General features: G+C 39.3%; 5 protein-coding genes and 1 long non-coding RNA gene across 13 annotated transcripts in view; 4 read left to right on the top strand and 2 right to left on the bottom strand.

Moving 5' to 3' along the window:
- Positions 1 to 3,602: 3,602 nt before the first annotated feature.
- rnf111 (ring finger protein 111) lies at positions 3,603 to 52,415 on the bottom strand. Of its 5 annotated transcripts, none has more exons than XM_053492079.1 (14): positions 51,778 to 52,414; positions 43,322 to 44,247; positions 31,754 to 31,874; positions 14,873 to 15,030; positions 13,777 to 13,989; positions 13,165 to 13,514; positions 10,859 to 11,105; positions 9,336 to 9,705; positions 8,594 to 8,719; positions 8,216 to 8,333; positions 7,787 to 7,864; positions 6,499 to 6,594; positions 5,583 to 5,686; positions 3,603 to 5,118 (listed from the first exon to the last, which is right to left on the bottom strand). In XM_053492079.1, exons 2-14 carry the CDS (start codon positions 44,175 to 44,177, stop codon positions 5,001 to 5,003), a joined length of 2,955 nt encoding a protein of 984 aa, XP_053348054.1. In that variant the 5' UTR covers positions 44,178 to 44,247; positions 51,778 to 52,414; the 3' UTR covers positions 3,603 to 5,000. The 5 variants fall into 5 exon arrangements, with proteins under 5 accessions (XP_053348054.1, XP_053348052.1, XP_053348053.1 ...); XM_053492077.1 differs by having other exon boundaries at positions 10,859 to 11,108; XM_053492078.1 differs by having other exon boundaries at positions 13,165 to 13,517; positions 51,778 to 52,413.
- Positions 52,416 to 53,383: 968 nt separating this feature from the next.
- On the top strand, positions 53,384 to 56,499 carry ccnb2 (cyclin B2). Of its 2 annotated transcripts, none has more exons than XM_053492509.1 (8): positions 53,384 to 53,520; positions 54,281 to 54,400; positions 54,487 to 54,741; positions 54,819 to 54,977; positions 55,054 to 55,290; positions 55,723 to 55,863; positions 55,935 to 56,045; positions 56,123 to 56,499. In XM_053492509.1, the coding sequence occupies exons 1-8, from the start codon at positions 53,503 to 53,505 to the stop codon at positions 56,228 to 56,230; spliced, it is 1,149 nt and encodes a 382-aa protein (XP_053348484.1). In that variant the 5' UTR covers positions 53,384 to 53,502; the 3' UTR covers positions 56,231 to 56,499. The 2 variants fall into 2 exon arrangements, with proteins under 2 accessions (XP_053348484.1, XP_053348485.1); XM_053492510.1 differs by having other exon boundaries at positions 54,490 to 54,741.
- A 2,477-nt stretch (positions 56,500 to 58,976) lies between these two features.
- Positions 58,977 to 118,494, bottom strand: myo1ea (myosin IEa). Of its 2 annotated transcripts, XM_053492522.1 has the most exons (29): positions 118,250 to 118,494; positions 100,154 to 100,297; positions 97,895 to 97,984; positions 97,419 to 97,513; positions 92,943 to 93,030; positions 87,426 to 87,515; positions 86,435 to 86,566; positions 85,961 to 86,095; positions 83,890 to 84,022; positions 82,394 to 82,590; positions 82,223 to 82,303; positions 81,365 to 81,451; positions 81,150 to 81,233; positions 80,278 to 80,445; positions 78,756 to 78,841; positions 77,553 to 77,634; positions 77,001 to 77,107; positions 75,782 to 75,880; positions 72,229 to 72,373; positions 69,272 to 69,386; positions 68,685 to 68,854; positions 67,291 to 67,436; positions 65,400 to 65,546; positions 65,152 to 65,309; positions 64,555 to 64,644; positions 64,102 to 64,303; positions 63,942 to 63,971; positions 62,480 to 62,649; positions 58,977 to 60,517 (listed from the first exon to the last, which is right to left on the bottom strand). In XM_053492522.1, the coding sequence occupies exons 1-29, from the start codon at positions 118,250 to 118,252 to the stop codon at positions 60,441 to 60,443; spliced, it is 3,351 nt and encodes a 1,116-aa protein (XP_053348497.1). In that variant the 5' UTR covers positions 118,253 to 118,494; the 3' UTR covers positions 58,977 to 60,440. The 2 variants fall into 2 exon arrangements, with proteins under 2 accessions (XP_053348497.1, XP_053348498.1); XM_053492523.1 differs by lacking the exon at positions 63,942 to 63,971.
- A 10,103-nt stretch (positions 118,495 to 128,597) lies between these two features.
- LOC128519649 (uncharacterized) lies at positions 128,598 to 129,789 on the top strand. Its single transcript, XM_053493454.1, has 3 exons — positions 128,598 to 128,721; positions 128,973 to 129,296; positions 129,377 to 129,789. Exons 1-3 carry the CDS (start codon positions 128,664 to 128,666, stop codon positions 129,787 to 129,789), a joined length of 795 nt encoding a protein of 264 aa, XP_053349429.1. The 5' UTR covers positions 128,598 to 128,663.
- A 599-nt stretch (positions 129,790 to 130,388) lies between these two features.
- On the top strand, positions 130,389 to 131,006 carry LOC128518417 (uncharacterized). Its single transcript, XR_008357720.1, has 3 exons — positions 130,389 to 130,479; positions 130,560 to 130,584; positions 130,701 to 131,006. It is a non-coding gene; the product is annotated as an uncharacterized LOC128518417 (long non-coding RNA).
- An 11,792-nt stretch (positions 131,007 to 142,798) lies between these two features.
- LOC128519276 (uncharacterized) overlaps positions 142,799 to 144,179 on the top strand; it is a 2,994-nt gene continuing 1,613 nt past the window's right edge. Inside the window, exons 1-4 of one of the 2 annotated variants that reach the window (XM_053492950.1) lie at positions 142,799 to 142,949; positions 143,155 to 143,478; positions 143,559 to 143,899; positions 144,084 to 144,135. In XM_053492950.1, coding sequence (XP_053348925.1) covers positions 142,892 to 142,949; positions 143,155 to 143,478; positions 143,559 to 143,899; positions 144,084 to 144,135 — 775 coding nt within the window. In that variant the 5' untranslated portion in view covers positions 142,799 to 142,891. Of the gene's footprint in view, positions 142,950 to 143,154; positions 143,479 to 143,558; positions 143,967 to 144,083; positions 144,136 to 144,179 lie in introns of both variants that reach the window. The other variant, XM_053492949.1, reaches the window with a different exon arrangement.

Genomic DNA, 144,179 nt, shown 5'->3' on the forward strand with positions numbered 1-144,179 from the left:
ATTTTAGATTCATTACACACAACTGAAGTAGTTCAAGCCTTTTAATTGTTTTAATATTGATGATTTTGGCATACAGCTCATGAAAACCCAAAATTCCTATCTCAAAAAATTAGCATATTTTATCCGACCAATAAAAGAAAAGTGTTTTTAATACAAAAAAAGTCAACCTTCAAATAATTATGTTCAGTTATGCACTCAATACTTGGTCGGGAATCCTTTTGCAGAAATGACTGCTTCAATGCGGCGTGGCATGGAGGTAATCAGCCTGTGGCACTGCTGAGGTGTTATGGAGGCCCAGGATGCTTCGATAGCGACCTTAAGCTCATCCAGAGTGTTGGGTCTTGGGTCTCTCAACTTTCTCTTCACAATATCCCACAGATTCTCTATGGGGTTCAGGTCAGGAGAGTTGGCAGGCCAATTGAGCACAGTAATACCATGGTCAGTAAACCATTTACCAGTGGTTTTGGCACTGTGAGCAGGTGCCAGGTCGTGCTGAAAAATGCAATCTTCATCTCCATAAAGCTTTTCAGCAGATGAAGCATGAAGTGCTCCAAAATCTCCTGATAGCTAGCTGCATTGACCCTGCCCTTGATAAAACACAGTGGACCAACACCAGCAGCTGACATGGCACCCTAGACTATCACTGACTGTGGGTACTTGACACTGGACTTCAGGCATTTTGGCCTTTCCCTCTCCCCAGTCTTACTCCAGACTCTGGCACCTTGATTTCCGAATGACATGGAAAATTTGCTTTCATCCGAAAAAAGTACTTTGGACCACCGAGCAACAGTCCAGTGCTGCTTCTCTGTAGCCCAGGTCAGGCGCTTCTGCCGCTGTTTCTGGTTCAAAAGTGGCTTGACCTGGGAAAAAAGCGGCACCTGTAGCCCATTTCCTGCACACGCCTGTACACGGTGGATCTGGATGTTTCTACTCCAGACTCAGTCCACTGCTTCTGCAGGTCCCCCAAGGTCTGGAATCGGTCCTTCTCCACAATCTTCCTCAGGGTCCGGTCACCTCTTCTCGTTGTGCAGCGTTTTCTGCCACACTTTTTCCTTCCCACAGACTTCCCACTGAGGTGCCTTGATACAGCACCCTGGGAACAGCCTATTCGTTCAGAAATTTCTTTTTGTGTCTTACCCTCTTGCTTGAGGGTGTCAATGATGGCCTTCTGGACAGCAGTCAAGTCGGCAGTCTTACATGATTGCGGTTTTGAGTAATGAACCGGGCTGGGAGTTTTTAAAAGCCTCAGGAATCTTTTGCAGGTATTTAGAGTTAATTAGTTGATTCAGATGATTAGGTTAATAGCTCGTTTAAAGAATCTTTTCATGATTTGCTAATTTTTTGAGATAGAAATTTTGGGTTTTCATGAGCTGTATGCCAAAATCATCAATATTAAAATAATTAAAAGGCTTGAACTACTTCAGTTGTGTGTAATGAATCTAAAATATATGAAAGTCTAATGTTTATCAGTACATTACAGAAAATAATAACCTTTATCGCAATGTGCTAATTATTTGAGACCTGTATATTCTATATTCAAAAGGGTCAACCACACCTCCTCACTAAGATAAAGGGTTTGTACCTTTGTTACTCAGAGTGGACTCCCAGCTAAGACCTTTTAAGCTAAGATAGGAGCTCTCTGAGAGAATTCTAAGAAGCTATGTGAATACAGGTTGCTTTGATAGCAGCCTCCAGCTGGGCTGTATTGTTGAATCAGGAGTTTCTCATATTTCTTTTCACAATACCCTTTAGAGAATCAGGTCAGAAATGTTAGCGGTAGTTTTGGCACTGAAAGTCCTGCTGGAAAAGGAGACCGGCATCTCCACAAAGCTCTATCCAGCTCCTCCAGACGCTGGGACCTTGACCTCCCAATGAGATGCAAATTTTATTATGATAGCCAAGGTAACACCTTTCCGACGTTGTCTCTAGTTGAGGTTGGTGACTAGGAATGCAACAGTTGTAGCCCCTTTCTTGTGCCTGGTGGCTCTTGATGCACTGCCTCTAACCTCATTCCATTCCTTGTGAAGTTCTTGAATTGGCTTCACTTAATCTTTTAAAACCTGCAAGTCCTCCTTGCTGCTTGTGTACCTTTTCCTACCGTGCTTTTTCGTTCCAGTCATTCAGCACCTTCTGTAGCTGCCCTCCTTGTGGGGATGGTGTCGATAAACATCTTTTGGACAAATGTCAAGTCAGCAATCATTCCCATGCATGTATTGAACTAGACCAAGAAATACACAATATGTATACTGTATGAATAGTACTTTACTCAAACCCAAAATAACATTCTAATATTTTGAGACACTGGAGTTTTTATTTTCATGATGTTTAAGCCATAATCATAGAAATTAAAACAAAAAGGTTTAAAATATTTCACTTTACATATAATGAATCTAGAACATAAGTTTAACATTTTTTTAATTAAATTCTGAAAAGAAAAAAAAAAAAAACTTTTCCACCATATTCTGATTTTTTTCAAGATGCACTGCACATGCTTATTTGAATTCAGGTCAGGTGATCGAATAGGCCATTACAGTCAATTTATTTTTTGCCTGCTGTCATGGGTTGCTTTTAAAGTAAGCTTCAGGTAAATCTTTACTGACTCCTTAACAAATAATACTATAACCACATACACTTAAAATGTCTCTTGCTGCATTGGTTAGGAGTCACACTGTAAATAAGTTCAAGTCAACTAATTACATTGGCATTTATACTGTACATGACAATGCCATTTACACTAGCCTCAAGTGAGCTAGTCTGAAAATAAAGAGCTGGTCTGCTTTGGCCAGTGAGCAGTTCCTTCCCTTCACTGTACTCTTTTCTTTCCATAATTCTTAGGTGGATTTTTTCAAAAACGATTTTGGCAAGCCCCAGTCAGCGCATCTTGTTTTTAAGACTTACCAACAATTTATGTTTTATAATAAACACTTCTCCATTTCCTCCGGTAAAATCTTAATGATAGTTGGAATTCGCAAATACACCCACCTAACCCTAGTGGAATGTTGTAAAGGTTTTTCTTCCCCAGTGAGAGAATTCTACCACAACCTTATCATCTCCGTTCTTTCTTTTTAAGAATGTACTAAATATTTGATTTGGTCACACCTAAGGTTTCTGCTAGCTCACTCATGGGTTTATTTTCAGCCTAACGATGGCTTGATTCACTGAGTGCAACAGCTTGCTGAAATTATTGCGATTTAACAACCACCGATTCTAAAAGCAAATGCCACTCTTGAATCAACTTATCCTTTTCAACTCCTTACTTGTGAGTGAAAACACAAAAAAATGACACACACCAGGCCATAAAATGTGCATAAACATTCTGCAGTGTTCTACAGTGTTGACTTATTTAACTTCGGATGTAAATACCCCCAACATCAAGCTGACCTTAAAGATCATATTCAAAGATCATAATTTCAAAATAGAATGGTAGAGATCCAAAAAAAAAAAAAAAACTTTTGTAAAACTTTTCAAAAAAGTTGATGTACAAATGGACCTGACTGTGTACAATTAATTCATTGTTATGTTAGCATTTTTTTTAAAGGTAGAGTTCATGATGTATGAGATGCATGTACCATTTTATTATAAATGAATCACAACACATCATAAAGAGTTACCTAACTTTATTAATATTATTATTTTAAAACTAACGTAAATCCCAAGGCGCATTACCCTGGGATCATTAAGTCTATGAACGCATGGATACCTGCCATTAAGTACTGTATTCCAACACTCCATTCAAAATTAAATTTTTTCCCCTCCCAAAACTCAGCAAACAGAGCAAATCCATGTCCTTAGCACACTTCTTTTTCAATGCACTCCTGTTTTTTTGTCTCTCATGTGCAAGTATACGCAAGTTAGCTAGTTAAGAATAATATTAGTGTTAGGCTTTCACAGCAGCAAAAAGAAAACAAAAGAAAATCATGAGACGACAGTTTGCTGCACAGCTCTAGAGTGAGAGAGAAATACGAATGCATTCATGAGAGTGTGTGCGTTTGTGTTAATCTGAACAGAGTAATCAGCCTTTAAAAGTCACTTTTGGAGATGTGAAGGGATAAGAGACAAAAGGAAAAAAAAATTTAATCCAGGAAAAGCATGAAGAAATCAATACTCAGTTTCAGAATTCCTCCAGGCTGTGTGGTGACTGTGACAGAGTTGCCACACTGGACCAAGCAGTGACAGTTCAGACAGAGCATGTGACCTAACAGCTCTGATTGTAATGATACTAAAAACAGATACAGGTGACATTCAGGTGCCCCCACCCACCCTCCCCTTACCCGATGCTGAGGTTGAGGTGCAAAGCGGGATCCATCAGGACACAAAGGTTTGCTGATCCCCAGGGGAGAGAAGAGTGATTATGAACGCTGTGTGAAGGTGAACACTGATAACAAGAGCTCATCTCAAACATGATCTCGTTTCCTAATTAAGGAATGTGTTGATTCGCTTAAAAAAAAGAAAAAATAATAATAATTCGCAGACCACACTTTCTAAACCATGAACCTAATTAATACACTTGATAATGAGTCCTGCAATGATTTATAATGGAGGTTGATATTCTATTCCAGTAAAGCAAGGCATTAGGTATATAAAAATGCTTCTTTACCAGAGCAGCTCTTCTTGCCTGCAAGTCTGTAAAGCCTGACAGGCCCGTTATCATCTATATGTGCAAAGAAATGCATTGCAAGGATCCATGCAAAATAAAAAATAATAATAAAAATAAAAATAATATACTATGACACTTGTGAAACGATTAAAAGCTACATAAAAGCTTTATAAATACAATAAAATTTGAAACCCTTAATGAAAATGTAATTTCTAACATTATTGGTACTATGGTAGCTGGCAGTCAATTATTTTTTTCTCTTTTTTTTAAATTAGTTTTTTTTCGGTATTGGATCTGCACAGGTAATTCATGCCATCTTTGGTTGAATGTGTTACTGGAAAAAAAAAACAAAAAAAACATAAAACAGTACGACAACAAAAAAAAAGTCACTAAAAAAACAGCATCAACTTTCAGAGGACAACTGCGCCTCTATGTCCACTCTACAGATGGGGCACTTTTTGTTAGTGAGGAGCCACTGATCCACACACAGCTGATGGAAGAGGTGCATACAGGGGAGGCGCCTGCAAAACACACACACACACACAAGTTTAAAGTCCGACAAACAGCAACAGACGGACGTAAATGAGAGAAAGATCCAGGGAGAATGCAGGAGTGAGACAGACAAATAATGAAGCGATAAAGAGAACACAAAGAGACATGGTGATAGAGACAGCAAGCAGGAAAAAGTGCAACAGACAGGAGGAGAAGCAGAATGACAGGATGCAGGGTGAAATGGAGACCGAGTAAGACACCAACAGACAGCAGAGAAAGTGATGGGGCAACAGATGGAAAGAGAAAGCGACAGAGTTGAAAGCAGAGAGGGTGACAAATAGAGAAAAATAGTAACAGAAAAAGAAAGCAACAGACAAAGCAGAGAATAACAAAAAAAGAAAGAAACAGACAGAAACTGAAACAAAGAGGCACGGCAACAGACACCCAGAAATACAATAATAGGGACAGACAATTTAAGAGAAAGAGACTTTACCTGACGTCCTCTCCTTCCTCCAGTATAGACAAACAGATGGTGCATTTCTCCTCTGTGTCTTCCTCCGCGCCCTCCTCCTCATCCTGCTTTCCGTGCAGCTTTCTCTGAAGACAGGAGGATATATTACACACATCTCACAAAAAAAGGACAAAAATCTAACAAGTACATAAACACGCAGGCATCACAGGGGACCTTTACAAAATATTTTTTTTTTATTAGAAAGTGCTCTCTATTTCAGAGAACAAGCTGTACAGCAAAGCCCTTAGCATGCCAACACACCCTGAAACCAACTGGACCATAAAAATATAATAACAGTCTGCTAAGTTATAAAAACCATCCAGATATTCAACAAACTGAGGAAAATGAGTACAGGGTTGGCTGGTGGGAGCATATATTTATGGACCAGTTTTCCCCTTCTATAAATCACATCTGCAAGGGACTTGCTGAGACTTCAGATGCATTTTCTGTACTTGGAGAGAGAGAGAGAGAGTTTGCCTTCAAGCTGGTTTTGAGAACTAAACAGCAAAGTGTTTTAGCCAAATGTAACAGATGAATAAGTACTTTATTAATTCTAAGGGAAAATTGCAGTAAATGTTCATGTTTTTACAGTAGTGTGTATTATACTTGGAATTATGGGCCACTAACGTCGCCGCTCTCTATCTCACAGCTGTGAAATCCTAAATCAGCATGGTCACTTAATATTGTAACTAGCAATAAACATAGTTTATATGTAGTTTCTTAATGGTTTAAATACACTGGAAATAACATAACAGGACAAAACCTGCCTGTAAGCAGGTTCAAATCCCACATCAGAGAAAGAACAGACATTACACACATGAAAAATGCGTGGTACTGGAACATGAATGTGGTCAAGAGTCTGACCAACAGTCACAATAATGATGTTACAAGCGCTCACCTTCTTATACTTGTGCGGATAAGTGCACCTCTCTATAGTTCCCTGAGAGGCTCCTCGATTCACAGTCCCCAGCCGCTCCTCTAAATGCAGCAGATCCTACGGAACACAGATAAGTCAATAAAAGATTCATAGACACAGTCCTTTAATTGAAGACTTCTTTTCTACTCAAGTTTATATTGTGTGTGCATTGCTCTAATATTTGAAACATTTATGGTAGCAAAAGATGTTTCTGACAAGAATAATTTAGCAAAACATTCAACTTTTTCTTTTACACAATTTTCCCTTGCATCAAATAAAATCTACAAGATATGTTAAAGTCAAATCGGTACTTTTTATTGTGCGGAATAACACAACACGGTTATGAAGGTTAAAAACTTCCCTTATTTCTATATATAATACCTGTGTGCTTGGATACCAATAAGGTAGAAAGTTTTTTTAGTACACCAGAGCCATGGGCAGCCTGCATTTCTCATGTCTGAAACCCTGGCCTTCCAAGAACTCCATCAAGGAAGCAGAAATGTGGAAATGGAGTGACATCAGGACTGTATGGGGGATGGGTCAATAACTCCCAGGCAAGTTCCTGTAAAGTGTTGTTTGTGTGTACAGTTCCCACACACAGATATGTCTCTTCTATAAATTGGCAACGGAATATTCTTAAATTTTTAAGGATCAGGCGTTCTACTCTGTGAATGTTCACGCTAACAACTGCAGTGGGCCCTGAGACACCTCTTCCTGGATCAGCCTTCTTTAAAATGTTTGCATTATTCAAATGTTTTACTGAGTCTCATCACAGTACTGTAAATATCAATCGGTTTTACATCATTTATGAGAAATTTCATCAAAGCTTCCAGTTTGACTTTAGTGCCCCTCGTACTAACAAAAGTTTGCTTCTTTAGCACTAGGAGGTTAGCAGCAAAATCTCCTGTTTTCATGATGACGAATACTTTCTAGATGTTTATGCCTCAAACACATAATTAAAACGTTGATAAAATGGAATCATTCCCCCCCTTCGTGTAATATTTCCACAAGATGGCAGGCAGTGATGTTTAAAAATGCTGAAGGTGGGACTGGACTAAAAAGCTGGAAGTTACGTAAATGCTAATCTAGTTCTACATTAACCTTAAATCTGTAAAAAAAAAAAAAAAAAAAAAAATAGGCTACCTTGCTATTGCACAAAGGGCTTATTTAAAATGTTACACTGCTTAAAAAATGTCTTTAAAGCAAGTGTATAAAGACTGAGTGAAGTTTTATTTTAAACAAACCATTCCACCTAAATGTCTGCCCTCACCTCGTAGGTTTGGCCAAATGTCATTCTAGATGAGATGTATCGAATGTGAGGATAGGTAACCTCAGACATGGCAGGGTGCTGATGGACACATAGAAAAGAAAAGAAAAAAAAACCTAATATTAACATATATTTTTCAAAATCAGACATATAAAACCTCAGAATACTTTGGTGTTATCTATCAGGGTCTATGGGGAACATACAGTTATTTACCGAAAAAAAAACAACAACCTCAAAAAAAGGTCTGCTTACTGTCCATAACAAATGCAATTCACTAAGTTTAATAATAATAACACCAGATGTTGTAAGGGCCGAAGCAGACTACTCTAAATGTGAGATATCTGCACCTACACCAATCCTTTACGTTAATTCTCGTTAATGTTTATAATGATGCCAGGAAGTTGATGGGGGGGGGGAGGAAGAGGTACTCACCATCAGAGGGAGGGAGAAGTGGTGCAGTCTGGGTGGGGGATGGTAGTGGGGGAGATGAGGATGCAAATGCCCTGTAGGGTACGGAGCTACAGTCACGCCAGCCTCAATGCCCAGCTCCCTGAAACACACAGACATTTAGCGACATCAGATACAGAAGCATGATGAACCTGGGTAAAATACAATAGTGTATAAAATAAAAAACAAAAAAAGATGCTACTTTTCATTTTTGGTGCTAGTGCTCAAATTTTGCTTCTGAAAATGTGGATGACCACATTACAGTTCAACTGATGAGATGACAGTCATGTGAAGTCAACTGATAAAGCACTTTACATAGACAGAAAAAACAAAAACAGGACAGCAATGTCATGCTTGTCTTACCATGTGGTTCTCTGGTCAGCCTGGCGTGGGTGCGAGGACATGGTCTGGGGTACGTGGATATGGTGTCCATGACCGTAGTTGGGGTGCATTCTGTGAGGGTGAGGGGGAGGTCTTTCGTGTGCTCGGCTGTAGAAGAGGGAATTAAACAAAACAAAAAAACAATAATAATAAAACAAAAAGCTTTAAAATCACAGTTTTAAGCATTATTTAAAAAAAAGAAACACAGAACAATATACTCCCCTAAAATGCCAAATTGTTACCTACGCAACAGCTGTGCACACTGCAAATGCACTCTGCTAAAATCACACCGCTCTGAGTCTATTTTTCCTTCTACATCCTCTATACATTCTTGTTACAAACACTTTCACAAACTCCTTCTTCACATCCAAGTGGGCGTATGTAAATTAAATGGAGTTTTACGCTTGAATTACACACATATCAGTTAAATATATACATACACCCACTCAGAGTGATTTAAAAAACCTAGAACAGGAAACAGTCGCGTGCCTCAGAGATGGTAAGTATTAATAAGCTGCTTAAGATGGAAACACATCTGCTTCATGAGATGAATGATTATAAATTACTTCAACAGCGCTTTAGGAACTAATTGGCCATAACTGCAATCGAGGATTACATAACAAACGTACATAACAGAATTATACAAAAAGCTATTTCTCACTAAGTTATGCAGAGACATACATACAGAAGATCTAATAGAAAGTAAAAGCCTGGTATCACTCACGTGGGATGCTGCATCATCCTCCGTCTCTGAGCCTCCATCCTTTGCAAAATGTCATGCTGGTGGAGCCTCTGCACGGCGTTGGGGCCCAACACAGGCAGGTGATGCTGCAGCGCCTGGTGCTCGGGGGCCAGGTGCTGTGGCAGGGGAGCAGCAGAGCCTGGGAGGTGGGGGCCGAGAGAAGGCGGGGGGGCAGTAGGCACAGTGTGGCCCGGGCCGTGAGAGGGTAACGGGGTGTGGTGGTAGGGGAGCACAGGGTGGGGAATGACATAATCATTTTGGGGAGGAGGTTGAGGAGGGGGAGGGGGGTTACTATGAGAGTGGGGACATGACGACGAGGACTGATGGTGTAAAGAGCGCGATAGAGAACCATCTGTTAAAAAAAAAAAAAAAAGCATACAGATGGTATTCACAATATGAATTTAACACGTTTATTTCTGAGAAATACATATAAGGTTCTTCTTGGTAATCGCAAAAAAATATCTAAAAAGAAATAAACCTTGAGAAAAGCTCTTTTAAGCATTAAACGTTTGGTAAGTAGCAGCCTTCATGAGCTCTGAGAGTGTGTGGTGAAGGGGGATCTGAATTCCTTTTGCCGCAGCAACAGCAAACATCAGAGAGAAATGAAGAGATGAACGCTAAAATGAATCTGACAGAGAGAAAAATAAAGAGAGAGAGAGAGAGAGAGAGAGACCGCAAGAGAAGGAGAAGTAGATATACAGGTAAGGAGCGAAAGAGAAGGCAGGTGCTGCTTTAATGTGCAGCTATTAGCTATTATCCCTCTAAACACAGGCCCACCAGGAATGCAATGCACTCATTCATATTCTACACGCCTCTATTCTGAGGAAAAGTGGCAATTAAAGCTGACTGCTGGCCACACACTACCTACAGCAATTAACACATTAAACACCAGGTGCTCTGCTTAATTACCATCAGCGCTGGAGTTGGGTACGAGTGCAAATTTCATCGACCTCAGCCCACCCCCCTCAGAGAAATGCCCACACAGAAGCAGAGCACATAAAAGACTGCTTATTGAACAGTGCAACATCCACAGCAGTATATTCACTTAAACTAATTAAACAATGTTGTTTTCTTGCTTTTGTGTGTATGACTTTGAGATATGCTTATTGTTTCAGGTCAACCAAAATAAGGGCACCAGAGTCTAGCATGGTTTGCATGTTAACTAGTCTTCTTGTCCCGAAGTACAGACATGCTTACAAGTACTGCATCGATGGTTCATTTATTTTAGTTAGTGTATATCTTGAATGAACATTCAGGCTTAAAGGTGCTTGCTACCCATGTCCAACATGATGAAGCTTAAAATAATAAATTTTTATGTTATTAATTAACTTTTTATTAATTTCATGTTGTTTCTTTACCTAGACAATACGGCAATCTAGTGCAGGTTCATTTTTATCAGTGATTTGAATTAAATAACAAGAAAGTCTATTATTATATAATAAAATGCACTATGATGAGTCATTAATGCCACAACCAGGTGCTGAACTGAATGAAGGAAGACTTACAGGGCGGATGAATGTAGTGCCTGCAGGATGAAAGCTGAGACTGGGGTTGTGGTTGAGCCACCATGGCCGGGTTGAAAGTGTCGACTACACTAGGCTGGCTTGGACCTGGAGTAGCCTGGGAAACATAAGCAGGAGGCCGAGAGGTATTGCCTGGACAACACGGGTCGAAGGCGGAGGTGCTGCCGAAACTGCTACTGGTGGAGCCACCGTTACGTACAGCGCTGCTACTAAGATCCACTGGGAGGGTCTGCTGGGAAAGAGAAAGGCATGAGAAGAAAAAGAAAGGTAAAGGGAAAATTTAGAAATGTAGAAAGGAACTAAACCAGGCCAGGTATCAGAGTCTCATTAATAATTTGTTAAAGTAAACAAACAAATAATAAGCTGATAATAAAGCAGCTGTTAACATTTTAAAATTGAACATTATAAACCTCTCTACGAGATGTCCTGAGCCTAATCCGATTCAATTCTTTGATGTATAAGACATGAGTACGCTTCACCCAGCTGTCTCCTGTCTGTGCATATCTGAGCAGTAGCTGTGGACCCCATCATTCACCATGCTTCACCTAATGCATTCCACATGGAATCTACGCTGTCTTGGACATCCTGTCTGGTCCCCCCCACCCCATAATAACCTAAAACGCCCCTTGCATTATTAAATGTTGTGTTGTAACAGAGGAGCAACCACACACAAAACCTTTAAAGGGTTGGAACATAGAGTCTTAATGATGTAGGTTATAATAACTTGTGGGCCACAGTGATACTTTTATTGTGAAATATAATTCTAAACACGCACCATCAGCTTAATTTAAATATGTTTTCAAATTGTTCTGCAATTTTTTCTTAACTGGTGAATAATGATTTGAGTTAATAATATTTACAAGTAAGAGAAAGGTTTAAAAATAAATAAAACAGCAGACCTGAGGTCCGTTCTTCGTACGTCGCTAACTCAGTTCGCTGGATTTGATTGTTGTGGATTTGTCCTGATCTTGCATTGTTTCATTCTTTGATGTGCTTCTCGCATTTGTTGTCATAGCAACATATCTGTAAGCTTGAACCTGCTCGGGAGCAGGTTTATTTCATGTAAACAGGATTTAGCCTGCGCTCCTGGCAGGTTATGATTGGTTGAAATGGCGAGGTCACATCTGATTGGTTAAAGAGCACGACTAACTTAATGGCAGGGGGGCATTTCAGCGCATAACACGTGTAACAAAAAAAAGTTGAGCCGCTCTTTTTCCATTTCGTCAACCAATCGGAGGGCTTGTGATCAGTGTTTCTACTGTCGATGCATATTGCCTTTTAAACCAACGCACGAACGCGCAATAATTCTAGACAACTCAATCCAGCTATACTAATCATCAACAACAGGTGAGCTCGAAGAACCAACTTAGCCAGATCATAATTAGCACGATGATCTCATCTTAGATGTGTTGGTTCATCTCAGATGATCAAGCGACGTACGAAGAACGGACCCCAGACACCAAATTAAATCCTAACTCATGTTTATGTTAAGAATGTCAAGGGTAATAGACATTTAAAGTAAAAACATCCTTAGAAAAAAAAAAAAAAAAAAAAAAAGCCAAGTTGGAGCAAGAAAAGGCAAGTTGGAGCTTAATAAATTTAGACATCAGACTGATAGAGATATTATAGATAGATACTTTATTAATCACAAAGGAAATTCCGAAATAAAGTAAAAAAACAAGGAGTTGGTTGATTATTATTATCCAATCTTATTATTTTTTTTTTTTTAACTTTTTTTTTCCTTCCTAAAGTTAAGTTAGTGTTAAGCGGCACTGTGGCTTGTATAAGGTCTACTGGTTCTGGTGCTGGATGTGTGGGCTGTGAGATATAAAAAGGTGAGAAAGCTCTGTTCTAAAGTTTGTTTTGCTGTGATTTCCTCCTTTTGTGCAGTAATTGCCTCTGTTCTAAGTTCTGCTCCCCAAAGGTTTACAATCTAACACAAACACCCACATTTCATGCCACAATAAACAAGTTGAACTTTTCAAGGAAAAAAAGTGTCAGTTGGGATAACTCTTTCAACTTTCAAGTAAGCCATTTGACCTTGCGGTGGCTTTGTCCCTGCTTGGATCAGTTATAAAATCATGTACTCTGCTGGTTTTAATGATAATTCTACATCAGTCTTGCAATCTGCACAGGGCAAATCTTACACTGATGCCTAACAAGAATCTTGGGACAGACGGGCAACATGATGCCTTCATTTACAACAATCGACACTTTTTAAACCATGCACACACTGCGCTTTGTATGTAAAGAGTAAACAATGAGTTCAGAAAAAAGACCCGCTGTACCTGGTCGTGATACTGGGTGCTGGCGCTGACCCCTGCGCAGGGTACAGGCATGGCACCTGGCCTCTCCAGGGGGCAGCTAGGCTCAGGGAAAGGCAAAGAAGCGGGCGCAGTGCCTGCATGATGATGGTGGTGATGGTGGAAGTGATGCGAGTGACCATGCGAGTGTTGAGACCCGGGCGGTGGGGGACCATGCTGCTGTGCCTGCCCTGCCTGCATGCACCCTGAGTGAGAGTGATTCAGGGAGAGGTGCCCGGCGGAGGGGCCACTGCAGGGGGAGTGTTGAGGACAGCATGACGGCAGCCTGGGCATCGCAACACCACCACTCTCACCCGATGCACCTCTCCTATTGTCTTCTGAGGCAAAAAACAAGGAATCAATATAAGATAACTGTTATTTCGTTCTCTTATTTGGACAAATGTTAGACATTAGTGTACCCCCCCCCCCCACCCTAAAAACCTTGCCCCTATTATTATTTTTTTATGATTTAATTCTTTTATTTAAAAAAATATACATTCTTTTCATAAAGCCTAACTGAGACTAACGGAGACTGTCCTATTTTATGCACTACCCTAAACAATCATCTAAACACTTGACTGTCTAGCTTCTCCTTACCTTCTATAAGAGGGGTGGTGTTGCTGGGCCCTGGGAGCCCACTGTGGACCTCCATTGTGCTGTCGGGAGCCACAGCAGGGCAGCTGGTGGAGGGGCCTGGGGCATCCTGGGAGGGCTCTGAGGTAGAGGCAAGAAGGGAGGAAGCAGAGGGGGCGGAGGAGCTGGCAGGCTGCAAGTGAACGCTGTCAGAAGTGGTTGGCACGACTGAAAGATCTGAGGAGATACACAGGGGACACCCAAATACATACACATGCCCACACACACAAAACATACAATGAGAATAATGTGTGGATGTGTTCAAAACCAGACGCCTGTCGTTAAATTGCTAATTTGAGTATGAAACAGTGTGTGTGTGCGCACACACTTGTGTTCGACTTGCATCAGTAGCCAGAAATCCCAGGAGGATTGCTGCTGATTAACATTCCACAGTGAGTATTCCATCTGCTTTTCATATTCACAAATTAATTTTTCCTCTTCGAAAGAAATGCTAATGCAGCCGTATCTTTAAGCGCTACGTTTCGTCCCTCACATCTGCCTGCTTTCACCCCCCTCGCCTCACCCCCCCAACAAACACTTTCAACTGGCAATCAAATCTGAGTGACTGTAAATTAGTTTTCTTTTATTAACCTTAAGATCATATGGCTGAATAAGGACACACACACACAAAAGCACCTTTATACAGAGTGGCAGCGTAATTAGTTTTAATAGCACAGCTCATTCTGGCTCAGAGAGCAGAGGCAGCTTGCATAACAGACAGACTTCATTATGCTGCTTGCGAATGAAATTAGGAATATGCACAATTACAAACATCACAGAAACCTTTGGATGCAGCAAACGTTACTTCGGCTGCTGGCGCTATTTATGATTCTTACTAAAATATAGATAAATCTTTATTCATGATAATACATACTTGGAAGTAGCATACAGTGCAGAAATAGAAATGACTGAAAAATATTTTCCATAATTTCTCTTCACTCTCACCACTCCCTTAAAATCATTCAGTTATCAACTAGGAACACCTCCGGTGACGGAAACACACCAAATGATGCCGATGACATCAAGTTTTTGTTTATTTCATATAATCCAGTGTCCTTACCGTCCTCGTCCACAGTGAGGTCCACTACCTCACTGGCGCTCTGTCTGAGGGGCTGGATGACTGTGGAGAGACGATGCCGCCCACGGCCCTCCTGAGCCCGGCTCTGAGAGCAACTCGGCCCCCAGTGCATTCTGCCATGACCTCCCACTGATCGCGGCCTTGAGGAGACACGCATAAAAAAAAAACAAATAAATAAAATAAAATAAAACACACAGAGCGAATAGCACATTAGTCACTGACATCATAATGCGGTCACTGTTAATTTTTATCACAGGTAAGGCTTTCGCATAAAACCTTAAACATTAAATTCACATAGCTGTGAAAGAACCAAGTAAAGCAATTTAGTTACCTTGGGAAAATATGAATTCCAGTTGTGGTATATAAATCTTGCACTAGACAAATTATTTATTTTATATCTCATTTATATTTTATTAGTATATTTACTATGCATCTTTGTTCATAAGTCAAAGCAAAACATTTGTGCTTAATTAATGTGAAAAGGGACAAAGTTATTTTGATTTGGAGATTTACACATCCACTGTACAAGCATACATTCATTCACAATGTAAAAGCAAAACCTGATATAATTAATTATTTTGTTTATCTTCTATACCGCTTATCTTATCTATCCACGGGAGTGGACCCTGATATAATTCTTGCTCCCGATTTGACAGACAGGAACAAAAGCTAACATCACAATATAGATATTTTATTATTTTGAAATGACACATGATACAATATAGTATATATAATACAGGTCCTTCTCAAAAAATTAGCACATTGCGATACACTGTTGTACTCTCTGTACACCTCTGACTGCGTGGCCACTACCAACTCCACCACCGTCATCAAGTTTGCTGACGACACTGTCGTGGTGGGCCTGATCACCAACAACGATGAGACGGCCTACCTGGAGGAGGTTGGAAATCTGGAGAACTGGTGCCAGAGAAACAATCTCCTCCTGAACGTCAGCAAGACAAAGGAGCTGATAGTGGACTTCAGTACAAAGCAGGAGAGGAACTACCAGACCCCCATCATCAACAGGAGCCCAGTGGAGAGAGTGGACAGCTTCAGATACCTCGGTGTTCACATCACGCAGGACCTGACATGGTCCTGTCACATCAACACCGTGGTAAAAAAGGCCCGGCAGCGTCTGTACCACCTCAGACGCTTGAGAGACTTTAGACTGCCCTCCAAGGTGCTCAGGAATTTCTACTCCTGCACCATAGAGAGCATCCTGACGGGAAACATCACGACCCGGTTCGGGAACAGCACCATGCAGGACAGACGAGCTCTACAGAGGGTGGTGCGATCAGCTGAGCGCATCATCCGCATCGAGCTCCCTGACCTGCACTCAATCTACACCAAGCGGTGCTGGACCAAGGCCAGGAAGGTCGTGAAGGACCTTAGCCATCCCAACAATGGACTGTTTACTCTGTTGCGGTCTGGGAAGCGATTCCGCTCCCTGAGGGCCAACACAGAGAGACTGAGGAGGAGCTTCTTCCCGCAGGCGATAAGGTCTCTCAACCACACCACTAGGCAAAACTAACACAATATTTTCACAATTCTCAAAATCAATCAATCAATCTTTATACATCCATGGACACTATGGACAACTCCACGCACATCACATCTACACTACATGTTCACGTTTACATTCTGGACCATTACACAAAGTCACTTTAATAACCATTGCACAAAGTCACTTTTTCTATGCATACTTGCACAAAATTATAGTTCTATGTATACAATATATTTCTATTTTCAGGTTCTATTTTTTCTAGTTAAATTTTTATTTAAATTTTTTATCATATTTCTTCTATTGATATTTATTACTTAAGTTTTAATTCTCTTTTTAAGGTCACTGGCGGTCGTGTAAGCATTTCACTACATTTCGTACTGTGCATGACTGTGTATGTGACAAATAAAATTTGAATTTGAATTTGAATTTAAAGGTTATTATTTTCTGTAATGTACTGATAAACATTAGACTTTCATATATTTTAGATTCATTACACACAACTGAAGTAGTTCAAGCCTTTTAATTATTTTAATATTGATGATTTTGGCATACAGCTCATGAAAACCCAAAATTCCTATCTCAAAAAATTAGCAAATCATGAAAAGGCTTTAAACGAGGTATTAACCTAATCATCTGAATCAACTAATTAACTCTAAATACCTGCAAAAGATTCCTGAGGCTTTTAAAAACTCCCAGCCCGGTTCATTACTCAAAACCGCAATCATGTAAGACTGCCGACCTGACTGCTGTCCAGAAGGCCATCATTGACACCCTCAAGCAAGAGGGTAAGACACAGAAAGAAATTTCTGAACGAATAGGCTGTTCCCAGAGTGCTGTATCAAGGCACCTCAGTGGGAAGTCTGTGGGAAGGAAAAAGTGTGGCAGAAAACGCTGCACAACGAGAAGAGGTGACCGGACCCTGAGGAAGATTGTGGAGAAGGACCGATTCCAGACCTTGGGGGACCTGCAGAAGCAGTGGACTGAGTCTGGAGTAGAAACATCCAGATCCACCGTGTACAGGCGTGTGCAGGAAATGGGCTACAGGTGCCGCATTCCCCAGGTCAAGCCACTTTTGAACCAGAAACAGCGGCAGAAGCGCCTGACCTGGGCTACAGAGAAGCAGCACAGGACTGTTGCTCAGTGGTCCAAAGTACTTTTTTCGGATGAAAGCAAATTTTGCATGTCATTCGGAAATCAAGGTGCCAGAGTCTGGACGAAGCCTGGGGAAAGGGAAATGCCATAATGCCTGAAGTCCATACAACATAATTATTTGAAGGTTGACTTTTTTTGTATTAAAAACACTTCTTTTATTGGTCGGATGAAATATGCTAATTTTTTGAGATAGGAATTTTGGGTTTTCATGAGCTGTATGCCAAAATCATCAATATTAAAACAATTAAAAGGCTTGAACTACTTCAGTTGTGTGTAATGAATGTGAAATATATGAAAGTCTAATGTTTATCAGTACATTACAGAAAATACATTCTTTTTGACAATTCTGTGAATTCTGTGACACCGGTGGAAGGCACTACTGAACAGCATTGCTACAAATAAGAATAAGAAAACCACAAAATCTCAACATGGGAACACTATAACTACAAGACAACACTTCAGTGTTTAAAAATCCATTTGACGGTTTCACCAGCCTATTTAGATACAAAGCTCCTCATGTTTTCCATGCTTCTGTTTTTGATTTGTTATAAACAACAGTAACTCCTACCACCAACCTTGACGTACATAAGCTACTAAAACGTGCTACTCATAACCCTGTTAATGGATAGTTTGGGAATAGATGTATCAATTATTTTCATTGCCCAACCACCACATTGAACAGCCCTAGGCAAGGACAAACGAGTACTGTACATCAGATGAACCCTGATAATTTCTACCTCCTTGGAGAAAACATTCGTGCACACACTGCGTCACTGTGGCATGTATATTTTGTACAATATTTATTAAGCTGCACATTCAGTGGCAGCACACCCTCCGGTTGTATCATCCTGAGTGTATCTTGATATACCTTTCACACACACCACTCAGCTGCTTACTGTGGACTAAAATTCCACGGGAAAGTAAAAAAAAATATATATATATATATATATTAATTTAGAAACAACATGAGGCATCATGGCAAACGTCCAAAAATTTCCACTTAATTCGCATCAATTCTGTAGAGAATTCTGTGGAAATTGAGTAGACATGCATTTGGGGGGGGGACAGAATCCATAGGAATGGCCCAGCAGCACAGCCTGCCGTAAAGCAGTGCACTGTGGGAAGCAGAGAACAGAGGTGTAACTCAGGAAGCGCGTTGGGGGTTTCATGCTCCCTGTCTGGAGACTCACAAAACTCCCTGCTTTCCAACCCTCCCACCAAGTCCCCTTAACCTCAGGTTGCATCATTAATACATCAAAACAAAATGATTACCAACAAGTGCGCAGGGCGTCGAGGAGGCGCCACGAGACCACCACTGTGTGCACGCATGTCATATGTAGAACAGCATATGGGCGACCAGGACCGCTGCAAGTTCTTACTTACGCAGTGCGCACGCACACACACACACACACACACACACACACACACACACACACACACACACACACACACACACAAATATCCAAGCTAAATTCCAGGTCTCAATAATACTACAATTAAACTTGTGCACTGAAGCATTCTCAGTGTGGTCAAAACATTCATTTGGAAAATCTGCTCAACAAACACAAAGCACCAAGAGAAACCACTCCTAAAACTCTGCAATAAGGAAGAGAACCTTCCTCAAAATTCTGAATAATTCATAAAATGGAAATCAACAGAGAAGGAAGGGAGTGGCACACAGGGTCTTTCGTGGCTATTTAAAGACTGCTTATTGTAAGGAGAGGTAGAGCATCAAAACTAAATAGATATACGAGTAAAACTAGTCCAACACGCCGCTGCAGCGTTGCTAAGCTCCCGTGGAGAGGGCACCACCTCCTGGGAGGCGTTTCTAATTACCCACAAGTAGGCCAGGGATTATTTTGTAAATACCTGTTTACCACTTTGGTCTTCTGAGACATTGGTCTGAGTGGAAAACTGTAAACACAGGCACTGGGGGAGTTTCCTTGGTGCCTGTGCGGTCGGAAAACTACCCCGATGCCCGTCTATTTGTTATCAGAGAATTCTTGAAGGTTAAAGTTCACAGAAATGAATGACTGCTTAACCACTGCTTCCAGCTTCTACATGTGACTTGGTCAGGCAGATTTCTAAGATTATACAGTCATGCATTCCAGAGTGAAACACAACAGCGGTATTCATTCTCAAAAACCCAAAGTTTATAATTAGACTTAATAAGTTGGTTAAAACAGTGCATTATTATACAATGTATGTCTACAGCCCTGTTCCAGCTGGATTCAAGCTACCTGCAGGAACGTGATCTGCCATTTTAATCCTGCAAGCATTGGCTGGTAGGTTTATAATATGAAAAAATAATAATTCTGAAACAAATTATGTTTTTGCCGTTGACCACGAAGCGCGCTCTGTAACAGTGGCCGTGCACAAAGTGACCTGATTATGAGACACAAGACAAGGCTCTGTACGATGCCACTGATTGAGTCAGTCAAGTAATACCGATTAGACTTTGGATCAAAATCCAGCCTTTGATGTGTTTGAAATTCTGTTGGAAACAATGTGTAACCAAGACAAATACTAAATTCTGTCCGAATCAGCTATAATGAATATCAATGAGGGAAGAAAAAAATAAAAAAGAAGAAGAAGAAAAAAAATACTGATTTAAGTTTCACACTCCATGGTAAAGAGATGTTTTATTTTTTCCAACACAGTACTAGAGCTGTGAATTACAGGTAGATTCTCAATTTGACTCATACAAATTTTGTGGCATTGAAATTAGTTGTCTATATTTGAACTGGGTCATGTATCGGAATGTATGCATGACCTGACCTGTCTGATACACAAAGAGTGTGGGGTGCGCGTCTGTTTGGTTGTGTTCTTGGGGTTTTTTCCTTTTTTACTCTGTTGTTGTATGAAAACAATATACTTGGTTTAGTGGTAACGACAAATCAGAAATAAATAAAAGAAGTATTAAAGGTAAAGATTGAAAAGGTATTTAGTAAATACTGAAATGCTGTGCAACTTGTGTTAGTGTTGATTGGAGCAATAATCCAGTTTTGCATGAAACATGAAAGTGGTTTGTACTTTCTGCAAAAGCTGTGGTAAGAAACTCAAATGATTGTATGTTTACAAAGATAAGTGCTTATCGATAAAAAAAACAAAAAACTGACCGACAGAGTCAACGAATCAACTTGACCAACACGAACATGATTAATTTAACTGCACAGCTTGCCAATTTTAGAGGCTGTTATTATGGATATTTGCTCATTTATCACAAGCAACACATAAAAGAGTTCAACAACAGTGTAACGATTTCCTGCATCAATTTCTCAAAACTAATTTATAAACACACCATGTAACTAACTGAACCCCTCTATTATGAGTTACCCTGTTAGGCATTATCATAAATTAAAGCATTTCCACTATATATACTGTAAAAGTGAGAAGAAATGTGGCTACACGGTAATACTAAATAGCGCCACAAGGTGGCACTTCCTTTGTGATGTGTTCGACCAGAACAGAAGAAAAGGTTTTTCCTACAATGCCGCCCATAATAAGCAGTGCAGTGTACGATTGCTGATTGCTATATTCCACAGTTCATGTAAAACTACAGAATGTGGTGTCGTAGACCACTGCCTTGTACAGTCAATGTTTAATACTGTCGAAATAAAGCTACAGTGTGGAATTCCCCATCCAGAAATGTGTGTGTGTTTTTTTGCCTTTCTAAGCTAATTTGCTCTCTTGGAACTAATGCTAACTACAAGATCTAGTTCACTGCAATAAAGTTGGATCGACGTTTGATATTCACTTGATATTCAAACCTCAGTAGAAACCAGTTGAAGAGAAAAACGACCCTGACTGATCCTCATTCACATTTTATACACATGTAATTTGAAAACATAACACGGTACAGAAATCTACGGTTTTATTATAATACATGCAGAGGTAGTCAGGTGTCTTAAAAATAAAATCACTAAATTAATAGGCAACAAATATATTTTGTTCTAGGTAACTTTATAGCTTCATTTACACTATACACAAGTAATTTAAAACCGTTATTTTACTACTGTCAGTACTTATAATATAACAAGTGCTGCTGAAAATATGATAAGTGAATACAGAGCTGGGCCCTCCAAATCAGCACTGCTCTGTAGTACGGTCAATGAACGCCACATATTAGTGCTAATGATGATACATGTAGTTGTGAAAACCAATAGAACACACAAAACGCTGCTAAAATTACAAAAGGACTCGGCCTCTCCAAATCAGCACTACTCTGTGGTTCACTCATGGAAATTACCAACCAGAAGTCTGCTTTTGCGAGAAATAAAAACCTAAAATTTTAGCACACGTACGCAAAGCGTCTATCACCCTTTTGCCACCGCTAAGGGAAGCACTTAAGTACTTGAGAAACACTTCTCTCTTTTTTTTTTGTCGAGAACACGCATGTTAATCAGTTTTGGAAGTTACCCCGGGAAGTAGATAGAACATAAAATCAAATAAAAATGGATGATGAGACAGAATAAACTATAAAGAACATTTTATAGTTCTGGATACAATAGTAATGTTGATGTGATACACTGCTGTTTGTTGGTCTTTCGGCTGCTGCCAGCAAGGGGTTACACCTGACGCCCTTCCTTACGCAACCCTCCCATTTTATGCGGACTTGGGCTAGTGGCTGAGACTGAGCCACCAATTAATGTGATGCACTGAATCTTTCTTGGAGTACGGCCATGCCCGGTGATAAAAAAAATTATTAAAAAAAGGTCAAGATAGTTTATACGATTCCGTATTGAACTGAATTTGTATTGAGATCAGGGTGGACACACTCCTCTCCCCACATCATACTCACGAGTTACCAGTCATCCCAATCCCAGACCTGGACTTGCCTGACGTGAGCAGTTTTGTGACTGTAGTTCAATAGCTCAATAGAAATTTAGGACTGAAACTGACATGAACAATTAATTATTATTATTATTATTTTTACCTGAGCCTAGATCAGTGAAAGTGGACTTTACATTAACTGAAACAATAAACAGCACACAGATATAAAAGGGATTGATTAATTTATTTCTGTATTGTCTGCTTCGCAACAACGTCCAATGTTATTGAAATTGCTATACAAATAAAACTGAGTAGCTTGCCAGCAACAGGGCAGTCGACAAATCTTCGACCTTTAGTGACCGGCTCTTCTTATTTGTTGTGCAAAATAGGTAACCAAACCATCAGTACCTTTGAAGAAAATTATTCAAATCACAATGAAGCGCAATGTCCAACACATGATGTCCAACACCAATGACAACATTTACATGGTTTAGACAGCACCTTTCTTGCTTCAGCTCAATTATTATAATTTTTTAGATTTTAAAAAATTATAATAGCACTTTTAACAATGATCACAAAGCACATTTACATACTCAGCAAATTATGGAAATGTGTTTAAAAACCGTGAGGAAATATGTATAAATCATAAATGATCAGTTTGTCCCTGATGAGGAAGCCAAGATGACAATAGGGAGAAACCCTGAGAGGAACCCATCCTAATTTGAGTGAGGTATCAGTTAGCAGGGACTGACCTGTATGTTAGGAAGCTGAAAGTTCAGTTTAACAAGAGGTGTTTAAGTTAATACAGAGTCCACTTTTGTTATTGGAGGCTCAGGTACAAAACTGTTTGTGGCGATCAATCCTTACTGTTGGGACTAATACTGCAATAATCAGACAAGGCAAAACCGGCATGTAAACCCAAAACCAGATGCAACTTTTTGAAACGCAGACCAAGATTTTGCCTCTCTTGCTAAACATTCCTTGCATTGTAAACAAAAGATCTAAACGAAAGGCACATATCATTCATTCTGGTGATGTTTGAACCCCAGTCCCTAAATGAGTCACCCACTGGGTCAACAGAGAAAATGGCTGACATTCTCTGCATTCTCAGGCAATAAGAGATATCCAGTGAGAAACAGGAGAGGAAAATAAAAAGTGCAGAATCTAAAGAATTTGTCTCGTATACACACCATACGCTGACAGGCTTCTCGTTATTGTTTACCAAAAGACATGTCATGATCCTGCCTGCGCAGATAAACACTTCTCAACATGTGGACTTGCACAAGCACTCTACTAGTGTATACAGAGCACATTCTGACTGACAGGCCCAGAGCTTAAATCACATTTAATCAGCAAATCGCACTGACTGAATTCCTCTTACACAATAAACAGAAAACTTTGTTACCAACGTCACTAACAAACAAACAAAGTTAACTACTAAAAAAAGCCTGCTGACATATTACTACGGGTAGTGCATGTAGTTAAATTGTTACATGGTGAAAGTTAGTCTAAGCAGTACATCAAGATCAACAAGGCTAGACCAAGTGGGGGAAAAGTGAATAAAGTGAAATAAGAATGCCATGAATCATAATCATTCAGCTTTAGGCTTGGAGATGCAGTGATATCTGTCAGAGTTGCTGTGGCGCTGTAAAGTCCAGCACTGCTAAATAGAGCCTGGCATCTGCATGCCACAGAGACGCTCTGTCCCCAGCCAGAGTGACTGTGCTGACTGGCATTCGCCATTAAACACACAGCAGGAACAGCAGAGCTGTAGACAGGCTTAAATCCTGCAGATCTCATCGACCTTTAGTGGGTGTAATGTTTTAGTATTACAAATACTAATAAAGCCCACGTCGCTTGGCAGTGTTTTGCATTGTAACAAATCAGAGTATTTACATGCATACCGATGTGCACGACACACATGCGCGCATTCTGCATTTACAATTGTGCAAGCCTACACACACCATTTTTCATCTGCCCTTAGTCACAGGTCACAAGCTTTTTCTGAGCTGCAAAGACTATCAGCCATTAATCACTCTCGCGCTCTCTTTCTCTCACACACACACACACACACCTCCTTGCCTCTAACTGCTTTCCTACATTCCTCAGTCAAGAGATGGGGCAGATTGGCATTCAGTTCCACTACCTAACCCCAGTGGTCCCATACTCTGCCGCACACACACGCACACACTTACTCCCTCCCCCAACAGGAACAGGAGTCTACAAAAGCGCACCAGTATAGTTGTACTGCTTACCATGTTAGAAGAATAATAGGTTTCCTGACCTTTACAAAAACAGGAGAGTCAATGATATTGAAAAAGTGTGTGAGAGAGTGAGAAAGAGAGTGAGCGAGAGTGAGAGAAAATACAGAGAGAATGATGTACCACAGAGGGGGAGGGGAGCACAGTAAACAAGCCAGGGGCTGATCAGGGCTGCTGAGTGGTAAAACTGGCTGTGGTGCAGGATCCGGGTGGCTGCTGTTAAAGCGCAAAGACGCTGCATTACTTGTTGTTCTTGCATGCCGGAAGTTTACTTTATATTAAAGATCAAGGTACTAAGTGAGAAGATTTTATTCGTTCCCCACTCTATCTATAATTCACAATTTTTCCCCCCTTTATATCTTCCTGCTCCATTAAACAACTGCATCATCCAGGCTCTGGAATAATGTTTCCTCCCCGCTCCCCCAGTGTACTGCACTATATGATCCATAACAAAGTAGAAAACTCCCGAGATGACTGTCATGTGATTAAAATGATGTGCTACTTAAAAAAAAAAAAAAAAAAAAAAAACTACTAAAGATGGCAAACACAAATATCTAAATTATCAAGCTAATACGAGATTGTTTTTGTCTTAAACAAACATCAAAATCGGATGCACAAGTGCTTCAAAACAGAAGTTAGCTGTAGTAATGTGAATCTCAGGCAGGAAGTCAATTTGATTCTTGGGCACTGTGATCAAAGATTAACCCTAGTACTAAAGTTTAGTCTCCAGCAGCAAAACTTCCTACTTGATTTGTAGTTTTAAAATCTACAAAACTTGTGTAGGTGTTTAATCTTTAAGTTTTGTACAAAGCAAATCTTCTGCCCTAAACTCCATGTCCAGTATGTGGACCGAACACAAACGTAAAAGAAGAGGAGTGAGACTCTCGCAAAATGCAAGTATTTGAAAGAGATGCAAGGAATTTGTTATTTGTGGCAAAGCTGTGCTATATTTTTAACGTCCAAAATATCACATAATACCAAGAAATTCTGCACTTTCAGATAATTTAGCATTTGTAACTCTACCTAAATAATTTCGGTAAACTGGTCCATATTTTCAATGAATCGAATCGACTAACACAAGACTAATAAAACTGCTTAATGAAATTAAATTTAATCACACACCTCAAGCTAACAGACGAAACCAAAATCTCAGATCCTTTTCTCACTTAGCCTTTGTGGCGAGCTACAAACGCAAGTACAAGTTACACAACAAACTATTTCAGATATCTGTGTTCTTGATCTGTTCATTCCTGGATCACAGACGAGCCTTCCCACCAACATTTTAAACAAGTCAATATTAATTCTCACTGCTTCAATTTACTAATATTTTTAGTCATGCAGACTGTTAGATAAAATACACCATGTACTTTTTCAGCAGGACACTTTTTTGGGGCACAGTGTGGATAATGTTTGATTTTGACATTGCCCAAATGACAAATTGGGCCACCTTGACCTAATTCTGAATGAGGAAAAGCCCTGGCTCTAGATTTTGTCATTGCAGATACTTCCACATATCTTTTTTGGGGAAGGCTATTTTAAACAGAATTTTGTAATTCTTCCCAATCAGAAGCCATCATAAGAATGTCTCTTCCAAAAAAAGCACAGTCTTTATTCTATAACAATCCAATAAAAAAGTAAAAAAAATTAATGTGTAATTAAATTGTGAAATGTTCTTTTTTTTTTTTTTGCTGCACATTCTGGCAAAAGTGTAATACACCATCCATACTAAATTCTTTGAGACTTTTGATGATGCTTTAACAGACCAAAACTAATCTGACATTGTACAGTCATGGCCAAAAGTTTTGAGAATTACATAAATATTGAAAATTGGGAAAGTTGCTGAAGTTTTTATAATAGCAATTTGCATATACTCCAGAATGTTATGAAGAGTGATCAGATGAATTGCATAGTCCTTCTTTGCCATGAAAATTAACTTAATCCCAAAAAAAACCTTTCCACTGCATTTCATTGCTGTCATTAAAGGACCTGCTGAGATCATTTCAGTAATCGTCTTGTTAACTCAGGTGAGAATGTTGACGAGCACAAGGCTGGAGATCATTATTTCAGGCTGATTGGGTTAGAATGGCAGACTTGACATGTTAAAAGGAGGGTGATGCTTGAAATCCTTGTTCCATTGTTAACACAGTTCCATTGTCTGTAAAAATAGTTATACTTAGCTAGTTAGTTTTTGTTAATTTATGTTGTAATTTATGTTAGGTCTCTCTGTCCTGTCTCTGCTAGCCAGTTAACTAGGCCTCCTGGTTAGCTAGTTTAGTGTCTCTGTTAATTTATGTTGTAAACTTATGTTGCATGTAGCACCTTGGTCCTGGAGGAACGTTGTTTCGTTTCACTGTGTACTAACTGTATATGGTTGTAATGACAATAAAGCCTACTTGAACTTGAACCATGGTGACCTGCAAAGAAACGCATGCAGCCATCATTGCGTTGCATGAAAATGGCTTCATAGGCAAGGATATCGTGGCTACTAAGATTGCACCTAAATCAACAATTTATAGAATCATCAAGAACTTCAAGGAAAGAGGCTCAATTCTTGTTAAGAAGGCTTCAAGGCGTCCAAGAAAGTCCAGCAAGCGCCAGAATCATCTCCTAAAGAGGATTCAGCTGCGGGATCGGAGTGCCACCAGTGCAGAGCTTGCTCAGGAATGGCAGCAGGCAGGTGTGAGCGCATCTGCACGCACAGTGAGGCGAAGAATTTTGGAAGATGGCCTGGTGTCAAGAAGAGCAGCAAAGAAGCCACTTCTCTCCAAAAAAAATAAAAATAAAAAATCAGATTTAGGACAGATTGATCTTCTGCAGAAAGTATGGTGAATGGACTGCTGAGGACTGAGTCATATTCTCAGATGAAGCCTCTTTCTGATTGTTTGGGGCATCTGGAAAAAGGCTTGGCCGGAAAAAAAAAGGTGAGCGCTACCATCAGTCCTGTGTCATGCCAACAGTAAAGCATCCTGAGACCATTCATGTGTGGGGTTGCTTCTCATCCAAGGAAGTGGGCTCACTTATAATTTTTGCCCAAAAACACAGCCATGAATAAAGAATGTTACCAAAACACCCTCCAACAGCAACTTCTTCCAACAACAGTTTGGTGAAGAACAATACATAAAACAATGCAAAAGTGATAACTAAGTGGCTTGGGGACAAAAATCTTGAAATTTTGGGTCCATGGCCTGAAAACTCCCCAGATCTTAATCACATTGAGAACTTGTGGTCAATCCTCAAGAGGCGGGTGGACAAACAAAAACCCACTAATTCTGACAAACTCCAAGAAGTGATTATGAAAGAATGGGTTGCTATCAGTCAGGATTTGACCCAGAAGTTAATTAAGACCCCAGTCGATTGCAGAGGTCCTGAAAAAGAAGGGCCAACACTGCAAATACTGACTCTTTGCATAAATGTCATGTAATTGTCGATAAAAGCCTTTGAAACTTTTGAAGTGCTTGTAAATATATTTCAGTACATCACAGAAACAACTGAAACAAAGATCTAAAAGCAGTTTAGCAGCAAACTTTGTGAAAACTAATATTTGGGTCATTCTCAAAACCTTTTGAATAAGGTTTTTGAATAATTCTGCTAATTTGACTCAAATGGGAGAGATGACCAGTGGCTCAAGTAGCAAATAAACAGATAAAAAATTTAAAAGTTTGACTCCTATTAAAGTAATAGTACATTATAATAATAGAACAATCATTAGGGATAGAAATCACCAGAGAGCAGACGATACGATATTACAATACCTAGGTGTTGATTAGATTTTTTGCACTGTGATTCTGTTAGTATCATGATTCCATAAATATCATAAATTAATATTAAATTTAATTTTAGACTTTTTTGCAATCATAAACAAACTTAACACATAATTTGCTCCTACTGAACAGAATGCTCTGACTGGTTAATAAAAGGAAAACTTACTTTGGCAAATTTTTGACATTTGTATTTTATGTCTTCGATTGGTGCGTGTAGGTCTCTACATTCCAATTTATTAATTTAGATATTTCAAATAATTGTTTGTTTTTTTCATACAGAAAATCATGATTGTATCTGCAAAAACCCCGCAAAATATTCTCCAAATTCAAATTTTATTTGTCACATACACATTCATACACAGTACGATATGCAGCGTTGAACTCGTCAAGATCTACTTAATTTAATTTCCATCTGTGACCTTTTGCTGCACCAAAAATGTGAATCCTTTAAGATCAGCTTTGTCAGTCCAGTTACAGCTGGACTGTAAAAAACAGTCTAGTCATGGTGCCACAAGAGGCAGAACCATGGTGTTCATCCAGAGTTTGATACATGACATTTCTGGCAGCATTAAATCGTATAATACAATAAAGCTGCTGGAAATGATTTAGAGTCCACAAACATCCACTCAAACGGAGAGAACGGTTAAACCAAGACACATCAAAGTGAAAGGTTTAAAGATTGCATTGCCTCTTTTATTAATTAGAATAGGATGCAAGTAAATGCAATGGTAAATAAAGATCAGAGGGTGGAGTGTGGAATAGTGGGCCTGAGACAAAGAAGGTTTGCCACATTAGCCATCTCAAACACACAAAAAAATTAATGCACTATCGTACTAAACAAAGTAATTCTACCTAAATTCTAATAAACACAAACATTAATTAATGATCAATAAAAATGTTTTTACAAACTAAAAAAAAAATTAAAAAAAATACTGGATGGCTTCTTCTTTAACAAAAAAGCATGCTAACCTCATGTTTAGATCCAAGATAAGCAACCGCTTTTGTATTCGGTAGGGTTGTCACTTATACACCTACTCATGGAAGAAAAATCAGTCCCGAACATCATGGGTTCAGGTAGGGCGATCAAGAATGTTGCGATCAGCGCCAAGTAACTCAACAACAAGCAAAACACAGACACATCCTTAGTGAAATTAAGTTCACAACTACAATACTGTATTGTGAAAAAGTCTTGAGTCACCCCTGATTTCTTCATATTTTGCTCCCAATGAGCCAGACTTTCTTGTATTTTAATGCAGACTTTAGGAATAGTTCTCCAAGACATTTTGGCTCTCACTTTCAGTCTAATCCTTCTACCTGAGCAGTTTCAGGGGAATGTATTTTGCTTGTTAAGCCACACAGTGACCTATGAATCATTCAAGCATTAAAAAAAAACTAAAACATCTAACTTAAGGCATAACCCAGTGAGAAACGGGTACAGATAATGAGAGCTAATCAGTATACTGGTGATGCTGAATGCTGAACAGTTGGAACAGATAAGAGGCGAAAGTTCTTTCATTTAATCTGCATAATTTAATATGAAGAAATTAGCTCTTCTGCACAGCTCAAGACTTTATGCTAGTAACTAACGAGTCTTTATACTGAAGATACACCACAATACTTCTTTTCCTACAAAAAATTGTATTATTTAATGGAATAATCTGCAACATAATCTTTCCATACTTGCAGATGAGCGGACTGTAAAAATGTACCAACATAAATTTAGTTGGGACTACAATCCCAGAGATAAGCCAATAATAGTTACATCAACCCGTAACCTTATGTTAAACTAATCCAGTCTAAACAGGGCTTTATTAGGACAGCTTGTCTAGTTAGCAGGCTTCATTGCTGTAGCTAAATCCGTAGCTGCCATTAGCTTTTGCTAAGTTAATGATATAAACATGACGCCACGGTATGTGGCAAACCGTTTTGTCTCTGAGAACATAACGTATTAGTTATTTGGATTTTTGTTAAAATAGAACTCCTCAATAAGGTTGGGTAAAAATTAGGGATGCACCGAAATTTCGGCCGCCGAAACGTAAGAAAGCGCCGAAAATAAAAGCCGAAATTGTCGCCACGCCTCTCCCATCCTCCCGTCTCGTTCGCGCTGTCATTACGCATCAAACACGGAGTATGTCGGCGGTTTGGAAGCACTTCAAAGTTTCAGATGAGGACAGCAAAGTTGCAATAATTTTAATTAATTTGTAGTTTTTTAAATACAAACAAAAAGAAAATATTTTAAACATGTTTTTTAATGAAGCCATTTTCGGTTTCGGTTTTCGGCCAAGTGCATCCAAAAATTTCGGTTTCGTTTTCGGCCCAGAATTTTCCTTTCGGTGCATCCCTAGTAAAAATGTGTTTACAGCTTTAAAAGATCATATTTTATGTTGTAAACCTTTTATCCAGAGGACCATTCCCCCTGCCTGAGAGAAAGCGAGAATGACCTTGGGATTGTCTGATGCTGGCCTGTCAAAAAGAAACCAAGGCCTTGTTCGATCTTTAATGCTAAAAGAAGGGCAGTCTGCTTGAAAGAGAGAGGGGAGGGCCTGGGAAGTAAGGGAAAGAGACACATTAGCACTGACTGAGCTTGACCTTGTAGTCCAAGGCAACAGCTGGGAAAGCCACGAATGCCTAAACACAAGCAGAGCTTGTCAGCTTCATTTTAAAGCCCAGATGTACATTCTCTGTGTCTCATACTGGAACAAAACACAGACACCACACCATTTTAAATGACAATTAAACTGGAACCAATGTATGCTACCTAATGATATTCTTTTTTGTTTATATTTTAAATGGCTGATCGCATTAGAGTTTGGTCTCGTAAACAGCATGCTTTGTGCTGCCAAAAATGCTGACGCTTAAACACTCCTGCCAGCACACCGAGGTTACTTTAACATCAGGGACCGGGTCTGGAGCTGAGTACAGTTGACCCGAAAATCCAGTTTGTTGTTTAGTGTCAACGTTGTGTACCATACCCTGGCACAGATAAACAACCCATGCAAAGATCTACTTAAAAAGGTGGCACTGACTATGATTCGGGGAACAGTTTGCAAATTTGTTTTAACTTTGTTAACTGAGTAGAATCATCATTTCTCACCCCTGCCGGTCTGCTTGAAATTTGTGTAGTCTTGCACTTTTATACACTGAACCAACAAATAGTAGATAAAGTTTATTTTTTTTAATGTGTTTTAAAGGTGTATACATGTTAGCGTATTTTGTACAAAACATGACTACTGCGAAAGACGTGGATCGTGGGGGTAGGTCGTACTCAGGCACGGTACAAAGCAATTGCAGATAATCTGAAAATGCCTGAGACTCTATAGCTACACTGGACTGGTCTATACTGAACACTAAAAAGAAAAAAGAAAAAAAACACACATTGCGGCATAAGTAGATAATGAGGTTAAGAACTTACCTGTACGCATCTCCTACAATCTCCACCTCACTGTCGGTAGAAGTGACATTGATCTCCTCACTGGCTGGAACCGGAGGTGCAGGAGTAGCTTCGATCACCACCACGTCTTCATCCAGTGCACCTGAAACAAAAAATATAAATAAAACCAAAAGATTATTTGGTTGCTCTTACAATAAGACAATATTTGCACGTTTGTAAACAGACTAAAACCGATTTACTTTGCAACAAAGTTACACAACAAACAAAGAAAAAGATTTTTCAACAATACAATTGTCTATTTGCTCCCGAAAGCAACAATGGTCTTCATCATACAACAAACAAATATATTGTGACTTTTGACTTTTATGACAATATTTTCAGATATTTGATAAATCTATTTTACATTTAAGAGATCCAACCTACAAACCTTCCCTTCCATCTACCCATACCAAGTAAAAAATTAAAAACTAAACACCCCTTTTGTGTATAAAGATGGAACTGTTTGCCAGAGCATGTAGCCATTTTTTGCATTACTTGTTTTAATATATTTTTGTTTAACAGAAAATATATTATAGGGGTCAGGATTATGCAATATGAACTTAACCTTTTTCTTTCAGCATAATATAGGCAATATGATAAACTAAATTTTATTTCATTTTAACCAGCTATACACACACACATGACTGAGCAAAAATGTTAAAAGAAATAGCACAGATTTATGAGATCATTCATTTTTATGGTTGCTTTAGATTTTTCAAGATGAAATGCATTTCGACGCATTTTTATGACGTCCAGTAGAAGTAAAATTTACACGTTTGATAACTTTGGTTCTACGCAACATATCAGGAAAACCCAAATGCACAATTTGATGTCCAAAGCCTCCTCCCTCAACACACGCCGGCAGGATTTCCATCTAAACGTTTTTTTTTCTTTCTTTATTTTTTTTAATAGGTCTTTGACCTGTGCTACTACTCGTAACCTTGCTGCTTGGGTCTTATTGATCTTACTGGGTTTTATAAAGAGTCGGCACTCGCCGTGTGAAACTGTGTCACTGCAGAGCATGCGCGACTATCAGCATGCCCTTCTTATTTTTTTAACTATCCACGAACGGACATTACAGCACTCTTGTACTACCGCCCAATGTACCTACTTACTCTGCTAGCGCAAGAGCGGTGTACTGTCTGCTACTAGCTATCGCTAATCGATATTAGATGACATTGTTCTCTCAGATAGAGGGTCCACAAATACGGTATACTCGGACGGACTGCCCAAATACATACTAACTGATTTCTGTTAAAGTGTCCACTAGATTAATATATCGCAAACAAAATGATTTTTTTTTTGCCCATTATTGTCCAAGATGTGATCAGATTAGTAGGCCACTGTGTACAAACAGAACAAATTAGGAAGGAAATTGCTACACTAAGCACAAGGGCAAAGCAAATGCTGTTCAGATAGATCTGCTCTTAAATAATAAATGCTGTCTGAATATATCCGGCTAAAACACTATGCAATAAACATTCATCTTTTATCATACGCCTGTGATTAGTGTCAGGACAAAAGCAAAAGCACCGTATCTTTGCAACACCAGTTATATTTTAAGACCACAGAAAAAAATATATCTAAAAGAACCCTCAAGAGCTTCTCAAACGCCAAGAGACAGCCGTGCAAACACCACGAGGCACATAATTGTCTTTTGCCCTTCTTTCCGCATACAGCTTAATATGATTTTCATGTAGTTGTGCCTGTTTTAAACGCAGCCATAAAGTCAGCCTGTGTTCGGTGCCAGAGTGCAAATGTAGGTCAGGCTGAAGCTGTACTTTAAGTCCGCTGTTTGCAGACGCTTGCGTTTTTGTTGTGCTGTCCCTGCAGCTGGCCTCTGATTGGCTGCCTGTCCTGCCTTTCCCCCCTCATGAGAAATCTCAGGGTGGTTTCATGACAAGTCACACACTGCCTCTGTGGCAAACGAGGACAAGGCACCGCAAGCTCTTTCCAGTTGACTAGTTTAAAATATACATAGTATACTGTGTGTGTGTGTGTGTGTGTGTGTGTGAGATATGAGTATACAATTCTGTGACAAAGTACACTTTGATACACAGTACTGAGAATATAACAGTGACCACATGTTAGCAGTCACTGGCTTGACATGAAACTTTTTCTGTTTTAGCAACAGTTTCATATTTTTCTCATGTTGCTCGGTAACGTTTTTTAAAATATCCAAAAATGTAATAAAATAATGATGGGAACTTTTGGTTCTCAGCATAAAAATATAAACTTATTAACAGTCGTAAACACATGAAATTAAGTTCCTAGCTTAAATTTTCATTCAACTTATCTTAAATAAGCTGGACCACTTCACTCTAAAGTAGTGATTTTTGTTACATCAGTAAAACAAATTAAGTAAAGCAAGAAAAAAAAAAAAATGAAACGCCTGACTTCTGCATATGCTTTACCACATCGAGTGTATTAAGGTAGAAGTAGGTGACTCTAGCGAGTACCAGCATCCTCCTGGGTGTGTTGTTAGGGTAGTGAACTCTACCGAGTGCTGAAGCAAACAAGCAAATGCCATGCTCATAGGATGCCTGCATCACACTGCTTTAACAGAAGACGTACTGCCAGTATATTTAATAAAGTTCTTCTCATGGCAGATCTGCTAAAAATAAAGTGTTCACACCTTTTAGATGCAAAAGGAAAAAAAACTCATACTGTAATTCTGTTTCTGATCTTCTTAAACGAGTTGTTCAAACTGTAAGTCGGTGGTTAGCAAACTTTTAGTTCGATTGATCTTGTTATGAATTTTCTGTGAGCCCAGGTCTTGACCAGCCTACAATGTCTTTCAGACATTTAGAATAGAGCACTACTCTAACAATTAAACATATTGTGAGAAAAACATATCTGTGTACTTCATCTCTTGGTCTAGTGTGTGTTGACGTGTGTTAATTTAAATGTGGTTTGTCTGAAAAGTGGTATGGGGTCACAACCCCTTATGTGTAAACTCCTGCTGTATGTAATTATTTTGCATTCATCTGATATGCCTGTGTGTGTTACAGCTTTTACAGCAGGCCTTTATCAGTAATGTCAGTCTTGCCTCACATGTGGTAAATTAACTTTCACGTACCTTGTGCTGATTTAAAATATTTAATAATTTAATAATAATTTAGAAAAATAAATAAATCCAGTCCAGTATCCATGCAGACATGAACCAGAAACGTCAGAAAGAAAAAGCGACCACAATTATAGTCCGGCTCTTTCTTCGCAGTAATGCCAATATTAACAGTTCTGACTGTTAATAACAATTTTAATTTCTTTTTTATTTAATCTCTGAGGATGGGATATAAGATGAGCATCAGCCCTTCAGGACCAGGGTGTGGGGTAAAAGGGAAAAGCCCCAGAGCTCAAAGGAGTTGAACTGGTGTGCTTCACTCTTCTCCACCCACCTACTTCCCATGGAGCAGAAACTAACGCTAACCAAATACAAGACAGTGAGTGAGCAAGAATGGGATTGAGCGAGCGAGCGAGAGAGACGGACTCAATTTTGCCCAATCCTTCTGCTCTTCCTGAGCATTTCCAACCTTATGTTGTGGAAACTAAAGTGTATTAACCATATAAAAGTGCATAATGTTCACTAAACCTCTCTTTTCAGCACCACAGTAGGTGTTGCAAATTTGTACTTTACCAGTTCTTTGTGTTCTGTGGACATGTCGTCACAGCGTTGACAGCTAGACATCAAGAAACCGGAAGGACGAAATGGATCCGGTATGTTAGCGCTGAAGAAACACACCAGCAACTACTAAGCGCTTACCAGCCCTGTTAATGATTTGAAGTTAGTTACTCATAGTTTAGTTGCTAGAACAAAATTACTGCTTGATGAAGTTAGCTCTAGCTACTGTAGGAAGAAGTTGTCCATTTAATCTTAGCTGGAAATAATCTAGATGTGGTTACACTGTGGATGTAGCTACTTGTCAGATAAGGCAGTGTGAGTCAGATGTGAGAGACAACACAGACACTCACAGACGTGTGCATGTTCACAGTATATAGTTACATTTGTCAGTGGAGCTCCTCATGATTGTGCTTTCATTCTCCACACACTTGACGTTAATGAAATTTAGTGCATCATTTATATGGATTGTTTGCTTAGACAGAGACTAATCAGTAACCAGGATGCACAGAACAACTGGTCGATTATATCATCTGGCCTCTTTGATTTTTTTTTTCTTTTTATTTGCACTGAAAGAACATTTACAAAAGTAGAGCTAGAAATTAAACCATGAAATACAATCTTTTTATATGATCTGTCACTATAAAGCACGCATGTCCTGCTGTGTGCTGCACTACACACATCGGCCGATACTAAAAATACTAAATGTTGCATTTTATGGTTAGATTTTGTAGTTTAAAATTTAAATGACATTTAAAATTGACAGATAAAAAATTTACAGGTGTTTTCTGTTCTCTGGCTGACTGTAGAACAGAAAACACCTGTACACAACTGAGAGATTACGACTGCGCGATTTAATTAAAATTTTTAATCTGTCATTTAAATTTTAAACTACAAAATTTAACTAGAAAAATGCAACATTTAGTATTCAAACATTTACATAGACTAAAAACAAATAATGGCACTAGAAATAGCTCCATGAAGGAAAACTAGTAAATGCACAAGGCCGGAAATATAAGTTATGAAATTCCTCTTTTATAACATTGTGAAGGCCACTGTGACCTTCGTTAAGTAATGTGTTACAGCACCTGTCTCTTCGAAGTTCTCATTCAGCATGTTGTCTGAAACTTGCTTGTTGGTCTTTTGGCTCCTCCCATCGAGGGTTTGCCATAGCAGCCCATATGATCCGTACACAGACACTTGGCACTTGGCACGGGTTTTACACCGAGATGCCCTTCCTGACACAACACTCCGATTTTATCCGAGCTTGGGACCGGCACTTTATTCAGTGGATGGGGTTTGGGCATTGGGTTGGAATTGAACTTGGGCCAACAATGCCTGCAAGTGCTTCATATTAATTAAAAAAAAGCACCAGATTAGCATTTCCTGGTCACCAAAACCATGCACAAAGACCCCACCAGTTTAAATAAATAGTGCAATAACATGAGGATTCTGACTGGGCAGTTTTAGCGTGAGCCTACGTCTCTAGACTCCCTGTTCATTAAACATAATACCTTACAAAGACTTAGAGTTGATTAAAGATGAAGACTTAACTGAAACTGAAGACTTACAAAGACTTTGGATGACTTCTAAGAAGTAGACTTACGAAGAGTTCCGGATTGAAATCAGTTACAAATACTTATTGATTGAAACCGAAAAACTTAAGATTTGTTGATTAAAGACAAAGACTTCAGAAGACTTGAAACTTATTCAGTGAAAACGATGATGTACCCAGACTTATCGATTAAAGACACAGAATTATGAAGACTTACAAAGACTTCAAGCTTGAAGTCGAAGACTTTCAAAGAGACTATGTAAGTCTTAAAAAGTTTGTGTCATCAATGAAAAGGTATTTTTAAGTCTTCCCAAGTCTTTTCAAATCGACAAGTCTTTGTTTTTACTCATCAACGCTTCTTAGGTCTTCGTAAGTATTCGGTTTCAAGCAGAATTTATTCTTTGTAAATACTTTACTAGTCTACATTAATTACTGACTGTGTATAGATTGGTGCATGATGGGTTTAAACTGCAATTTAAATTTATACGCAAATTAATTGTGTAGCACTACCACAGACAAAACCTCCACAACCTTGGTGACCAGATTATATATACTGGTTTGTTTTCTTTAGCCCGTTTTAATGCCTCTAACTAACCGGCCATATTTATAGCTAACATTTAACCATACGTCACGCAACTGAATAATGAAACTGGGCAGCACATTTGGCTAGTAAGCTAGCTATAAAAAAAAATACTAAACGGTACCAATTTGTTTCCACTCCTCAAAAAGCAGTTAAAAGTTAAAGAACTGTGTGTAAAAGTAGACATATGATACTTGATGGTTATAGATTCATATTGAATTTTTTATAAATGTCATCAATGCATCAGTACCATTTCTGCAGTGAACAAGGCCAAAGATTATCTCAGTATTTAATGTCCTTAGTGAATACAGACTCCTTTTAAATATTTAGTGATTCTGCCACACAAGTTGTGTAAGTGTTCTGGGCTCCAATCGCAGCGAAGGCTGTTTACTGTAACCCACAGGCAGCCGTTATGAGACGGCTGAAAACTGTAAAGTATTTGAACACCGAAGTCTTGCTTGGCAGCAGCTCGTTTTTTTATAAATAGAGAAACAGATATGCAGAAAGGTGTTAACTGTTAAAGCGTACAACCATTCTGGAGACCTACACCAGAACGGCTTTACGATGTCATCTAGACACTTTTTTTCATACGTCTCTCTCAAGGTCCTACAGGGTGTGCCGCCTGTGCATGTGAGGGTGGTGTTGGGTTGAAACCACAGCACCAGAAAGTCAGGGTTAAGTAAGCTCTCGCAGGACTGTAGTCAAATAACAGCAGGGAGACCAGTGGGAGAGTAGATGCTGTTGCTCAACAGGAAACATGCATGCACGCGCGCACAGAAAACACACACGTGTGAGGAATATGAAGACTTTACTCGCACTCGTTTTTTTCCCATTTCATTTCGCTCTGACCTTCTTTCAAAAGCAGTGCCAATCACGCAACCCGTAATCATTTACACAGGATTGAGCTCCAGCTTCTGCGGTTTGTAGAGAGACACACATGAGAGAGAGAGAGAGAGAGAGAGAGAGAGAGAAATAAAATGTAATGCTGGCCCTTATGTAATTTGACCTTACTCTGCCAGGAAGAGAAAAATAGCCAACATCATTGTATCAAGAATCATTATTGCGACAACTACTATGCAGAATACAAACTAGAATCATTACACTGTTTCCGCGGTTTGCTGTGATCGTCCTATTAGTGTGCTCTGAATGTCGCCAGAGGTTTTGTGGATAGTTCAAAGAAACGCTGTAAACTCGACAAAAGCCTGAATACTACAGGCTAATCTATAACCAGGTCACACCGGGGGTCTAGCTAATGGAACCTAAGCATACTGCAATTCATATGGGTATAACTGCAACGCTTCTTTTGTCTGTATCCTACAGCCTTACACACTATGGTGTTAAATATATCGCTACAATGTTATAAAACAAAATGCAGTGTGGTCTCTATGTAGGCTTTCAAATAGGACAGGGCTTTTTCAGACTGCTTAAAAACAGTCTATCTAGGCCACCTCTTTTTTAAGGGGAAAGCAAGGGGGAGTGACAATATTCTGGAGTGATCGCAGGAACAACTACAACAACAACAACAACGAATACTACGCAATCTGTTAAGGGTTAATCGGCATATGCCTAGTCAATGTCACCTGAACAAAAGGCAGAAAGAGAAAGAGAGAAGAGAGAGAAAAAAAAGCATGATGTGGGTGTCTGAAACTTAACCTTTATACAGAGTATAGAGTAATACGGGAGGTCTGTGTAAAAAGGGAATGCATGGGGACGAATGTTCATCTAAGTAAACTGTGTGTTGTACACACTGCCCTGTTAACAGGACGGAAACTTCTGGCCTTTTTGACAATCTGAAATGCACAGAGGGTAAAACTGCACCAGCAGGAATGTGAAAAGAAAAGAAAAAAAATGCAGTAAATATTCCCGCTGGCATCCTGGGTTGTCACTCTTTAAAAACAAATCAGAACTCCCTCTGTTAACTAATGATCTTCAACAGAACAGCTGAAACCTTCTTACATTAACTTCGTTTCTTTTTTTCCAAAATCTTACAAAACAATGTTTGCTTAAATCCAACAAACATCAGGATTCTAAATGATTTTAAACGGCCCTGTCAGCTACCAGGCAGTTTGTCGGGATACACAGAATGTGGTTGTTTATATTGTTACCGACATTGCGATTCCTCGCCATCCAAATGTGATACAGCTGTCAAAGTCACTCAGTTGTTTACACGGTACATCCATATTTTATTATGATATACTGTGATCATGCAACAAATGTAATGTCATCACATGTAAAAATATAGACACCAATGAGTGCAACGTGCGGTCTAGTTTTCTTCTTTTCAGACTCGTCCTTAAGCATGTACAGAAGTGACAATTCCAAAAAGATTTTGCTGATTTTTAAACAGGCTGAGTGTAGGTCAATCTGATGGCAGACTGAACCAGAGACAAACAGTTAGAAATCTTGAAATAACCCTTTCTATAATTAGCAGAATTATAGTTCTACTTAAAAAAAAGGGGGGGGGTTGACATCAACAGAGGCATGATCTGGTCGTCTCTGGCCTTCTGAAAGACATCTTCATGCTGTTTGAATATCTGTTGAGAACAACCCTCCCATTCGACGCCTAGTCAAGCTGTGGCTGCAAAAGCCACTCAAGGAAAGTATTAGTTATGTATTATTGGGGGAAAACAACAAGAAGCACATCAAGAGCAGGTCTCGATGAGAAACAGCCAATGAGAACAATTACACAGTATCCTTCAACATTGCGATCATCCTAATCAGATCAGATCAACCATCTGTTTAACAACGTTACATTTCCGCAAAATCCTAAAAAGAAGTCAAAAACATGAGTCATTAGAGAGGTTCCTTGTTAAAGCTTCCAGTTTACAGACAGAGACTGTCGAAGAGCAGTGATTGTTAGTGCGTGTGTGTACTGTGTGTAGTGTGTGTGTGTGTGTGTGTGTGTAAGTAAGAGAAAGTTGTCACAGTAGCCCCTCTCGACCTTCCATGCCGCCTACTCTCGTCTCACACCAGCCACGATTCTCTGTACAGGTTAATTTGTTTTATTTTTAGTTTATATTTTGTATTAATTATTTTTATATGAATATTTCGGGTTGTGGAATGAATCGTCCGAGTTTCCATTATTTCTTATGGGGAAATTTACTTTGATATACAAGTGTTTAAAAAAAAATTATTCTGGAACAAATTATGCTCGCAAAATTATGCTAATGCCATATTCTGTTGAAAAAGGGTGCCAGAAACCAGGAGGATTTAACCTGGTTTTTCTCAACCTAGAGAGAGAGGGAGCAATGCATTGGAGATTTATTCTTTTAGTTTTTCATAAATCATGAAGGAGAATTCCCTGCAAATGATGACCTTAAAGTGGAATTCTGACTGAAAACCATTTCTTAGCACAATCGTCACTCTTATCACTGAGGTTTTGGAAGAGATCTAACAAAGATGAACCGGTCAATATGCCAGTGACCAGAATTGGCCAATAAGCCTCAGATATAACTGATTTTGTACCGAGCACGGAAGCTTCCGAGTGGGGCAACAAAACGCATTATGATAAAACATTAATAAAAAATATTGCAAGATATTTCAAAAATCGGATATTTATAGAAACACAATTTTAATGGAATCAGCACCTAGGTATAGTGACAATATTGTATAGATGATTCCCATCCCTAGTCATTTCTATCATTCCTTTAGGATAGTATAACCAGGGTTGGTGCATGTTTTCGCCGCCTCGATATAAATAAGGCACAAATAACTGGAAGGTCAAAATTCCAGTGCTTAATAAGGAAGGCGTGGGACAAAATTACACATGAACTGAGGCCAAAGCTTTCCATATGACAGCTGGCTCAGAAAGCCCCTGGCCTTCATTTGCCTCCTCCGCTTGTGCTAGTAATGAATACGGCAAACAGCTGGATGAGGAAACGCTGCGGTGTACGAGTGTGTCAACCTGACCGTTTCTGAACCACATACAGCAGCCTGTTCTAACAGCTGTGACATGTTACCATCACATTTGGGTTTATGGCTATATTTGTGCTCAAGTGGCTGAGTAAGGTTTAAAATGACCAGGTACTTATATACAGGATAGAATCAGACAGCATTATTCGCAATTCCCAGTTTAAAAAAAAGGTTTTCTAGAACTTTTTTTACCATATCTGTTGTGTGTCAGACAGAGGTATTGACTAATTTCCTTGCGCTGATGAAAGAATGTAAAACCGGTTTACTTGAAACTCCTTTATTTAAGTGCAGTTTCTGAACTCGACCAGTAAAATTATGTGCAATCCATCTCTTTCTCTTGAATGTTCTTTTTTTTTTTTTTTTTTCATTAAACCCTACACTAGCAAACTCATTGTCATAGACAGTAAGGGAGGACTGAGGATCATAAATTGTTAATGCAGTCCTATGGGTGTTATAACACATGAATACCACAGAGATTTCAAGAAGAGTTACCTGAACTACTTTTTTTTCCTGTGACAATTTACTGTTTTAAAGTTCGCTCCAGATATATTGAAACGGCAAAACCAATACTTTTGTGGACATTTGGGGATTGAGACCTAAAGGTAAATATGAGACGATAGACCAGATTATCAGCTCCCCCCCCCCCCCCCGATATTCCATCAAGATGTGTTTAATAAACTCCAAACAAGTTAAACTTCGACTCTTTAAAACACTTCTTTAAAAGGCAGACTGTGATACTTTTACCCCAGACCTTGCTGATGATGTCATTGATGGCGTTTTCTGGGTTTCCTTTACGACTCTCACAATGTGTCTCCCAACAACTGCTGTTGCTTCTTTTGCCTGACCTGTCGACTGTATGGTTATTAGTACACCAGGGGCTTCTTTCTTTTTTAAGTCATTCCAAATTGTTGTACTGGCTATGTCTCATGCTTGTATAATGGCTTTTATCATTTTCTTTCACTCAAATTCAAAAAATTTTTTTCACATAGACAGCTCTTTGGTCTTCAAGTTGGTTTAACCTTTTTAAAAGGAAATGCACAGGCAAAACTCAGGATTTAAATTAAAATCTAGACAAATCAACTGTCACTTTAACAGGACTCACCCGGGAAATAAGTAACAAACCATCAGGTGAGTGTTCCAATAGTTTTGCTTACTGAGAACATCTGTAGGTTCAATCTAAAGCTGCCGTGTTCTACACTGTTTAACCCATCCAGATGTAACTATTAAAAGATAAAAGCTGAAATCAGGAACGGTCATCTCATATCCATATTCTTTGCATCTTAAACACAAATATCTTCAGTGTGCCGTTTCAAGTCCACTTAGGTCAATTTAATCCAAGTTTTATTAAACATTCACACTGGCATTAACACTTAGTAAATTAAGAAACAAAAAAACTTATTATTAATAAAAGCTGGCGATTTCCAGTAACAGTAGCACAATCAACTGTTTGTGACAGGGCAAGTGTGCTGAGAGATGCAATTGATAAGTTTTTACTTTATGCAAATTAATAGCAATTTAACTTTATTCAAATGAATGAAAGCTACCCTACCAATAGGTGTGAGGCATGCTCCCACACGGTCCACTTATTTAGTCCCACCTGTGGCTCTCTGTGCTGCTATAAAACCGATATGTTTGATTTACCTAAAGTACGATAGTGTCTGTGTTTTCATCATTCAATTCAAGACCATCAAATCATTTAAGTTCATCAAACAAATGGCAGAAATCATGAAAAGCACAACATGATCAAACATTTCGCTCCAGAATTTTTCTTTTTACTGGAACGACATTTAATTATGGTCAAATGGGTTGTTTGGTCTGTCTTCAGTTGTGTACAAAATTATATTCTTAAGTTAAATATAGGCAGGCATTCGTGTAGTGGTTTACCTGAGGCCACAGTGGTGCTGTTCATCTGGCTACCAGCGCTGCTGCTCACTCCTACGTACAGCTCATCGTCCCCCTCAGTGGAAGAGGATGAGGAGGAGTCAGAGGTCAGCTCCTCACTAGAGCTACTGCTGCTATGCAAGAGTTCATACTTCCTGCGCGCGATCACCTCCCTCTTCTTCCGCTGTAGCAGCAGACGCTCCTTCTGCTTTGGAGTGCGCTGAGCTCCACCTCCGTTCCCACCCTTTGCAAATCGCTTTCTGTTAAGCTGCCGCCGTGAGCTTATACATGGCCGCTTAACATGATTAGCCTCTGGATTTTCGAGTCGGGCCCATTTATGCGATCTGCTGGCACGAGTTCGGCTCAGGGGGGTGCGCGTCGGGCCTGTTCCACCTCCTCCTGCACTGCCCGACGAGGCTTTAACATGCTGCTGTTGCCGACCATCTTCTTCAGAGCTCAAAGTGTCCGAATCTCCAAAGCGCAGGCTGGACGAGGGCGAGGAGGCACAGTCACTAAATGAGGATTCGATGTTCCGCTCGTCCTCGCTGTGTGTCTCCAGACGGGGTGGAGGAATCGCTGCCTCGCTCAGTCTACCTTCCTTTAGAGAGCAGGCTGAGGGACCCGGTTGCTGGCTTTTTCGCTTCTTCCGGCTCCTTTCAGAGTCTCTGCGCCCCCCAGCGTCTCGCAGGGGTCGATGCCTCGTCTCACCACACAGAGTTGCGAAATCTCTTCCAGCCTTACTGATCACATCCACCTCCGTGGGGTAACTTTTTGCTGTCTCCATGGGCTCGGGATTAACCAGAGGCCCTTTCAGCGGGTCCTGTTTGCGGCGTGCATCTGTCTGGACCTCGCTCTTCATTGCGAGTGGCTGGAAACAATACGAACAAAGTGGTTCCTATGTGTCCATCAGCAGGCCAGTGATCCCGCAACTGTGTAAGGGGGAGAGGGAAAAAAAAAGTGTGAGTGAATGTTCAAGAAAAGAGAAAGCAGAGTATCTGCACATTTAGAAAGTACAAATTTTTATGACTTCTCATATGTTATTAATATGTCTAAAATGTAAATAAATACTATTTCTGTGGAAAAAGATGTTAAACTAGACTACAATATACATCGTTATGGATTTTTGAATAACAAAAATACTCAGTACATATTAGCATACCTCTCAATAATGAAAATATAACTACGGTTGTATAACTATTGACATTGTATGCAAAACCCACAGCTATTCTGTCTTCAACATGGTTGTCAGAAAAAAAAAAAAAAAAAGAGCTGTCTGATGATTGGTAGCTGGGTCTAAAGCAGATGTATTCACAATAGACAGATCAACTCTGGCACATATAGCTTACATATCACATATATAATGTGTAATATGCGTAATACAGAAGAAACTATGCTCGTAATCCAAGGTTCCACTGTGTGTGCGTGCGTGTGTGTATATATATATATATATATATATATATATATATATATATAATCACAAAACAAATTAGCACATAGGTATCCCGGTAACATGGTTCCTATCTATAGTGCTAAGTGCAAATCTTTTGCTCAAGAATCACTTCGCCCCTCATAGAAACCACAGGATCTCTTTGGCCAGCGACAGTATTTTTTGTCCTCCAAACACTCCTCATTAGGTCTGCATTTCCCCCATGGCTGGGCTTGTATTGTTTGCTTGAAGCAGTGTGTTCTTGTTTCTTTTTCCTGACACAGCCCTCAAATTAAAAGCTGGACAAACCCGTTCTTCTTCTAGATTAAAATGCAGATCAAAGCCACACTAGCCACACTACTGCCACCTACCAAGTGGAGTGTACGCGTTCTATTTAATGCACAATTTAATGCTGTGGGAATGATCATTGCTGTGGCAAGTAAAACACCGATGAACTGCAAGCTAACCAAAAAAAATAAACTTAAATTTTAGACACTTTGAGACTTGTCAAATCTATATTTAAAGATGTTAAAAAAAAATTTATGCTATGTAGGGACAGTGGGGGGAAAAAACTCTAAAAAATATATATATATATATATAAATAAATAATTTTTTAACTGCAGCAACCTTACTATATTCAAATACAGAATAAATCGGTTTTAAATAATTTCCAAGCACAGTTTAGACCTGCATGAAAGAAGCACAAACACAGAATTCAAGTAAGGTCATCCCAGGCTTTAAATATTTACGCGAAGAAAACAAACAATCCCACACCTATCCACTGGCTAATGCCTGCTGGCCATTATTAATGTGATAAATCAAGGCTATATACGAGATAATGGGGACATTACGAGCTTCTGTATCGGCTTTCTTTTAATCTGACCACACACGGACACAGAAAATGTGCCCCTTACAAAGAGGTCTAACAGTCCAGCTATTTTACAACAGATGTGCAAGATCATTGTTTAAAAGATACAAACTCCTGTGCAACCCCTTATAAATTTCTTCAAAGATTTAATCTCCACACATATTTACATGTTAATTTTCGAACAATATATTACATAAAAACGGGGTACTTATTGACATTTAAGTTATTGTCAACCAAAGAGTTCATATCTCAATGATTAAAAAATAAATTTCACAAAGTCACTTTTTACCTGTAAGAATAATCTTATCAGCATAAACGCTATCCTTTCTCTATTCAACATCCATCTATGCCTCATTTCGTTTCCCAGAGGGGGGAAGGAAAAAAAAAACAGAGCCAAACAAACCAATAAACCCTTCTCAAGCGTCAATGCCACCAAAGGAGCACAACAGTCCAATGCAGCTCTGCGTTTACATAAATTATAAAAGCAGCCAGTTGTTTAAAAGAGGCCGACTGTCCCTCTGTACATTGCAGTGGTAGCAGGGTTCGTCCCATCAGAAAATTATAATTTATAAGAAAATTAAACGGTGAAACATGTGAACAGTCTTGTGCTATAACATCAACCTGGATACGTTTTTTAATCAAAACAAATTTGCTCGGATGCAATACAAGTAGGGCTGCAACAACTAATCGATAAAATCGATCATTATTGATAATGAAATTCGTTGTCAACGAATGCCGTTATCGATTAGTTGGGCTGCTCACGTCACTGAGGCGCGCGACCACAGGATGCACAAATACACACAGCCGCTCGCGCAACGGAGGTTACAGAAGCGTCTGCAGGAAAAAGCGCGCGCCCCTAGTCCTCCAAGGTAGGGGAGTGATTTACATTAAACTCCTCTAAGAAGACGGTAACCTGCACGCTATGCAAGACCGAGCTTTCACGGCATGTCATGCACGAACACTTAAAAAGAAAACATGTTGGTGTTTACGGATGGCGAAACGTCAGCAGGGTCGGTAAAAACTGTCTCTCTTCATCGTGTAAAAGTTGTATAGTTTAAGTGCTTTTGTTTATACTGTTTGCTAACTTCGGGACAGTCGCGCTAGATCTGTTCACGTGCTACTCGCTAGCATCACATTGCGCAATCACCTCATGAGCAATAGTGATTAGTTAAATGGCGCTACTTTGGATTAGCTTAATTTAAACGGTGCGAATAACAGTAGAATATTACATTTAGTGATTGTTGTGGTTTTCAGCGAATGCAAATAACAGTATATTTGTGACTATTAGCTTTTTGCATTTCTACAGTTTTTTTTATAGTTCACTACAAAGTTAACTTGCAATTTACTGTGGTTTTACTTATGCATACATAATTTTATTATACAAAATTACATTATTTTAGATGTTTATATCTTATCAACTGAATATATCAGTGTATTTTTTAAAACTATATACACTCAACAAAAATATAAACGCAACACCTTTGTTTCTGCTCCGATTTTCATGAGATGGACTTAAAGATCTAAAATTCATTCCAGATACACAATATTACCATTTCTCTCAAATATTCCAGGGTGGCCTTTTATTGTGGGCAGTATAAGGTACACCTGTGCACTACTTATGATTTCAGATCAGCATCTTGATGTGGCACACCTCTGAGGTGTGATGGATTATCTCAGCAAAGCAGAAGTGCTCACTATCACACATTTAGACTGATTTGTGAACAATGTTTGAGAGAAATGGTAATATTGTGTATCTGGAATGAATTTTAGATCTTTAAGTCCATCTCATAAAAAATCGGAGCAGAAACAAAGGTGTTGCGTTTATATTTTTGTTGAGTGTATATATATATAGTGTATATATTATATACTACTTTTCATTTAAGGTTTAAAATGTCAAAATTAAAGATTATTAAACTCTTTATGTGGCTTTTGCATTTTTAAAAGTTTATTTTTATACATAAATAATACCCTGATTTTTTTTTTTTAAATAGTTATAAACGAAATATCAAATTAAAGAAGCGGTTAGGTTTTATCCGATTAATCGAAAACATAATCGCCCAACTAATCGATTATCAAAATAATCGTTAGTTGCAGCCCTAAATACAAGGTACATTAAGAAAAATAAAGGCATATACAAAGTAATCTAAATTGCTGTCTGCTAAAAAAGTATTATTAAATAAAACATCAGCAAAGTAATAATAATGAGGTAAATTGGATACATGTACTGATAATAGTTTACAAATCAGTTGTGTGTGTGCAAAACTAAAATTTGTACGTTCAAATCCAGTCACAGAAGCACTTTAAACACATCTGATAATCAACATCATCTTTAACAGTTTGTCTCCTTAGTAGCTGCTTCTAAGTTGTTTTAAATCGCCTCTGAACCATCCGTGAGCTACAAACCTAACTATCTTTACAAAGCTAAATCCCAAATCCCTCTCTAACCCCTGATTAACTTTGAGTGTGAAACTAAGGGATTCCACACTCTACATAGCTCACTCAGATTCCATGTTACAGTATTTCGACCCAAAACATGCATTTAGCTATTAATCAGTAAGCTTTAAATGTCTCAATTAGTTCTACAGCGCTCTCATTTTCAATAGAAGCACTGAATAAGCTAGCACTAACAAATGCACCCAAATCCAGGAGGAATCTCATATTTGTACTTGGTGGTAATGACGTTATGATAAATAAACCTTCTCCAAATCAGTATCTTTATCTTCATCCATTTTTCAAACGCACACTTTTTTACGCAAGTTATAAAGTTCTCTACAATGTACTGCAAATAAAAATAATCGGTGGAACAGAAGCTATTAAATGCGTGGCTGCTCTTATCTGTGTGACAAATTAAGCATCGTGCAATTCGGTGGGTAATCAGGTAATCATTGGGTAATGTGTTTTTTTGGCTATGAAAGACACCTAAATGTGATTTTGAAATAAAATAAACAATAGCTTAATCCTGGCTAATGGTACTTCTATCATCCACTGTCTATCATGTTATGACTGACCTCATGGTACTTACATGTCTGCAAAAGGTCAAGAGCCGATATTCTGAAGGAAAAATGTCGCTGTCTAAATGTAGCCGTTTGATCTTCCTGCCTCTAGTGAGTTTCTATCATTAGCTGCTGCTGTGGAATTGTTATTATCAATTGAATCATACTTAGTGTTTTTTTGTTTTTTTTTAGGATAAGAGAAATTAAAAGTTGAGAATTTATATGTAGATTGCTAAAGATCACCTAATTCCTTTTTAATATTGATTTCTCCATCCGGTAAAGGTAAAGTTAAAGGCTAGCAAAGTACATCTTATCTAAATAAAGCTAACAGCATGTCACAGGGGGGTTTGTAGGAGCAATAGACTCTCTTGAGTGCCATCACAGGCAGAACTTTCAACTCTATGCTCTATTCAAATGCAAAATCTAAATTTTCTCCTGCATTGTTAGGTACAATGGTCAAACCGTCAATTCGTACCTTAAGCTAGTTTTCACATTAGACACGGCTGATTTGTACAGTGCCCAGGAATGACTGCACCTCCTCACTCCCTTGTTGGCCAGTCTTTACATTATTTTTGCTCTTTGTCCTCGGGTACGCTCGAGTATTTTCACTTAATACATACCCAATACAGCAGTGGGAGGTATGCACCAACCTGATGCGTGAGCCACCATTAAACACAAGATAAGAAGGAAACAAGCCAGTTAATCTGCAGACTACGTCTAATGTAATTTATATATTTTTTTTTAAATATGTCAAGATTAATGCTCAGGCGTACCTTCCTGGCTTTATCAGCTGTATAGGTCAAAGAACAGGATTGGCCTGTGCTACGCAAGAAATTGCTATGTCTTAACAGCGATACCATGTCATAATACCATGTCTAAAAAGTGATCTACTTCCGTTCACAGGTACGACTGGCTTCCATATCTTATTCAATCTGTACCCGATTACGGTGTACCGTTTTCGAGACCACCTCTTCCAGCGGACTTGAGCACGGTTCCCGAGTGTTGAACGATTGTGTTCTCACTGATCAAAATGAAACAGATTTTAGGGTCGATTGTTCCCGAAAACTATCCCCAGGCTCTAATGTGAAAACGGTATTAAAAGTATCCTATTAAAAGCTGTCAATTCTGATCAGTCTACCCGAGTTACTGGGGAACACATTATGATTATGGAAACATATACCCATGATCCGGCTGCAAAGAAGCAGAAAAGCTAAAAATTTAATAATATGAATCGCAAGATAAACTTTAAGTTAAAAAAATTATTTGTGCCAACAGATTTTTTTTGCCTATTTATTTGGTTCCATTTTAGAAGTATAATTCTGGTCATATGCATCTTGCTACTGCTATGAGGAAACACAGGACATGGTAGTAGCCCAATTGTTCTGTATTTCCTCATAGCAGTAGCAAGATGCATATGACCAGAATTACACTTCTAAAAGGCCTTATTTTAGACAACACAAAAAGGAGCATAACGAGTATACTCAGGGATAAACTTTGTCTGATTATTTCTTTCATTTAAAAAAAAAAAAACACTTCCAATAACTGTTTATTGCAAATCAACTCTAAATCTGTTTATATTGTAAATAATGATGTAATCCAATATGAATACTTTCAAGACCTGCTGATCTTCCTGCATAAAACAACCTTACTATAAAAAAAAAAAAACGACCTAGCTGAGATTAATGTGTAAAATTAAGACTAATGTGTAAATTAAAAGGGTAAGCTAGAATAATCTAAATCCACAGATTGACATATTGATATAAATTTCCTAAAGTGATGCTTGGTTTAAACAGAAATAATAGATCACCAGAGCTAAACTTAGCTAGAGCTTGTCGTATGCTACTGATCCAGAAAAATCTATTAAAATAGCTCACAATAGTTTAGATAATAATAATAATAACAACAATAATTATGCCAACCATCTTCCCCTTCCCTCCTGTACATCATAACAACCTTCCCTCACCCATTACTAAGCAGGTACCGTGTTTAAAATAAACATCAAGCCAGGACTACACCCTGGTTTGACGCGGGAAGCGTGATGATGATAAAAGATGCCACTAGTGAGATGTGCAGTGTCGTCCCGGGCTCCACTGGGGTTAGACTCCCGAGCCTGTGCTGTGCCGCTGAGCAGAGCACACGGTGTGCCCGCGGGGCCGGCAGCGACAGCAACGTCCCCTTGGCACCGAGGTGGATACAGATTTCAGAACGTAGAGGATTGCAGGAGACTGTTTTAATTCAGTCTCCTGAGGATCCCTGTGTAGATCCTATAGATGTTGAGTTACCTCATTGTCAGCAAAACACATCGCACAGCCTACATTCTGGTGCATGCCGTCTGAGAAGGAGATGTCTAACATATATTAAATCATTTAGCATTTTTATACTGATTATCCATTTTGCTAGAATTTAAGCTGATTTACTTGCAGAAGTTAAAACCAGGTCATAATTCATGGTACGGGTATGATCTTATATAAGCTTATATGAATCAGTAAGCGGTCATGGAGAGATAAAATATCAGCTGGTGAAACTAACCGTGCAAGAGAAAAACACAAAGATTAAGCCTTATTTATTTCACAATCAGCGCACTAGAGCACTAGAGAGTGAGTCAGGACAGGAGTACACAGTGCACTATTCAGTGCAGAAGTCGGCGGAATGAGACGGAGCCACGCTAATGCGTGATATGTTTGACAGAAGTCTACACATTAAATGAAATGCCATTTAGGAGCTTTAATGGGGAGCATTTTACTTCCGCTTAGGAGTGACGTAGCAATTTTATAAAGACAAACAGAATAAGTAATAATTGTTAATAAAAGTAGATTTTTTTTATAGACACGGACGTTGCTAATGCTAACTCGAGGAGCTGCTTCATGCTCCTTAGGCGCTTAATGAGCAGGAAAATCACACACATTTAATCAAACCAAGTATAAATAGATATAAATTATCCAGTCTTTACTTAATGTTGAACAGCTCACTTGTATGTTTGAGAGAAAGAAACAAAAATAAACACTACAACCAGGCTAAAGTATTACCGGCGGATTTATACATACAAACACACACACAGGGCCGCGAGCTCCAAGAGCCAAACAATAGCAGTGCGTTAGCTGCTCAGCTAACACATATACATATCTATATCTATATCTATGTACACACACATACATATATAGCTCTATCTTACCTTTTTTCACTTTTAAAGACGCCGAGCTCCTCTCCAGCTCGCTCCCAGGACATGCGGCCCGGACACTGCGCCGAAAATTACGCAGGAAAAAAAGTGAAAAACAAAAAGAGGCGAAAATAAAACGTCACGCGCACTGGGAGGGAGGGGGAGGGTCGGTGGGTGTCGGGGGGGGGGGGGGGGGGGTGAAACTGACAAGTCACAAAACCCCCAAAAGGGGCCTGTGGTTAGCAAAACGAGCTAAGCTAACCGTTAGCTATATATATATATATATATATATATATATATATATATATGTGTGTGTGTGTGTGTGTGTGTGAGTATGTATTTATATCTATATTTCGACGACTGTAAGAAAACTATCTCGAGTAACGCCTCAAACTAACGTCTGTAACGAAAAACTGACGGTTTATCTGTTTGTCAAGCAGAACGTCGATGTCCGCGACGTTTCCCGTCGGCGCCGAGCTGAAGTCCCCATTCCTGCCTCTCCGCGGCGTCCATTACATACACATAAACCCACCAGAGCCGAGTGAATGCCAAAGTCTCGCGACTCGCTGCACGCGCTCTCTCGCGACTCGTTGTGCTCAACCCCCTCTCCCTCGCGCGCACGCGCGCCCTCCCCCTCTCAGGACCAGTATACACCAATTAGCTTATTCTACAGGGATGGGATTTTTTTTTTCCACATAATTTTTCCTACCCGTATTCCTTACAACACTACGATTGGCTAACCCAGTCGCGTTTTCATGCGCGCGATTGCGCCGTATCTCCACCCTTCTGCGCTATGATTGATGTATCCACTCGCACGCGCAATAAGTCCGTTTCTGCTATTGGATAGTTCCACTGCCAATTTCCAGCGCAAGAGGCAGGTCTTGGACAGCGGAATGACGGTGGAGAAAAAAATAAAGGTGCCAAGGCGGACATGTTTTCGACACCTTTTGCGACACAATTTACCTGCTTGACGACAAACAATTCTGTAACCAGCTCTGTCGCAAATTTCGCATTTCGATTAACATTAAACCATAATCAGAAGTATAATAATAGTTTCTTTTAACGCATGGTTTTATGAAAAACCTTGTTACATTGCGTTTTGTTTACAAATACACATACAATGTTATTCATATGGCCTAGTAATGAGACTTGTCTATTTACGCCCTCTAGTGGTAATGTGGATAACGTGGCAATATAAAATTCCATACACAATTATCGTAAATTAACTTCTACATATTCTTCTCCATAAATAAATTATTGTCACCTAACAGTTTAAAAGTAAGGATTTTTCTGTTTGTGACTGTTTCACACATCTTGAACGTGAATCTACTATTTAGAAATTATCAATATGAACTGAAAAATTAAAATGTATTCATATAAGAACGATAATAGTATTATAAATAAAATGTAAAATAAAATATGTTCTTAAGTGATGTTAAAACAAAACATTCCTTGAGTTAAAGCGATATCCAACAGGAAATAGCTGTGTAAATTAAACCCGCCCCCCAGTGCGTGACGATTACCAGTTGAGTGACTTTCACTTTATCCAATGAAATGCGTGAATTTCATGATGCGGTATCCAATGGGAATAGAGGGAGCGGTATTTGAATCGTCGCAGGGGCGCTTTGTGACCTACAGTCTTACCTGGTTTTGGGCAGTTAAACGGAAAAGGGTGCGTGAAGACAACACGAATTTTTTAAAGTTTTAAAAGTCCAGCGATTGCGTTTTACAGTAGTTGCCATGGACCTTCGTGCTGTGGTGAGTAAATGCAAAAATGTCTTGTTTTTCTTTGCGTTCGTGTCTTTACCTTGTGTAGAGTTAGCAGTGCGCTTGTTAGGATGAACCAAGACAATCTGGAATGGACCATCTGCAAACCATTAACTTACAGTACTTACAGTACAGTACTTACATATAAGGCTGAGGGTGAAGTTTTAGATCTACAGGCCGTGTTTAGCTTGCCTTCCTTTCCAAAATGGCGTCTTGGCTAATGCTAACAGGGGAACAGTATGTGCAGGGGGAACCTGGGTATAGTGTGCACTAGAGTGTCTTTGGTTAGGGCTCTAGCTGCTGTTTAGTGTTGTCCATCCCAGGGGATTATACCATCACATGTCCCTTTGACGTGGGCCCTTAAACTCTTGCAAAATATGTTCACAACTTTAGTCGCTCAGTGTATTAAGGCCCTGGGTTACTGATCAGGAGTTTGCTGGATCAAGTCACTGTTGGGGCTCTTGAGCAAGGCCCTTAACCATCTCTGCTCCAGGGATGCTGTATAATGGCTGACCGTGTGCTCTGACCTCGGCATACCATCAACATGAAGAGTGAAGGATTTAACTGTTCAGGACTGTCATGAATAAAAGCTCAACTTAATATGCACATTAAAATGTCAAATATTTAAACCACACGTTCAAACATTCAGCCTGGTCTGATGAGGCATACACTGAGCTGATCAACAGCATGCAATGTTTTGTAACTGCAAGCTAAATTTTCTTTCTTTTTTCATGACTGCTCCCCCTTATAGCACCGCAATGCAGAGAACCCAGCAGGAGTTGCTGGCAAGGCTGGGCCTGTTACTGCTGGTGTGAGGAGGGCTGTCCTGGGTGAACTGTCCAACTTTGCAACCAAACCTGCAAAGACAACGGTATACATCTTCACCTCTACTTTTGTGCCTTGTTCTTTATTTTCCCCCCCAATATTCTACTTCATGCCCTCATTCCTCTTGTTTAGAAGGCCATTAAGGCAGCAGCTCAGCCAGCTGCTGTGCAGCCTAAACGCGTTCCAGTTGTACCAGAGGTCCTCCCTCCTGCACCAGTCGTTCCACCAGTTCAGGCTGATGTCTCCATGAAGGAGGAAGATGACCTGTGCCAGGCCTTTTCTGAAGTGCTCTGTCCCATTGAGGACATTGATCAAGGCGATGCGGACATCCCACAGTTGTGCTCTGAATATGTAAAGGACATCTACGTTTACCTCCGTAGCCTTGAAGTGAGTTGGAGCACAAGTTTTTTCACTTTAACGGTTATTATTAAATCTTGGCACTCATTACCATGCTTTCATTTCAGGTCCAGCAGTCAATCAGGCCAAGATACATGGACGGTTATGAGATCAACGAGCGTATGCGTGCTCTTCTGATTGACTGGCTCATTCAGGTGCACTCGAGGTTCCAGCTGCTTCAGGAAACTCTGTACATGACTATCGCTATTCTTGATCGCTTTCTTCAGGTAAAACATTTCAGTGGTAGCCCGTCCTTTATTTATTTTTTACTTTTTCCAGTTTTTAAAACCCTTGTTTGCTCAGGTCCAGCCAGTGTCTCGAAGGAAACTGCAGTTGGTAGGAGTCACTGCGATGTTGCTTGCTTCCAAGTATGAAGAAATGTACGTCCCAGCAGTTGGAGATTTCGCCTACATCACGGACAACGCCTTCACAAAACCCCAGATTCGTGAAATGGAGATGCTAATTCTGAGAGAGCTGAACTTTGAACTTGGACGTCCTTTGCCACTTCACTTCCTCAGGAGGGCTTCAAAAGCTGGAAATGTGAGGACTTTTTCCTTTTCCCATTAAATTTGTCACTTTAGAACCTGATGGTGGTTGTCTTGAATGAAGTCTAAGGGTATGGAGAAATGGTTAGACCTACTTTGGTAGGTGCTTGATCAGCTGGAGGTTTGCTAGATCTGGTGACTACCACCCTAAAATTGGCTTATATTTAAGTTTATGGCATTAAATGAATTTTCACTATTTGCGGAATTCATTTAAAGGTTTTGTTGCTATAATTCCACTTAACAAAACTCCTTCATGACTTGGAATAATACATGTTCTCACTAAGAAACCAAACCCCCCCCCCCCCCCCCTTTTTTTTTTTTTTCTTTTTTTTTTTTTCTATTCTATTACTTTCCACATATCAAAGTTTAGTCTTGACATTTTTGCTGGCCATAACTGAACTGCTTTGCTTGATTTGCTGTCCTCAAGGCTGATGCAGAAAAGCACACCCTTGCTAAATATTTCCTTGAGCTGACCCTGTTGGACTACGATATGGTTCACTACCATCCATCAGAAACTGGTGCAGCTGCCCTGTGCCTCGCTCAGCTTGTACTCGATGGACAGAAATGGGTAGGATCCTCTTGCTTTTCAAGGTTCTCTTCATTTAGCAGTATGTGGTATAATTAAAAACTTCTCTCTAGTCTGCAACACAGGAATACTACACCACCTACAGTGAGGCGCATCTGAAGCCCATAATGAAGCACATTGCCAAAAATGTGGTCAAGATTAATGAGGGGCTCACTAAATACGTGGTAAGTGGAATCACTGGCCTTGCAGGCATACAATGCACATATACAGTGGCTTTCGCTCATGTTTGTTCTGGTTTCAGGCTGTAAAGAAAAAGTACTCAAGCAGCAGGCTAATGAAGGTCAGCCTGTTTCCTCAGCTGAAGTCCTCGCTGCTGAAGGACCTCGCTGCGTCCCTGCTCACCTCTTGAGTGTCCTTACAAAAAGTCTATCCTAGCAATCTGCACTTTATTCCTGATCAGCCATTGGAAATGGACTGCTGCTTTAAGGATTCTTATGTACATATTTACAAACTAGCTTTTTTTTTTTACCTTTTTAATGAACATGTACCACTTGTAATTCAATCATAATTTTAAGTAGTTTTACTGCTTTTTGCCTTTTTTTCTTTTAGATGTTTTTTGAGATGTGATGTATATGCATTGATGGAACATTTTCAATAAAAGTCCAAAGATGTTCTAAATTTTAGTTTGGTTCAAATGAATTTGAGTAGTATGAAATGGGTTGGTGCTTGGGACCTCTAATAGTTTGAACTGTGGCCATGTCATTAGAATATCGTCTCTTTTAAAAGCTCTGTGCAGTCCCTGATTCTCTTAACTATCACTTCCTCTTGGCATTCCTTTGTGTGGCAAGACTGCTGTACCTGATCTTCCTCATTGCTGTGTTCTTAGAAATGGCTGCTCACAAAGCCGAAACAAAACCATTGCTACAGTTTTGAAACTCTGCTCTGCACCACATTGCCTGACTTTTCCAGAATGGCTTCATTCAACACACAGATCCTTAATGTAGAACACAGGCAAAAAGCCCTAGTGGTTGAATGAAGTTGGCAGTCTGGATAACTGAGATTCTGGCTATTGTCAAACACTAAAGTTCAATGAACACAATTGTATTTCTCTTGTAATAACTATTCTGTAACAGGGTTTTAGGTTGTGCTTTTTTTTTTTTTTTTTTTTTTTTTTAAGAGGGGCTGGGTTTATTTGCTACTCAAAAGCAATCTGACTGAATAAAGTGTACATGTTTAATCCATGCGTTGCAGTGTTCTTGTTTTATTGCTCACTAGTTTACCAATGCACTTGGCAAAAAGCTAACCTTTTTTGTATGTTGATGTAATCAATACTAGCCTTAAAGATGCAGTACACTTGACCAATTTAATGCTACAGCTTTAATACTTAAACACTATAGTGCATAACTCTAATGTTTATGCATCACTCTACTTCATAATTGTTCTGATCATTAACTATTGATCAAGGAAACTACTTTGGTGCATGAAATAAGGGTTTTTACACAACTCTGTGCACTAGTTTCCATTTTATGGTATTTGGGATTCAACTTTGGACCAGTTATTTAGCTGAGGTGATCCCAAAGTAAAGACAAAGAGAAACTTGAGATTCACAGGACTGTCCACCACCTCCTTGGTTTATTAACTTCAAATAGTACCATTAAAACTAATTATGCTGTCAATCACCAGCTCAATGCTAGTTCTGCCAGTCGCAGGAAGATGCACTATATGGACAAAAGTATTTGCTCAAACCTGTTAATTACTGAATTCAGGTGTTTCAATCAATTAGACCCCATATCCCCATGGAAGGACAATCGTAATACAGTACTTCAGCATACCAAGAAATCCTGGACAATGCTTCTAACGTTGTGGCAGGGCCTTTTTCTATTACAACATGACTGTACCTCAGTGCACAAAGCAAGGACTATAAAGACATGGTTTGATGAGTCCAGTGTGGAAGAACTTGACTGGCCCAAACACAGAGCCCTGACCTCTACCCCATCAAACACCTTTGGGATGAATTGGAACGAGGATTGCGATCAGTGCCTGACCTCATAAATGCTCTACAGAATGAATGGGCATGAATTCCCACAAAAACACTCCAAAATTTTCTGAACAGCCTTCCAAAATGAGTGGAAGCTCCATATTGAAAATCCATATTAAAGTATTTGGATACAATGGTTTGGCCAAATACTTTGATCCATATAGTGTATGTGCTGGTGGAGGAGAACAATAAACCAAGAAATCATACTCTGGTAATAAATGGCATTTGTGGAATGTTGTGCAACAAACCACTTCACGTTTGTGCTGATATTTAGAACAACAGCACTCTCTCTCATGGGATATTGCTTAATTATTCAACACTTAGGCCTTGTTCACACGGGCATTAAGTTTTTGGATAAACGAACGTGCTCTGAACGTCCTAGACGTTTGTGTTGCGTTTTGTAGTGGCGCTTGATTGACTTCTACACCGGCGTTCGTTTGTCTCTGTCTAACGTCAGCCTGCAGCCCAAACTGTAGTTTGTGTGGTGTTAACCTGTGGGGGCAGTGTGTCGGGAACTGGATATGAAAGCCCGCCGCTACCGGGTTCACTCTCTGACTGCACAACATCGGATTAATGGAGTCTTTTTTGTGGTTTAAAAAAAAGCGAAAATTTCTGCGCAAGTTTTTTAACAATTATTTTATTTTATTTTTATTTCGCATTTCCCTATGTATAGCATGTAGGATCATTAGATATATCCGGTCCTCCGAAGCGTAAAATGAACGTTTCCTTGCGTTCGTTGGGTTTTGAAAGCCAAGAAAAAGCTGCATGCAACGTTTTTTTAATGCCATATAAACGCGCAGCCGGACAAACGCACATTACCAAAGCCCGTGTGAACACTCTCATTGACTCCTATGTGTAGAAAACACTTTGCGCTTGACCCGCGCTCATTGTACGCTACGAACGCAAGAAAAACGCTCGATTTTAACGCCCGTGTGAACAAGGCCTTGCTGCTATACAAGCTAGATGGCAACATCGATGTATCTTAATTATGTTGATGATGTAGCAATGATTCTTACAGCTTCTTCTACTTGTACATAACAGCTAACAAATGAAATATTTACAAATTAATAAATATAACAAATTATTTTCAAGCAACATGCAAGAATCACCAGGATAGCATGTTTCAATAAAAAGTATATTGTGTGTATGAAGAAATCTAGGAATGTTACCCTTCTGCTAGTTACTGGCTACAGTAGCTACGTACATGTGGTGTAGACAGACGGGGAAAAAACACATCTAAATACTAGAGGAACATCATAAACCCTTTAGATGCTTAAAAACATTTGCAGAACATTACATTACATTTTTATAAGAAAATCAAGTAGAAAAAAGGGAATAAAAATCAATTATATATATTATATATATAATTTTTAAAACTAATACAATGTATTCCACAAATATGAACAGTCGCTACAGTCGCAAAAAAGACGTATCCCTATGTAGAAAGCTGATTCACAATAATGAAACAAGAAACATTTGTTACATAAAGAAAAATAAATGTATTTTGTCATCAAAGTAAATAGTGGATATGAATAAAATGATAGAATTTTTACAGTTCATTTGTAGCAGGACGTGAACTTTGGTCCAATTTCCATCTAAACACAACCCTGAAACCAAACGGCATGGTGCATAAACAGACAAAACAGCCAACTTGGGAATGCTGGGAAACAGTACAATAATCTTTTCATCCTATTATTAACATATTCGTACAATATTTTCCAGATACATCGATGCACAATGCCTGTATGTTTATGTAAACAAATTGCTTTTTAAAACAGTTTCCTTCAGCAAATGGTGCATCTTTGGCAAACCTTCATTCATACATACACATATATATATACAACCCGGGGTGGCTGGCTGAGGCAGGAACAGCCAGAACATCATACTGATAAAGTGCTCTGTTACCACGTGCAGTGCACACAGTATACTGGACGTTTATGCCATAACACGTGCGCTTTGTGGCTTGGGGCTTCATTGACTTCTAAAGATTAATGCTTCAAAAAATTTCAGTTTACAGTTTACATTTTGTTTTGAGATGCAATAATTAAAATCGATCAGGAAATAGCAGCAAAAATATTCCCTATATAAACCTTAGATTTGAACGTAGAGCTATAAGAGATCATAAACCGATGATGCAGCTACAGTAAAGCACCTTCATTTACACAAGAAAATCCTTCCATTAAAAAAAAAAAAGAAAAAAAAAAAAAGACTTCAGGTCCCACGCAGAACAGTTGCTTTAGGTCTTTAAAAGAAATAACCTTAAATATATCTAATGGCTGAACCGAAAGAAGGAAAAGAAAATGTTATAAGCTATAAATACAATAAATAAGTTTTGATCAGTGCTCACAGGGATTGTGTAACTCGTTTCCCTGGAGAGAAGTGTGCTGGCCAGCGTCCTTGTGCTCTGTAAGACTCTGAAGGACTCCGCTGCAAACCTCACTGTGTTAAGACTACATCAGGCAAATACAGCAAGATTTCTACATCGCTGTCTCTCATTTTGTCCCATTTGTTTCCACCGCACTAAGGAGTCTTTGAGGTACGTGTGATTCTTCGACTGGCCGCTCGGCTGCAGTAGATGGAGTTAGATCTTGGTGACGTAGTTGTTAGGGAAGAGGCCCTGTTTACCTCTCAGCCTTCCCGTCCACCAACCTGAGGCATCTGAGGAGCAAAGACACAAGTTTTAGTCAGGTTATTTTAGCAATGTGTTTTTGTTCTGGCTAACCTGTACTCATGTCTAACTGAGTCTGTTTCTCTTACTATACTGTACACGGATCAGTCATAACATTGCAACACAGAACAGTAGGTCCATGACTGCACAGGAGCTTTGGAGGTGTGCTGAGGTTTCTGGTATCAACATTGGGAGTGGATTTTTTGAGTGCTGTGGGTCAGCTAGTTTGTCAGGCACATCCCATGGGTCCTCGATCAGATTGGGATCTGGGGAGGTTAGAGGTCGGGTCAGCGGCCATGCGCTTTTGGCCACCCGGACCCCATGCACCATATGAGCCTTTCTATTCAGCCTCTATTGTGCAGGTTAGCTGTGCAACATTGGCTTTTCTGTAGGATCAAACCGGAGTTGGCTGGCCTTTACTTCCCACAAGCATAAATGACCTGTGGATGCCCACGATTCTGTGACCAGTTTATTGGTACAGTGAAACCTCGGATTACGAGTAACGCAGTTTGCGAGTGTTCCGCAAGACGAGCCAAGATTTTTAATACATTTTGACTTGAAAAATGAGCATAGTCTTGGTTAACGAGTACAGAGTATCATGTATCATCTGAGCCAATGGTTTTTTTCTCTTTCGCGCTGCGGAATTGTAGGTAAACGTCTCCCCTGCTGGGTCTTAGTGCTCGTCTCTTACTGGTATAATCAACATCCGTGCACGCGTGTACTGTTTACTATAACACTGTGACCACGTGTGTAAAACATTTTTGCAAGCGTGTGTGTACAGCGTGTGTGTTTTGTTTATTATAGCACACGTGTGTATGCATGTATAAAGCAAAAGCAGTGATTCCGTTAGTATGCACTCACGCGAGTGTGACTAGCTATTTTTCCCGATAAAACAGTCTCTTCGTTAATGTGTGTTATTTTTCCTTTTTTTTTTAAAGGTAAAGTGCAAGTTAATTTTGTTTTTATTTGTACTTTAGAGTGTTTTAGAATACAAGCCCGCTTCCTGAACGAATTGTGCTCGTAATCCAAGGTTCCACTGTATTTAATTAATAATCAATGTTAATGTGTAATTGTTATGGGTGAGTGGTGTACTGTACATTTGAACCATGTGCATGTTTGAATAAGTGGATAAAACCTTACTCTACAGCTTCTTTTATGCATTTATGATGCATGTGTGATATTTTTTTGCAATGTTTAATACTGGAATTAATGATGTTTCAAGTCAGGCCAGTCTCATGAGTCTTCTCATCCAAGTCATTCGTTCTTTTGAATCTATTGCACTGCATAGCGTCTATGGGAGTCAAATGACAAAAGAACGAACAATTCGGACCAAAAACTCAAAGGTAACTACTAATTTCTGTTTCCTGTAGAGATTTTGTGATGCTTTGGGCCTGCGTGCCCAGTAGAACTCCCTGAGACTACTCGTTCTTCTCAATCAAGTTAAAGGCTCATTTAAAAAGAACGAATCCTTCATGAACGACCCATCACTACATTGGACTACGGATCGAAAGGTCCCAGGTTCAAACCCCACGACCACCAGGTTACCACTGTTGGGCCCTTAAGCAGGGCCCTTAACCCTCAACTGCTCAGATGTATAATGAGATAAACATGTACGTCGCTCTGGAAAAGGGCATCTGCCAAATGCCTAAATGAAAATGTTCTGTGTCCCGGAGTACCACCTGTCCCGTAGTACCACCTGTCCCGGAGTACCACCTGTCCTTTACAGGCGGTACTCAGTACACAGTCCTTTACAGGCGGTACACAGTCCTTCTTCCCTTCTTTAAGACACATAATTCCAGTAATTAGTGCATTACCAGTCCTTTGAGGGATTAACTTGTTGAATTAGATCAGGAAAAACACAAAAGTCCACAAAACAAGTTTTTACTTTACTCCTGGACCAGGATTATAAACTATACACAAGTTTGTGCCGATGATATTTTCCGCTTGTTCACCTTCCATGACGATTTCGATGACATCATCAGCATTGAAGCTAAGCTCGTCTGTGTCCTGGGCGTCATACGCGTACAGAGCTTTACACTGCGGGACCTGAGGCTTGGGCTTGGGAGCAGGTTTGGGACGTCCACCCCCTGGGGCGGGCCTGTTAGCCGGCTGCCTGTGAGCCCTGAAACACAGCATGAGACATGAATGATCAGACTCACTCGAGCATCACAGATGGCTCGGGAGTCCAGTGAGACAGTACATAAGCTGCTGTGAGCATGCTTTAAGAAAGAGAGCAAAGTGAAGTTAACTAGAAGGTGAAGTTAACTTTACTTTTAGCCATGAAAAAAAAAAATCAACAAATAAAGCATCGTGAGGTTTCGCCTGTGATTGTTTCAGTTTCAAACCAATGACTTATATGATGAGTTTACGTCGCCACAAGATGGCGCCACATTTCTGTATTGAAGGACGTTATTCTAATAATCGCATTTAAATACTGTATATTATAAATAATAAAAACTAAATATTGCCTGTATAGGTAAATTTTAAAAAAATATATAGGAAATATAGGAATATATAGGAATACTATTTTTTTTTTCAGACCTACCACATTTGCAGAATATATGCCATTAATTACTTTTTTTTAAAATCAGAAATACCTTTAATAGCTTTGGTGAGACAGCTCATGTCTGTCTCATCCCAAAATATTTACTTTAATATAATTCAAGCTCTCAAGTACAGGAAAACATGACTAAACCATTAGCTGTAGTGAATCATACATTCTACAGATGTGGTAGAAAGAGATCAGATGAAAAACACTGCAGTATTCCTTTAACAGGTCACATTTTTTCCACATCCAGTCTCTACAAAGTCGAGTTTGGAGAATCGTAACTCTCGAACCATTTCGGTCGTTGGTGAAACAGCTCACATCTCCTCTGCACCTGTGTTTCTAGTACGAGTTTGCACAGAACTGTGAGTGGGAGACCAGGCTGAATCAATCGTCTCTCCTGGGGCCTTGTCGAGTTGTTTGTGTGATGTACAGAGAACCCAGGAGAGGTTCAATAAGACAACAGCAAAGCCACAGACAGAACATGATTCAATTCCAAACCAGCTTAACCTTCATCATCTTCACCTTCTGATACGAAAGACAGACTTGCTTTTCTTTTTTGGAGCTGTATTGGAGCAAAATTGGGAAAATGTATTTAATAAGTATTTAATTATAGCATGTAATCGATTTCCTTTTTATTTGGAAACAGATCGTTTGTCAATATTTTTTTTCCTGCTACAATGTAAAACTATAGAACTGGCTTTGGGGCTGTTTTGGAATGGAATTTCACATGTCTGTCAAACCTCATACTACAATATAGCAGATTTAACACCACAACCAGCACTACCACAGATCACACAACACATATACACAGACAAACCCACACCCAAACACACCACACACCCATCCACACACACACACAAACTCACATTCCTCCATTTGCAGATGCCCGCTGGTTTCTGTTATAGTAAAGAGATACATCACATTGTGTCATGTTGTCTGGTCGATGAACAATACTTTATCTATTACAGGTTCCTCATTTGTTCAGTTCACAATTGTGTGTATGTGTGGTTGTGTATGTAAACTTACCCAGCAGCTCCCTGATCAGGCACTCTGAGGCAGTCCAGGTTGGGCTGCTGAGCCGTCTGCCTGCTCTTTCTGTCATTCAGCTGACTGGCACTGACGGGCAGAAAGGGGCGGGACTGGCCACCTGATGGCGGTCTCTGCTGCTGCATGTTCCTCTGACTGGCATTATAATTGGAATGTTTCAGCCCACCATTCTGATGAGCAACTGAAACGAGCATACATAATTAAAAATGTAACTACCAAGAAATTCAATATTCAACAAGACCCTGTTGGTATTTTAACAGCAATTTCTTATATATAAATATTGCTGAGGTACATGTTTTTGGTTGTAAAAATTGCTCATCCTTTTCATAAAAAAATGCAGTATTTATATCCTCACAGGTACTTATTAAACATTTATCAAACTGATAGATGAGTGTGTGCACGAGAGAGAGTGTATGTGTGTGTGTTTGTTACCTGGAGGGCCGGGAGCAGTCCGTGTTGGGATGTGCTGGTGTGTTCTAGTTGGGTTGGAACGGATTGCACTGGGTCCTTTCTTAGTGGGTCCTGGGAAACAATATACTCAGTTACACACAACAAACTTTACTATATTACTAATCACAATAATATTATTAACAATAACATTAAAATTATTCTAGCCCTCAAACAGAATCTTATCATAGTACTTGGGCAGCAGTAGCTCATTGGGTAAAGTGTTTAAACCACCACCACTGTTGGGCCCTTGAGCAAGGCCCTTAACCCCTTAGATGTTTATTAAGAAAAACATGTAAGTCACTCTGGATAAGGGCGTCTGCCAAATGGAATGGAATGCTTTGTAAATGTCTATTGGTTTTATTACTTTATTCACAAGAAATAACTTGAAAAGTCCCGGGTTGACTTGAACTCCCTCGTATACACTAATATAATGTTTTCAATACTTAGCAAATTAAAAACAAAAATCACTAGCTGATTTTTTTTGGATATAAAAACAGCCGTTCTTAAAACCAACTAAACCAGAGCATGAAACGCGTCGAAATGAGAACATCACAGAATCTTTCTCTCTCTGATACTCACGTGAGTTCTTAGGAAGCCCTGGGCCGATGCTGACCTGCAGCATCTTGTTGGAGGGTTTCAGCGTGGCTACGTCTCCGTGACCCTGCTGGAACTGCACCTGCCGGGAACCTCCATTGCTCCATGGCCCCCAGCTCTCCTTTTTCAGCTTCATCTCCAACCTGAACAACAGAAACCTAACTCTTAACAGGTCTACTCTTCTTTCTGAGACGAATCCATTGCTATCGAACATGTGTGCTGTAGAGACTTACGTGTTGGCAAATTTGAGAGGCAGCTTCCTCTGGGTTTTTTCTTCATATCTGCGAGACAGCAAGCTGATGAACTCTGTCTTAAAGACGCATTCCAGCAAGCTGTCATACTCCTGTTCATGGAGGATCATAAAGTCATCCTGCAGGGTGCTGCACAGCAGAGAGAGAGGAGAGAGAGATACAGTAAAAACATACACTTATTATCAGACAATTATCAGACTAAAAGTAGAAGCGGTACAAGAGATTTACATCAGACATCTGCAGATAGAACGGCCTTGATGTCAGAAGATAACCACCAGACTGGTTCGAGTTAGCAAAAGCAGATGCAATAATAGACGCAAATAACCACTCTCTGCAACCGTGCTGAACAGGAAAGCATGTCGGAATCAAAAACCGAGGTGGATTGACTATAAAAGTACAATGTCGGGCTCTACTGCTGTTCCCAAAACCAAGAACTGGAATCTTAAAAAGTTTCACCAACACTGGACAGATGAAGACTAGAATAAGACCAAGCTTTAATCCAAGGTTTAATCCACTTTTTCCAATTAAGAATCAAGTCTTTATCTATGCTATAGATTTTACTCATCTTTCAAAAAGCTTTGATTCTGTTTTGATCACAGAATCGATGACCTTGTGTTAGTAACGCTAAAAATCCTCCTATATAGTGTGTATCAGGCGGCACAGCAGCGTAGTGGTTAGCACCGACGCCTTATACCTCCAGGGTCGAGGGTTCGATTCTCGCCTCGAGGTCTGTGTGCATGGATTTTGTATTTTCTCCCCGTTCTTGGTAAGTTTCTTTAAAGTACTCCGGTTTTATTCCCACAGGCATGCGATTATGGCGTCCCAAACTTCCCATAGTGTGTGTGTGTGTGAGAGTGTATCTCCTGGGATAGGCTCCTCACAGGATAAGCGGTATAGAAGATGAAGAAGAAGATAATGTGTATCATAACGATACTGTCCACGTTTTTTCCGATATGACATTTTCCTTTCATCTGGTTAAACATGGAAACATATCCAGCAGTTAACTATGCTACAATTCTAGCTCAGTTTTTTTTCTGTTTATTTTTTCCAGTTCAATCTCCGTTCCCTTATTTTTACCCCTGTTATTTCACAGTACGCCCCATGCATCCAACCCCCAAATACTTTCCATATGATGATCCGTACAGATGATCCAGCCAACAGGAGCATGTTTCAGATGTTCTCAGTTCAGGCTACAAACAGCTGAATACAACAGCACACAAAAGCAGCGGGCGATTTAGAGCCGAACGGAGGCGCATGCGGGCGATCGTCTGTTTCACCCTAATAAACTTAAGTCTTTTCTAACTAGCTTTTTACAAGGCTGGCTCTCCCTTCCACGGAGCAGCTGGATTGCATTACCCACAACCCTTTGCTCATATCGCATCTAGAAAGACAGGACGTTTGGACATGTCTTTTTGGTGTGTCTTTTCTATTTTAATCCAGCGTGTATATGTGAATTTAATCTGATAAGAATGTCACATTGGGCTGCACAGTGAACAAACAAACGTGTGGATTTTATGCCCGAAAGCTGCATGTGGATTAACAAAGAGAAGCTCTGAATGTGTAACGGATGTCTCCAGCTCCTCAGGTGCGATGTCGAAAGTTGTACAGTTCAGTCCTCCTGCCTATGAAGTCCCAATGTTAGGTTTGAGCGGATAAAGTAATAATGTAGCCATGTGTACAGGAGATTAACACCTCTGATTTAGATAAATCTAAAAAAGCATTACGGATCACAGTGTATTATCAGGTGTGACTTTTCTCCTCCCCTTTTTTCTCTTGATCGTGTTCCTGATTTACGTTCAAGGTCTGTTGACCCACTCTCCAAATATTGACTCAGCTCTGTTTAACGATTAACTAGTTTTCTCACATGTCTTACCTAAGAGAAACAGCCATGATCTTTTCCACGTCGATTTTACGCTTGAGAACCTCTTTAATCTGACCCTTCTCAGGACCTTGCTTCACCTTCTCTCTCCCAATCAGGTACACACACTTGGGTGTGAGGATTATGTCTCGCTTAATGCCCTGAAAAAAACAACAACAAAAACGTTCAGATTCAGTGTGGACAAAACAACAGGATACTTCATCATACTGGATGTCAAACTGGTTTAGGCTACAAAACAAGATTTCTAGTAATATCTGACTATTCAGGTCAACTCTGTTTATGTTTTTTTTTTGTCTGACGTCAGAAATTTGCACCAGGAACAACACAATGAAAACCAGCATAAAAGTGACGGTCACGTGAGGAGGCTTCCGACTGTGACTGAACATTGTGCTCGTCTAGAACAAAGTCTCCCCAATGGGAGTGAACAATGGGAGTTAGATAACTGGTTAATCTTTACCTGCCTCATAATAATCGGCATTCTCACATCTACGTTCTTACTATAATAAAATTATACAATTCCTTATACAATTTCCTTTGGAATTAATAAACCGCCAAAACCACCATAGTATTGGTGCAGATTGTTTTTTTAAAGTTAGCCATATAACACAGAAAAAGTGTTTACCAAAGAAGCTACTCCTGACGTTTATGCAACACGGAAGTGACGATTCTTGCTTCCCTAAAAATTTCAAGCTGCTATCTTTAGCTGTTTTGCAGAGATGTGCACCAAAAATGGCCATTTTTTATGATTTAAAATGATAAATATTCATATTTCTTTATGAGCATTGATACTAAAATTGGTGTGAGCTTCTCAAAGCACATAACCTGTAAAAATTGTTCTTTCTTCTTTTTTTTTATAAAAAGCTGTAGCATCCGTAAACACGTCAAATTCATGTTGTCATATCTTAAAAATTTAGCATTGTAGAACAATACACTTTTTCAGGTTTACGTCTTTTCATGTGAAATCTAAACTGGCCAAGTTTCATCTGAATCACAGTTAAGATCATTGAAAGATTTAATTTTTTAAAAAGTTACAGACACTACTGTACATAAAAGAACATGAAATTGTATTTAGCAAATGTGTTTATTTATATCTGCTAAAAATATAAATGTGTTGTACTGTTTTGGTCAACAGTACTCTCTCTCTCTCTCTCTATCTATCTATCTATCATTTGTTCAAATGAGTGAATGCAACTCTAAATAAGTCTGTAACATGCAATATAGACACACTGTGTGAAAACCTTTTTTCCTTTTTTTTTTTAAGGAAACGTAGAATCCTGTGTGAGAAAAGTCTGAGCTCAAGAAACACACTATGGAATGATTGAGTCTTAAACTGTTTTTGGAAACCCCTGACATTAAGTCTTATATTACTGCTATATTGTCTATCGCACCTTAAAGCGTCTGTCAAATTTAGTGACTTTATCTGCAAAGTCGATCTTCTCCCTCTTGGCCAGGAACTGCCTGAGCTCGGGCCGGTCATCCATGCCGATATAATCTCCCACGAAGTTCCTGTTTATGCTGTGCCTCCTCCTCTCCTTCTTGTTCAGCAGCAGGTCAGAGGCTGGGGATAAAAATACATAAACCCAAAGATTATGCTTGATGATGTGTGTGAGGGGTGATGATGATATGTATTGCGTATTCCTGCTGCATTAGTCATGTATGTCTATGTAAGACTGGTTGACGTAAAGCTCTTTGTTGACTCATAATAATTAAATTCTTCTTTGGCAAAGTTGGAATTTCTAACCATATCGTAACGTATGTCGGGATCGCTGTTGCTGTTTCACTGAGCTTGACCAAGAAATGAGGAAATGAGGTCAAAACCTACGCTCGATACTTTACAAAGAAAACCCACTGAAACCGCAGATCATACACATGTTGGTTTAGGTTTTGGTCTAATGAGTGTTTTCGTTTCTTCTTTAGTCCCCTAGAGTATGTGAATGTGTGTATAGGTGTAGATCGGTCAGTCAGTGCTGCTCACCTTCTTCTCTCATCTGGACATATTTCTTGCGGGCGACGTACCGACGCCAGGCGCGCTGGATAGCCCTGGCATAGCCGTCGAACTTGCGATCTCTGGTTTCCTCCAGGAGGAAGAGCTGCGGAGACATAGCAACGCCTTTAGCATAGCATAAACCTGCTACACGCCTAGAAACTGAAGCCAGTGGAAATACAACCATGCCGAACCCAATGCCAGCGCGAATCTACCTGTCACGCCTTATACGATTATGTCATGAAAACAACAAGCAAACAAACCAACAATGCTCTTGCATCGACATAACACACACACGACATGATTATATTTTACTACACAGAACATTATTCCTTATTCTAAGTCACATTTATTTAAAATTATGACAACGGTAAAGAATTAAATTTAGACGATGTCATTATCACCTTACAGTTAAATACAGTTCTAGGCGTCTACTATATTTACTGGGAGGTAGAGGTGGGATGACGTAATTATTACTGGTTTATTTCTGAGATTTTAATCCAGTTTGAATCTGTCATTTAAAAAATTACGCCATATTTACCTTTTATAAAACGGTCGGTAGAATTACCCAGCTAACACGTAATGTGTTTAAAACATTAAAGCATTATTTGGTATGAAAAAAAGGAAGTGTTCCTTCATATCGTCCCCCACAGAAAACAAACTGAAACTAAACAATGGCTAAAATGAGGAACAATGTAATATTGACAATATTACAGGACTTCTCAGTAAAGCAGTGTTTAAAGTTGGGTATGTTTTTGAGTTCCTAGTTAAGACAGAGCATATATAGCAGTATATAAATGTAATCTGCTGAAGATCCAGCTGAGCTGGCTCTATAACAAGCACTTACAAATCAAAACCATCCACTTGATTTAAATAAGCTCTACGTCATACACATGGAATGCTTTTTTTGTGTTTGTGTGTGTGACAAACATGCATGAAGCATGAAGACACTCCCTCCTTGGTGATTTACATGGATGTCCTCTTATGCCAGACATCGTCCAGCACTTATCCCGTTCAAACGACATTTCTTAATCCTAAGGAATGTTTAGTGTACTCCAAAACTTTTTTTTTTTTTTCTTTTTTAATAACCCACACGTCCAGTACAGAGATGATAATAATAAAGGTCACTCCATACAGGGGTGTTAATAGTGAACTGAGGACAGGCTTTCCTTTTAAAACAGCTCCAGGTGTCTTGTCTGGCATTTAGCGCTAAACCATCTCGCTAATACATCTCGCTACATTCGGATCCGTCCATTAATCCATTTTTCCCTGGATAGGAGCGAGTAAGCTTTCAGCTCGGATCTGTTCTCTACATGCTTTCAGACAACTCCAGACTAAACATACTATTCTCTTATTATCAGCTTAGCTTTGACTTCCAAAACACACACACACACACACACACACACACACACACACACACACACACACACAAGGACTGAACTGTGAACTGGACATCACTCACGACAGGCATCAAATAAAAACTTTTCACGATAAATGCCGAAGCGTTTCATCCTGCGATACGAGGCTGAGACAAAAACACGTCGCAAAAGTGTCATCCATCAGCACTCAGAGATCACAGAGTTCATTCTGGCACACACAGGAGCACAAACACACACATGCAGCTGGGTGAAATTTTGCCAGCTGTCAACTTCACCACTAATCATGAACTAATTAGTTTGTGTCAGCCCTTATCTTATCTGAGAGGGAGTTTTGTTTTTAGATCCTGGCTGGTTAAGACTAGAACCCCCTCCGATAATAATTACCCTCCCCTAATAATTCAGCTGTGGAAGCTTTCATTACACACACACTTTTTCTTTTTCTGTGCCTTTCTGCTTACGCTGCCTACTGACATTTAAACACACACAAACGGTGAATGTACATAAGCAGGACATCTTTAAATAATCCCCTGCATTAAGGCTCATTAACAAGGCCTGATTCAGAGAGTGTGTCAGACTATGTGTGTGTGTGTGTGTGTCTGTGTGTGTGCGCAAGCATGTGCAAACGTCAACAGTGACCTCACAGAAAAGTCACAGGCAGTGCTTTCATATAGAACATGCCCCGAACAGAAACCCTGGTTGTGTCCGAACAAGAGGTCCTTCTCTCTACACACACACTTGTGTGTAATTCCCTCAGTCATGTTGACTCAATGCTGCTGATGTAGAGCTCACTTCCTGCTCTGTAAATCTCTGCTTTTTCACTGTCAAACCTCAAAGAAAGGGTGTTTCAACACCGCTACTAACTCATTCTGAGCATAACGCTTCATATAAGGGGTAGACGATTCACATCTACAGGTAGATATTTTAAAAGAACTAGTTGAACCAAATGAAATGTACATCATTACTTACTACGGGACGTTACGTTCAAGTCAAACTGGGACTGCTTACACTTTACAGAACCTCGTCTGGGATTGACTGCCACTGACCATTTTGACATGTTCCTTTTTAGAGGAGTTCCCACTGAGAAAACGTTCTTTGATCTTAATGCTATCCAAGCACTGGTGAAACACTGGGATAAGTGCATTAGTATAGCAGGGAATTATATAATATAGAGAAATATACGTTATTTTACTCTCAGAACTGTGTTCTGTTCAATAGAAAGTCCCAGTGTGACCTGAACGCCCAACTGTCTTTAATCATATTTCCTCTAGGGATGAATATGTATAATGGACTCGTATCCTACCCAGGGTGTTTTCCAGCCTCACACCCCACATCAACAAGTTTTATGCCTTATCTTATACTGTATCATGTACCAGAAACCACATCTATGAACTACCTGATATGGCTTTAGGGAAGTATGTGAAAATTTAACTTTGACAATGTTTGGATTTATGGTTTAAGCTTCCCCTAACTTCCCCGGAACAATACCATTCTCACGGCTATCACGAAAACATGAAACGGAGCGTTAGGCGTTAGGGGGTTAACCGTATCGACCAGGACCGAGACTCGTACCGATTCAGGCGCTTTGATGAAGAGTTTGGTGCGTCCGAGCTGGTATTGGTCCTGGTCCATGTTGACAGATCGCAGGAGATGCAACACTCCCTGCCTCTCATCCCCACGCCACGTCGGCCAAGATTCCTTTGTCAAGATCGCATACCTAAAAATAGAGGAAGGAGAGGGAGAACAGTGTTAGCTGACCTGATGTGACTGGAAAAGTTGCAAGCCTAGGATTTCATTGTTTTTGTGCAATTTCATATAAAAAAATAACACTTGCTGTGGAAGCTCACAATTATCAGAATGATATGAAAACTATAGTAGCTATATAACATAGAGAATATAATACATCAGCTGCATATTTCCTTGAAATACAGTCACTCAGTATGAAACGCACGGTGTATCATACACACAGCCCGGCCTGTTTACATGTAAATACCCTTGAATTAATGCTGACATTGTGCATTTTAAACATGGAATCACTGTTTCAGTTTAAACGCTCTGGGAGAGAGCGGCAAGCAGGAAAAGTATTCAATTACACACTGCATGTATATGAATATGGCTTTTCTCACAATGGCATTTTAACTGCAGGGTAAAGCAGTGGAAATTGGTTGGAATTCAAAGAAGCATTTTGCCATGAAAGGATAACAGGCTGAATACAAATCAGCCTTTCAAGGGTATGTATATATACAATAAATGGCTCTGATGCCTATAGATGTCCTCCCAAAGCAAAGGAACCAGTTAAAAAAAAAAAAAAAAAAAGCTGCTTGTAGAAAACAAGGTCTGGCATGAGTGTACATGCACGTGAGGGTATGTGTGTGTTTGGGGTGTGTATGTCTGTTGAAAGCAAACTGCACCAGGGTGGATGGAAAATGCATCGTCTTCATAGGAGGAGCAAAAGATTTCAGTAGACAATGAGAGACAACTGGACTATGTATAGAGAGACACTTTAGAAAATCATATACATAAATCATGACACTATTAGATATAAGGAGCAAATTGACACATCAAGAAAAGGCAAAAACAGAGGCTGTAAAACTCTTACACGTTTCATTAACAATCTTTTCTTTTAATGTGTTAACTTGGAAACAAACACGCCTTTGTGCCGTACTGCACTGATTTTATTGCCGTAAATCCATAATCCTGCCATTACACAGTACAAGCAGTGCATTGTGGGTCTAAACTGCTTCAGTTCCAAACATAACCATCAGTAGCCACAGGCTCACATGCTCTGAGAGCTACATTTGTGGCATCTAAAAACCATTTTCTAATCTCTAAGATGGCAATACACTAACATCAACTTTAGACTAACTACAGTATGTTTTTGTTAGGTCTATCAATATTACCACAGTAACGCATGTGATTAATCGAAAGCTTTTAATGCATTACTACAGTCCCGATCAAAAGTTTAAGACCACTTGAAAAATGGCAAAAAATTATATTTTGCATGGTTGAATCTTAACAAGGTTCCACGTAGAGCTTTGACATGCAACAAGAAGAAATGGGAGTGAGACAAAACATTTTTTAAACATGCAATTTAATGAAAACAACGATTAAACTGAAACAGGCTGTTTTACAGCTGATCAAAAGTTTAGGACCACACCTGCAAAAAACAACCCGTAAACCCCCCCAAAACAGAAATCCGTACGAAGGGCATCTACTGTCTGGAACTGTTGTCCAATTTTGTAAACTTCCCTTGCCATCCATCTCCGAAGGTTCTCAATTGGATTTAGATCAGGGGAACATGCAGGATGGGCCAAAAGACTGATGTTATACTCCTGGAAGAAGTCCCTTGTCCTGCGGGCATTGTGTACTGTAACAGTCGTTACCACACAGACGAGGGCCCTCAGTCATGAGGAATGCTCTCTGAAACATCTGGACATAGACAGCGCCCGTTTGACGCCCCTGGACTTCCTGAAGCTCCATTTGTTCCACTGAAGGAATAAGCACCTCAGACCATTATGGCGCCCCCTCCACTGTAGCGCGTAGAAAACATCTCGGGTGGTATCTTCTTGTCATGACAGTAACCTTGGAAACCATTAGGACCATCAAGGTTAAATTTTTTTCTCATCAGAGAATAAAACTTTCTTCCACCTTTGAATGTCCCATGTTAGGTGCTCTTTTGCAAAGTCCAAACGAGCAGTTCTGTGGCGTGCAAGGAGACGAGGTCTTTGAAGACGTTTTATGTTTTTGAAGCGCTTCAGTCTCAGATGCCGTCTGATGGTTATGGGGCTGCAGTCAGCACCAGTAACGGGCTAATTTTGGGTCGAGGATTGTCCAGTGTCTTGACGGACAGCCAATTGGATCCTCCGGCTCAGTGCTGGTGAAACTTTTTTGGGTCTTCCACTTGACTTTTTGTTCCATAACCCTCAGGATCATTTAAGAAATTTCAAATGATTGTCTTACTGCGTCCCACCTCAGCAGCAATGGCGCGCTGTGAGAGACCCTGCTTATGCACTTCAACAACCCGACCACGTTCAAAAAGGAAGAGTTTTTTTGCCTTTGCCATCAAAACGTGACTACCTGACAGAAAATGATGATGAATCCACATCTTTGCACAGATTTTGCCTTTTAAAGGCATGTGGTCCTAAAATTTTGATCAGCTGTAAAACAGCCTGTTTCAGTTTAATCGTTATTTTCAATTAATTAATTGCTCAAAATTTTTTTTTGTCTCACTCCCATTTCTTCTTGTTGCAAGTTGAAGCTCTACTTGAAACCTTGTTAAGATCCAACCATACAAAATATGATTTTTTTTTTTTTCAAGTGGTCTTAAACTTTTGATCGGGATTTTTTAATGCAAGTTAATCATATGATTAGTTTAGAAGTTTGACCCTAATGGCTTTCCATAATCACAGCGTGGATTGTGTAAAAATAGGACGTTTAACGCGGATAATAAGATGACTGAGGAAACACCACCAAGTGGTTTCATTATAAAAAGCTTCTAAATGGAAGTTTGAATAAAACCAAAGTTGTTTACCCTCAAGGGGAACTATTTTTACAAGGATACACTAAATGTAAGCTGTGGGAGTGTTGGCTCAGGTGGATAAGGCTCTAAATTGTTGATTTTTGGATCGGAGGATCCGGGATGGAGCCCCACTGTCGGTGGGTTGCCATATCCATATCCCATACTACCCAGCCACCCCATGCAGCTCCGGTCCCATTTAAAAGATTTTCATTTAACAGTTGTTAAACATTAATGTTTGAGATAATCTAAAACTGAATAATCTTTTTCCTTTAACCAGTTCATCATGCATTTTTTTATTCCAACACTGCACATTTAGAATACCAGTGAATCGGAGTATTTTAAAATTGTGATTGATCGTGATGAAAATTTTCAATCGATTAACAGCTTTAGTTTTTATGCACCTTTGTAATTACAATAAGCAGCAGTTTCTTTAACATTAGCATTCATGGATCTCATTCCTTGTGCATGAAACATTCTTCCACTTTGCACTGCTGCTCCATCAGATATCGTTAAATCGTTCTCGTTTTCTTATTTTTCCTTCGCATAGCAGTCTAAGAAATGAGTCTGCTTTCCCATCTCGACGCTTGGTGCAGATATTTTTTGTACCTGTTCAGGAACTTGCGGAAGACTCTTCTGTACGCGTAGCCAGCTCGTCTCACTCTGATGTTCTCCTTTAAACCCAGATACTCCACCTGATGCTTCACTCTAAGGGGAGGAAAAGCAGAGGCTGTTAAATTTGCCGAAACACAACATGTTTTTTTTGTATGGATATGTGTGTGTGTGTGTGTGTGTGTGTGTGTGTGCACCGAATTCCACTCAGCTATTCACAATTCCCACATAATCGTTTTACAATTGGCTCCTAAATTTAGTAATGTTTTGTGGACTAGACAATGGAACATCTAGCTGAAGCATGCTTAAAATCCAAACCGAGTTTTTGACTCTTAACGCAAGACATTTAACATTTTTCTCAGGTCACGGTGCAGAAAACCAGACCGGAGACAGAAAAAAAAAACCCGCCGCTGCCGAGATCCTGTGCAAATTGCAGCTGGTGTAAAGACATGGGTAATGATTTAAAACGCAGATTTATTTTATCTGAACGAATGTATGGAAGCCGTGTATGTTTGTTTCCACATCCTCTCTGAAACTGGGTTCAGTCACACGCTCGGCAGCACCAGTGCTGAATTGTACAATCTAGCAAGAGCAACAGGAAGGCTCTGAACAATATAGCTGCACCTGCAACAGTACCGCTCACACCGACGGCACAGAGAGCGGCGAGCACGAGGAGAATACGTAAATATATCACAGCTGCCGACTCTGCGGAACGGAAAATCCCAGCGCGCAGAGAGAAGATCGGTCGAAGTGATGTTTAAACTGTGTATTAACTCTATGTCCAGGTATTATCATAATAATATATATGTATTTAATTATTACTGACATGGAAAGCAAATCCTTTCAACGTTCACCTCGATCGAGTCAAAAAAGTGAAAGGCATCCGTTCCGCTTCAGCAAGTTGGCTCGAGATTCAGGGACGTCTGAACAACAAGGGAAAAATAAAAGCTGGGAAAGTCTTGGCCAAGCTCGCACAACCACCACATGTGCATTTGGCTTTGTAAACACAAATAGGTCTGTGTTGGAATTACTGAGCTAAGAGGGTTTTTTTTTTAAATGCATTGTCTGGGATGCAAAACACAAATTAAGCACATATTACTTCATGTCTTGAGATTACGACTGTAGCTGAGTCACCATAAAAGATGATATGAAAATGCTAGGCTAAAGTGTGTGTTTATGTCTGCGTATATGTCTGTGTCTGTGTGTGTGTGTGTACCTGCTCTCCTCCCAGTCTCTGGACTTCTTAGTCTCGTTGGGTTTGATACAGCGTATGTAGTGGGGCGTGCACTTCATGAGCGTGCTCACCAGATCGTTGGCTTGTTTCTGGTCAAGAAAAGAAGAAACATTGGTGTTTATTTCTGGTGCTTCCTATTTACATGATTTTAAAATGTTTGTCGAAGTCTTGACACACTGGAAATACACAAGGAACAATGACACAATGGAAGTGCTGTTTTAAGCTTATGCTATACTGCATATGATTAGAGTTTGTAAACCAGAGTTAAGCTCTTAGGTGTTCAATGCAAGGGCGTTCCTAATAAAATGTTCTTTTTTTTCGAACGTCTCAAACAAACTTCTTTTCGGGAGAAATGGCACTCGCACTAGAGGTGAAAGTGGAGTATTCGTTTAAAGACGAATTTCTTATTCTTGTCACTATTTCTACTTATCTCACACACACACACACACACACACACACACACACACACACACACACACACACACACACACACACACACACACACACAGATGTGCATCTGACGCTTCTACACACCTTGATTTTACTGCCTGCCGTTGTAGGGCGACCTTTCTTCTCAGCATTGAGGTTTTCTGGGAACAGCGCCCGAATAAAAGCTCTGTTGAGGAACAACAAACCAAGGCAGACGGATGAAGAATGATTATGGAAGAAGTGGAGCATAAAAGAGAAAGTGGATAAAGAAAAAGAGAGACAGAGGGAAACAAAAGAACAGACACTTGGGAAGACTGGAGTGTTTTTGCCACGGGTCACTTAAGTTCTGCTGCACCACAGCGCTCACTGTTTTGGAGTTCTAGGGATAGAACGGTCTCTATGCACACACACACACATGCTCTAATCATTATCATCATTTCCTCTTGAATGGAATTTTCCTGGTCTGGAATTTCGAGCGGCGTATATTGCACTGAAGCGTTCGTTCACGTCATGTGAATAATTTGATAAATTCCGTAACCCATAACCAGTAACTCATTGCCAATCAGAATGTAACACATGCTTGTGAGCATTCCAGAAATTCTGGGTGTATGTTGATCCCTTTCAGCCCCGCCGAGCAGTTGAACTTGTCTCAGAGGTTACCCTTGTTTTTTATATTTATGAGAGGCGTTCGAGACTTTTGATTGTGCAGAATAACAGAACACAGTTATGCAAGTTAAAAACTCCCTTTATTTCTCTCTATAATCATCTGCTACACTAATGCACTTATCCAAGAGTATCACTCGTGCTTGGATACCATACCAAGTTTTCTCAGTACGCCGAAGCCATGATCTGACTGAAACCCTGGCCTCCCAGGAACTCCTTTAATGGCCTGAAGTCTTTTTCTCTAACTATTATTTAACTAGCTGCCTTTAACTATATATAATTAAATGTATTGTTGTGGATTGTCCAAGAGAAAAGTTAGATCATGTTAGTTTAAAGTCTGAACATTCTTTTCATTCTTTCTTTCCGTCACGTGTAGTAAATCTGCTGGATTTTCTGTAACTAAGCATGCACTCCTATAGGGATATATGGAGCTAGACGTGTTCGCTGGGACTGATTTCTGTTTTCTGAAACCCAGACGAAGCACAATCATCACACACACACACGCATGCACATAATCATCGAGCACATGCACGCACTGACGCTTTTGTTTGCAAGTTAGGAGGATGCTTTGCATACATTAGAATGAGCTGGCAGCACAGATGCATAATGGGGAAAAAAAAAAAAAAAAAAGGATGGCACGCTCACATTTCACTGCTCTGCATGAGCTCAATGAGGTCAGTGAACAAGACGTCTCTGTTCCGCTCACAAAAGCCGTCAGCATCGTAGGACACCTGAAGACACACACACACAGATATTCACATTGAGATGATGTACGTAATATTCAATTGAATAAGAATTATAGCTGATATACTTAAAGGCACATTATAATACAAACTAAGAATCCAGAATTTTCAAAATGGAGTAAGTGCTGACATGCAACAGTATCAGTGACCGTGTGCAACAATCATATTGCGCGATGAGGATATACAGTAAATATAATGTGATACTTTCCAAATTGAATATCGGTTATTCCAGTAAAGGCATGATGTCGTTGTATACAGCCATTCAGAAAGTAACATATCTTTAATTTTTTAAAGCCGTTAATACCATTGTAAAGTTTATAAAGGTCCAAGCAAAAGAAGAAGAAACTGAACTGACTTTTTGTCATGTCTATTTTGCATAGAGATGCAAACTGCAAATTGCTATTAGTCAGAGAGCAACTTGTAACTTCTTGTAAAGCAGTTTTTGTAGTTAGGGAGTCTTTAGGGAGTCTTTCAAAGAGAACTTGCATGTTATCTTTGGAATGTAGTTATTATTATTATTCAGATCGTCCTGAAATAGTTGCTTAGACCTCCCGCTCCCTCCCCCTCCAAAAGTATCAAAACAGCAAGGTCAACACTTGTTTTTTGCTATGTGCTGAAGATATTTAGCTTTGATACGTATGTACTGCCGGGCCTAAAAAATCATCACCTGGATTTAACTAAGCAAACAGTTGAAAGCCTTCCATTGTATAATTGCTACAGTGATGAAGTTATTTAACCCTATTAAGTAGCTTTCATTTCTTAGACAACCATGTCAGAAGATGAGTCCTTTGGTCATGGCAAAGATGTCACTGGGTTACAGGAAAGTAAAATTACTGTTAAAGATCAAGAAAAGAAAACATTTATGGAGGTTAAAAAATTGAGTCAAAAAGCATAAAACACGTTATTAAAACCTTAAAGGATGATAGTAAACCATCATCTTCGAGGAAGAAACGTGGTCGGAAAAACATCTTGGTCACACTTATAAGTCTACTTATAATTCAGACTATTCAGAAAAAAGGCTTTAATTTGCTAGGGAGCATAAAGAATGAACTGTGGAGCAATGGAAAATGTCATGTGGTCTCATGAGTCCAGATTTAACCTGTTCCAGAGTGATGGGCACATCAGGGTAAGAACAGGGAGACGCACCGATTATGCCTGGTGTGTACAAGACTGTCGGGGCAGTGGTATGATCTAAGGTTGCTTAAGTTGGTCAGATCTAGGCTTAGATCTCGGATCTCTAGGGCAACATTATGTGCCCAAAAAATTAGGTCAGGTGACAACCTTATTAAACTGATACAGAACCTTGGAGAGTAATCAAAGCGAAAGGTGGCTCAAAAAATAAACAATATGAAATAGTAAGATTTTGTAAAAGACAATCATAAATATTTAACTGAAAGTATATAGACGGGTATCAATGCTCTTACCTTTCCTGCATAGTGGTGTATAATGAAACCTTGATTCCAGCTGTTGAAGTGCTCATGGTTACTGATCGCCATGCGCAGTTTCTGCAGCATCGTCTGATCGGCTCCCTCTCCCTTGGCATGCATTGTAGCACACACATCATCTAAGATGCACATGATGCCTGGGGGACTCTGGGAAAGGCAATAAAAAAAAAATCCAGCTTCATGTTTTATGCAAAAGAAACAGACAGATGCTGAAAGATTCATCACGAACTGTACATTCTGAAACGATGGACCAGACATTTATGATTACGATTATAAAACAGCGTAACTGAATAGAATGGATGGGATTAATCAGAGTGGCACAAATTAAGGCACTTAGTGTTCTAATATAATTGTGTTCAGTTGTTCTATGATGTGGAATACACTATCTATTTAGGGTTTAGTGTTATTTAGGGGGGAACCAGAGGGAATTCAAGTAAGACTTTTAGAATAAATCAGCATTAAAGTCAGACCTAGGGCTTTGTCCTGGAAAATATCTTATTTAGTATGAACCCTCATCACATCTGCGGATAAACAGGTTTTTTCCAAGAAGAAGAAGAAAACAAATCTCAGATAAACATATCTGACTCTCTAAAATATCATGCACAAAGAGACAGGAGCTTCTTTTTAAGGTCATCCTCTGTTCTCATATGGCTGCAATTTGTCAAGGTCTCCCCTTTAAAACAGAGATGCACAATCTCCTTCTTTTCCAGAGTGAAACGCATGTTAGCTTGGCTTAGCTTACCGTTTATCTAACAGCCATGAAAAAAGATGGCAAGCTTGTACCACTGGGGATACTGATCAAACCTTAGAGATACCTCAATAAAGCCGAGGCACAGACACTTGGCACTTACTTTACTCTCAATGAGGTCACAGACTATCTTGTTGTTGAAGTACTCGATGGGAGTCCATCGGATTCCTTCCTGTACATACTCCTCCTGAAAGAAGAAGCGGGAAAGAAAAGAAAAAATTAAAAGAAAGGGAAGACAATATACTGTATATTGAAACATCTTAAGGAAATTGATTCAACTCTTTCATAATGTCATTATGTGTCAAACATCGAACTCACCTGCTCTGCTTTCAGTGTCAGCTCAATAAAGATCTGCTGCAGCTTCTCATTCACAAAGTTGATGCAGAACTGTTCGAATCCATTTTTCTAAAAATACAGAAAATGAAAAAAAAAAATTTTTTTACTTTAGACCTGTACCCAATACCACAATGGTCTTCCAGTGTCTGCTTATTTATCATGTTACAGGTTCACCAATAAGTGTGTACGTGGAATCGTATGGATTAGGTAAGGTTTAAAAATGATACTTTTTTTGCAATCCAAGCAAAGAAGATTTTTAAAAGAACAGATCAAAGGCATATTATCATACTGCTATCAATCCATCCAGGTATAATCCAGGCAATTATAAAATATCCCTCGATCAATTTCATACACCAGTCAGCCATAACATTAAAACCATTAACATTAAAACCTCCTAGGTTTTTTTGGTTTCCCTATGTGCCAATGGGGTGGTTCCGGGTGTGGTTCTGCAGGCGATCTAGGGATGTGACGTAGTGTCTGGTAAGCAGATCCTTTGGGTGCTGTTGGTTGCAGGGTGGGGTGCACATGGATCAGACATGTTTGTCCGGTGTTTTCCATGAATCTGTGGAGTTTGGAAACCTTCTGGGCTTGGTGTATGTTGTGGGCTGTAATGCACTGCCTTTCTGTGCTGCATTGGATGTTTCGTGAGATCGGAGCAGACAGACAGGTTTTTGGTGTACATGGGCACGGGTGAGCCTTGGGTGCCTATGATGCTGTCACCAGTTTGTTGTGATCAATGTTGTTCAGTTCACCTGATGGTGGTGTTGATGTTATGGCTGATTTGTGTAAAAACTGTAAATGTGACATGAATTAAAGAGACATTAAAACTGTTTAAAATACCTGAAAAATCTCAAATCCATAGATATCCAGAACCCCAATATTCTCGCCTTGATGATCCTTTACCACGGCCTTATTGATCGACTAAAAGAAAAAAGAATTACATTGCTTTAACATTTTTATACTGATTTTATCAGCAGAGTAATACGAAGAATAAGCGACTAATGCACGTACCTCTACCAGGTAGTCAAAGACACGAGAATGCAGAGCTTTGGAGAGTGCATCACGTGTGAAACACGCCTGCTCCACGTTCAGGGTCACGTCTATAGACTCAGATTTGCCTCCCCACTTGCCATCCATCTTACGGCTGGTGAGTTTCTCTTTTAGCCGGTCCTGGTCGATGCCCAGCAGGAAAGCAGGAAATGCCAGGACTAAGGAGAGGAAAATGACATAGTAAGGAGGAAAAATAAAGGAGGAGGGAAAAAAAACCCCCAAAAAACAGTGCACTATAAGACAGTCTGAAAATCTGATGCCTGATTTCATGACCTTATACAAAAAGCCCGTTTACGGGAACGACACAATTCTCCAGAGAACAAAGTGGAATGGAGATTTAAACAGATGACTCAGTCAGTGTTTTTATTAAACCACATCAAAAGTGTAGAAAAGATTCTGAGGCACCAGGCGAGGTTTCGGACCTGCATCCTCGGCCTGTCTCATGTGTAGCCTACTTGCTATATCAGTTTTCCTTCATTAGAGAAATCCTTCACTATCGCCTCTATTGTACAGACACTTCATTTCCCTCATGGGAAACAAGGGTGTGGTGAAAATAAAAAAGGGAAAACTTCTGCTCCTTCATCTGCCTCCCAGAAGAGCTGGGACTGATCGTGTGTGAGTCAGCCATCTAGGCACTTTAACATTACTGTAAGGAGTTTATGATCAGTAGCTTGGTATAGAATAAACCCTTTTATTTGTATACCTCAATCAGGTAAAACGTGTATTTGATTGGGTGAAGTAGATAAACAATAATCATATACCTTTAACATGTATTTCAACGTAACCTTTCTTATCTGCTAAGTATGGTTTAATCACGTCACTCCAAGTCATGTGACACTTTCATTAAAAAAAGTCACTAATCCAGGGTGTATTTTTACATCAGCTCTCCTAAACCTAAAACCATAGGCAGACAGGAAGTGGATTTATGGCAAACAGGAAGCATGCAGATTAGGCAGCAGAAATACTGTGCATGCTCCAGGCATGGCAGAGCTTTGTGCAAAAACCATTACGCCTTGAATGAAAGGAGAGAAAGATGGATTAAAAAGGGTGGAGTGAGGGACGAGGCAACCCGACGAGTACAGGGTGGGGACACGGAGAACTGGAAGGGTGGGTTGGCGCAACAGGAAGTGCTGCTTTTCTTGATGTAATTTTAGTGTGTGATGTAATTCAGCCAGACCCTTGAACCCTGAAGCAATCTTCTTTTTGTTTTCTTTTTTTTTTTTTTTCAGATTAATTCAGCATGTCTGAAGTCTGCCTGGCTCCTTGAAACACAGTACACATTCAGTAAAGAGAGATAAAGGCAAAAACTAACCAAGGAAGAAAAAAAAAACAGACAAAGTGAAAATTTGTTTCTTGGGGCTCTCCAAAAAGTAATCAGGACACTATGTAAAAAAAAAGAAAAACACGAAGAAATATGGCTTTACATATCAAAGGTGACAAGATGACTGTCTACTCACACTCCTCGCTCTCCACAGCGGCATAGTTCCCGGACTCTTTGAAACTGATATTCCCTAGGTGAAGGATTCCAGCTACAATCTGCAGGACCATGGCTTTGTCCTCTCCCGAGATCCCAATTACATCCATAGCGTGCTAGAGAAAGGGGCGAAAGAGAAAGGAGGGGTTACGGTAACGGCGTGCGATGTGTAGTTACCACTGCCATTTCCCAGTGCATGTCCTCTAATTACTCCTGCTGTGGCTTTAGTTGTAAACAAAAACAGGTGTCTGCTCTGAAGCAGAAACAGAACACTTGTAAGGGAGAATAGAAGGTCTTAAAACAAAGAGTGTGCCTTTAATTAACCCGTTTCCCGAAACATATGGGTAAACATTCTTATCTTTTTTTTTTTTTTGGATTTTTTCCCGATTTTCTTCCTAATTTAGTCGTGGCCAATTTCTCTACGTCACTAGGGGGCTCCCACATTAAGGCTACTACTACCATTCATCTGGGAGGGCTGAAGATTAGCACGTGTTTCCTCTGAACCGCGTGACGCCAGCCAAACGCATCTTTTTGAACTGCTTGCTCACGCACCGTTAGGGGCGGAGTAACACACTCGAAGGAAAGCGCTAGCCGCTCCTTCCGCGTGCGCGAGCTAACAGACGCCCCTAATTGGCTGTAGAGCCGTGATTAATGTGGGACAAAGTACATCTCATCCCTCCCCTCTGAGAGAGCTCGGCCAATCAGCTCTCTCTAGGCCTCCGGCTGTAAGAGGTACTGTAACAGCATCACCCAGGGATCGAACCAGTGATCTCCGGATGATAGGGCGCCACTCGGAGGTCACATTCTTATCTTTGTTATCATAAAAACAGAAACGAGATGGCGAGTTCTTAAGGGAAAGTTGGTATTGCGGACTGCACTTTCCCATAGGAAATAATGTGAATGCAGATAATCCGTTCCAGACACCCAAAAGTATTACCTATATTACCAATTTCCAACACCTTAGTCATATTATGCATATAAAAACAACCAAAATATTTAGAAAAGACATGTAAATGAAGTAAAATATAAATAAATTGACATTAAACCAAACTTAACATTAATCAGAGATGGGTAGGGTAGCCAACAATTGTACTTAAGTAAGAGTAGGTGTACTTCACAGTAATATTACTCATGTAGAAGTCAAAATTAGTCATCCAAAATATTACTCAATGTAAGAGTAAAAAAGATACTCTAACAGTACTGAGTAACATGCATGTTTGAAATGTAAACTATTTCCAGTGTAAGATATACTGTATAATCAGTTGTCCTCCAAATAACTCAGCAGGTAGAAAATAACATTAGAACACGTGTACCAGAGGTCTCACTTTAACATAAACTGTGTCCAGCTAAACAAATGTAAGAACTTATATTTTTTAGCCTCTAGCTTATTTGCTAATTATATATTCTAACACTGCAACATTTAAATAAAACAGTTAAACCATCCGGACATGTTTCCTTCGCTGTCTACCACGGCTGAAGATTTTTATTCTTGCTATGCAGCTAGTTTGTGAGTGGTCATGTGATTTTTGTTATTGCCTCTGATTGGTCGAACGGAGTCATGTGAGAATTGTTTCTACGTCTGATTGGTAAAACACGGTCATGTGGTAGATCCACCGGCTGCATTTCTCTGGCAAAAATTAAGAATATCTAATGTGTAGAATAAATGGTTAGAAAAGTAACGAGTCAAAATCTTCGCAAATCTCCTTAAGTAAAAGTAAAAAGGATGGTGCAGTAAAACTACTCATAGAAGTAAATGTTTTTCAAAAAGTTACTTAAGTAAATGTAACGGAGTAAATGTAACTCGTTACTACCGACCTCTGATATTAATTCATGATTTCTCTTGGCACCGGCTGCTTTAAAAAATTTGTTTAATTGGCTCAGTTTTCTTCTTGCTACCGACTTTGCTAACATTCTCGGGACCAATGGTCCTATGTCCTTAATAAATCGTTCATTCGCTCATATGCAGAGGTAAATTTCTTGGTAAATTTTTTCGGTTCTTAAATTGATAGTAGATTGCCGAGATACCACTGTATTAGATAAAAAGATAGACCCACCAGAGTGTCCTGGAATTCCTTTTTGTCGTTGATGTCATCCACTTTGTAGGATCCTGACTGGTTCAGGTACGAGTAGTAATCCAGGTTGGTGATTCCCAGACTGCTTTTCTGTTCCCCGGTGGCCCCTTCAATCAGCTATATCACAAACGTGAACATTCAGGAGATTTATTTTTCAAAACTAGAGCAGCCTGATATATGAGACAGTAATTTATACACTGTAATACAAAACTTGTATTACAAATAAACTACAAAACTATAAACGCTTCCATCAAAGAGAACCCTGGAAGTCTGTCTGCTCTAATTGCATCCCTTCTAATCCAAGAAAAAGAGGCAGTAGAGATGTGTGCGAGCTCCATCACAGCAAAACCAGACTTGTTGTTTCTTATCCAAAGAGTTCATGCGGTAAACAGAACAGAGCTGGGTCTCACCAGAAGAAAGCAAGAAGAAAACAATTCTCTAATGTCTGGTTCTCACCTGGTAGAAGATGTGAAAGCTTCGTTCTCCAGGGTTCCTTGTGACCACGCGAGATTTTTCCAACAGGAAGTTGGAGATTTTCCCACCATCTGGTTCACCGCCGGAGCTGAACTGAATCTCGAAGTATTTGCCCTGCCAGAAGAAACATGCAGTGTTAAACAGTGTTTAAACACACACATATCCTCACACACACACATACACACACCTGCAGCCCATTGTCTTATGTACCCAAAAGTAAAGGAAAATGGCAGGCTCAGGCAGAGCGAGGGTGTAATGAGATTCCCAGCAGCACTGAGGCTCCTGAACTTACTCAATCACTCGTCATCTATCTAATCTACACATGTCACATCCAAATCATTCTCCTCTTAGACCAAACCCAGGGGAACAAGATAGGTCTATGAGATGGCCTGAAACCAAGTGATGAGCATCAGTAATATTTTGGATTAAAGTTTTACTGAAAGTACTAAAGAGTTAGAAACACAGTTTAGGGCTAGAGAGCCTAGGATGGATCCTTTTGACTTGAGCTTTTATTACAATCATTTTGTCCTTTGCTTCTATTTCAATCCAAACAAGTCTCAAACTGTTACCACATACCTTTTCTCAATGACCAAAAAGAGCAGAGAAATAATGATTCATGTCCACTGAGTTCACACAACAGCTAAATGTAACACACTTTAAAATATATCAGCCTGGCCTCTAAAAGCCTAACCTGGATCCACCTCACACTCGTTCTCTGTTTCCAGCTGTTGACTTCAATGGGACCAGTTTCACACTCACAATGCAACCAGAAAAAGAGACAGGAGAGGGTAATAATAGGACTCCCTTGCTCTTGCTCTTTCACTCCCACTTTCTGTTTTAATTGGAATTTCCTTCTGTTTTCTTTAGTCCCCATAAAGCTCTGGAAGCCTCTCAGCTTAGCCTCGGTAAACCACATGACTTTAGGAGCGCTCTCTTTTATCCATAAAGCCATGGCAGAAGGTAGAGTGCTTACAAATCGGCTGGAGTTGTTGTTCCTCAGTGTCTTGGCATTTCCAAAGGCTTCCAGGAGAGGGTTGGACAGCAGAATGATGTCTTTGACATGCTGTGGAGAAAAAGAGAGAGAGAGTAGCAATGATGATGAGGACGATTATGATGAGGTAATTTGACAACCATATGCCTGGAACACAGTCTGCATGTCATCACACACACACACACACACACACACACACACACAAAATCGTCTTGGCTGGATTGCATTATCTGCTCCAAACCATCTGCAGATCAGAAGCACATGTGTTTTAAATCATCGAGCCGATTGAGAAACGTTTTTTTATGATATAGAGAGGCATTGTATGGTAGCGTTTCTGGGGAGCCTGTAAACTCAACTGCTGTCACTTGTGCATAGAATTTGATCAGAAAGAGTAAAATTCATAATGCAGTCAAGCAATATGGCCTGCCACGTGTAAGGGGTTCAATTCCGTTCCTTCGGTTTGCTCTGGGGAATAAATAAGGTCATGTGGTCTGATGAGTTCAGATTGACCCCTTTCCAGAGCAAAAGCTGCATCAGGGTGAGATGGGAAGCACATGAAGCGATGCACCCATTATACACAGTGGCCACCATACAAGCCTCTGGAGGCAGTGTTATAATCTGTGGAATTGTTTCAGTTGGTCAGGTCTAGGCTTAGCAACAATATCTGAAATGTACTGTAATGTTTTTTCTTCCCTGGTGGTACTGGCATATCCAGGACTCAAATTATGAAAGAGTGGTTCTGGGAGCACGAGGAATCATTTTCCCCACATGAATTGGATACTTCATACTAAAAGCTATTGGCAGTCAATAAAATCCTAGCGTGTACAACTTTTACTTTTTATAATACGTTGTATAATAATTTGCATGGGATGGAGACATCAGTCAGTGTTGTCATACAACATACTACATATTTATTGAATCGACTTTGATTTGCTGTGGAATCGTTTCAAAGAGATTATGCAATGTTACAACATTTATTTTTGTCCAGAGTCACATTCTTTTCTCTCCAAGATCTTGTATTTGTAAAGCCTTCTCCAGCACATCCTGAAGATTCTCAATGGGGTTAAGGTTTGGACACTCTGGTGGCCAATTCATATGTGAAAATGATGTCTCATGCTCTGTAAACCACTCTTTCACAATTTAAGCCCAATGAATCATTGCATTGTCATCTTGGAATATGGCCATGCCATCAGGGAAGATGGAAAAACCTGGTCATTCATTATATTCAGGTTGTCAGCTGACCCCATTTTTTAGATACATTACGTTGCTGAATCTAGATCTGACCAACAGAAGCAACCCCAGATCATGACACTGCCCCCACAGGCTTGTACAGTGGACAGTAGGCATGATGGGTGCATCACTTTAGCCGCTTCCTTTCTTGTGGAACCATCAATTCATCAGACCGCATGACCTTTTCCAATGCTCCACAGTCCATTCTTCATGCTTTTGAATTGATGTCTTTGTTCCAAATAGTCTCACTGATAAGTGGTTTTCTTAAGGATACACAGCTGTTTAGTCCTAATCCCTTGAGTTTTCATAATGTGTTTTACAGCTGTTAAACCAATTTTAGTAGTTTCAGCAATCTGCCTAGTTGTTTTCTTTGCTTGATGCAGGCCAATTTTTGCACCCTTTTGAAACAAGAGTAACATCTTTACCATGACCCAGGATATGTCTTCTAACATGGTTGTTTAAGAAATGAGAAGATACTCACTGCATCAGTTAGGGTTAAATAACTTAAGCTAAAACATATTAATCACTGCAGCAATTATCCAATAGAAGGATCTTAACAATTTTCCTAGTTAAATCCAGATGGTGTTTTTTTTTTGGCTGGACAGTGTATATTGCCTAGGAATACTTTTTTTGGATAATGTAAATGATGAGAAAACTTTTGTTCTAATTCATTAACTGCAAATCAGATAAGGAAGGGTGGAGAGGGAGATATAGAGAGAGAGAGACCTAAAAAGGAACAGAGAAACAGAGAGGCACACTATAATGGTCAGGGTGTAGTGTATCATTGGGAGTCAAATAGCATGCCAGGAAAGGGAGAAAGCCACACAACCATGAAACAATATGCCATTTCAGGAAATGCACAAATCCAGAAATTAAGCAGAAAGAAATAAAGCACACTACATTTGTAAATTCAATACACTGCTTAAAAAGACACAGATACATAAACCACATGCTAATCAAAACAGAACAGATCAGCTATCATGAAATGGAGATGAAAAATGCAGGTCGAAATTTGAAAGACGATACTCTAAAACCGAGAGTTCAAAGTTTGTGATACAGGCAACAGGCAAAAGGGTCAGGTGATCAGCAAACATCAACAATGGGGAAAATGCAAAAAGTTGCAAGCTAGGTATAATGCAAATTAGAAAACCTGAATAACAACACATGTAAACTAGGCTTGGTGAACGTACGTAGGCACACACACTAAGTGTTACTTCACAAAGTGAATGTGAAAGCAGAGCCATTATACTATGTACAGAAAATTGTGAACTGGCATGTGTGTCAGTAAAGAAGTCCAGTGACTGAACGTGACAGAAGTTATGTGTTGTGAAATGTGGTTTTATGTGTTTTTTTTTAATTAAATGTGTTTTTTTTGTGTTTTTTTATTAAATGTGGTTATATTGCAGGTTGTAATGTGTTTTGGAAAACCAATTCTGGTGTGCACCTGATAGAGTAACCCAAAAGGGCTCAGTCCAGAAGCAATGTCTTTCCTAAGCCTTCCCCTGGCATTAGGGAACTCTGGGTGTAGGGTGTTAAGTTCTTAGCTGCAGTTGGACGTCATGGGCCAGGATACAGCAACATTCTATGAGTTAAGTACTGATTAAACAAAGTATGTTGGTTGCTCTTCAATGTCAAGTGGTCCTGGTGGTGTCATGGTGGGCTATCAGTGGCTCATTATCTGGTCTGAGGTGTGATACTGTATATGGAATGAAGGTACTATTCAGTAAATGCTCTTGTAAGTCGATCCTATATGTGACTTCATTGGTCTGTTTCAGGATCTAGTACAGGCTGATATGACTGAGGTTTAGTTCTTCTTACAACCTCATGGGATTTGGAAGTGGTTTTTGGCCAAACATACTCAGACATTGGGTTGGTCTCATGGTGTTTCCCTATCAATGCAGGGCTGCTCCACATGTGTAAGGCACGTATGCATGCTTTCTCAGGCCTGTTTGCTCCTTTTTAACCATTTGTCCACTGTTGGTGAATCAGTAGCGTTAGTGTTCCAGTGGAACAAAGGAGGACGAGTGTTGTTAAGTGGTGTAGGCAATTCTGAGTGTATTCAGTCCCAATCATCCTAACAGCAGAACCTGATCATTAGTTTGAAAATAATACCCAGATGTTAGGCTTGGAACTACACCCAGGTTTTTCATGAAGCTCAACCAGACTCAAGTTCTAAACTGTTTTTTGGGATTCTGAAATATCCAAACACGTTGCTGAAAAGCATTTCTGCTATAGCAAAGGATGCAGGTAAACTGAGTGGAGGAATGATGCCTAGTGGTTTGAAAAACAAACCGTGATAACCATGATGATGTTTTTATGGCATGATGCATGATGCCAGGCTGGTGACTAACTCCACTCCTAATTGCAACCTAGATTGTTGCAGTGTGTGTGGAGGCATAATTTTCCCCACTGGTAAGGTTCAAGGGGACCTTGGCCCAGGCATATGCAATGCAGGAGGAAACAAACTGATGCATCAGTCAACATTTTGGGCAACCAGTACCTGGCTGACAGTAGGTGTGTACCTGGATGACCTGTGGATGAGGCAATATGTGCCCAAATGCTGACTATAAGCGTCCATAAGTAGTCGTAGTGTAGTCCTTTTGAATTGATAATATACCCTGATGGATGGGAATTTGCATTTTTCAGCTTAACAAGCAAGTTGTTCTGTAGTAGTAATTCAAGAACATGTGTTATTAAGACAGATAGGTACATAAATAATATCAGGAAATTACGAATAAATGCAATGACTATTACAAACATTCCTTCCGAGCAGGACAGCATTGGTAAGACACTGGAAAACCAGAATTCCTATATGGCATGATGCAATACTCTTAGTGGTCAGAGATGCTAAAAGACTGTTTTTCATTGGTGCCCATCCTGGAGGCAGATAAGATGATATGTGCTAAGAGGTTTGAGCTTGGTCTAAATCTTCACAGAATGCAATTGTTATAAGGCTGAGAGGATTAGTGACAACTGATAGCAGCACTTTTATGCACAGTTATACAGTAGATAGTAGATAAAAATGTTGAAGTCAATCAGCACTGCGAAGACTGAGACAACATCTGAGTACTGGATTTTTAAGTGCAGGGTGAATGATATCGAATACAATGGACTTATCTGGATGACGGTGCTGGTGCTTTCTTTGGAGCCTGTTTGGCTGGAGTTTTGGCACAGAAGAAGCACATTCCTATAAAATGGTCAGAACGTATTTTTCTTTGGGGCGGTTCTCTTGTTCGGCAGCACTCACCCTTGTCCAACCTAACTGCATGGATTCAGGGCTGATACTCATGTTTGGTGAGGTATAGTTTCTCCAGGCTGGTGGCCAGTTAGAAAGCAGACAATCAAGTCAGGATCAATACATGGACGCATTGCCAAGAATCAAGTGTCATCTTGTAGCCCAGGCACATCATTTTCTTGAGGATTTGACAGAAGGTTCATTTCACCCACTTACTGCAGCCATATCATACAAGTTACTGTTAATCAACTGCTTTTTTCTTACGAGTTGTAAAAATGTGTTGAAATGATTGGTAAAAGACAATTTTCCCAATTTTCCCAATTTTCAAGATTCCCTTCTTGAAACCATACCAATGTGGCCCAGTTTAGTGGTTCGAAAGCTGATAAAAGTGAGGGCGATTTTTTTGTGGGCGTCCCAATAAACTTCCTTGACAAGAGAAACACTACAGCAAAAAAAAAACCTTCAAGCTTAGTGCTTTTTCTGGTGTATTTATCTGGCTGGGAGATAATAAATTTGCCAGCATGGAACTTAGCGGCCAAGGTAGTCATGTGTTGGTGCAGTCACCAGTCAACCTTTCGCTATAATGGTGATTATATTGAATATAGTGGTTCTGATCCTGCATCCATGGTAGTAGTGAAGCATCCTGTTATAAAATGGAGATAAACATGGATGCACCTGCAGCCTGAAGATTTAACAAATCTACAGTTCAAGTCAGGTAAATATGCAATGAGCAATACTTTACAAAGCGAATGTTAGATCGGAGCCCTTATATGCTGCGTTCCAGTGATTACACAAAACACTCGAGTGTGATTAGAGGGAAAGAGTCCAGTAAGTATGAGAGGGGTTATATGTGTTGGTGTAGTCCTTAGCAAGCGGTTTGTTTTTGGGAAATAAAATGCAATCTCTCTATTAATGCAGTCAAAAAAGGTTTAAAAATAAAGCTTTAAAGTGTCTTATCTAAAATATGGGGAGATGAAAAATTTATTAGAACCAAAGTTAAATTATTATTAAAAAGACAGACATGATGGACTCACCTGTACTTTACTTCCGCCTCCTGACACCCGTGAGATGTAGCTCATAATGTATTTCGCTGCAACTGTCTTCCCAGCACCACTCTCACCACTGTAAGACACGGAAAGTGCAGTCAAAACTGCAGCCCACGCATTACAGGCACAGCGTGCTGCATCACTCGTACATTCTCAGCATCCATCAGCAGAATTGACCGCTGTTCCACAAATAACATCTTGCCTATTTCCATTACCATGAATGTGCTATTTTAGGGAGGCAGGCACTAGAAAAAGGGAACACACTGTGCTATCTTAAGTTGAGACCAATAAACTGACAGACTCTGGCCCAGCAATTTAAAATACTTTTTATATGCTTCTGTATGGAATAGTAAAACACTGGCGTCCTGTTCAGCTTGTCTTCCCACTTGCGTGATCCTGACCAGAATAAAGCATTTAGTGTGGAGAAATGGTTTAAATGCTTAGGCATGAAAGCTATATTTCCCATACAACCCAAGTAATACAAAACAAAACACACTAACGAAAAAAACAGCCATTTAGAATTTGGGAAACTTAACAATTGTTCTGGCAACTAATTAAAGGTTGTGAGGACAATTCCCAGCATCGGTAACAACCATTATACAGGTCATTGAGCAAACCCTTTAAGCCCATCAACTGCTCCGATACAGCTGGTTTCAATTGTAAGTTAATCAGTCAAACTAATTATTGTAAAAAAAAAAAAAACATTTTGGTTAATTCTTTTCTCAAGAAAATAAGATTGTAAATAGCAGAATTACAAAAGATAATGACACAAAAATGTACTTCTGGTCTAATCTGCATGTCCTTAGACTGTGGGAGAAAATCAGTGTACACGGAGGAAACCCACCAAGAATGGGGAGAACATGCGACCTCCATGCATACTGTAGGCGGGACTCGAACCCTTGTGCTTGGAGGTTCAAGGCCCTTAGAGAAATATCCGTCATTTCAGTGGAACTTTCTTATGGAAATTGATTCTTATGGATTCTTCAGGTTGCCAGGTTAACACAGGGTGACAGACCCTGGCCCAACAGCAGCAGATGGGTGGTGCTGGTACTCGACCTTCTGATCAGCAGTGCAACACCTTAACCACCAAGCTACCCTTACCCTGAATAAAAATTACAAATGTGACTTTGCACAGAATGCGTTTTAAGTGTTTACGTGTTTATTATATCAATGATGTGAACAAAAAAACGTTAAATGAAAAGGATTGAAATTTCCTAATAGCGATGAGTTCAGACATTATTAGGAAATGTTGACATTTCACACTACGTCAGAGCCCACTTCAACAGAAGTTCAGAAACTTCAACAGACGTATTATGGTGCAAAAATGTGATTTTGGTGTAACGGTAACCACAAAGCCTCACTGAATTAACAGAAACGCTACTTTATCCCAACTTCCTACATACGGAAGACAGTTTCCTGTTGAGCATTCGCCATTCTCTTCCTTCCATATGACAAAAATAGCCTAGTTTCATAAATGCACCATTATAACCTAAGAATCAGTTTGAGCCTGTTTCAGTCACACTGAAGCTTTGACTTCTGATATGAATTTGCCAGCCTCAAGAACACATCAAGAGCAGAAGAATCAAGTGGGATTTTATTTATTTCATTAATAATCCTGTTTGTAATACAGTTTAAAGCCGATGCAGCTGTAACGGAAACACTCAAAGACCCATGATGTTACACGACAGTAACTCTATACCCCTATTCTTTGCAGCTAATTTCATCCTGAGAAATAAATCCAGAGCTTTCATGCACACCATGAAAACACAGCCATTGTCCACTTTATTATGTCCGCTGCATGCATACCTGCTCATGCAGCAGCACTGCAATACATAAACTGATATAGACACAGTACAGGTCAAAAGCTTCAGTTAATGTTTAAATTAAACATCGCAATGTAATTCACCATAGCACAGGTATTGATGCCAGATCGCTAAGTATTTCAGGAATTGCTAAGCTTTCATGTATAACAATGTCTAGAGTTACATATAATGGTGCGGAAACACAAATAACATTCAGCGCACGGCAGATACTGTTCACATGGCTTATTTTGCACCGGTTCCACCTCAAGGAAACTCAAACAAACATAAACACACAGATAACCACTTTGAACCCTGGTGAGCAGAAAAGCATTTCAGAAAGGACAGCGCAGAAAAAAGAAAAAGGCCACATCTGGTTCCTCCCTCTTTAGTCGAGAAAGCTAGAAAGAAACTGAACACTGAAATACGCCAAAGCTTGGAAAAAATGTTGCTGTTATCATACACCTCTGTGCAACTCTACATATAAGTGATGCTGGCTTTCCACTCTGAACGAAATGAATAATACATGAATTGGCACTTCTCTCGTTCCACACCAAGGGCTTGAGCCTTAAGCTGGGTGCTATTTTTAATCCTGTCCTATGGGAGTTCCCCATTGTATATTGTACTGTAATTACACAGCCAAGGACTACATGGATTTATTGGCCAAACATGGACACGTGGCGACACCAGCGCCGCCAGTATTTCCTGTAAACCTTCACCATCTGCTTCAGTCATTCAACACGCAGTGATAAAACTCATTACCTTTTAGCCAAAACAGACACTGTACCACACTCCACTCCACCATGCCGGTGTTCGCATTTCCTGAACCAAACTTCTTTATGTCCAGTCTGGCTTTTCGTGGCGATGTCACATGACCGCGTGATAATGAGGTGATGAGGTGTCACTGCCTTCCTGGGCATAATGTCCATTCTCTTTATATCCTTACCTCGGTTCTAGTGAGACATAATTTCCTTTCTAAATGGCTTCCTCCAAGACTGTTTTTGAAGCAGCACCCCCCTCAGCTTCCGCCAGTATTGTGATGCTTGAACAATGGGAGTCTATGCCATAGTTTGGTCAGATGGTTATGTATGAGCTACTTCAAAAAAGGGAGCGGAAGAACCTGAGACGGAGCATAAGCAGAGCGACTGACCGATTTGTGCTTACAGAAAGAGAATTGTTTTTAGAAGAGCGCAGCCTGAGGAATCACACAATCTCAAAAGGACTACATAATAACAAGAAAACTATGAACTAACATCCTGGGAGTGTGTCACTGAATGAGTAATGAAGAAAGTCTTTAATAATACCCGAATGGTAAAAGTACTTCGCTGACCACAGAATGCCTGAGCAGCAGTTTCATGCAGGGGCTTTGTTTTGCTAATCTGGTCGATCACAATCCCGCTTCCAGTTTATTTTATGGCCAAACTGTGCTGAACAAACAATCGAAAGGAAAGAAAAATGCTGAAGCGTGAGACATTCACCATGATGTCAGAAATACAGTCACATCACAGGTCTCAACCGACCAGAAGACCACCAACACACACCAGAAACTAGAGCATGGCTTTTCCCTTTTTCGAGTTCATAGTCTCCCTCTCTCTATCAGCTTTACACATGAATGGAGGGCTTTGTTAAAGGCTTTAACTGAGAAAATATTTTAGGGTGGCACTGTGGCACTGCACGGAACATATCACAGGTTCTCCTGGAGACTAACTATGATGATTTTCTAAAAAACCTATTTCTTCACATTTTGCTTCCAAAAGATCCAGGATTTCTTTTATTTTTTATTTAGCCTTGAGGAATAGTTCTCCAGGCTTCCTAAAGGACTTTTTTGACTCTTACTTTCAGTCCAGTCCCAGCACCTGTCTGGTTTCAGAGGAATGTTCTTTGTTTGTTACGCCCAAGATGATGTGAATTATCTATGAATAATTTAAGCATAATAAAAATCTAACTGAAGGCGTGACCCAGTGAGAAACAGGTGCAGATGATGGCAGATGATTAGGCCGGTGATTAGTAAACTGGTGATGCTGAATGCTGAGTGGTTGGAACGGACGAAAGGGGAAAATGAGGTTGCGGCTGAGGTTGTTACATAAACAATCTTTTAAATTGTATTACTGCGACAGGCACTTTGCATCCTGTCGCAATAAAACTTTTAAATTTGTTTGGATTCCTTTGAATAAATTAATTTTGATGTACAGCAGCAACAGAGCCTGTGAGAGTATTACTTCCTGGAGCGACGAAGCAGGAAACATAAAAATCAATAGCTGCTGCCCTTTGTTTTCTTCCTACCTAGAAAAAATGCAAATATCCACCAAGAGTAACTTGAGATGACAAGTAATTCCATAATACTGACATGCTGAAGATTAATAACTGGACTGAGTATAGAAAGTGGTGTAAACATACACACACACACACACACTTCCTTTTAGTTTGTCAAAAAAAAAAAAAGAAGGGCCAACCAGCATCCAAAACACCCAGTAAAGTGTTTCAGCTGGGCAGGCCTGCTTCCCTCCCATCCATAAAGCACAAGTCATTAATTGTCTCCTGACATTGATGAAAGTGAAAAACCTGCTATGTGTGCATTAGTGCTACTGCTAAAACCTCCGCCTCACCAAACAAAGACAACGCCCACTTGTATAAGAAAGATGAGTCAGACAGTTTGTTTGCCTACCTGATAATGACGCACTGGCTTTCACGGTCAATCATCATGTTTCTGTACATATTGTCTGCCAGTGCATAGATATGAGGAGGGTTTTCATACTGAGCCTAAATAAACAAGAGGGGATGATTAGAGCAGGTCAAAATAAATAAATAGCAACATTCCCACGGCATAACAGTTTGAGTAAGCTATCAGTTCTCAGGCAAACATGCTGTTGTGCTGAGATGATGTCAGGTGACTTCATTATAGGACAGGTCTGAGCTACATTCCCTTACCGAAGAATGCGGTAGGTATGAGTATCTGGACCGCACCCTATTTTTTTGAAATCTTCAGTGGTGAGAGAAAATAATCGCAAAAATAATTATTGTTCTATAAATATCAAGGGTTTCGGATTTTACTTTCGGGACGAATGGGTATCAAACTACATTTAATTCAAAGTCTTTCATTTTTTTCAAGGGTTTCTTTTTCAGTTGCAACATAATACTTACAGCTCCTTGGTACATCTCCACCTCTTTGTCCCCAAAGTATGGCATCTGTTTAAAAGGGTTAACAGATATGAGCACAGGTCCGATATAAGTCTGGGTACATAAGTCAAGGGTTACAACGCATCTGGTTCAGGCACAGCCCATTATACACCGGATTACATTGTGGTTCTCCTTTTTTTAGGCATCAATAACAACAGTAATAATCATCTTGACGAATCACAATCATTACATCATTGCCACTTATAAGCATCTAATGTAGCTAAAAATGGATGATGATGATGATGATAGCGGTGAGCTTTTGTCATGTGGTTGCAGATGAACATCCGCCTGCTAGGAAAGAGCTTTTGCAAAGGCAGCACTGTCTTCTTTGACTTTGACTAGAGTCAGTTTTGGCGGCTGCTGCTCATTGCAAATAAAGGAAGCATTGAGTTTGACTCATGCTGACCTCAGTCCCATATGCCACTGACTACAACACTACATCACTTGTTACTATTTTCTGACCACAATAAAAGCACTTAGTTTGAGTTAAAACTTCCATTGGACCAAATCAGCAAAAAAACCTTAATCCTAATAAAGCCAGAGGAGTTTATGACCCTTGAGATTTCGCTGGGATCGTTTAAGCAATTGTGCAAGGGATGAAGAGGCATTGACTCCATTATTATGAATGAAGACTTGAGTGTTGCCACATACCCTGACTTTATTCCCCTGGTTCTCAATTCTGGTCCTGGAGAACCCCCTGCGCTGTTTATTTCAGTGCTTTCCCTGCTCTATCAGAATGAATTTAAATTAGAAAAGACTGTTAATTAGCTGATTAGTTAAATCATGTTTGATGAGAGCTCTGAAAGCACTAAAATGTACAGCGTACAGAGGTGGTCCTCTAGGACCAAAGATGAAAACCACTTTCTTATATACATTATACAGCACAGATATAATCCAGGATTGCTTGGTTTAGTTTTCAAGCATGGAAATCACACAAGTCAAAGTAGAACAGTTTGATCTTTGATTAAAATGTTTGCTTCTTGCAAGTAAACAAAAAGGTTCATGTGTCATGGTTTCACGCACTTCCTGTTTGAAGTGTATTCCTTTTTGAGCACCCCGACTGAGCCGGTTTCTCCCTCTCGTCCCGTGCAGCGGTCCTAACAAGCTGCACCTGTGTTCGATCATCTCTGCTCTGTCCTTCTCTATTTAAACCAGCCTCAGTTCTCAGTCAATTTGCCAGATTGTCTCCTTCACATCGTGTTTGAGCTTTCCAGCCATCTGCCTGTTCCCTGCATTTGTACCAGACCCTGCCTTTCTTTTCGACTCGCTCTCAATCTGCTGCCTGTTGGTAATTCGTCCTAAGACTCGACCAAGCCAATGCAGCACAAAAAGAGTCAATGCTGGCCATCAGAGGTAACCACCACAACACACACTGCAAAACAGCCCACCACACAGTGGGCAAAGAGCCTAAGGGTACTGACCAGGCCTACAAACTCCCCAGATCCCAATTCAATTGAGCACCCATGTGATTGCTGGACAAACAAGCCCGATCCAGAGGGGCTGGGGAGTCACATCCCACAGGGCCAGAGCCAACCCAATAGCACAAGGGCACTTCAAAACCTAGGTCTCTATTGTTAATGGTTTTAATGTGATAGCTGATCAGTGTGTGTACTCTGGATATTTGATCCCTGGACTGGATTTCGGGTTCGTAGCCTGTGCCTGTTTCCTGATTGTGCCTATGTGGACCTGTTCTCAGGTAACCTTAGCTGCCTGTTTCCTGTATGTACTTACTGAATATCTGACCTTAGGCCATTTATTGGATTCTGTCTGCCTGAGCCTTTGAATAACAAATTAGCCAATGAGGTTTACTGTGTCTCTGTCCTATCTGCTCTGATACATCTGCCTGCTAATAATTTAGTCCATTTTCTGTACTAGTTTCCTAATTTATGTTTTCGTACATTGCAGCACAAAAGTGGCTGGTGCTGTACATGTTTGTTTGAGCCAGAGTAGTGACACTCTAATCAAGAGTTAATCTATGATATGTTGGAACAAATCCAAGAGCACAACTGAAGAAAGCGCAGGAAATCATTCTTCATCCAAATCCTTATCGATACCTCCATAAATAATTGAGCCGAAGCTTGATAATATCTGTTTAACACAACACATCAATCCTGCTAAACTATTACAAGAATGTTTAAAACGACATTTATAGAAACACTAATGCCTCTCATATCCCTGGATTTGCTCCCTTACTGAACATGAGGTAATTGTGATGAAGGATACAAAAATGTAGTCATCCATATATCTCTTCTTAAGGTTTTCCACAATGGCGTCTTCGTTGATTTTGGTGAGTAACACCATGTCGTCCACACCACTCTGCTTGACATTGTGGCTCTGCCAGTGGTACCGGTAGTGTCCCCGGCTCCCCTGTTATAACACACAAAAAGGTTCATGCATTTTATTGAAAAATAAGAACAGTTCAAACAACTCACAACAGTACAAAAAAAGACATTCTCTTTAGAAAAGCATGACCTTTATAAACTAATATATGCATATGTTGATTTCCATACAACACAGTATATTAGAGAACTGTTTTTCATATTGTGCATTCATTATATTTTCAGGGAATAGCTGAGCTATTCTTAGAAATGTGTTTAGTATTTATCATGTTTTGTATACGGTTGGTTTCAGGAAATATGAATTTCACTTTGTCCTGTATGCAAAACAGCACAGCACTATCAAAGAGCTACTTGTAAAACCAGTCATAACATTACAACCAATGACAAGGGAAGTGAGTAACATTGATTATCTCATTATAACTTCACGTTTCGAAAGGTGGGACATATTAGGCAGAAAGTGTACAGTCAGGTCTTGGATTTGATGTGTTGGAAGCAGAAAAAATGGGCAAGTGTAAGGATCTGATTATGAGAGCTAGCCGACTGGGTCAGGGCATCTCCAAAACAGCAGGTCTTATTGGGTGTCCCTTTTATTCAGTGGTTAGTACCTGCCCAAAGTGGTCCAATGAACCAGGGGAGCAAAGGCTAACCTGTTTAGTCAAATCTAGTTAGTTCTAGGGCTACTAGTTAGTGCTACCTATCATAGAAAAGTGACAGAACACATCTTGTATCACAGCTTTTCATGTATGAACCAGTGCAGACTGGACACGGTGCCCATGATGATCCCTGTCCAGCACTTACAATGAGTCAATGAGCAAGTGAGCACAAAAACTGGACCATGGAGCAATCAATGAAGCTCGTCTGGTCTGAGAAATCATGCGTGGCTCGATGTGTGCGTGTGTCACATCTCTAAAGAAGAGATAACACCAGACTACACTATGGGAAGAAGGCAAGATGGCAGATGCAGTGTGATGCTTTGGGCCATGTCTGCTGGGAAACCTTGGGTTCTGCCATTCATGTTGATGTTACTTTCACATGTATACACCATTATAGTATTTCCTAATGGCAAGGGCCTCTTTTCATTCGCTGCAAAAAAAATTGTTCAGAAATGGTTTGAGAAACAGGACAAGGCTGTTGCCTCCAAATTCCCCAGACCTCAGTCTGATCGAGCATCTGTGGGAAGTGCTGGACAAGCAAGTCTGTTCCATGGAAGTCCCACCTCACAACTTCCAGGATCTCCTGCTAACATCTTGGTGCCAGATACCACAACACGCCTTCTGAGGTCCTGTGGAGTTCATGCCACAATGGATCATAACTGTTTTGACAGCACAAGGGGAAGTACACTATATTAGTGGTTTAGTATTACTGCTGATTGCTGTATGTTCACAGGCCAAATCAGCAAAACATGTTGTTTATCATCTGCACCAATGACTTCACACCCAAAAGCAGGACCAGAATACAACCTCGTCACTGCATAGCCAGCTTTGGTGCTATTCCTTCATCAGCAAACCTATTCCGAACCTTGTAAAAGCGCAGACACTGCTGACGATCAGAGTGCCAAAACTGTCCACTCAGTGAAGTGACCACGTCCGATTTAATAACCAACACATTTGGAACACGGTCTATTTTCTCTCAACACACCAGATGATGACTTGGTTTCCTCTAAACTCATGAAAAGTGCAGTGTCAGGCGAATCTTTTACCCCATCCACTGCAAATGCTGCTTTTGATGCATGCTTTTCTTAGATCTCAGGTCCCTCCACTTCCTTTCTCTCTATCTGTTTCACTCTTTTGATTTTGCAGGGTACGCAGTGGGACATCATTCATCATGGTCATCCATCATGGGCAATGAGCCAGTGTCAACTGAGGCCACTACGCAACATGATTAATTGTACTCTTGAGATATACGGATATTAAATCAAGAGTTGCAAACACAGGCTGGAGAACATGCGGAAAAAATATCAGCTTCAACATTTAGCTTCAAAATTAACTTTCTTTTCCTGGTTTGGTGTGAGCGTTTTGTCAGGCTTGGCATGTCTGATTTTCACTCTTCTTTAAAGTTTTCTGGAATGCTTTAATTGTTTTGTAGAAAATGACACTTAAAAAGGCTTAACCTGTACAGAGTCGCATAAAGCAAAAATTTGTGCACTGGGAGGGGGGCACACTCTAAGGGCACGTGCACACACATTCATAAACTATGGCCAATTTGGGAAGAATATTTAAACCGCCGCTGGGAGTCCACCAAACACAAGAACATGCACACAGACCTGATGCAAAAATCGAACCCTCAACCCTGTAGGTGCGAGCTCCTACTAAGGACGAAGCTCCTGTGCCAACACTTAAATCTTTATACTACGTAATTGTTACATCACTTCACGGTCTGAAACAACACACGGTGGAATGGATTTATAATGTTCCCCGTTCTCAATGAGCTTAAATGAACTCAGGAGCAAATAAACCTAAGAAGGTAAACTACAAGAAAGTGAAAAAGAACAAAAAGGACTTTATTAATCTATCATTAGAACTACATGTTGGGCATTTTAGTTTCTTCAGCTAAATGTACACCTCTCACCTTTTTTACAAACTCCATCTTGCATAACAAGGAATGTTAATCGACTTTTGGGTACTATTCCGCCTCTGTCTTGCGTTTTTTTTTTTTCCCAGATATTTCCCCCCTTCCTACTGCAGTAATCGTGCTAAATCACAGTTCAAACAATTTTCCACATGGTAGCTGTTAACATGTTTTCCAGCAACCAGCACATAACAGTAGGATACCTCTTATTGGTAACCTGGTAGTGGGTGTCATTTTGGTGTGATGCCACTTCCATTAGATGGGACCTCATTAGGCCTTGGAGGCGTATAAGGAAAAAAAGGGAGCCAGGAAACCTATTATCTAGGAAAAAAACTTAGAGATGTAGATTATTTTACACACGTCCATAGTCTCCATAGGAGAAACCGAAGAAGCTAACCTTAGATCATCTAACACCATTTCTGTCTGGTGTGTTCCCGTGCTTTTTGTCTGAATTTCTTTGCAATCAGGCTTTGCACAAAAGCTGTGGAATGTGAGTTCAGCTGTGCCTTAAAAAAAATCTCTGAAGCCCAAATGCTCTTTAGGACCATTCTTTTTCACGCCACGTGTTTCTGATTGAACGGTAGCCAAACCAGCAGCTCCGGCAGCCCTCGAAAAGACATGTATTAGCTGCTGCTTTGTATTCCCTGTATTCGAACAAAAATAAATCAAGCATTTTGAAAATTATGTATTTTATTACTTGTGATACTGTTACATTAATTGTGATATTGTTGAATGAAATTTACATTGATTCATATATTGCTTATCTTCAAGCAGCTTTGTGCACTATATAGTGCTGTCAATCGATTAAAAAAACTGCACGTTTATAATACAAGTAAATCAGATTTTTTATTGTGATTAATTACTATGACAGACGTGCAATGTTGGAATAAAGACATGCATGACAAACTGGTTAGACGAAAACAATTATGCAGTTTTATTATATCATTAAAAAAATGTTAATTTAATATCTCTCGAATTTAAATGGGAACGGCACTGCATGCACTGGCTGGGTGGTATGGGGTGTGGCAACCCACTGACGGCGGAACCCGAACTCGGATCCTCAGATCCAAAAATCAACAACCTTGAGCCTCGGCCGCCTGAGCCACCACTCTCACAGCTTATATTTAATCGATGACATTAAAATTGTGCCATTATCACACACATAGCCGGGAACCGGGCTGCAATTATGGGGAGCCATTAGAGTCAAACTGGGTCATCTGATTAATTTACATAAAAAAAAAAACGTGTTAAAATTTCAAGATTATTCAAACGGGCTAAAACTGACAGCCAAAGAACCAATTATAGCAAATATGGATGAAAGTCGAAGCTTTTTAAGTGTACAATAAGAGCAACGGGAGATGAACTGAACTGAGATTTTCTAAATTCCATGCAAATTAGGCATGACTTGCTTAGGAAACGGATCCAAACGACTAGTCCCAGGCCCAAGGCTCACCTGGTCTGACCCTTTTAACTTCCCCACTCCAGACTTAAGTTCCTACCTGCAACTGTTCACATTCATAGCTGACTCACAAAAAAGTGGAAGAAAAAAAATGCGGTTTTATGCTTGTGTTAGTATGAACATAGGGAAAGTGACTCATGTCACCAAAGTACAGACCTCAACGTGGGCTTTTACTCTCATTTTACTTAACATTGTGAGTCTAACCAGAGGAAGAGCAACAATAATGTATTTTCGTATTAAAATATGATTTATTTAATCTTTAAGGAATTGGCACAGAACTTCAGCACCTATTCCACGTTTCCGGTCAGGACATTATTTAAAATGGTCCCACATCCAGAGTGGAGCTTTAGGAAGGATCTTCTTCAAAAATCTTTAAAATTAAAGGAAACAGTCATTTTACTGAGACAGATTTGTTCCCACTGTGCTTACTTAGGAATGATAATGTTCTGTTGGGAAAGAGAGAGGTTCAAAAGCGGAAACACAAAAGGCAAAAGTTCAGGATACTTCTGTGGTTCACCCAGGATCGGCGAGCACTCCTTTTAGACCGTGATAATGAATCCGCTTGTTATGTCACACACATCCCATGGTGTGAGGAGCCAAAAACTGACCCTTTGCAATGAACCAACATCAGCCAAAGTCATTTAATTTGAAGACTGGCTTCCATAAAAAGTAGGCGGCATACTTCATTTAAAATCAGGCTTTTTTTTTTGCCTTTTTTTTTTAAGAAGCACTGTGAAAGTATACATTTGGAAAGTACTACTTACCTCCTTCAGAGCGCTGCGCTAAATGCAGGCTTGCATTATGAATGAGATGAAGCTGTACCGGGTGGCCTGATTGTAAGTGGTAAGTGTGTAAGGAGTTTGTGATATACAGTAAGGGCGCCTGCAGTATCATCATCTCAAACCTTTTATATACATCAACATTAGGGTGTGCAAATTAAAAATAGAAGCAAATGTATATCAGCTGCAGGCAAAAAAAATTACCCTAAAAAAATCTAAGCAGTTTATTTCATCTACAATCCCTCAGGTGTGACCAATTAGTAAAATAAAAGAGCTGAGAACCTCAGAATATCCAAAGGAAAAAAAAAACACTCAAGACTTTTACCCGTAAAAAGGAATGGTGGCAAATTTTTGAGACATATTTTCCCCATAAAGTGCTGGAAGAGAACACTAACTGAAAAATGTAATCCAGCACCAGCTCCAGATCCATACAGTCTGTCAGTTCCCAAATGCAAATTCCATGGCCTTATATGGAGCGCGTGGAGCGGAGTCAGGCCGGGCACAGGAAATGGTTGGGTCTGATTCAGTATCACAGTCAGGCGGCACTCCCCCCCCTCCCCACCTTTCCCCTTAAACTTCACTGCACTTCCCAGACATCTGGTTTTCACACCACCGACTGTTTTCATGAAGTCTCTCAGAATTGGAAATACTGAGACAGAACAGGTTATTCCCTCTCTGTATTGGCATTTTGTATTCGAAGGGAAGAACGGAGCAACAGCTACTCTGAACACGCAAACGTATACAGTATGTGCATGGCATTTTAACTGTACATAATAAGCTAAATTACTCAAAAGGTCAGTTACTCGTCTAGTTTAAAGCTTAATACCACTGATGTGGGAAAGGGACAGTGCATCCATAATCTGTGATACAAAATATATATATAAAGGGTGGCATATGAAAATAGAAAAAGGGTTAACCATGCACTGTTACATGTATAACACAGGTGTTGGACAGAATGAGCAAAAAATGTCATCATTCATAAAGTGAATCATTAGATTTGCAGTTTAATTGCTGAAACCCTTTAGAGGAGGAGTCCTCAAGCTGGCATGTTAGGGTCAATACTAGACAAAACACACGCCGACTTTTAAGCATTTCCAATCCAATAGACCATCAGAAAGTAAAAGAATAGAAAAGAATATCTTTATTGTCTTTGGACATGGGGGATGTTCAACAAAATAAAATTCTATACAGATATCACACAAGATGTACAAATTACACTTACGCACTTTATACACTTAACATGAATTGCGAGAAACAGTGACGCATATGGCACGAAAAAATTCCACAAAAATAAACACATACTAATCTGTCATTTCAGGAAAATAAAATGCACATAAATGCACGTGCACGGTCACAAGGGAGGATCTGCTGCACAGGCTGTAATGGTTTCAAAATCTGGAATTGCAGAACTACTGCCAGGGGTTTTTCATGCATTAATTGGTTCTGCAGCAGTATATTTTGAGTCCCTGGTTCTGGGTTTGTTCATGGTCATACATTATCCACAAGCCTGTATTACTGCGAGATTCATTCAACTTCTTGTTGGTGCTGTTCTTTGGGCTGCTCTCTTTAAGGGGTTGGCACGGCGGACTTGGTCGGCACAGGTTTTCCACCGGATGCCCTTCCTGACACAACCCTTCCATTCTTATCTAAGCTTGGGATGTGAGAGTTATGCAAGTGGCACTTAAAAAAAATGGCTTTCTGACGGAACAGAACTGATGATGTGTTTTCGGGATATTCATTAGGCCCAGGGTATAAACTTGGCAGACCACATGGAATTACGTGGTCCTGGAACACGACTGACACACAGCTCTAAGTTGGCACGAGAGCAAACTCCAAGTCCTTATGTAGTATCAGCTCCTGGGTGCGTAAAAAAATGGGGGAAAATGACTCAAATCCAAACCTAGCAAAAGGGTGCCAAGTTTGATCATTTAGACTAGGTGTGGTGTCAAGCCCTCCGAATGTTACAAAGGGAAAACAGAAATATTCCCACATTGAAACCTGGAGAACGTTAAATGGAAACGTGAGTATCTTGGAAAAAATACAAAACATACAGTAAAGACCTGACTTTAAAAGGAATAATTGTAAAAAGAGATCATAATGTTGATGAATGTATTTTATTAAACCACACAAGTACCTTAAATATTTAATAAAATAATCAAACTCTAAGAAATTGTGATTACGTATTACGCATCGCTTCACTAATTATAATAATAAAATTAATGGAGCTCATAATTGCTGAGAGTGCCTGCAGCCTAAGGGTGGGGGCACTAGTGTTACCTTCGCCCATAGAGACAATGCCAGAGCAATGTAAGCCAAGATGGGAGTCGTCCATAAAGGCCTGGCTACTGCCTAAAACCTCGGCGCCAACATCTCTAAATTCAGCCCATGTTTTTTAGTTCTGCTTTCAGCTACGGGAAGAAAACATGCAACAAATGGAATCTAATAGGGAAGTGAATGTGATGAGCAAACGTTAGCACCATTTTAGGATTTTTCCAGACAACAGAACGTAGGTGAATCATTTCTACATCTATATCTGTGACTTCCTGTATCACACGATGGTTCCTGTTTGTCTAGGCTGCAGTTTTCATCCTTATTTTTTTTTCCCAAAAAAACAGAGAAGTGTACAAGAATCACATGTCTGTAGGGTCATGTTGGAGAATGCAACTAGTGACTTATCAGGTCCAGCATCTACAATCTAAAAGTTCTGAAGCTTTGAGATCAACTATGCTACTTCATGCTGGTGAGAAAGACAGAATCAACCTGCTTAAGCACTGCTAAATATGCCGGAGATTTTCATTCGTTCCCTGGGTGGTCTGAGATTCACATACGAGCATAGTGCTGGGTTTGTTTTTCCAGAATAAATTACTACGTCTGATTTTACAACTGACCACTTATCCCGTCACATTCGAGCATATTCTCTTGATGGCTTAACTGCGAAATTTAAGACACGAAAAAAAGCCCAAAAGCTAACTTAATTCTATGCATTCATTTCATTGTATCCATACTGCCTGGCCAAAAGAAATCATGTTTCCAAAGGGAAAGGGACAGTAAACGTCTGCATCAAGCAAAGAAAACAACTAAGGAGATTGCTGATTTTACTAGAATTAGGACAGAAGGTGTCCAAGGCTTAATTAAAACCTGGAAGGACAGTCCTGCACTGTCGTCCACTGCACATAATGACTAATGTCCATAAGTGAAGATCATGTAAATGCGAGTTGAATTACAAAAATCAACAATAGAAATTACATCTATATGTAATATTGAAAGTAAAAGCATTTCCACACACACACATACACACACAAGAAATTACAGGATTAGGACATTAGGAAACCAAGAAGGCTGACGCTAATCAGAGAAAAAGAGCATAAAGAATGGATTTTGGAGCAATTTAATAAGGTCATGTGGTCCGATGTGTTTAAATTGACCCTATTCCAGAGCAATGGGTGCTTTAGGGTATGAAGGGAAGCACATAAAGTGATGCACACATCATGCATAGTGACCACTGTACCAGTCTCTGGAGGCAGTATGTGGTAATAAAATGAAGTCAGCTGACGACCTGAGTGGACGTGAATGTACTTGATTTTCACTTCCTTGATGGCACGGTCCAGAGAGCATTAGGAATCATTTTCTCAAATGACACTGTGTACCATAACCAAAGCTAACGGTGGCTAAAAAGTTCCAAATATTTAAATAGAAAATATAGCTGGCAATTTTGTAACTTTTCCAAAAGTTGATAAATTTCAGTCCATGGTCGTGAGCCAAGGGAAGAAAATTTGCCATGCGCTCTTGATGGGAGGGACTGGGTCAACTCGCTAATGAATACATAGTCTATGCAAAAGAAGGATGTATACTGCTCTCTTTCAATAGTGTTACGCAGCATCATCAGCAGTTCAAAAACAAACATCTGACTGGCACATGCAGTTCTGCATTGAACCTGAGGTTGCAATTTGTAATTCCCCACCTACAAGCATTAGTAATAAAAAGGAAACACCCCCTCTACTCGAAATTCCAGCCCTAGGCTTGTCTTCTCCACGAGTGATGTCAAGTCAACATGGTTGCATATAGATTCAAGAACTAAGCAAACACATGCTTTTTACCTTAATATAAACTATGCTGAATACACAAGAATGTGCTTTAGAACTAATTGGAAATAATGACTTACAAGGCAAAGTCATTAGCCTTTACACTTTCGTTAGTTGTGATAAAGAAAGGCTGGCTGGCAATTAGGAATTAGGTAGAGCTGTCAATAGAAATGTATGTGATTGACCTAGAAATTTTAATGCATTGCTATTTTTTAACGCAAATAAAAAAAAAAAAAAATACTTTTAACGCTGATAATAAGGTTACTAAAGAAACATAACCAGGCATGGAAGATGGAAGGTTGGATAAAACCCAAAAAGTTGTGTGCTCGATTTATTTTCAAAGAGAACTATTCTTACAAGAATACATTAAAATGTAAGTCTTGGGAGTGGTGGCTCAGGTGGCTTAGGCTCTAATGTACATTAAAAAAATTAAGATATTATAAAACCTCGTAATCTGTTTCCTCTAACTAATTTCATGCATTTCTCTATTCCAACATTGCATGTTTCTAATACAAGCAAATCTGCGCATTTTTAAATTGTAAATTGGGATTAATCGTGATTAAGTAGAAAATTGTAATCAAATGACAGTAATTAAGACAAATAATGAAAAATATATATATTATTGTCTGGATAGCGAAAGTGTAGTTTCCAAGAGCAGAGTCAATTGCTCATATAATATAATCACTTGGTGTAAAGTAGCGCAAATGGCTGCTTGAGAAACTCCAGACCAGTAGAAGTCAAAGCATGTGGTCTCCGCTAATTGTCCCCTTTTTAAAAAACATATGAACACAAGACTTTTTGAGATCAAAGCCAAACTCAATGTGAAAGTAAAAAAACAAACAAACACAAAAAGCACATTGGCAAGTGTGTGTGTGTGAGTGTGTGTGTGTGAGAGAGAGAGAGAGCATGTCTGGAGCAGTGTTTGAGGTATTTAAGCACAGACCAAATAAAAATGATTCAACAACAAAAAAATATTCCTGAAACAAAACGAACAGGTCCACTGGGACGCGGAGAGATTGTTACTCCAGTGAGACTTTCACATCTTTTATAGCCTTCTCAGACACAGAGGACAGAGGATACGCCTGAAGACAGAGACAAGACTACGAGTAGGAGGATGATGATGATAATAAGCAAACACAGCTGAAGAAAAAGACACACTTGTCCAAGCGGGTGTTTACTCACTGCAGGTCAATAAAGATAAATAAAAAGAAGAAACACACTGATATACTGTATGTACAGTTGAGTGATAAACTAAAGATTCATTCTCTTTTCCTGTCACGCCCCAATAAACAGCTTCTAAAGAAATGAGCATTTGCTTTGAGGATTTCTTAATAGCTTATAAAGAGACACGCATATGTTGTGCACAAGTCCTGTCTTATATCTACTATGCATTAATAACCATTGCCTCATTAAAAAAAAAAAAAAAAAAAAACATCTAAACAAATCGTCTACAGATTCATAGACCTACGACAATGTCAGGACCGTTTTACTGGCCCACATGAGAGACTCCTAATGAGTCTGTTAATCAAACGCAGGCGAGTGTGTGTGGGAACTTGATTAAACTAAATGACGCGTCGTGCCCGCCTCTCAACCGTCTGCTTTCAGCCAGGGTTTGCCGAGGGCTGGAGTCAGAACGCCTTCCACCACCACAGCAGCCGAACAATGGGCAGTGCATATCTGAAACCAGAAACGCCCTGGAACAGGAATGGAAGGGCCAGTTGGACTGGTCCTCCTAGGTGATGCTACGAGGCGAACGCTGATTTCGGGCTATTTACGGCGCCTCTGATAACCGCTGAGGTCGAGGCTTTGAAAACGATACGCTAAGCACTGAACTCCACCACATACGAAAAGGAGGCTGCCTGGCTGGAGTGGCTGCTGTGGCCTGAACAGCCCCGTGTTTGTGTTTCTGACGTTTAAAGGAAAAGCAAACAGGTTTCGTTTAGGAATGCTGCCGGTTTAAGGCCTTTACTCATAGTCGACGGGAACCAAGTGCTGGCAGAGCGTGAGGAACGCTGCAACACCCCTCTGAGAACTCTTCTCTACAAAGCCTCTCAGTCTGCCTGCTAACACATGAGCATGTGTGGCACGGTTTATAGTTCCTCCGACACACACGAATCAACTCCTCGGCTAATTATTAATGGAATTTATGAGCCCGAATCAAGCGTGCCGGAGCAGGGGAAAACACCAAACTACAATACACTTATGTGTAAACAAATGAAAGAAAAAGGAATAGAAAATGTCAAAGTGAGACAAAACAAGCAAAGACAAATTAGCAGACTGGGAAGACAGAAAGAGATCAGAAAGATAAGACTAGGACTTTCTTCCATGCATTTCCCTCAAACTGAAACTTTCCCTCACTTATGATATTAATCTAGATCCTCCATCATTGGTGAAACATGACCTGTACAGTGTGAACCTTTTCAGCGGCATTGCTTAGCTGACACGTAGGGAAAAACGTGTCACTGTGAAAAGTACTCAAGCTCGTTCATCACTGACTGATGATACACACACACACAGACACACAGCTATAAGAACCTCCAGATGGGCCATGGAAGGAAAAGATTAATTGTCCTTGCGATAAGACATTTTAATCAATTCTGGCTATTTCAGTAGCTTCTGAATCTCCTCCAATTTTTCACACAGCCGTATGATGAGACTTCCGCAGGGAAGTGATGCAGGATGACTGTTGTTCTGGTGACTCACAATGAGCTGCCCTGAGGTGGCCCAGTGATTAGGACAAATTAAGGAACTACGCAAATATAAAACAAAGACCGAGAACAGGGCCAAAAGTTCACGCAGAAGTATTTGCCCATATAGTGCAATGACATTGTATCCAATATGGAGTTGGTCCCACTTTTCCACTTTTCTTAAAAGGCTGTCCATAAGATTATTGACCGTTTCTGTGGGAATTCATGCCCGGTCATTCTGTAGAGCATTTATGAGGTCTGGCACTGATGTTGGATGAGAAGGCCTGGCTCGCAATCTACGTTCCAGTTCATCCCAAAGGTGCTGGATGGCGTTGAGGTCAAGGCTCTGTGTTAGAGCCAGTCAAGTTCTTCCACATCAAACTCTATCTAACCATGTCCTCCCCAAACTGTTGCAACAAAGTTGGAAACATAGCACTGTCCAAGATTGGTCTTTTCTGAGGATGAGGGACCTGAATGAAACGACTTAATTCAATAATTAACAGGTTTGGCCAAATACTTTTGTCTATATAGTGTACATGCAAACACATCACAAAATCATTTGCAGTAGCCTCAGGGGAATCCTTTAATCCTGAAGGTTAAATATTTTCAGATATTGAGCATTGGGCTATAAACTTTTCTGATCAACAAACTAAACTTAGAACAGAAATTAATCAAAAACATTACATATCTAGGCCTCCCACGTTTTTGCAAATCTGCTTCTTCTACTTGCGAGATGATTTAACATGACTCAGCAAGTGCAAATCCAGCCCTGATGTGCTGCTGCGTTTGAAGTCAGGATATGAAAACATAAAATAAAACTGTTTTATATCCTTGTGTAGCAATGAACAGAATTAGAACTTGTTGGCTGGGTACAAAAGACATAACCACAATATTTTCTTGGCGCTAACGAGGAACAATGATCGTTATGTTGTTTTGGTGTTCAGGATTTAAAATACACAAGGGCGAGATCTCAACTTATTTTTAGTTTAAGTAAGGTCAGATAGAGATTTGTTATATTAACAATATATGTTAAATATTGTTGAATCACTAAACAGCATATACGAACTTATGTACACTGATCAGCTATAACATTACTGCTACATAACAGTCACCATCCAACTCTATCCATTTAGGAACCTCTGTAACTAGGGACCATGGAGGCCAGTGGTGACTACTGGGGACTATTGTATTTATTCTCATTTGTACAACAGCCAGCAGGACCCCCGGTCAACATTTACACACTATGGGCAATTTGGAAAAGCCAATAAGCCTAAACTGCATGTCTTTGGACTGTAGGAGGAAACTGAAGAACCCAGAGGAAACCCGCCAAGCACAGGGAGAACATGCAAACTCCATGCACTTAGACCCGATGTGGGAATCGAACCCGGGACCTGGAGATGCCACGACAAAATGTTCACGAAGACGATCAATTACTGTATATACCAGTAAGTGACAGAAAAGCCAATACATATGTTACAAATCACAATGCTGGCTATCTGAAAAATATCAGAACGTGCTTCGCTACTTTAAGGTAGTTGATCTGACCTCCAAATTCCAGATCTCAATATTATCGAGCATCTATGGGGTGTACTGGACAAACACGTCTGATCTATGGAGACCCAACCTTGAAACATAGAGCCCTTCAAGGATCTCCTGCCAACATCCTGGTGGCATATACCTGGATATTGGTGTCTTGTGGAGTCAGATCTGTTTTGGTGGCACAAGAGGAACCTATACAATTCTAGGTTTTTAAGGTTTTAATGTAATGCTATGGCTGATCGGTGTATATTGTCCCACCTACGGACAAAGGCAATAATCTGCATATAATATAAAGAATAAAATATGACAAGGTATGCTTTTATAACTACAGGGTTGTATGACGAAGCAAACATACGGTTACCACCATAAAACTAATTATTTTCCTACAGCATAATGTTTTATTTCGCTTATAGCATGCTATATGTTTAATTAATCAAAGATAGTTTAAATAATTCACCTACTATTAATGATATCATTTAACTGTTACATTGAATATAATGGAATGTCCGTAGAGGAAGTTAGATCATGTTATCAGCCTTCTTCTATCGAAACTGAAAGTTTTTTTTTTTATTGATTTACCATATCAATAAATATACTTTGTGAACCTATCACATTTTTTATGTTTATTACTAGTCTGGTAATACAGGATCCATCCACAAGAGAAGTCCCTGTGAATTAGCTGTTGGAGACAGGAACTAACATATAGCCGTTACTTTAAAAACTATTGATTAGCTATCAGAGCTGCTGTTATAGGAGATTAATCGCCAATCTCAAGGAGATACAAAAGAGAAAAATAAGGTGGTACAAAGTAATCTTGCAGATTTCCTTGACAATCCATCGCTAAAATATCAGTATTTCATACAGGTTGTGCAACCTAATCACAGGCAGAGTTCATCTGTACAACAGTGTTCAGAAAACAGTCAGAACATTCCGTCCCTTCATCTTCATCAGGCATCTAACATCAAGGGTGCACACTTTTAATATTAAACCACAGTTTAATCCAATCAAAGGTGCACACTTAAAATCAGAGTTTAATCCATGTGATCCTTCACAGCTCTCGTGGACAATCTGGCTCTAAGAATGAAGATGCTTTTGATTTCTGCGCTAAACGATTACTGCAGGTGTGCGTGCACAATTTTTAACCTTGATACACCAACACAAGGTGAAGATGCAAATCACTTTAAGAACGTTTTGAGGGGGAATATCCTTTAAAAATTGCCTTCTGTAATTAGAGGTATAGAATCAGATACATTTGAGGGATTTGGGATATAAAATTGTACACATTATGAACTGTGGGTAGCAGTGAAGATTAGTTTGCCTACCGTGGGCCAAGAAAGAGAATAACCAAGTTGAGTTGGCCACAAAATTCTGTCTGGCTGAAAATCCAGAGCAACGTTACTCCAAAAGCAACACTTTTCCTTTTCATTCAAGGATTATACTGTTTTTGATTTTTTTTTTTTTGTTGTTGTGTGTGTGTTAGACGAGAATACATGAGCGTTGTTACAAATGAAGAACTAAAGCGCAGGAGAAAAAGCAGTTTTAATATGCTGCTTTAACTTTTCTTTCTCCAGAAGGAGCAATAAGGCTGATCCTCTGTCCAAAGTGAGGCAGCGAGAATACGGAGCGTATACCATTTCTGTTATTCCATTATGAAACATTGGGTTTTATGGTTTGGCTAGAGGCAGTGCTACATAATCTCTTCCAGAATATGGCTAGCTTGTCTTAAAACAGAACTAGAGCTGCGCAGTAAAGGCTGTGCGGGAATACGGTATGAGGTTCGAATCTCTATGTTGGGATAAAGCTCTTGAATGTGAAGAATACACAGCGTGGAAATATATGCAAGGGAAAGGTTGCCGGCTTTTCATTAGAAGAGAAGTTATAAAATGCATACTTAAATACTTAACTACTTGTTTAAGTCTATGGAAGGTTTTATTTTATCCAGTAGAACTGAGAGAAATGTTATTCTATCCATTTAGTCATTGAACGATAATGGTTTGACTGCGAAGAAAAAAGTGCTAGGCTTGAATTTGGTCTGATTCATCAGATGTCCAGGAAGCTCGCTGAAGCCTGGAACTGTTTTAGGGAAAAAGACCAAGAAAAACTCACATAATTGATCAAAATATTATGGCATCTCAGCTTTAGTGCTTCATAAATGCCACAGCGCAGATACAGAGGCTGAAATTCCTCCTGGCAGAACAAGGCAGAAAGCAGAAAATGTGTGTATTGTGGGGAGATGGGGGGGGGGGGGGGGGGGGGGGGGGCACCTCCCCTCCAAAGCTTTTAATGCAAAACATATGCTGCCATACTGACCTACTATTCAGCATCTGGAGAAAGCCACAGAGGGAGAGAAAGAAGGGCAGGAAGACAATGCGCAAACCTTCTGCCTGCCGTCCCAGACAGACGAGGCATGTGACCGCTTTTTTCACACACCAAAGTGCAAACATATTAGAGTTTGTCCCAAAGGCAGAAAGACAAAAGGACAGGAAGACGGGGACGGTGAAAGTGTGTAACGTGCATTACGCAAGCACGGTTATCTGCACCTCTACGAAGGTCATATTAGCCTTAAGCTCTATACACAGATGTCCTATCTCACAATGACGCACCACTGTATCCAAGGTCTCTTTTTTTTTTTTTTTTTTTTTTTTAAACAAAGCAAATGAACGAATACAACATGCTGCTTTGAGCATCTAGACATCTTGTGTTTGGGAAAAAAAAAAACCTGACCCTTAGTTTGTGACAGACTCAGGAGATCACTCAGTGATGTGGGAGTTGTATTTATACTAGACAGCGATGTTAAGCGTTAACTCAAAGTCAGAAACCTGCTCCAATTTCCTTTGGGTTTCCATCATCAAAATAAGGATTTTTGTTGAGGAGACCCAGGCGCAAAACTGTAGTCAAAACAATAAAACCTCAAAGTTTTTCAGAGTTTGTGAAGTACCAAAACCTTTGGAGAACCAAACAGATCTCTAATCTGGTTTCTCTACAAGACTGGCTGATTTCTTTATAGGGGAAAAAAAAAAAACATTCATTCAATCACAGGATCAACACCGTCTCCTTCACATTCCTTGTCACAATGGCTTATTGCACGCTCACACAGAAAGGCAGAGATGTAAAATAAGATTACGTACACGGTTCACACCTAGACATACAGTCGTACACTGCATCATCAGCTGTATATGACCTAACCAGACTAGTTTTATGAAGGCAGGTCTAAAGGAAAAACCAGTTCTGCAGGTGTTTGGTCTCTTAAAGCATTTGTTGAACGCATGAACGAGATGGATGGACTGGCTTAACCTGATCTGTGATATGTGCAAAGAGACTAAGCGTGAACTACAGCAGTCATGAACAGGAACAGCAGAATGTAAGACTCTGGAGCTGGAATCATTTGTAATAGTGACATGATCTGAAAGAATGAAGACTATATCAAAAAATATATTTAGTGTAACTGCATGTAAGGCCGACCAGCAGTCTAGGGGATAAGCTATAAAACAGCCATTTTCAATTTAACTGAGATATGCATTCCTTAAATGTGCCAAGAAGCAAAAGAGCAGGGTTCAAGTCCATAACAGAAAACCACAGCCACTAGGGTACACAACTCCCAAGAACCGAGTCCAAAAAAATGGGAGGGGGTGCATCAGGAAGGGCATCAAGTATAAAACCTGTGCAAAATCAAATGTGCACAGAGTGTAAATAAGACATAAGAGGACTAAGAGCCTTTTTAAGATTCATTTGTTCTTTTGTTGCAAAAAAATAGACTTGTGTGTATATATATATATATATATATATATATATATAGTATATAAAAATACATATATATAATATACAGTATATAAAAAGTTTATTAATATACACATTCTATTCTATATTCTATTTAAAGTTAATAAGATCATGTTTAATTTCAGATTCTCAACATCATTGTCTGACTTAAAGACACATGAAGCAAATAATAGAATTTTACATTATTTGCAGTGTTGTTTTAAGTGTGTTTTATAATTTGTATTATGATCATAATCCGTTGTCCTGTGTCTGAACGTTTTCTGTGCCCACTTAACCGAGGCTTTTTTTCTGCTCAATATGACTATCATTATAAACAAACAAACAAAAGGCTGCACAAACAAAAACAAACTCCAGGGTCATGGGTTCGAATCTCACCTCCAGTCTGTATGTAGAATGAAGTTTCCACGTTCTCTCTGTGCTTTGAGGTTCTTAAAGATACTCAGGTTTCCCCCCACAGTCCAAAGTCGTGTGTTGTAGCCTACCATTTTTTTCTAAACTGCCCACAGTGTATGACTGAGTGTGTTTGTGCCCAGTGATAAGTTGGCACACCATCAAGGGTGTCTCCTGCCCCATGCCCTGAGTTCCCTGGTACAGGTTCTTGGTCCTCCTGTGACTCTACTCAAGATCAACAAGGAAGCAAATCTCTTAGATGTGGACAAGTGGACACGGAGACGAGTATAAGACATTTGTTTAAAAGATCAGAATATGATCTGTAGAAGACAGGGAATCTATTCCGATCAGTAAAAGGGGAAAAAAACAAAGATGAGAAGCAAGTGGAAGCACAGGAGTGAACCTGACACCAAAGTGTAAGCGTTTCTGCTTTCTCAACAGATCTTCCATGGGCACCTGAATGATCCATAAGTGATCCCTCATCCTTATTCCCAAAGACTTTTAATCGACTGTGGGTTTGATGGTTGAACAAAGTGGAAAAGTCTAAAATTTTGTTGTAACCAGTTTATGGATATTATTATTATTCTTGTAAACAATCATGGATATGGAGCTAAAATAAGCATCATCTAATGAAGAAAGGTAAACATAATCACACACACACACATACACAAGCAGCACAAGCAGGTAAAGAGGACTCACCATAGTTACAGCTGTGACAGTCAGACACCTTACACCAGTCTACAGTCCGCTCTGCTGCTGCTTGGACTCGGAGTTATCCTTTGTCTCCGTGTGTGTGAGAGAGACAGAGAGACAGAGAGAGAAGCAGGAGCTGTAGGAAAGTCCTCTAAAAGTCGTAAACAGCTCCTGAGTGTGTCCTCAGTGCTCCATGTCGAGCAGCAGGTCTGCGGTTGTTAAGGCTGAGCGGAGAGACTGAGAGAGAGAGAGAGAGAGAGAGAGAGAGTCACTGCACCGCGCTGCTGCCGCCGCCGCCGCTGCTGACGGAATCCACACGACACAGGCACTGATCCATAAAAGGTAATGCGCTGCTACCGACTGACCGATAGGGGGCGCCTATGAGATGCCAGAGGGGAGAGATCAATCTGTTGACACTGCGGAGGTGTTAAAAGCCAGATCGTTTTAGTCATTTCTTTTGTTTTGTCTTGCTGTTTTTTTGTTTGTTTGTTTTTTTAAAGAAACATTTAGATGTAGGCATGAGGAAGACAAGCTTATCCAGAACGACTTACAACAATGTTCCCGTTGCACATTTGCACATTTTTACACTCTGTGAACTTGAACTGCAATCTTGCACATCATCTTGCCAATAACTGGACTCGGCTATACACTGCACTACATCACATTTCTATTATATTTCATTTTACTATATATTATTTCCTAATTTTAATAAATATTCTTTAACTTCTTTATATTTCTATATTATTCTACTACTGTATTTTAATTTTTATTATTCCCGTTGCTTTATATTATGTACATTTAAAACCAAAGAAATTCCCCTCACTTTTTGTAATACTTTGGTCAACAGCAGTCATATAAGCATTTCACTTCATATCATACTGTGTATGCATACATGTGACGAATAAAATTTGAATTTGAATCGGATTAAATACTGGCTCTAAAATTTGTATAAGTGTCTAAAAGCTTTCTACCTGTAAAAATTGTTGATTAAATTGTTGGGGTTTTTTTTGGTAAAAAAAAAAAACAAAAACCTAAAAAAGCAAAAAATCTGTAGTGTCCGTAACCATGTCAAATTCATGTTGCTATCTTAACAATTTTGCATTTAGAATAATACACTTTTTCAGGTTTATGTCTTTTCTTGTGAAATCCAAATTTCCGAAAGTTCCATCTGAATAACAGTTAAAATCATTGAAAGACATATGGACACTACACATAAAGGGCATGAAATTGTATTTAGCAAATGTGTTTCTTTTGATCTGATAAACATATAAATGTGTATGCATATTTACAAAAACAAGAAGCTAATAATATGCTCATTTTGAGAGTTCTATGTTTTTGCAACGTCATTCCTATATTCCGGTAGTGGTAAAATTTTCACATGATAAAAATAATAATAATTTTTCGTTTTCCTTACATATCCGAAAATCCAAATGCACAGTTTGATGTCTTTATGTGCACAGTTTGGCACACTGCACAGTAATGGACACTCATGGACATTACTCATCTGTACACTCATGCACAGTTGCAAATACCCCGGACATTCATGGACATTTCACTGAATATCGTTCTGTGAATGACTGTGTGTGTGACAAATAAAATTTGAATTTGTCTGAAGCCTTGCCGTTAACACACACCAGCAAGACTTTCATATAAGCACATATAGTTTTGTCAAATTAAAATTTAATAAGTTGCATAAATGACCAGACACGGTATAATATGCAGTGAAATGTTTTTTGACTGTTTATGAAGAGAAATGTAAAAAAAATGTGCAAATCTACAATTTACAGATTTACAAGTTACAATAATAATATTATATAAATAGAAATATATAAAATGTATAAGTTACACTTGATGTGTGTCAGCAGCAGTGTTGCTATCTATCTATCTATCTATCTATCTATCTATCTATCTATCTATCTATCTATCTATCTGTGTCTGTCTGTCTGTCTGTGAAACTATTTGCCCCATAAGTAAGTCTACTTGTCTGTCTTACACGCCATTTGCATTTATTTTTCTTACATACAGTATGTCAGTCTATTTGCATTACACAAACATTATCTCTGCCTTTTTTATATACATAGTATGTACAAATATCTGTCCTACCCACAGTATGTCCATCTGTCTGTCTTACACACAGTATATCTGTCTGTCTTAGTCTATTTGTCTTGCACACAATTCATTACAAATCTGCCTTAGACACAGTATGTCTGTCTATCTTACATATAGTATGTCTGTCTATTTGTCTCACACTCAGTACTTTTGTCTGTCTTACTAACAATAGATCCATTTTTCTGTCTTAAACGCAGACTGTATATATATCTTATGGACAGTCTGTCTTTCTGTCTTGCCCAGTTAGTCTGTTACTACAATATGTTGCACAAGTATCTGTCAGATTATTTATAATCAGAATTAGAGATCGATTTTCCCCCCCTGTCAGTCTGTCTGTGTGTCTTACATGTGTTTGTTGTTTTATAACATCGGCTGCTGGAAAAGTACCAAATACAAGGTAAAGAAACACTGACTGAAAATGATTTTCACTTTTCTTTAGTTTTTTACATGACAGAAATAAAAACCAACCATCTCAAAACAAGGTAAATTGTACGAGCAATAAAAGAGCCAATTATGAGACCTATAAACCTTGTATGCTGAAGGAAAGTATGATAAGCAATAAGGTTTATAGGAAATGTGCTGTCCTGTGTTTTTAGAAATAAGTGCATATTAAAAACATTTAATTATGTAGAACAACTGAGGGCTATGTTGATGTTGTTCTTGTTGTAATTTTAATGATATTTATTAAATGTGTGTCTGCTTAAACTAAAATACAGCCCAGGGTATTTATTATTAAACCGGCCACTCCCTTATGAACGCCTTGAGCATCACCAGGGACCTGTTTTTCCCCTTACTGTTGGGGAAACACTATAGATCCATCCATAACATCTTCCTCTTTTGCTTCTTTCTCCTTTGCATGTGTATATGGCTCGTGCGGTTAACCCCACCACAATTCCTGAGCCTGGATGCAAAGACTGCTAAAAACACAGTGTAACATGATACCCTGATCCTATGGCTTTTGCACACCTGACAACGATGTGGAATCTAGACAAACATATTTCCATTGAGAAAACTTGGTGTTAATTTGCAGTGAACTAGTAATACATGCAGTAGCGCACAAACTGCAAACATAGATCTTGAGGTATTAGTACTATATTTATATCTAGGTATGCACAGCCTTATCTTCACAGACTGCCTCATCTTCATCCTAAATGTTCTGCACTTACTGTACATTATACATAGTCAATGGCAATAAAAATCTTATTGCCTGTTAATGGAAAAGTCTTTCTTAAACTCTTTAGCTAAATTAATGTGAATATAAATCCGGCCCTTTAAAAACAACCACTGATATGAAAATAGCAGAACCGGTCGCCTGATATATGTTTTAGAATACACAGCACAGGAGGAACAAAACACAACACAAAAGTAACTAGTGTGTATAAGAACAAGACATGAGTCAGGCAACAAAAAAAAAAAAAAAGGAGGAATTCAAAAATGTAAGCAAGAGTGACCTCTGGCGGTGGGTGTAGGAATTGTCTATGATGGATGTGACATGATTTCATATTATTTATTTCCTCACTTGTTATGGAAGGAATACTTATTTTTACATTTTATTTTGTGTTATATTACATTGTTATAGTCTTTAAACTGTAAGTAAATGAGATTCCTCCAAAGGGCTTTTGTGACAATGTGATGAGCTCAGCAATCTGGTAGAGCACAAGATGATTTATGGTGGTTTAAGAAGACTTCCTTCTGGTCATCTCCCACTAAAGCTTTATCAGGCACATCTGACTGGAATGAGATCCAGAACTGATGGAAGACATCAACACAAACACATTTACTTGTCACTTGTCAATGACCCTAACCCCCCAAAACCCACACACTATGTTTGTGTTTATAAAAAAAACTATTTAAAATTTCTATGGCAGTTTAATAATAAGTAAATTTTGAATAATACATTTTAACTTGATAAACAAGCGTTGTCTTGATATAATATACGAGTACTGTGCTACATATACGCTTAGTCTGCCAAGCGTCATATGATCACAACTGAGCCAATGGTTCTTCTCTCCCGTGCGTCTCCCATGCTCACTTCTCTCCCGTGCGTCTCACAGTGCATGTGCATCACTAGTATAATCAACATCCATACTGTGTACTGTTTACTATAGCATTGTGACCACGTGTGTGCGCATGAGTAAAGCATTTTTTATTATTTTGTGCCCAAGTGTACTGCAACAACGGCCCCCATAAAGAAAAAAAAGGTAAAAAGACTGCTCTGTAGCAGAGCGGGAGAGAAATCTGTTTAACAACAATTCAACATCACATTTCTGCAAAATCCTCAAAAGGAGCCAAAAGCAAGTGTCATCTGAGAGGTTAAAGATTATAGTTTTCACTCAAGTCCCTGACTCTCTGTCAGAAAGCAGTGATGTTAGTTGTTAGTTGATGCCTTCACACAGCTGTAAATGTGTGTTAGGGTTAACTGGATTATGCGAATATTATTTCATATGGAAGTGCCTCGAGCGATGATATGACATTAAAATAAAATGCTGACTCATCAGAAAGAAGCTTGCATCCAGACAATTGTTTTAAATATGAAAGTGTGATTCCTTGACTTTAAGTGATTGTATGTATGTGAAGGTGAGCGTTTTCTCAATGCGCGAGAGTTGGTATCTTTGTTGCTGTGGATATGTTTGCTCTTACAACCCATGTTTTATGGTGGTGCTTCACATTACTACATGATATTAGCAAACTTGTTTTTAAACTTCCCGCAGGAAGAATAAAATACATTAATCTGTCCAATCATCTTTGAAGGTTCAGTTTTCATAGTCTACTTTACTTTTTTAATAAGCCATGCTGTGTCGTGGTTTTGAATTGTGTCTTCCACACACTCTGTCTACACACGGTGAACTATTGCATTGACTGGCTCTGTTGAATGATTTGTATAGCAAGCGCCAAAAAAGCGCTAGCTCACTGTTATATCAATTATTCTCATTTATCATAGAAGCATCAGTGTCCAGATAGAACTGTTACTCGGTCTGCATCCAGATCGAAGTCTGCCATTTAATGATGCCAGATCTATTTTATTCACAGAAGATAATATATTTATATTTTAATAGAATATATATGAGCTCATTAATATTTAGTGATACTCAGCAAAGAGCTGATCAAGGCTAGGTTAAATGTTGTCAGCTAACTGCTAATTGCAAATGGCTAACCTATTCCTATTTATGAGTAGTATTTTATGAGTGGTTACTTTAACCATTAGAAGTTATCCACTAACTGCTAACCTCGCCATACTTAACAGCTAAAGAAGGCTAGTTTAGCCATTAGCAGTTAGCCCAGCTGCTGCCTGCTACCCCAGCCTAATGTATTGTAGCTTATCATAGAACTTGTTGAGGACAATAACTACATATCATATATAAAGTATTTTAATTTAGCATCATTTAATCACTTATTGCACTTACTGTGATTTGCAGAGAAGCATGTGGTACATAACAAGATTACACACACCCAGTTAAAGAAAAGTGTAATAAAGTATGGAAATATATTTAAAAAGACTAATTATTGTACAGATGTGTGTGGAAATGTAAAAATATTGTACACCCTCATATCTTATGCACTTTAGGAACATAATGTTAAAAAAGCTCGTTTCAAATGAATTTTGTAATTGAAATGTGGAAAATTTGTGAACATAGGCATTTCATAAGAGGTTAAGTCAAGCGAGCACAGGTTGTCATTTTTTTAGTTCAGCACATTTTCATGTACCGTCTGTCATGTTCTCTACCAAAGCTTCTCAATGGTCAGGACTCACGACCCTGAGCAACATTTTGTTGGAGCAGCACTGAGCGAAAAAAAAAAAGTAGAAGTTCAGAATAGTTATAACATTTGGGCGATTGGTTTCCTGCCCCACATCTAACTATTGAGTTCTGTCAAAAACTATTTGCCCCCTTCCTGAAATATATATATATATATATATATATATATATATATATATATATATATATATATATATACATACTGCATATTATATAATATTTTCAAAATGATTGTGATCATCAAACAAATTTCAATATTACACAATGACAACCAGAGTAAACCTAATAACCTTTTGTGCCACTCTTTGTGTCAACAACTGCAATCAATTCTTTGCAGAATTACTTTTATTCAGCCACATTATAGGATTTTTGAGCATGAATGGCCTGTTTAAGGTCTACCACAGCACCTATATCTCCTAAACCTTAATTTAACCCTAGAGCCGGACCATCATGATACCACCACCTTGTTTGACTGTTGGTATGATGTTGTTTTTATGAATTAAAACAATAGTCCAATTATTGAAAAAACAAATACGTCTTGAGTTGTTGTTCAAAGAAAAAGCTGAACAGACATCTAAAGGAAGTTCATTCCACCACCTACAGTAGGTGCCAGAACAGAAAAGAGTCTGCATGAATGTCTTTCTTGATTCCTGAGAGACGGATGGGACCAGGCAAGTAGTGCAGAAGAACCGGAGGGAACCTGGTGCAGTGCGTGGTGTGATTAGAGCTGAGAGGTAAGTGGGTCCATTTTTCGCTTTGTAGTGGGAAGTGACATAAAGCTTCAACTATGTATGGACAGCAAGCTCTTTAGAAAAGATGTACCGTAGTAGACTGGAAACACTTTTTTTATTAGACAAACTGTGACTTTACAAAACAAACTACTAATGTACACAACTATACTGTTATCAGTACTGAGGCCAACTATAGAGTTAGGTTCATTTGTTTAGTTCACATGTGCTTTTCTGACCATCAATGAAGATCGAATTGTGTTAACTTTGTTCCAGACAGATTTTGTTTGAGTTACTGTATAGATACACCATTATGGTGATTTGATGGTTTTATTTGCTCTACCGTTCACCTCAGGACTAGCAGTGCTTGCATGTACAATTGTACGTCAGACAGGAAAAGGAAGTTAAGAAATCCACCAGCTCCTGAGAACTTTATTCTTCTATTAGCAATGAATCAATTTACAAAATCATTCAAATTAAAAAGAAAAAAAATCATAGCTCGGGTAACAAAGATAGACACAGATTACTGTCAAACTGCAGTGCAGGATAGACATTACACATCCAGTTACCGCTTGTTTATACATGCTTTTATTTTTCTCTTTTGAAAAAACAATTCTTCCTTTTCTCTCTCTCTTTTTTTATTTGCTTTTATTTGAGATGTTAAGCTTAAACTTTTTAAACTCATTAAATTTCACATGTAATGACTTAATTTCCTTCTATCACATGTTCATAATCTGAACAGACCTTTTAAAACGACCAAAACATTGTTGAAGAGTCACATTTAAGCATGATCATGAGGCTTCATTATACAGTGAAACCTCGGATTGTGAGTAACGCGGTTTGCGAATGTTCTGTAAGACAAGCAAAGATTTTAAATAAATTTTTAATTGGAAAACTAACAAGTCTTGGTTTACGAGTACCGAGGACCGAGTATCAGGTATCACACATGCGCTTCTTGTTTTGACTCGTTCATCACGTGATCACAACTAAGCCAACGTTTTTTTTTTCTCTCTTGCACTACGGAATTGTGGGTAATCGTCTCCCCTGCTGGGTCTTAGTGCGCGTCTCTTACCGGTATAATCAACATTCATGTACGCGTGTACTGTTTACTATAACACTGTGACCACGTGTGTGTGCGTAAAACATTTTATTTTGTGTCTGTATGCGTGTGTGTACACTACAGCGCGTGTGTAAAGCAAAAGCAAGTCTCATTAGAGAGGTTAAAAATTCTTTTTCTCTCTCTTATGGAACGATATCCCGGACAATATTCAAAAGGAATTGCAAATTATATTTGCAATTGCGTTTCCCATATGTGGACGCACAAAGTGTGCCATAATTCAAATGCAATTGCAAACTTTGCATTACCGATTCCTGTTTCGCCTTCGTGAACGCACACTGACTGCCAAATTTCAAATGAAAAAGAAAAGTCCATTTGCATTTGTCTTTCCCATATCTTACAAGTCATGAGCCTGCCATATTTAAATAGCAGAATCAATGACCACGTTTGCTTTTTCACTTTCTCTGCGTCGCGCGTCAAGCCGGCCAAAATTCAAACGCAATCGCTAATCCATTTGCGATTGCATTTCCAACACGTTATACAGAAACCTGTCAATCAGCATCAGGGGCGGGTCTATACTGTTGGACGGGATAGTGTGGGGAGTGACGTCACTCGCAGTCACCGACCAAGAGGGGTGAATTTGAGCAATGGAGGTGAACCGAAATTATCTCATTTGTTTATCAAGAAATAAACACACAAAAATTATAAATCGCATTTTTTTTTTACTCTGAAGTGGACAGAGAAGCTATTACAAATAAATATTTATTTTTAGATCTTCTCCTGTTACAGCCTGCTGTAGATAAATCTGTCAGAAACGCTGCTTACCGGAGCTTTATAGCGATGGAGTCACTAAGGGACCGTCTAACAAGTGCATGACCAAGACTCAACCGTTTGTTTACAGAAGAATACACAAGATTACAGAGAAATACCTCACAGGACATTAAACATATTACACTGTTAGGCTACAGTATGGATTATTTGTTTATTAATTTGATTGTTTATTTGATTAATAAATATTTCAATGTACATTTAAAATAAATGATTAGATTTATTTTAGTTCTTGTGGCAATAAAACAGATAAATTGTTAAATGAGAGTTAGGGTGTTTTTTATTATTAAAATAATAATAATTGTGAAGGTATGTATGAAAATGAATGCACTTAGGTACAGTCTCTTCCCTTTGCAATGTTCAGTTTGATATTAATTCAGTTAATCTTTTTATTAATTTTTTGAAAAAAAAATGAATAAAATAAAAATGAAATCAAACTGAAACTGATAGAGTGGATTATAGTACAACTGGTTTTACATGTGTAATCCACATAACGAAAAAGCTATTGAACTTTATTTTTGTAATGTTATGCGCTAAAATGCCTCCACGGATTGCCCCTCCCCGGACATAACCTCTATCAAATATTATATTAGAACATAAATTAATAGGTTTATGATTTACAAATTGCACCAAACGAATTTGATTATAAAATAAGCAATATAAAAAAAGACGTTGTATTGGGAAAAATTATATAAATTATATATTTTTTTCATATATATGTATATTTTTATGTTGCTTATTTATAATAAAAATCGCGTTGTGTAATTTTTCATCATAAACAATAAATGTTCCACAAAATAAACATCATATGAGAATTTGTATTACGTGTCTTAATTTTCGTGTATTAATTTGTCACGTGCCTAGGGTTATTTATATTAGTAATAATATATTTGATAATAATAATAATAATAATAATATGAATTTTTGATTATGATGTCCTAATATATTTGATAGAGATTTTGTGGGGGGTGCAATCCGTGACAGGGGGCATTTTAGCGCATAACACAACTTTACTGCTGTTCACCTCCATTGCTCAAATTCACCCCTCTTGGTCGGTGACTGCGAGTGACGTCACTCCCCACACTATCCCGCCCAACAGTATAGACCCGCCTCTGACGCTGATTGACAGGTTTCCGTATAACGTGTTGGAAATGCAATTGCAAATGGATTAACGATTGCGTTTGAATTTTGGCTGGCTTGACGCGCGACGCAGAGAAAGTGAAAAAACAAACGTGGTCATTGATTTTGCTATTTAAATATGGCAGGCTCATGACTTGTAAGATATGGGAAATACAAATGCAAATGGACTTTTCTTTTTCATTTGAAATTTGGCAGTCAATGTGCGTTCACGAAGGCGAAACAGGAAACGGTAATGCAAAGTTTGCAATTGCATTTAAATTATAGCACACTTTGACCGTCAACATATGGGAAACGCAATTGCAAATATAATTCGCAATATTGGATATCGCTCCATACTCTCTGCTCAAGGCTCAGCTAGCTCTTTGTGTCTGTGTGCACGCACGTCATTGGACACCATGCCACACACACACACACACACACACAGATACACACAGACCCTATTTTTTAAACTTTTTTTTTAAGGTAAAGTGCGGGTTTATTTGTTTTCAATTTGGTTTAAGAGTGTTTTGAAATACGAGCACGCTTCTGGGAACGAATTATGCTCGTAATCCAAGGTTCTACTGTACACATTCGTGCTGGGCACACACACACACACACACACACACGCCCACATGCACTTGTGCAGGATAAGATGTAACATACTCTATGAGTCAGTTAACTCACATGTAATGACTTCCCCTTTGTAGGGAGTGTACATTTTGCTTCACCATCTTGAAGAACTTTCATTTTAGACCACAAGCTTCAAAAGGATTTTCAAACTTGCTCAGTTCTGTTTTTTTTTCCTGCCACAGTGAGGTATCGCAATGGTGCGGCAGCGTTTCACACCTCTGATCATTTGCCTTTTTTTAACTAAATGCCGCGGTGAGTGAATTGCTTATTTTCTTTTGAGTTTTGCCATGTAATCAAATAATATTTTGTTATATAATTTTTAGTTTTAATAGCCATTTAAAATGAAATAGACAAGTCATCCTTTAGCATGAGAGTAATTTTTAAGGAAAAGTTTTAATTCTAAAACATTTTGGGAAGTTAAACTTCTATTAGTCATACAGACTGATGTTCATTACCACATCAAGCTAGTGACTTTTAATGAAGTCTCTTTCCTCTTCCATTAGGACACACTGAATTCATTTATACCACAAACAATGAAGTTAAATTGCAGTGCAGCACCAACAAATGGGAAATCAGCACAGAGTCTGACAACAGCATTGATGTGAACTGCACAGTGGAGTGTGTTAATGGTGAAACACTCAAACTTAATAATACCCAGAATTCCTGCATAAATAAAAAATCATACAATGTTAGTAAAAACTGTCTGCTAATAGCAAGGAGTGGATTTTTTCGATGTGTTACTGCTCTGGATTCTGGTCTCTTGTTTCCATTTAAACCGTCACCCAACACTGTCACGTCTTACATAGTCGCCACTGCAAATGAAGAAAGTGAGTACATTTTCATTTTCCGTATTTTATCCAGACAGTTCTGTTCTTCAGAATAAACAGCAAAATTGTTTTTCCTTCAGTGACAACCAAGTCTGAGGAAAGATCTTCAGTCGAACTAACTGAAGGTGAAGATGTACTTTTAAACTGCAGATTTAACTTAACAGGAAAATACGACAACCAGAGATTTATACTGTACTGGATCAAGACTATTGGAAAGAGCAGTAGCTGTGTGTATTCTTATGATTATGACTTGTATGGTATATATTACGATCATTACTGCACTGTGCAAGAAGAACTGCGTTACAGACTCTCAAACCAAACTGAAGGCAAAAACACCCATAACATCAGGATCAGTAACGTAACAGAGTCAGATGCTGGACAATATCTTTGTGCTTTACAAATACAAGGAAAGTGGAAGATCATAAAGAATATTACAGTCAGTGATTCTAAGACTAAATCTAGAAAAGTTAGAAACAGCACTGGTGAGTCTTAACTGTATTGTACTGTGTGTGTGTGTGTGTGTGTGTGTGTGTGTGTGTGTGTGTGTGAGAGTGTGTGTATTATAAATTATTTTTATATCCTTTTACAGGGTGTCATACACACTGAAATCTCAGAACCTATAAACTTTACTTTTAGTTAACATGTTAATGGGGATGGAGGGTATGGGGGGGTATAAGTGGTATTAAATGCCGCACGCAAAGCTGAAGGTCACCCTCCCTATTGCCTCCCTACATTGACCAGAGCAACCCAACATCCAGCTAGAAAAATAATTGATATGAACCAATTACATTTATAGCTTTTGCTAATTATAAATCCTCTATTTGTTTGTTAACATTTGGTTGACAGCACAAAGAAACATAGTGGACAGTAGAGAGAAAGAGCAGGATGAACACAGAGGAAGGCCAGACAGCAAGTGAGAAGAACCAGGTGTGAAGACCACATAGTTATAGGGTTTTATTATTTTAATTCTATCCTGCTCTCTGTGTATTAAAAAGATATAAATATATACATATAAATATAACAACCCAGTGTGTTGGTGTGGAATATTTTTCTCTAACGATATTTAATTGTTTCTACACAGGTGAGTCTCTCGTCCGCTTATGTGTTACACTACCAATAATACTGGGTGTTCCTGTAGCTGTTATTGTGATATATTTAAGGAAAAAAAATAAAACCTCACCAAGTAAGTGTCTTCATAAATAATAGTATGTTACAATCTCTATGTCCTGTACAACAGCTAATATAATTGTTATTTTATTACAGGATCTCAGGATATGGAACTTCAAATGTAATATATTACTGCATTTATATTGTATTTATATTTAGTTTAAATAAACATGACCTATATAAGTGTCTATGCTATTCTAATTTCAGTGAAATTTATTATTATTTTTTTTTTTGCAGAACCCGACATGGAGATGACACTTAAGGTCTTTGAGGCATGAGAGCAACACAGTATGATGGTTTCTGTTACTTACTTTATATACAATCTCTTAATTGTGTCACATCATGTCCTTTTTATTTCAAATGTACAAAACACATTCTACACCAGGAACACTGTTATTGTAATTGATGCTTTATATATAACCTGATTATAGAGAAATTTGTAAGCAGCCATTAAAGTAATTAGTTGCCGAAGAAGTGCCATTTATTCTCTAAATGAGGTGTCTTAAGTCTGCTCCGAAATACTGTACAGTTTATCTAGTTTAGACTGCTGTACATGGCTATATAAAGCAATTTCAAGGAATACTGTATTTATGTTTGTTATTACACAACTGCAACTTTATTCTGTATGAAGACATCATAGACACATGGACAGGTGTTACTATTGATGTAATTTTAATCTTTTGTATTAAAGTTTTCATTTAGTTAATTTACTTGTCTGGGTCAAATCTTTGAATCAGCTTCATTCAGTTTAACAGCCTTATGCTTAGAATACAAGCCTTATATAACCCTTACAATATTTACTCACTAAACTCTATATTATTTATACCATTTTCCTTTGTTAGAATGTACGACTCAAAACACAGAGAATTTTTTAAAGAATTTTAAGGGATTCTACAAATACAGATTTAATACAAATACTTTAATACAGTACATAAAATTTTAGAATTCTAGTGGATCTAAAGTGTGTGTGTATATACTGATTAGCCATACCATTAACACCACATAACATTAACATTGATTATCAATCATAAACCAGTAAACTGGTAACAGGATCGAGGGCAGTTTATGCTTGCGGGGACAAACGGCAAGTCTGCCCAAACCCCAACTTTTTCAGATCCTACAGAAAAACCAATGCAAGACAAATTGCTAAAAAACTCAATGCCAGCCTCCAAACCCCCCAGATCCCAAACCGATCGAGTACCCACGGGACTCACCGGAAAAACAAGTGTGACCCATGAAGGCACAACTCAGTGGCACAAGGGGAACCTATACAATACTGGGTGTAATGTTTTACATTGTGATGTTATGGCTCATCTGTCTATATACTGTAGTGTACAAAATAAATTTGAGGGTCTGCATCAAGTCTAATTCTTGCCATGTGGCAATTTCTAAACAACTGAAAATACTATAATTTGTACAAACAATTGTAAGCAAATATATACATCCTGTGTCCTGTGACAGACATTGTTAAGAAAGGAGGTACGAGAGAGCCAAACTCAAAAACAGAACCAAAAAAATTGGTGATGGAATCAGTAACGCCAAAAACATTTATAGAGTCTGCCCCTACCAGAGTGTGGAAGACTTTTACCAAGAAAGAAGCCCCTACCTGAAGTCTAGCACAAAAACGCCACACACACCAAAAACTCTGATTTTTTATTGATCGCCAGAACAAAAGAGGAAAAAGAGGAAACTTTGAGGAAGCAAAAGTTTAACTGTTTGGCCATAATGACCAGAGTCATCCTAAACCAACCTAAGCAAAGTTTTAATAAAATGTATGGCTTAAAGACGAAAGTTAAAAATATTATTGTGGCCATAATGAACCCTGACCTGAATCCTATAAAGAATTTGTGAACTGATCTGAAAAAGTGTGTTTGAGCACAGAGACTCACAAATCCAATCAAGTTACACCAGTTCTGTCCGGAGGATGGGCAACAAAAAAGGAATTGGCTGGAAGTTTATGGAAGGCTCCCCCTAGTATTCAAGTTAATGCTTTTAAAAATCAATGCTGCAAAAGAATAACCAAGTGTATGCAAAAATCTGATACAGTAAAAAATCCATCTCTTAGCTGAAAATGACCTTTTATGGAAATAAAATAGATGCCTGATTAATTTAATATGAAATATTAACATAAAACGTGTTGCACCAAGGTGTATGTAAATACCTAGCCTCAGTATAAATAGTAATATTTTTATTTTAGAATAACAAGTAATTTTGAGAGTGTAGATTTTGCGTGAAGTTGTTCGGGCTTCAAACATTATGGTTTTTCTTTTTAAGCATACTTGCTGTTTATATATGTATATTGAAATATAAATATGCTATCCACTGTGAATATTTAAATATGTGTTTTATGTTAATAATAAAATCTAAGAGAATATGAAGAAACTCTCACACTCTGAGCGGTGACCTCAGGTCGCCATGGTGACGGCATCTTGTTTATTTTCCACTCTGAAGCAGAGTTTTACTCTGTGAGCATTTCTACTGAGACTTTGCTGACCCACGCATCTGCTGCACTTTTGCACCGCCTGTAATCCCTCAGAGAGATCAATCTAATTTAATTTTAACCGACATGAGTTTCATGAGGAGAGACCACGCCCCGCGACTCCGGCAGGAGGAGGAGCCTCAGACCGAGGAGGAGTTTGTTACCACCTGTAACGAGTTCATTACCGAGTTCTGTTTGTAGAAATAAAGCACTTGGCTAATGGTGTAAGATAATGATTATGGCTTGTTAGCGCTAGTTTAATAAAAGTTTACTAAAGTCAGATAGAAGCGCTGTGCTGAAACTTAGCTAAGATAACTAACTTTCAACATTAGCACACCCTCCAGAAAACAACACAGGAGTGTTAAATGTCTTAACCAGTTATTTATTTATGAATCTGTGAAGTTCAGCTGTGACTGTAAACCTAATAGGAAAGAAATGAGTGTTGATGAGGTCAGACTTTAAAGCAGGTTTCTTAAAGTCTCCTAATCACCAAAGCACATGTTTATCTCATCTTGTCCACAAATTAATTTAGTACTAGAGCTTAATTCAAAGGATTTTCGTAAAACGCGGCCATCATGAATTTTAATACTTTTTGGAGCTTTTCTCGGAACCAGAGACACTAGACATCTATGGTTAAAGAAATGGGTTAGAAAAATTCTGGTGATAAATGTGTTAAAAGCCTAATAAGATACTGTACCTAGAAAACACTGGGTTCTAGTGTGTGAGCGTACACTGTATGGAGTGGATGTGTGTTAACACAGCTCCTCTTCGCGATATTAATAATTTGGTATTACTGTACATATCAGATATAAAAAGTTGGGGGGCCAGTCAACCAGTTTTATCTCTCTGAATCTCTGATTGACATAAATAAGCTGTAAAGTCAGTCATGTCGAAGGCAATTCAGTCTAAACTTACTGCTAGTCATAAAACTAAAGAGGCTAATGTTAACTCTCCCTCTGTGGCTAGTAAATTAACCCGCTCGGAGGTCAGCACTGGCAATGTGCAAAGAACTTTGTAAAGAGATTTCAGAGCCCATTCTTCGCAGCATTAACGAACATTTCGATGCATTTGAGGTAAAATTTCAGTCTCTTTTGACCTTACAAGCCGACTTGGAGTCTCGGGTGGTCACTCAAGAGCAAGCTATCAGTGACCATGATACCCGGATTCAACTTTTGGAAAATAAATGTTCCAAACTGACGAGCACTAACAAGCAACTGCAAACTAAAGTTTTTGACCAGAAACAACATTAAAATTGTGGGCATTCCAGAAGGAGAAGAAAGCGACAAACCCACAGAATTTGTCTCCAAGTTGATTTCCAAACTCTTCCCAGCGGAACATTTCCCAAAGCCTGTGTCTGTTGACCGTGCTCATCACTTGTTCTAACCAAAGCTGGCGCGTGTTCACCATTAGCAACAGATAGAACTGATCATTCGCTTCAGTAGACAACAACCTCTGGGATATAATGGGAAGAGAATTTTCATCTTCCCGGACTACACAAACGAGGTATTGATGCAGCGCCGCGCTTTTCGTGATGTGCTGCGTGTCCTTCCAGAAACAGGTGTCAAACACAACCTATGTTACCCGGCTAAGCTTCACATACATCATCCAGATGACCCACCATCTTTTCAGATTCAAAAGAAGCAACAGGGTTTGTGGAAGAGAATTATTCTCGTTCAGAGGTTGTCAAATAATTATTTTTTTTTTAATTCATGGCAAGTAAGAACTGGTTGTGCCAAGTAAATATGCTTGTTAAACTGGTCCAATTCATCATAAAGATGAGAGTCTTCAGTTGAGTCCAATGTAATATTTATAGGCTTTACACTGATGTTTTACAATCTACAGCTTCAAAATTTGTGTACATCACTAAAGAAGCATCAATATATATTTTTTTCTCACAATGTTTTATATCAATATAATTGTTTTCTTTCAGCCTGTAACTTATATTACACTCTCATTATGTTCAATTATTTAATACTGGTATGTATATATCATTTCTTCTTATCTTCATGGAGAGGTTCTGTTTTTATAGGTGTTTAGGTAGTTTTTGCAGTTATTGTTTTTAAGTCGCCCAGCAGTTCCTTCTGTTCTGATGAAAAGAGTTGCGCTTTGCCTATGCAGGCTGTCTTTGTCTTAGAGTTTTTATTTTTATTTTCATTTACCTTCTTTCTTCAGTTGCATACAGTAATGCTGCCAGGTAATCAACATCATTCTCATTGTAAGCATGCACTGGATGTAATTGTCACGGTACGCCAGCAGAGGGCGCCAGGCGCAGAGACTCCATTTTGTGTTCCTTTGAGTTTTCTTTCAGTTTAAACTCCATTTCCCAGTGTGCACCTCGGTCAGATGATTGGCGCGCTCACCTGAACCGATGATATGAATAGATTTCCAATTAACATAGTCTCCCTCATTTATTAAAGGAGGTTTAATAGGAATGTGTTTGCCATCAATGCACCCAATTTGGAAACCCTGAAATAGAAAGTCATATATGGAAGGATCAAGTGTGTGTGTGTGCAGAATGAATACATGTATACAGTAAATATAAATAGTATGACTACATATTAAATATGCGTCATTGATTTAACTACAAAGGACAAACCTGCCACTCTGTGGAATTCCGCCATGCTGAATAACCTTCTGAAACAAACTTACCCTGGAACATAACCTGCTACCGAACAGGTTATCTTCAGAGAGTAAGTTGCTATGGTTACATAAATACCCTCAAACTTATCCGGGTATGTCACATAACCTGCTTTCTGGAATACCCCCCTGGTTTGTTGTGTTTCTGTTTAGTTTAAATGCTGTTTAGTTTAATTACTGTTTTGCTCCTAGTCTGTGTAACTCTTAGTTTTCTTTAGCTCCTAGTCTTCTTTAGCCCTGTGTAATCTCCTAGTTCTGTTTATCACCTTGTTCAGCTTCACCCTTGTTAGCTTAGCTCCTGTTTACTTAAGCCCTTGGTTATGTTTTGTTATGTTTTGCTCATGGTGTAGCTCACATTATGTTAACCCCTTGTTTAGTTTGGCTCGTGTTTTGTCAGCCCCGTTGTGATGTTCTGTTCTTCTTCATTAAAAAGACTCTTTCCAAGTTCTCACTCTTGCCACTATGTCTCATATCAAGCCCACACCCCAGTTCCATAACAGAATGCACAACCCAAACAGTGGCATAGTAGAGGGGCTTCCCCTTGAAAAAATTTTGGGGGGGCGCTGAGACTGTGACGCCGAGGCAAGCAGGCTTTGTAGGCAGTCGGCTTGCCATTCGGCGGAACAAGCTGGAGCGAGCAGGTGAGCGATCGGCAGAGCCGGTGTGTCACCGGACCGTGGAGAGTGAGGAGCATCAATGGAGGCGGTTGGAGCTCCAACAGCTGGCAGGCGAGCTCATCAAACAGATCAGCATGTGCCGGGCCACAGGGGATCTCCTTCGCATGCAAACCCTGCTGGAGTTGGGGCACAACTCCGGGATCAGCTCGCTAAGCTCAACAGGGAGGCAGGTGACACACAGCACACCTCCGTCGTTCCAGAGAGCCCAGTGGAGGGCTCCGTCGTTCCAGAGAGCCCAGTGGAGGGCTCCGGCGTTCCAGAGAGCCCAGTGGAGGGCTCCGGCGTTCCAGAGAGCCCAGTGGAGGGCTCCGGCGTTCCAGAGGGCCAGCTCAGTGGCAGCCCTGCATTGTTGACTGCTTTGTGCTTCCACCGCTGCCTTGTTTCAAGCTACCGCCTCTTCCGTGCTTCGACCTCAACGACGACGACATCGACGTCAAACTCCGACGGCGATCCAGTGCTCGCTCCGCCGTCCTGCCCCGACGGCGACCAAGCTCTTCATCATCCGCCGTACTTCTCCTCCACCATCGCCCGGCGCCCCAGCGCTCGCTCCGCTGCCCGACTCCGGTGGCAATCCACCACTCACCTCACCACCCTGCCCCGGCGACCATCTGTAGAGACTCTATTTTGGGTTCCTTTGGGTTTTCTTTCAGTTTGAACTCCATTTTCCAGTGTGCACCTCGGTCAGATGATTGGAGCGCTCACCTGAACCGAGGCAGATAATTAAAAGTAATTGATTAGTTTTGTGTTAAATAGTCCTGTCTTTAGTTTCTCTACGTCGTGCATCTGTGGAGTTACCTAGTTATGAATTCTGTGTCTCTACGTCATGCTAATTTCCGTGACTACTGGTTTGTTGTGTTTCTGTTTAGTTTAAATGCTGTTCAGTTTAAATGCTGGTTAGTTTAAATGCTGTTTAGTTTATTTACTGTTTTGCTCCTAGTCTGTGTAACTCTTAGTCTTCTTTAGCTCCTAGTCTTCTTTAGCCCTGTGTAATCTCCTAGCCCTGGTTAATCCCCTAGTTCTGTTTAGCACCTTGTTTAGCTTCACCCTTGTTAGCTTAGCTCCTGTTTACTTTAGCCCTTGGTTATGTTTTGCTTATGGTGTAGCTCACATTATGTTAACCCCTTGTTTAATTTGGCTCGTGTTTTGTCAGCCCCGTTGTGATGTGCTAAGGTTCTGTTCTTCTTCATTAAAAAGACTCTTTTCAAGTTCTCACCCTTGCCACTATGTCTCATATCAAGCCCACACCTCAGTTCCGTAACAGTAATGTCCTGTCTATCTCTTTTAAATGCACAGGTCTCAACAGGGTGTTAGGAAGGGCAGTCGTCATCTCACTTTGGTTTCCTGAAATGTCAGGGGATTGGGTCATGCTATTAAGAGGGGCAAGGTCTTTAAACACCTTAAGTCTTATTGTCAGCAGATATAATTTTTCTACAAGAAACCCATATTGAAACCACAGAACAGCGAAGATTAAGATGTTAACAAGTTAATGGATTCCACAGGTTTCCCAGTCACGCTTTACTTCCAAGGCCCGAGGCGTTGCCATTCTCTTTCCCAAAAACGTTCCCTTTCAGCTTACCAATTTGCGCGCAGACCCAAATGAAAGATATATTATTAATTCTGGCAGTATGAACTCAATCCCTGTTACTTTCTTCAACATATATGGTTCAAATTTTGATGACCCATTATTTTAAAAAAAAGTTTTTTAATCTGCTTTCAGATGACAAAATAACAAACATCATAATTGGAGGGGACTTTAATTGCATTTTAGATCCCTATTTAGACAGATTGTCCTCTTGTCCCCCACCCAATATTGCGTCTCCTCAAACTTTAAATAATTAAATCAAATCTAGGTATCTCGTTAACATCTGGAGACTTCAACATCCCACAGATACAGATTACTCCTACTATTCTCACGTTCATAGTTCCTACAGTAGAATCAACTATTTCCTGGTGGATTCTAATTTAATTAAAAGTGTGAATAACACCAAATATCACAGCATACTTTTCTCTGATCATAGTCCCCAATTAATGACCATTGATTTTACCCTTCCCAAACAACATTACTCATGGCGTTTCAACCCCTTGTTATTAGCTGACAATAAGTTTCGTGTAATCATGGCAGTGAAGATAAGTGAGTTTATTGAAACAAACAACACAGGGGAGGTCTTACGTATATTCAACCCTTTGGGAAACACTTAAGCTGCTAATGCGAGGTCATATCATTTCTTATGAAACTTCTGTTAGAAAGGAAAGGGACAAGAAAAATTTGAATTAGGAGACAAGCCGCAGAAACTGTTAGCACAACAACTTAAAAGCTCTCAAGCTACTACAGTAGGTCAATCTACAGTATGGAATTAAATCAAATTCAGGTGTTTTGCTTACCAACCCTAAGGACATCAACAACAGGTTTAGAGAGTTCTATAGTTACCTCTATTCCTCTAAATGTAATGTTACACAATCTGACCTAGATATCTTTTTTTGACTTTCTGGATAATCCAAGGCTTAGCGCTCTGGCTAGGGAAGAATTGAACTCTAATTTTATCAAGGAAGAACTACTTTTGGTGATTAAATCATTTCCTTCCGGGAAGGCTGCGGGGCCTGATGGGTTTTCCAGCGAATATTACAAAGCATTTTTAGAATGACTAACTCCACTATTACTCAAAATGATTCATCATTTTGCAAAAAAGAAGACATTAACCTTTGTACGAGGCCAATATCTGTCTCTAACTGTAAAAAGGAAAAGAAAACAGTGAGCCCGCCAATTATAGGCCAATTGCTCTTTAAAACGTTGACAGAAAAGTTATTACAAAGGTGCTGGCAAACAAATTGAGTAAACATCTTACATCTATTATTCACCCTGATCAGACTGGATTTATCCCAGGAAGGTTTTCCTTTTTTAATGTCAGACGAATCCTTAACACAATATACGCAGATCATGGCAAGACTAATCAAACAGTATTATATCCTTAGATGCGCAGAAGACTTTTGACCAGATAGAATGGCCATATATGCTTGAGTCGTTGCGGCATTTCGGCATTGGTGAATTTTTCATCTCTTGGGTAAAAATAATCTATAACAGTCCAGTATGCTCAATCATAACCATCGGCGATAAGTCAGTTTCATTCCCCCTACATCGTTTAGTTTAACAAGGCTGCCCTCTTTCACCTGCTCTTTTTTGCTATAGCGAAGCCTGACACTAGAGATAGGGATAATTATATATGATTTCAAACACCTGTGACTATAAAGGGTTTTAGTAAATGACACAGAAATAAAGCTAAGTAATAGCATAGGTGGGACTCGGTTAGTGCACGTGATGGCCAACAGATTTTCTTTTTGTAATTCTCTCAAGAAAAAAAAAACTTGACAGAGGCATTAGTGGCCTTGTAAATAAGTTTAACAATGAAGTACAAAAACAAGGTGTATTTAAGTCAAACTGGGACTTGATTATTCAAAATAACAAAATACAGTTCTAAGAGTCTCATCGCTGTACTGTGCTTAAAGTCTCGATAAATGTCAATCGGTTTTAATCATTAATACATCAAAAGTCCCAATTTGACTTGAACGCCCCTCATAGATTAAGCACTAGCTTAAGTTGTTTTTCTCAAAGAAAAGATGTTAAGGGAAGGATTTTAAATTGTGTTTATAACAATCAAGATGTTACATAAGTGCACTGTACTTTTCTTATGAACTAAAACACTTTGTTTTCTAATAAATGTCATTTTTGTAAGCATTCTGCTTCATTATTCATTGAACTTTTAACACCTTAACACGTATCTTCTGTTTATGTCGATGAATGAATTCTGTAATTCAAACGGAAAATTTTGTGGACATGGGCAATTCATAAGAGGTTAAGTCAAGCGAGCACAAATTTATTTCAGTTCAGCACATTATCCTGTACTGTCTGTCATGCAACATTTTGCTGGAGCAGCACAGAGCGCCTAAAAAAAAAAACTTACAGTGGAAGTTCAAAATAGTTATAACATTTGGGCAATTGGTTTCCTGCCACACATCTAACTTTTCAGTTCTGTCAAAAAGTATTTGCCCCCTTCCTGATTTTTTTTTGCCATATTTTCAAAATTATTGCAATCATCAAACAATTTTCGAAATTACTCAATGACAAACAGAGTAAAAGTAAAAGATAATTTCCCCTAAACCTAATAACTTTTGTGCCACTCTTTGTGTCAATGACTGCAATAGAAATCTTTGCAGAATTACCCTTTTTCGGCCACATTGTAGGATTTTTGAGCATGAATGGCCTGTTTAAGGTCTACCACAGCACCTTAATCTTCTAAACCTTAATTTAGTTTTTTTGAGCCATTAAAAGGTGCATTTGGGATCATTGCCCTGCTACATAACCCAAGAGCGCTTGAGCTTGAGGTCAAGAACATATGGCCGGACCGTCACCTTGTTTGACTGTTGGTATGATGTTCTTTTTTTTATAAATTGCTGTGTTAGTTTTTAACACAGTTAAAACTATAGTCCAAGTATTAAAGAAACAAACACGTCTTGAGTTGTTGTTCAAAGAAAAAGCTGAACAGACATCTAAAGGAAGTTCATTCCACCACCTACAGTAGGTGCCAGAACAGAAAAAGAGTCTGCATGTATGTCTTTCTTGATTCCTGAGAGACAGATGGGACCAGGCAAGTATTGCAGAAAAATTGGGGGGGGGGGGGGGGGGGGGCCGTGGTGCAGTGCGTGGTGTGATTAAAGCTGAGAGGTAAGTGGGTGCTGGGCCATTTTTAGCTTTGTAGACGAGCACCCGGGCTTGGCAAGGGGTCCTCAGGGGCCCCTTCACAAGGTTTTGCTGTAGAGCTCATATACACTTGCCCATACAGTATGCACACAAAACCTGGTACACATTTAGAGCTCACTGAGCTCAACAACGTTCGCACTGAATAGTCTGGGCTCAATTTAACAGGAAATCAGTTATTTTGGATCATTATCAAAAGGCACCCGATTTTGATATACTCCTCCTATGATCCACACCAAACCGAGCCGATGTGATCTAAAGACATTGGGGTTGCAAGACTGTAGAGGGATTTTTGATTTCCTAAATGGCTCAGCCGTGACCATGCCTTAAACTTACGCTGAAAAATGGATAATAACTTTCTGTGTGGCATTACATTGAGTGACACAATCAGTGACATCAGGTTCAGTGACATCACATTGAGGAACATCATAGTGTGATGCTTTTTTCCTGCATCTGCGGCCTATTCTACACACATACACATCACACACACACACACACACCTACACACACACACACACACACACACAGAGTTGCCATGACAAACATTAGGGCCCAAGCTGACATCAGCCCTGTCCCACGACATCCATGTCTGAAAATAACAACTGACCGTTGTTATTTAATTACCTAAATGTGTTATTTCATTTGTTTTTGAAATCTCTAGAATTGATCTAAAATATAGAAAAATAATTACAAAACAAAATACATGGTGTGTATTGTAAAAGGTGTGTATTGTATTTAATGCCATCCATCCATCCATCCATCCATTCAGGAGCTTATGTTGTCCAACAAGGGACTGTGGTGGGCAAAGGTATTGTATTTATTGTATATAACGCCACTGTGTGTCTGTTAGCCTTTTTTCTGTGAAATGACATAAAGCTTCAGCTATGTATGTACGGACAGCAAGCTCTTTAGAAAAGATGTACCATAGCAGACTGGAAACACTTTTTTTATGAGACAAACTGTGACTTTACAACCCAAACTACTAATGTACACAACTATACTGTTATCAGTACTGAGGCCAACTTTAGAGTTAGGTTTATTTGTTTAGTTCACATGTGCTTTTCTGACCATCAATGAAGATCGAATTGTGTTAACTTTGTTCCAGAGAGATTTTGTTAGAGTTAGAGATATCTGTTAGAGTCGTCTTTATCCTGTACCACACCATTAAGGTGATTTGATGGTTTGATTTGCCCTACCGTTCACCTCAAGACTAGCAGTGCTTGTATGTACAATTGTACGTCAGACAGGAAAAGGAAGTTAGGAAATCCACCAGCTCCTGAGAACTTTATTCTTCTATTAGCAATAAATCAATTTACAAAATCATTCAAATTAAAAAGAAATAAAATTATAGCTCGGGTAACAAAGACAGACACAGATTACTGTCAAACTGCAGTGCAGGATAGACATTACACATCCAGTTACCGCTTGTTTATACATGCTTTTATTTTTCTCTTTTGAAAAATTTCTTTCCTCTTTTTTTTGCACATAGATGAGATGTGCTACAATGTTAGGCTTTAACTTTTTAAAATCATTACATTTCACATGTAAGGACTTAATTTCCTTCTATCACATGTTCATGATCTGTCCAGAGACCTTTTAAAACGACCAAATCATTGTTAAAGAGTCACATTTAAGCATGATCATGAGGCTTCATTATACACATTTGTGTTGGGCACACACACACACACACACACGCCCACATGCACATGTGCAGGATAAGATGGAACATACTCTATGAGTCAGTTAACTCACATGTAATGACTTCCCCTTTGTAGGGAGTGTACATTTTGCTTCACCATCTTGAAGAACTTTCATTTTAGACCACAGCTTCAAAAGGATTTTCAAACTTGCTCACTTTTTTTTCCTGCCACAGTGAGGTATCGCAATGGTGCTGCAGCGTTTCACACCTCTGATCATTTGCATTTTTTTAACTAAATGCCGCGGTGAGTGAATTGCTTATTTTCTTTTGAGTTTTGCCATGTAATCAAATAATAGACAAGTCATCCTCTAGCATGAGAGTAATTTTTAAGGAAAAGTTTTAATTCTAAAACATTTTGGGAAGTTAAACTTCTATTAGTCATACAGACTGATGTTCATTACCATGTTAAGCTAGTAACTTTTAATTAAGTCTCTTTCCTCTTCCATTAGGACACACTGAATTCATTTATACCACAAACAATGAAGTTAAATTGCAGTGCAGCACCAACAAATGGCAAATCAGCACAGAGTCTGACAACAAACGTGAAGCAATCTGCACAGTGGAGTGTGTTAATGGTGAAACACTCAAACTTAATAATACCCAGAATTCCTGCATAAATAAAAAATCATACAATGTTAGTAAAAACTGTCTGCTAATAGCAAGGAGTGGATTTTTTCGATGTGTTACTGCTCTGGATTCTGGTTTCTTGTTTCCATTCAAACCGTCACCCAACACTGTCACGTCTTACATAGTCGCCACTGCAAATGAAGAAAGTGAGTAAATTTTCATTTTCTGTATTTTATCCAGACAGTTCTGTTCTTCAGAATAAACAGCAAAATTGTTTTTCCTTCAGTGACAACCAAGTCTGAGGAAAGATCTTCAGTCGAACTAACTGAAGGTGAAGATGTACTTTTAAACTGCAGTTTCAACTTAACAGGAAAATATGACAACCAGAAATTTATACTGTACTGGATCAAGACTATTGGAAAGAACAGTAGCTGTGTGTATTCTTATGATTATGGCTTATTGGACGGAATAAAGTACGATCATCACTGCACTGTGCAAGAAGAACTGCGTTACAGACTCTCAAACCAAACTGAAGGCAAAAACACCCATAACATCAGGATCAGTAACGTAACAGAGTCAGATGCTGGACAATATCTTTGTGCTTTACAAATACAAGGAAAGTGGAAGATCATAAAGAATATTACAGTCAGTGATTCTAAGACTAAAGAAGATAAAAAACATAAAAACAGCACTGGTGAGTTTTAACAGCATTATACTTTGTGTGTGTTTGTGTGCTTCTCTGTGTGCGTGTGTCAAGGCAATTTTAGATTTAATCTTAGCACCTCTAAACTCACACACAAGAAAGTGGAATATCATAAAAAATATTACAGTCAATGATTCTAAGACTAAGGAACCTGGAGAAGGTTAGTTGTAACTTTGTGTATGTGTATCTGTGTGTGTGTGTGTG

The sequence above is a fragment of the Clarias gariepinus genome, chromosome 3 (assembly GCF_024256425.1).
Source record: "Clarias gariepinus isolate MV-2021 ecotype Netherlands chromosome 3, CGAR_prim_01v2, whole genome shotgun sequence".
In the NCBI taxonomy this organism is placed as follows: domain Eukaryota; kingdom Metazoa; phylum Chordata; class Actinopteri; order Siluriformes; family Clariidae; genus Clarias; species Clarias gariepinus.

Excerpts from the sequence above, each read along its gene's own strand:
- ccnb2 (XM_053492509.1), top strand. Across the intron at positions 54,978-55,053 it reads TTCTTGATCGCTTTCTTCAG|GTCCAGCCAGTGTCTCGAAG; the intron begins GTAAAACATTTC and ends TTGTTTGCTCAG. Across the intron at positions 56,046-56,122 it reads AGGGGCTCACTAAATACGTG|GCTGTAAAGAAAAAGTACTC; the intron begins GTAAGTGGAATC and ends TTCTGGTTTCAG.
- rnf111 (XM_053492076.1), bottom strand. The coding sequence starts at position 44,177 with ATGAAGAGCGAGGTCCAGACAGATGCACGCCGCAAACAGGACCCGCTG. Across the intron at positions 11,109-13,164 it reads GCACCCAGTATCACGACCAG|CAGACCCTCCCAGTGGATCT; the intron begins GTACAGCGGGTC and ends TCTCTTTCCCAG. Across the intron at positions 7,865-8,215 it reads ACTTCTCCCTCCCTCTGATG|CACCCTGCCATGTCTGAGGT; the intron begins GTGAGTACCTCT and ends TGTGTCCATCAG.
- LOC128519649 (XM_053493454.1), top strand. The coding sequence starts at position 128,664 with ATGGTGCGGCAGCGTTTCACACCTCTGATCATTTGCCTTTTTTTAACT. Across the intron at positions 128,722-128,972 it reads TTTTTTAACTAAATGCCGCG|GACACACTGAATTCATTTAT; the intron begins GTGAGTGAATTG and ends CTCTTCCATTAG. Across the intron at positions 129,297-129,376 it reads CGCCACTGCAAATGAAGAAA|TGACAACCAAGTCTGAGGAA; the intron begins GTGAGTACATTT and ends TTTTTCCTTCAG.
- myo1ea (XM_053492522.1), bottom strand. Across the intron at positions 86,096-86,434 it reads GCTTTCACATCTTCTACCAG|CTGATTGAAGGGGCCACCGG; the intron begins GTGAGAACCAGA and ends TTTGTGATATAG. Across the intron at positions 84,023-85,960 it reads AGGAATTCCAGGACACTCTG|CACGCTATGGATGTAATTGG; the intron begins GTGGGTCTATCT and ends CCCTTTCTCTAG.